Source organism: Euphorbia lathyris, chromosome 9 (genome assembly GCF_963576675.1).
Source record: "Euphorbia lathyris chromosome 9, ddEupLath1.1, whole genome shotgun sequence".
NCBI classification, from domain to species: domain Eukaryota; kingdom Viridiplantae; phylum Streptophyta; class Magnoliopsida; order Malpighiales; family Euphorbiaceae; genus Euphorbia; species Euphorbia lathyris.
Window position 1 is genome coordinate 50,920,474 of NC_088918.1, and position 144,179 is coordinate 51,064,652.

Here is a 144,179-nt window from a genome sequence, read left to right on the forward strand (position 1 = left end):
AGCTTCGAAGTTGGGAGATCAATAGAGATATCGGTGAAGATGAAAGTAGTGTCCTAACATTCATCTAACACATACATACATGCTTACGCAAGAAAGTTAAATCCTCATGGATCACAACATTGGCAAAATACTAAATATTCATAAAAACGTTGTAAAACTTACATCACCGGGTCGGCCATGCCATGCCCGTTCAAAATGTCTACTCACTCATATCGAGCAGTGAGCAGAAGAAGATTCTTGTTACAGCTTGAGACTCCATGAGAGCTCTCTCCTCCTTCTATTCTACTTGTTAAAAAAACTAAAACTAAGAAAATTATCCGATCCCTAAAACCTTCTCTGCTTTTCCTATTTAAAGGGAAAAGACCGAGACTATCCAAAATTGGTACAACTTTCGTACCCTTTTACAAACAAAGTCAACTACTTACTACAATTAAAATAAACTAGAAAATGATTAACTTTTAGATTAACCCTTGAACACTCAAGGGGGTGAGACTTCAAATCATCATGCTTCTTTGGGCAATCCCATCGCCACACACTTTCACCTGCTTTTCCTGCCGCTTTCCTTTCACTGCCACCAACGATCTGTCGCTGTCCGTCATTGGATAATCCGGCGTTTAACCGCTGGACACAAGTAAGGCTCCACTCCTCATTGGCATTAGCGAAACAAGCTGTTTCCAGCGAGTTTAGCATTTTTCTTTGCTTATCTGCACAAGGACATTAATTAGCCCTTATTCCTTACAAAATGATATAAAAAATACCCGAATTCCCTTATAAATTATCTGTTTAACTTAGTCAATTTCATGCCTAACAATATCCCAAAACAATATGGCATTAAGTGGTGGTCAGTTTAATAATGAAAAGTTTAGAGAGATCTTGACTGGTGCTGTTATGAAGCATAATTTGCCTTTCCAATTTATTGAATATGATGGCATTAGGGAGGATTTTTCTTATTGTCGTGGAGATGTGAAGATTTTCACTAAGAACACTTGCAAATCTGATTGTCTTAAGTTGTACAATAGAGAGAAAACTAGGATAAAAACTATGTTGGCCGATGCTCCTGGTAGAATTAGTTTGACATCCGATTGTTGGAGCTCTTTGACCACCGATGGTTATATTTCTTTAACTTGTCACTTCATTGATAAAGATTGGAACATGCAGAAAAGAATTTTGAACCTTTGTTTCATGCCACCACCTCATAATGGTGTTTCTTTGTCTGCAAAAATTGAATATTTCTTGTCTGATTGGGAGATAGATAGAAAGGTTTTTTCGATTACATTGGATAATTATAGTGCTAATGATGTTTGTGCTGAGATGTTAAGAACTCAATTGACTTTGAGGGATGTTCTTTTGTGTGATGGGTGTTGAAACACCTTTCCACAAGATTTTGATTTGACAAAATCATTTAAGTTTAATCCATGATTAAGAGACAATTAAATTTAAGTGCTTTGATTTAATTGTACTAATCCATTTGTTCAATATTAAGTATAAATATGAATGCAAAAAGAAATAAAGATTAAGCCAGGACAAAGTCAGCATGAGAACACAACACAAGCTGAGTGAAGAGCAACTCAGCATAAGAGAAGATAAGTCATCTTCAGAACAACAGAATAAAGCTGATCAAAGAAGCTGAGTGAAACAAAGCTCAACACAAAAGAAGTCTGCTTCAAGAAATAGATCCTACAAAACGAAGCTGACCATGGAAGTTGAGTGGAAAAAGAACTCAGTATGAGTATTGGCAAAAATCAAAGACAATGATTGTCGAAGTGAAGCTGAGTGATCTTCAGGACAGCATGAATGATCCGTTAGCTAAAAGACAAATTCGACAACTGTCTGCACCAATAATAGAAGCCTTGAATTACGCAAAAGCCAAATTCCAAGATGCATGGGTCAACTGTTCGATGCTATAAGACAAACTGCCGCAAGAAGACAAAGTCTGTAGGAAGAAGACAAGTCTGACGTCTGAAGAATTCAGAAGACAGGATTGGCATGCACATCTGAAGCTGACCAGAAGTTTGTCTCCCCAAAAGAGCCGTTTTGGACTCAACGGACAAATCAATTTCAAATGATTTGTTCCTCACATTTCAACTATAAAAGGGACAAAGATATCATTTGGAAGATTGCCGATTTACAGAAAATTACAAGAGAGAAAGATACAAATTCAAAGCACTCAAAAACAAGAAAGAAAGCTTACACCAATCTTCTATTCTTTGTGTAAATGCTAGATTGATTGTCTGTAATCATCTAAAGTGTTCTTTATCTTAAAAGGAACAAGTTTGTGATCAATTGTAATATTAAGAGTGTGCGTGCTGAGTGCTTGGTATTAAGTACTTAGTGATAGAGAAATCTAAGTGCTGGGTTGTAGCGCTTAGTAGGAGTTGAGTAGACGAATAGAGGAAGGTACTCTTGCATATTCAACTGCATGTAATCGGTTTGTGCTCTACCCTTAAAGAGCTCAGTATTGGATTCTAAAAGCCCGGAGGATTCTGGGGACTAGACGTAGGCGGATAGGCTGAACCAGGATAAGTGATACTGAGTAATTTCTAACTCTCTCAAATATATATATAAGTGCTTGTGTTGCTTGTTATATTTACTCAGCATATAAACTGTTTGAAACTGACACTGAGTAAATTGGAGTGCTGAGTTGGAAGCTAACCACACTAGTGTCAATTCCCAACTCTCAAGTGAAATAGTCTTAGTCAGCATCTGACTAAAGCTGTCTTACATTAAAATCGGCCAAGCTGACCAAAGCTGAGTTAATAAACTCACCAAAATTATTAAGTCAGCAAGATAAATTAGCGAAAAAGTTATATTAGTTCCTAACCCCCCCCTTGGAACTAATCACACGGGACCAACAAGTGGTATCAGAGCCTAAGCTCACTACTCAAAGATATAACTATCTTGAGCGGATCCCAATAAATGGCTGAGAACAGCACTCGTTTCCTTCCCGGGAACCAAACAACACAGATACTCCCTGAGGGATTATCTATTAGTCGGCCTCCCCTATTCTTTGGATCTAACTATACATTCTGGAAGAATAGGATGAAGAACTTTATCCAAGCCACAAACATGAGTGCACGGCTTGCAATAGTTCAAGGCCCATACGTGCCATATAAAACTGTTAACAATGAGAAAGTTGTTAAGAGTGAAACTGAGTGGTCAGAAGATGACCTTAGAAAACTTCAAAATAATGCTTCGGCTATCAATATGCTTCACTGTGCTTTAGATGCTGCAGAATACAATAAAATATCAGGTTGTGAGTCACCACAAGAGATATGGAAAAAGCTCGAGGTGACCTATGAAGGCACAAGCAAAGTCAAAGAGTCAAAGGTGAACCAACACATGAGATTGTATGAGCTGTTCGAAATGAACGACAACGAGGACATCTTCGGAATGAATGCTAGATTCACTAATATTATAAATGAGCTAAAAAGACTCGGCAAGAACTTCACTGAAGAAGAGCAAGTGAAGAAAATCTTGAGAAGCTTACCCAAGAGCTGGCAAGCTAAGAAAACTGCAGTAGAAGAAGCTCAGGACCTGACTACATACAAGTATGACGAGCTAATCGGATCTCTGCTGACTCATGAGATCTCAATGAAAAACTTTGAAGCTAAAGAGAAAGAAAAGTCAGAAGACAAGAAACAAAAATCACTTGTCATGAAAGCTGACTCGACCGAAGCTGACTCATCAGATGATGAGGAGATGGCCATGTTTACACGAAAAATGAAGAAGCTGTTTAGAAAGAATGAAAAGAACAGCAGAAGGCCATTCAGAAAAAATGACAGGTACAAAGCTGAGTCCAGTGACAAATACAAGAAGGACAGCTCCAAGCCTGTCACATGTTTTGAGTGCCACCAAACTGGGCACATCAAGTCAAGCTGCCCAAACCTCAAGAGAGATAAGAAGGGAAACAAGAAAGCAATGGTAGCAACATGGAGTGACAGTGATGAGTCAACATCATCCGAAGCTGACGCAAATGAAATGGCAAACATATGCTTCATGGCCGATGATGCTGACCACTCTCAATCTGAGCAAGTTGACCTCTCTGATGAAACTGACCAGGAGGTACACAACAATGAGGTAACATCCTTACTTTTGCTTAGAAATGAGATGATAAACGCCCTGAGTGATTTGTATGCGCTAACTAAAAAGTGCAATAAGAAAGTAAAGGCACTCAGCAGGCGGTGTGATGAGATTGAAGAGGTCAAGCTGAGTGACCTCCGATATCTTCTCAAGACAACTCAACTTTGCATAGCAACATGGAAATTATGCACAAGTTTGTCTCGGAGGTCCAATCAGATTCAAAGAAACTGAAAAAGGATGTCACTACCTTACAGAGCCAAATAAGAGGCTCAAATAAAAATAAACCCCATGCTGAGTACTCAAGTACTAGTCAGCATAAACAGTTCACACAGTGTGACTGTTGCGGGAAAAAGGGACACACAGGAGAAGTGTGTTGGTATAATAAGCGGACTGTTGATAGGGGTCAAAAACCCCTATCTTTGGGTACGGTTTTAGGACGGTTTTTAGAGTTATTTGGCTAATAAGCGAGCAATTCTCGCATTTAAATGCTTTTGTGTGAGTTAGTTAGGAATTGAGAACATTCTATTTACTTTTCGTCGTTTAGGCTCGTTTTGTAATCAATTTAGGCAAATACGGCCGAAATAGCATGCGTATTAGAATTCCGTTATCTTTTGAAGCTAATTGGTCAGTCAAAAGTCGCACCAAACGAAGCGTTTGCTCAAAATAAGCGATTGACGGATCAATTTGGCTTTTGGACTAATGTTTTCTGGAGTTTACGCCCCCACGAAGCCACGTTCGGCCCCACGTCTTCCTACACCAACTAGGACACGAAAATAGGTCAAAACGAGGCCCGAGACGCGTCTATAAATAGGATTTTTCAATTGTAATTAGATATCTTTCGTTTTTGTAAATTATTTTAGCTTTCCCCTTGTAATTCCTCTTCATCTTCTCCACCTTCCTCAACCTCCATTGAAGCTCCTTCAAAGCTTTCTACCGAGGAATTATCAAGGTCCGTCCTTAAGATCAAGTCGCCGGCTGCAGAGTAAACAGGTTCCCTGAAAGGGATTTTTGTATCTCCTTTTATCTTTCCATGTTTGTACTCTTTGATACAGTTGCTGAACTTGACTTATTGTATCTTGTGACAATTACTTTCGCCTTTAATAATAATTTAGCTCTTGTTTTGTTCTATGTTTATTGTCTAATCCTTGTCTTACGCTTTATTCAATTGGTTTAACTCATTCAAAAGCCCCAAAATCTAGTAGGCACATATTGCGAGCTGAATCTGACCTAGTCAGAGCCTAGGAGATTGACAAACTCTTAGTTGATTAAGCGCCAATTTACTGAGCCTTAGACCTAGTTTCGGCCTTAGGGAATCACGCGCTAGGAACCTCAGGAGGGTAAGTAGGGTTAATCGCCTTGAATACAAGTGACTCAGATTAGGTCTTTATTCAATAGACTTGATAATCTATCTTTATTATTATCGTTCATACCATGTTCCTTCGAATAGTTTCATTAATGAAAGATCAATTAGGGGTAGAGTAACTTAGTTAGGCATAGAATAACTTAGATAATTTAGTTAGAATTAGATAACTTAGCTAGGATTAGTATAATTCAACCTAGGAGTAGATTAATTAAACAAACCAAACTCAAAACCCCCTAAGCCTAGATAACATCCGAGACCAAGTAGCTTGATACTTGCAGAAATAAATCCTGTGGACGATAACCTGGACTTAAACCAGAAATTTATTACTTGATAACGACGGGGTACACTTATCCCTTAGTGAGGATTCTCCGGAATCCGCATCAACTGTCCAATGTGACTTCTGTGGAAAGAAAGGACATACCACAAAGGTATGTTGGCATGCTCAGCACAATAATGTTGACCACCCTCAAAGGGTAATTCATTGTGACTTCTGTGGTAAAAGTGGCCACACTATCAAAGTATGTCGTCACAAATTAAAACACGACTTTGCACCTGTTTATGCTAACAAACGAGGACCCAAAAAGAATTGGGTACCTAAAGATGAATAGTCTAAAATGCAGGTGAGCCTGAGATGCGTGGAGAAATCAAAATTGTGGTGTATAGACAGCGCATGATCGAGGCATATGACCGATGATGAAACTCAGTTCATCACACTAGAGCTTAAACGATGTGGAAGTGTAAGCTTTGGAGACAATAAGAAGGGTAAGATAGTCGGCTCAGGTACTATTGGAGGTAACCCAACTATTGAGTCAGTCTCCTTAGTTAAAGGTCTCAAATACAATATGCTCAGTGTAGCTCAGCTTTGCAAGAGCGACAGAAAGGTTGTATTTGATGATACTAAGTGTCAAATACTCGAGGGAAAAACAAACGAATTGATTTTAACTGCCCCTCGTGTAGACAATGTATACATGCTGAGTTTAGAAAAACAGTTTTCTAAAAATATATGCTTAGTGTCTAAAGAGGATAACTCCTGGCTATGGCATAGAACACTTGGTCATGTAAGCATGGATCTTCTTGCCAAATTAGCTAGAAAGCAACTAGTTGAGGGATTAACCAAACTTAAATTTGAAAAAGATCAATTGTGTAACGCTTGTCAGCAAGGCAAACAAACTAAGAAGTCATTTCAAAGTAAAAATATTGTCTCAACCAAGAGACCATTGGAATTACTACACTTGGATCTTTTCGGACCTATCCAGCCACTCAGCTTGGGAGGTAAGAAATTTTCCTTGGTCATTGTAGACGATTTCTCTCGGTACACTTGGATCATCTTGCTGAGTAGCAAGGATGAAACATTTGATATGTTCACCACATTGATCAAAAAGCTTGAAAATGACAAAGACCTAAGAGTAGCTCATATTAGAAGTGACAATGGTGGAGAATTCAAAAACCAGCAGTTTGATGAATTCTGTGAAACCAGTGGTATTGACCACAATTTCTCTGCTCCTAGAACACCTCAACAAAATGGGGTTGTTGAAAGGAAGAACAGAACAATTGTCGAAATAGCTAGGATAATGCTGAGTGAAAATAGGCTTCCAAAGTATTTCTAGGGTGAAGCTGTCCACACAGCATGCTACATTCTAAATAGGGCTTTAGTTAGACCTATTCTTAAGAAACCCCCATATGAACTTTGGAAAGGACGAAAGCCCAACATTGGCTACTTTCGTGCGTTTGGGTGTAAATGTTTCATACTCAACACAAAAGATAATCTTGCAAAATTTGATGCCAAAGCTGACGAAGCGATCTTTTTAGGGTACTCAACTAACAGCAAAGCATATAGGGTATATAATAAACGAACTCAGGTTATAGAAGAATCTATCCATGTTGAGTTCGATGAAGCTGACCCTGCAGGAAAGTCAACTCAGCTCACTGAAGATGAACCAAGCTCAGCTTCCGCTGATCAAAATGGAGCCTCTAAGTCATCAATACAAAGGCTGACCAAAGGTAAGCAAGAGATTGAAATAACCTTTGCTGACCAATCTATTCCTGCAGAGATTGTAGAAACACCTGTTTCAAACAACTCAACATTACCCAAAGAAATAAAAATTCCAAGAGGACATTCGGAGAAGTCCATTCTTGATGCTGCTGACAACAAGCTGATGATGAGAGATCAGCTTAGGAAGTATCTCAGCAATGTTGTCTTCGTCTCAGTGCATGAGCCAAAGAATTTTGCTGATGCTGGGCACGATGAATATTGGATCAACGCTATGCAAGAAGAGCTTGATCAATTTACAAGAAATGAGGTATGGGATTTAGTACCTAAACCTAGGAATCAAAAGACCATAGGAACTAAGTGGGTCTTTAGAAATAAACTAGATGAGCAAGGCAATGTAGTCAGAAATAAAGCCCGACTTGTAGCCCAAGGCTATAGTCAGCAAGAGGGCATTGACTACGGTGAAACCTTTGCACCCGTTGCTAGGTTAGAAGCTATACGAATACTGTGTGCCTATACTAGTTTTATGAACTTTAAATTATATCAAATGGATGTTAAGAGTGCATTTCTTAATGGCTTTATAAACAAAGAGGTATATGTTAGTCAGCCTCCAGGGTTTGAAGATCCAAAATTTCCAAACCACGTTTATAAACTCAAAAAGGCCCTATACGGCCTAAAGCAAGCTTCAAGAGCTTGGTATGAGAGGTTGACCAACTTCCTGCTGACTAGGAATTATGTCAGGGGCAAAGCTGACACAACCTTGTTCATTAAGAAAAAGGGTAAAATACTCTACTTGCACAAATTTACGAAGATGACATAATTTTTGGTGCTACTGACGATTCTATGTGGAAAGAGTTTAGCAAACAGATGCAAACTGAGTTCGAAATGTCTATGATGGGCGAACTCAACTTCTTCATTGGACTTCAAATCAAGCAAGGTAAGAATGGCATCTTCATAAGTCAGTCTAAGTACGCCAAAGAAATGTTAAAGAAGTTTGATATGGAAGAATGTAAACCCATATCAACCCCAATGGGTACTGACACGGTCCTTTGTGCTGACGAAAAGGGTAAGTCTGTAGACAGCAGGTTATATCGAGGTATGATAGGCTCTCTACTTTATCTTACTGCCAGTAGACCTGATATTCAGTAGTCAGTATGTTATTGCATAAGATATCAAGCTGACCCCAGGGAATCTCACTTAATAGCTGTAAAAAGAATTTTCAGATATTTGCAGAGCTCAGTTAATGCAGGTTTATGGTATCCAAATACAAGTGACTTCACACTGATTGGATATACTGATGCTGACTATGGACGAGATAAGCTAGAATGAAAAAGCACTTCAGGAGGATGTCAATTCCTAGGAAGTTGTCTAGTTTCGTGGTTTAGTAAAAAGCAGTCATCAGTAGCCTTGTCTACAACTGAAGCTGAGTACGTTGCTGCTGGAAGCTGTGTGGCCCAAGTCCTATGGATTAAGCAATAGCTTGAGGATTATGGCGTCAAAACAGAAACAATAAAAGTCAAATGTGACAACAAAAGTGTCATTGACTTATCTAAGAATCCAATCCAACACAGCAGGATGAAGCATGTCAGCATAAGACACCACTTCATCAGAGATCATGTACTCAAGGGTGAGATCAAGCTGACCTACGTATCAACAAATGAACAGCTTGCGGATATCTTTACGAAGCCCTTGGCTCGTGAGCAATTTAACATACTAAGGGAAGCTATCGGTATGTCTAATCCTCTTCAATAAATTCTATGTGCTAAATTGAGTGTTGAGTGATTACCATTGTAACCCCCTCACTTGGATCACATGATATCTCACACAATATCAGTTATAGACATGCTTTCAATTCTCAATCATATAAACTTCAATCTCATATAAACTTTACATATTATATATAAGAGAAAGCATTTACAATACACGTTTAAGTCATTATCCTACATAGAGGATTTACAAAACAAAAGTACATCACAAGACTCCAAAATGCCTAGATGAGAATGGACTGACACTGCTGGTGCGACCTTAAGCAAGAAGAACTCCACCTAACCTGTAAAATCTGTTGGCAAGGGGTGAGCTGCCTACTCAATAAACATATTACGCATATATGTATATACAAAAGTAATGTAAAGAGCACAAATCAAAATATATCATCAATACCAAGTTAGAATTTATTCACCTGTTTCACTTATTATAGTAATACTTATTTTAGAAAGGCCTTGCTGTACTTAGACAATATATATAAAATGGTCATTGGGCCCAATATGTATTCCGGCTCACTAAATTCGGAATACAATCATCTGTGCTACGGAGGAGTTACACTCAACTCACGTACTCATATATCTCAACACATGTGCTTCCGGCTCACAATATTCGGATAGCACTCTCAACTTGGACCATTTCACATATCCATCTAAACAAGCTCATATTCATTTATAATCCAACCATTATTCAGTTCCAGTATGTGCACAAGGCTCAACATGTCGTTTTTACTCATAACACTGCAACATACTCAATCATATCACTTTCTTATCAATCATGACGTATCACAAACACTCAAAAATTATCCACATCATTCACATCAGATTCAACCACATCTCACACTCAACAAGTCACAAGGCACAATACAGTCATACACATATATAAGCAATATGCTTACCGTCGCACTTGGTTCGATCTATTCAACACGATCGGGTATGTGTTCAGTTGCACCTTGCCCTCCTAATGTCACATAACATTTATACAATTAGCCTTAACATAAACTTAATGAAAATATAAACTAATGAATGCTATATGATTTACAAGACATTAACTCCACAAAGTTCATGCAATCTAATCCTTTTGTCTTAGATCATCACATGACCTACTTGCACACACTCTGCCATAACTCTCTCTATATAAATCCAAATGCCCTGTTTCTTGAACCTACTGAAACTAGACATATATGGGTATAACATATCCAAAATTCATATTAAGATAACTTCTACACAATCTATGGTATGCAAAATGATTCTGTCCTGTTTCCAGCCAAGAAACAAACTACCCAGATTTGCATCTACCATAATGCACTCAACCTAGCTCACAATACACACAATGTATTTCCAAATCCTTTTACAGAAATATACTTCAGGTAGTTAGGAACACTTTTGTATAAAGAAACTTTCTCAAATTCGGACTCTAAGGTCCTCAAAATGCTACATCAACATGGCTGCCTCACATGACATTCAATTTCGAGGCAGTCATGATCCATCTAGGTTTTCTTCCTCTATATATGGAATTAAAGTCCCATATTTTACAAAGGGTTTCATAACACATATAGGAACATAGTTTATTCTTTATGTATCTTCAAATTCGAACAATATCAATATGAAAAACATGCTCCAAAATGACTGAAAGCAGTACCCTAGATTTCTGTTTAGGGCACTTGATACATATCTTTTATTTGGACAGCCTATAACCACTTTAAACAACACCAAAACTCAATAAACTCAATCACAACTCATCCAAAACAAATCCTATGATCATACCTAGGTATTTCAGAATCTCAAACTCATAGAAAACAAGCTAAAACAACATACTAACCTTCAACTTGTGTCTATCACCTAGTATGCTTCCTAACTTGACTTGTTTGACTCGAAAATGGAAGAAATTGGAAGAGTTTTATTTGGAGGATGTTAGGGTATGAAAAGGGAAGGGTTGATGAAGCTTTTGTCGAAATTGTGGCTGGAAAGCATAAAGAATGAGTTGTGTACATCCATTTGAAATGAAGAGGTGCATTTTGTCTCAATCTTGGATGACACCTCGTGCTTAAGTGAGGTGCTTGCTCACAAAACTCATTTCCAGCCCTCCACAAGTCTAATTTGATCAATTAAGGACATATTCATTCATTCATTCATTTAAGTCCTAACTCAATTAACCAATCGTTACATCTTAACGACACATTAATCGTCTACTAATCGCATGATAATCGCATTATGCATACGAAACTTCCAATGCCAATTAGATGAATCTAAAATGTATGTATTCAATCATGAAAACATATATGAATGTGGGAAGATGTATATGTTAGGTTTTTAGGGATGTTACAGTTCTTCCCCCCTTAAAGAATTTCGTCCTCGAAATTCACTTACCAGAAGCTTCAAATAGGTAAGGATATTGTGTCCTCATATTTTCTTCTACCTCCCAAGTTGCCTCATCAAGTGTTTGATTATGACTTCATCTCACCTTAACCATTGGAATTTCACGGTTTATGAGTCGTTTCATTTCTCGTCCCAAAATCTCCAAAGGTTGCTCACGAATAGTCAAGTCTGTGTTCACTATTGCAATCTCAGGTTCAGGAATCATATGACTTGGGTCTGATCTATATCTTCTTAATACTGACACATGAAATACATCATGTATTAAAGACAATTCTGGTGGTAGAGCTAACCTATAAGCCAATGGTCCAACTCTCTCAATGATCTCATAAGGCCCGATGCATCTTGGATTCAACTTCCCTCTTTTGCCAAAACGAACTATTCCTTTCCATGGGGATATTTTTAAAAACACTTTATCTCCAACTTTATATTCCATTTCCCTTCGGTGCTGATCCACATAGGCTTTCTGACGTTCCTGTGCAGCTTTTAAATACTTCTTTATGACATTGATCTTCTCAACAGTTTCCTGGACTAACTCAGGTCCTTCCAATTGCCTCATTCCTTCAACATCCCAGCATATAGGGATTCTACACGGTCTTCCATATAATGCCTCATAAGGTGCCATGCCTATACTCGAATCATAACCATTATTATAAGCAAACTCCATAAGAGGTAAATGTATATCCCACTCACCTTGGAAATTAAGAACACAAGCTCTCATCATATCCTCTAAGGTCTGAATAGTTCTTTCTGATTGTCCATCTGTCTGTGGATGAAAAGCTGCACTGAAATGCAATTTTGTTCCTAAGGAGTGCTGTAAACTGCCCCAAAATCTAGATGTGAATCTAGGATCACGATCTGAAACAATAGATATATGTACTCCATGCAACCTCACTATTTGTTCCACATAAAGTCTAGCCAATTTATCCATCGAGTCTGTCTGTTGAACCGGTAGAAAGTGAGCAGATTTCCTAAGTCTATCCACTATCACCCATATACTATCGTGTCTATGCCTTGTTCTTGGTAATCCCATCACAAAATCCATAGTGATCCTCTCCCATTTCCACTCTGGTATGGTTAAAGGTTTTAGTTTTCCCACGGGAGCTTGATTTTCGGCTTTAACCTGTTGACATGTCAAACATTTGGAAACAAAATCAGATACATCTTTCTTCATTGTAGGCCACCAGTAAAAAGGTCTCAAATTTCTGTTCATCTTTGTCATTCCTGGGTGCATAGCATAAGGAGAATTATGTGCTTCCTGTAGAATTTCTGATCTTAAATCTGCTACATCTGGAACACATAATCGACTACCTATCATCATAGTTCCATCATCTTCCACAGAAATATCAGGTCTTTTACCTTGTTGTACACGATCTCGCATTTTCTGTAAATAAGGATCATGCCATTGTGCTTCTTGGATCCTTTCTTTCAAATTTGGTTTTACCCGTAGTGTAGCCATCAAACCTGTTACTTCATTTACTTCTAACTGCACATCCATGGCTCGCATCTCCACTAGTGAATTTAAACTATAACTCTTCATACTAGCCACAATATCAACACTCTTTCTACTCAAAGCATCTGCAACCACATTAGCTTTTCCTGGATGGTAATCTATTGTACAATCATAATCTTTTAATAACTCAATCCATCTCCTTTGTCTTAGGTTCAACTCCTTTTGTGTAAAGATGTACTTCAAACTCTTGTGATCAGTGAGAATCTGAAATGTCTCGCCATATAGGTAATGTCTCCATACCTTCAATGCATGGATGACTGCTGCCAACTCTAAGTCGCGTGTGGGGTAATTCATCTCATGAGGTCTCAGTTGCCTAGAAGCATATGCAATGACTTTCCCATTTTGCATTAGAACACATCCCAAACCTTGTCCCGAGGCATCTGTATAAACAACAAAGCCACCACCTTCAGAAGGTAACACTAACACTGTTGCGGAAGTCAATCTCTTCTTTAGTTCCTCAAACCTTTGGTGACATTTATCATTCCATTGGAATACGACTCCTTTTCTTAGCAATTTAGTTAATGGACCTGCAATCAGAGAAAACCCCTCTACAAATCTCCTGTAGTAACCAGCTAACCCAAGAAAACTCCTAAGCTCTGTAACGTTCTTTGGCGGTTCCCATTCATCAATAGCTTTAATTTTGGAAGGGTCGGGTTGAACCCCTTCACCTGACACCACATGACCAAGGAATACAACTTCATCCATCCAAAATTCACATTTGCTCAGCTTTACATACATCTGATTATCTCTTAAAATTTTCAAAACAATTCTCAAATGTTGTTCATGCTCACCCATAGTTCTTGAGTACACTAGGATATCATCAATGAACACCACAACAAACTTATCTAGATATGGCTGAAAATTCTTGTTCATTAATTCCATGAAAGCTGCAGGAGCATTAGTCAAGCCAAAAGGCATCACAAGAAACTCAAAATGACCATACCTTATACGAAAAGCAGTTTTAGGTATGTCAGCTTTTGCAACTCTCAATTGCCAATAGCCCGATCTTAGATCAATCTTTGAAAAATGATGAGCTCCTCTAAGCTGATCTAGCAAATCATCAATCCGAGGCAATGGATACTTGTTTTTCACTGTCATTCTGTTCAGTTGTCTGTAATCAATACACAATCGCATACTTCCATCTTTCTTCTTCACAAATAATACAGGTGCTCCCCACGGTGAAGTACTAGGTCGTATAAACCCCTTCTCAAGTAGTTCTTTTATTTGTTTCTTCAATTCTTGTAATTCCATTGGAGCCATTCTATATGGAGCAATTGATATAGGAGATACTCCTGGCATGGTCTCAATAGGAAAATCAATCTCCCTATGAGGTGGTAATCCTAGTAGTTCATCTACGAATACATCTGCAAAATCTCTCACCACTGGAATATTCTCCAATTTGCCTCCATCCTCCCTAGTGTCAACAACATGAGCTAAATATGCCTCACACCCATTTCTAATCCATCTGATTGCTTGAATTGCAGATATTAAACAAGACGGCACAACCTTTCTCTCCCCAACAAATAACACAGTTGACTCTGAAGTAAAATGTAACACAACTTCCTTTGAACAACAATCAACTTTAGCTTCATATTTACACAGCCAATCCATCCCCAAAATAATATCAAATTCTCTAAACCCCATAACTACTAAATCTATAGGGAACTCACTTCCCCTCACTTTTATAGGACAATCTCTCAGAACCTGATTTACAATAACATTATTCCCAACTGGTAGGATAACTCCCACATCATATCCTAATGGTTCTACCTTCCCATTTATTTTCAATATAAACTCAGGTGTTATGTATGAATGAGTGGATCCAGGGTCAATCAAAACAAAAGCTAAGTTATCAAGGATAGAAATTGTACCGGATATAACCTCTGGTGCTATTTGAGCTTCACCCCTCGTCATATTGAAGGCTCTATTTCGTGGTAAATTTTGTGTCTGTCCACCCATAGGAGCATCATGTCTACCCCCTCTACCTCCTCCTCGACCTCTGCCTCTATCCACTCCAGCTGCACCACCTCCTATATTAGACTGAGGTTGAACTCTCTCTCCTCTATCAACTAGTAAGGGACAATCATTACGATAATGGCCTGTTTCTCCACACTCAAAACATGTACCCTTCTTAAATGAACCATAACACTCTCCTGTGTGAGATCGGCCACATCTACCACAAACTAGGGAAGGTCCCCAACACTCACCTCTGTGTACCCGTCCACATGTCTGACAAGCTGGAAAAGATGTTGTCCTCGCTCCTCTTCTATACCCACTATTAAACCGACCACCTGAAAATCTGTTACTACCAACAGATGGAGCACTACTCAAAACATCTCCAAATCCGCCCCGTGGTCTAGTCCCACCATAATGGATACTACTACTATCTCTAAATTGTTGAGAATAGCCTCGAGAAGAAATTGAGAATCCACCTCTCTTTAATGGCCTGCTAGACTGACCCTCTGTATCAAATCTAGCCCTTTTGGTTACAAAAAGTTGTTCTCTATCTTTCACAATTTCCTCAGCTCTGAGTGCAGATTCTACTAACAATCTAAAGCTCGTTTCATGTGCATGAATCCCCATTCTAACATCTGGGTGTAGACCATGTTCAAACCGACGACATTTTGCTTCTTCTGTAGCCACATTTGCAGGTGCATATTTGGCTAAGGTGTTAAACTTAAGCTCGTATTCAGCCACAGACATATCCTCCTGCATAAGGGTCAAAAACTCTGTTTGTTTCCTATCTTTGTATATCATTGGCATGTATTTATTAGTGAACAACTTCTTGAAAATATCCCATGTTATTTCAGTTCTAATTCTTGTCCTTTTTATAGATCTCCACCATTCTAAAGCTTCTCCAGTGAAAAGATTAGAAACATATTTTTCTCCTTTTTATAGATCTCCACCATTCTAAGCAGCCGAATGAGAAGTTCTTCGTCAAGGTGTACCCAAGTGTGAAGAATCATGAGGTTCTCAGATGTAGATGGTTCTCCCCAAGCTTCATAACACATGAGCAACCATTTTGTGAATGGATTGCGAAAAACAGATGGGCTGGACTCTTTTTGCTTGCTGGAAGAACCTACCCTAGGTTAGTACGTGAATTCTACTCCAACCTCTGTGTTGATGGAAGTGATGCTGACCATCTAGTCACTCACGTTAAAGGTAAGAAGCTCACCATTACCCCTTCCTATCTCGCAATCTTGCTAAACCTTCCAAACACCGGAAAGGAATTCAGGACCACTAAGGAAAAGCTTGACCACACAGCCACTTTCTGTAAACCTGAGGGACACAAAGGGGAAATACCCAGCACGTGCATGGGGCAAAACCAAAAGATGGTGCACTATATACTAACCAACTTCATCTTCCCAAAATTCAACGCAGTATCATCCGCCTCAAACTTCGAGCAATGCTTCATTTGGCACATGCTGACCTACAGCCCCCTCAACATGCCTGTATTTCTGGTAGGAGCACTCCAACGGAGTACTATCAAGCTCAGGCTGGGTTCTCTTATTACCCGAATCCTTGAAGATCACCAAATCGACTTGATAAATGAAACAGAAACGGTGGGAACTGAAATTACGGCTGTGCTGTTGTTTGGGTTAGTATACAACCAACCTATCAAGCCCAAGAAGGGGAAAGGGGTCATCGAGGAAGCTTAGGGGGAAGCTGAGGGGGAAGCTCAGGAGGAAGACGATGCTGAGCTACCTCAGGACGAGAATATCACTGTAGCCGAAGCCGCTGTCCAAACCAAGCGAGAAAAGAAACGCAAGGCAATCCAAACCAGCTCAAAGGATGTTGATGCTGTCCCCAAGAAAATTTGGGTTGTCTCTAAGGGGAAGAAAATTGATGCTGACCAAGGTAAGTCAGCAGAGAAAAGAAAGAGGCAAGATGAGCCTGAGGAGTTAGAAAGTGAGGAAACCCCTCTGAAGAAGAAGAAGAAAACTGCTGAGCTGAGTCCAGTTGAAGCTGTTCCTCTTGGATTTGCAGTTCCTGATGATTCTCACTTTATCAGAAGCCAAGAGATTGACCTTGAGCAAATTCCTGCTGATCAAGAAGCAGAAGAACTAAGCAGTGATGAAGATCAGCATGATACTGATGAGGATATTGAGCAATATCAAGAAGCTCATACTGAGCAAGAACAAACAGGCAATATTGAGCAAGTTGAAAGTCCAGCCGTACAGGATGAGACAGGTGATGCTGAGCTCCCAGAGCAAGAAATAGTTAGGGAAGGGCTCAACACTGATCTAGGAATAGAATCATCTATTGATTCCATTCCTGCTGACTCACCTCCTCCGAAGAAGGCTTAAGAAGAAGGCCTACAAATCTCTAGCTATTGACCTCCTGGATGATTGATGCGCCTTCCATAAAGAAGACTCACTAAGGGATAAGTGTACCCCGTCGTTATCAAGTAATAAAATTCTGGAAAGTCCAGGTATCGTCCACAGGCTTTATTTCTGCAAGTATCGAGTTACTTGGTTTCAGGTGTTATCTAGGCTTATGGGGTTTTGAGTTGGTTTTTCTTAAGTTAATCTACTCCTAGGTTGAATTATACTACTCCTAGCTAAGTTATCTGATTCTAACTAAGTTATTCTACGCCTAATTAAGTTACTCTACCCCTAATTAAGTTAAACTACTCCTAAGTGATCTTTTACCAATGCAATTATCCGAAGGAACATGAAGGGATACGATGATAATGAAAATAGATTGTTTAAGCAATTGAATTAAAACCTAAGTCACTTGTGTCCGAGGCGATTAACCCGACCTATCCTCCTAAAGTCCCTAGTTCGTGATTCCCTTGTAAGGCCGAAACTAGCTCTAAGGCTCAGCAATTTGGGCTTAATCTTCTATAGGGTCGTCAATCCTATAGGCACTGACTAGGTCAGATTCAGCTCGCAATATGTGCCAACTTAATTTTGGGATTATCGAATGAGTTAAACCAATCAGACAAAGCGTAAGACAAAGATTGAAGCAATAAAACAATTGAAGAAACAAAACTATAATATATATCAAAGATGAAAAGTATTGTCACGAAGTTACAATGAGCCTAGGATTCATAACATGTATCAGAGGCTAGACAGAATGTAAAAGAAGAAGAATCCCTTTCAGGGAACCTGTCTACCAATGCAGGCGTCTTCCTAGGACTTAAGGATGGAGCTTAAGCAATCCTCGGTGAGTGGAGCTTCGGAGGTGTCTTCAATGGAGGTTTGAAGGATATGGAGGAGGTGGAGAGGATTTCTCAAGATGAAAAACTAAGAAAATTACAAAAGATAAAAGATGTCTAATTTACATTGGAAAAATCCTATTTATAGGCGCGGCTCGGGCCCTTTTCTTGACCTATTTCGTGTCCTTATGCAGGTAGGAAGTCGTGGGGCCGGTCGTGGAGTCGTGGGGGCGGAATTGGTCTTTTTGACCAATTCCCGCAGGTCTGCTCGCCGAGCAGGGCGAGCAGGCCTCTGAGGGCCTGCTCGGCGAGCAGTGCCTGGGCAGCTCACCGAGCAGCGCCCGGGCTGCGCGCCGAGCAGCGCCTGAGCTGCTCACCGATGCTCAATTCGCCGAGCGACTGCCAGGGGTCCCCGAGACACAATTTTTGCCTGAAATTGATCATGTTTTAGCCTGCACACGCACATAAACTCCAAACAACTTTAGTCGAAAGGCTAAATTGACCCGCCAATCGCTTATTTTAAGCAAACGCTTCGTTTGGTGCGACTTTTGACGGATCAATTAGCTTCAAAAGATAACGGAATTATAATATGCATGTCATTTTGGCCGTATTTGCCTAAATTGATCATAAAACGAGCCTGAACAATGAAAAGTAAATAAAACATTTCCAATTTCTAACTAACTCACACAAAAGCATTTAAATGCGAGAATTGCTCGCTTATTAACTAAATAACGCTAAAAACCGTTCTAAAAATGTACCCAAAGATAGGGGTTTTTGACCCCTATCAAACCTCCTCGCACTTAAAACTTTACTTGTCCCCAAGTAAACTAAAAACTAAACCCGCAATCACAAGCAAGCTAAAAAACCTCCCAGTTTGACTAGGTGCTTGACACAATTTCGAGCATCTGTAATTACATGCATTCAGAAATACAAGGTAGAGACACGATATCCAAAAGCCGCATTTCAATTATCATAGGTCATATGTTTTAAGAAAAGGGCACATGTTCAATTAAACGAGCTTGAGGGGATCGCTAAGTAAAACACCTCACCATAGGTAGTTCACTCATTTCACACAATTTTAGTGGCTAAAGTGTTTACTCTCGGCTTATGTTCTTGCTTAGGATTACGTTGATTTTGCATGTTCATCCGGGTTCCTCTACTATGCTATATGACTCCGATGATATCAAAAACAGCCTCGAATTGGGGTTGTAATGTGGTTAGAGGGTTAAAGGTACAACAAGGGTTAATAGTTCTAGCGCTAGAAAAACAAAGTTAAAATGGCTTTAGCGAGTATGAAGTGACTGAGCTTTTTATTCGTTATATTTTCTTTGAGACGTTTTGATTTTAAGAACTGGGAGATAGAGTTCTCCTTCTTTGTTCGTCTCTTTTCTTTTCTTTTTCTGTTTTTCTTTCTCTTTTTTTTAGATAGCATTGCTCAATCACCTCTTGGCCTTTTGGCTTGCTACTATGATGCCATAAACAAGGATAAAGCGCTAGAAGAAAACAAAGGCTCAATTCGAGCTTTGCAAAAACTGGGTTAAGTAACAAACCAAGTGATGGTTTGCAAAAATTGGGTTAGGATGAAAGAAAAATCTACAAACTACAAAAATATAGGATCAAAGGGGCTTTCTAGAGTGGATGAAAAAGAAAAAATAAGGTAAAAAAAAGGGTTAATTCTAATGAGGCTGATTTCATCGTCTACCATCTCAAATCATTGCATGTAGGTTCAACACAGTATTAGGTGCAAAATCTGTAATCTTTCCACAAGTCAAAGCATTCACACAAAAATGTCAAGAAAAAGAGCTTTTTGATGGTCGCTCTTGGGCTCAAATTCAACTTACAATTCTTTGGGTTTCAATTTGTGTTTACTAGTTCTCCCCAAACTCAAGTTTAATATCACATGCCTTCAATTCTTAAGTTATCTACCTAAGTAATGATTTTAGCATTTCTTCAAAAGTAGGGTCTAAATGCAACTTTAGCTCATGCTTTTACAGATACAAGGATTGTGTCCTACACCTAAACTAGTTGTCATGCAATCTTAGATTCGGTTCTCAGCCCTCAAGGACAAATAACGAAGTTTAGATTCGAAAGAGGTTCACGGTTTTAGGTCCTAAACATGCAAAACATAAATAAGACCCGAAAAACGCAAAACTAAACTAGACACGACGCAACAAAAATTTAAAAATTTATACAATTTTTGTAAGTTTGTCTACCCCTCCTCCTCACACTAAAAATATGCAATAAGTTCCAACATTGCATCACAAACCATAAAGTACAAGTGCAAAAAGTTAGGGTGGAGAAGACAACTTACTGATTTTATCGCAATCGCCAAAAACTTGATGATTTGTGGTGCCATTTTTTATTATTATTATTATTATTATTTATTTATTTATTTCAGCTCCGTTCGGGAAAAAAAAATCCCGAACCGTTGCTTATCTCGGCCGAGTAGCGGGCTGGGCGGCAGTGCCCAGCGGCGGGCTGGGCGCAGTGCCCAGCTCGCGGCGAGTAGTGCCCAGCTCGCCGAGCTGGGCCTCCTGGGGTCAAATTTTTTTTTTTTTAATTTTATTTTAAACCTGAACACTTAAAAAAAATAAAAATAAAATAAAATAAAATAAAATAAAACTAAACAACTAAACTAAAATATAAATGTATAATATAAATAAAATAAACCTGAAAAGTTTTATTAAAACTCGGGTTGCCTCCCAAGAAGCGCTACGTTATAGTCAGTGAGCTCGACATAGAATTCCCGCCTAGGTGTATGCTTCTACTCGCGTTAGGAACTCGAACTCCTTAACAAATAACCCGTACCTACAAAACGGATTAAGAGCCTCAAATAAGTTTAATGAAAGTAGGAGGCCGAATTTAAACATATTATGAAAAAGTTTGGTTTGCTCCCTTTTGGATTCTCTTGGTAGGTCGAAGAGAATGAAAACTTCTGAACAAGGAGTAAATCCAAACTTTTCTAACTTTTGAGGAAAAGGTAGTTGATATACACAAGCTTCGATTTGATCATTTATTTCTATCACATGATTTAGAATTTCAGATTTTGAACCGGGGTTGCTTACCGCTTCCGGTTCTTCACTTACCTTGAGTGATGCATGTGACAGTGGACTTGGTTCTACCTTTTCGTCATTCCTCAAAGAGATGGCTTGAGCTGATTCCCTTTGTGGGATTTCTATGTTTTCCTTTATGCTTGGGAGGGCATCTCGGGAGTGCTCTTGCATCTCATGGTTTATTTGAGCCAATTGGTTGCTCAAGTCCTTACAAACCTCCTCATTGATTGTAAGTCGGGCTGATATTCCTTTCAAAAGGGACAGCACCTCATCTCGTGAGCTAGAGGGTTGTGGAGGAACTTGGCTTGCTTGTTCGTAAGGAAACATTCCCAATTTGTTTTCCCTGTGCTCATTAACAAACCTTTGGTGATTGAGGCTCAGTTTCGCCATCAAGATATCCATTTTCTTATTTAAGTCGGCCATGGAGGGATTGGGAGCCTCATTCTCCAGGGCATGAATGTATGGTCTTGATGGGATAGTAAACTTTTGAGCTTGCCACTCTACTTTTTCTTGCCAATTCATTGATCAGAGAATGCTGAGAAAAAGTGAAGTTCTAGCACAAAAGTTGATAAGTAACAGTATACAGATATGAACAAGTATAGAAGAGTATAAAGAAATTATATATCAACAAGTATAGACGATATAAACAAAGATATTCACATACGAATTGTATATAAACAAGTATATGTATAAACAAGTATATGTATAAACAAGTATAAACGATATAACGATATAAACAAGGGTATTCATAGCGAATGCCTAAACTAACAAATCAACCTTTGGTTCGATATTGCAGAAGAAATAAATCCCCGGCAACGGCGCCAAAAACTTGATGCGCCTTCCGTAAAGAAGACTCACTAAGGGATAAGTGTACCCCGTCGTTATCAAGTAATAAAATTCTGGAAAGTCCAGGTATCGTCCACAGGATTTATTTCTGCAAGTATCGAGTTACTTGGTTTCAGGTGTTATCTAGGCTTAGGGGGTTTTGAGTTGGTTTTTCTTAAGTTAATCTACTCCTAGGTTGAATTATACTACTACTAGCTAAGTTATCTGATTCTAACTAAGTTATTCTACGCCTAATTAAGTTACTCTACCCCTAATTAAGTTAAACTACTCCTAAGTGATCTTTTACCAATGCAATTATCCGAAGGAACATGAAGGGATACGATGATAATGAAAATAGATTGTTTAAGCAATTGAATTAAAACCTAAGTCACTTGTGTCCGAGGCGATTAACCTGACCTATCCTCCTAAAGTCCCTAGTTCGTGATTCCCTTGTAAGGCCGAAACTAGCTCTAAGGCTCAGCAATTTGGGCTTAATCTTCTATAGGGTCGTCAATCCTATAGGCACTGACTAGGTCAGATTCAGCTCGCAATATGTGCCAACTTAATTTTGGGATTATCGAATGAGTTAAACCAATCAGACAAAGCGTAAAACAAAGATTGAAGCAATAAAACAATTGAAGAAACAAAACTATAATATATATCAAAGATGAAAAGTATTGTCACGAAGTTACAATGAGCCTAGGATTCATAACATGTATCAGAGGCTAGACAGAATGTAAAAGAAGAAGAATCCCTTTCAGGGAACCTGTCTACCAATGCAGGCGTCTTCCTAGGACTTAAGGATGTAGCTTAAGCAATCCTCGGTGAGCGGAGCTTCGGAGGTGTCTTCAATGGAGGTTTGAAGGATATGGAGGAGGTGGAGAGGATTTCTCAAGATGAAAAACTAAGAAAATTACAAAAGATAAAAGATCTCTAATTTACATTGGAAAAATCCTATTTATAGGCGCGGCTCGGGCCCTTTTCTTGACCTATTTCGTGTCCTTATGCAGGTAGGAAGTCGTGGGGCCGGTCGTGGAGTCGTGGGGACGGAATTGGTCTTTTTAACCAATTCTCGCAGGTCTGCTCGCCGAGCAGGGCGAGCTGCTCGGCGAGCAAGCCTCTGAGGGCCTTCTCGGCGAGCAGGCACAGCCTGCTCGGCGAGTAGTGCCTGGGCAGCTCGCCGAGCAGCGCCCGGGCTGCTCACCGATGCTCAATTCGTCAAGCGACTGCCGGGGGTCCCCGAGACACGATTTTTGCCTGAAATTGATCATGTTTTAACCTGCACACGCACATAAACTCCAAACAACATTAGTCCAAAGGCTAAATTGACCCGCCAATCGCTTATTTTGAGCAAACGCTTCATTTGGTGCGACTTTTGACGGATCAATTAGCTTCAAAAGATAACGGAATTATAATATGCATGCCATTTTGGCCGTATTTGCCTAAATTGATCATAAAACGAGCCTGAACAACGAAAAGTAAATAAAACATTTCCAATTTCTAACTAACTCACACAAAAGCATTTAAATGCGAGAATTGCTCGCTTATTAACTAAATAATGCTAAAACCGTTCTAAAACCGTACCCAAAGATAGGGGTTTTTGACCCCTATCAATGATTCGCCTCCGAGGGATGAAATCACGGACCTTACAACTACTGACTTTAAGTTCTTCTCATCACATCCTGAGCCATCCATACAGGAAAACCAAGCCTCTGTTACTCATACCGAGCAACACGCCAAGACTCTAGAAAATCCAAGCCAAGCTGAGCAAGAACTCGAAGTCCTAGCTGCTCAAGGAGACAAGCAAGCTAAGGAAAATCCTGCTCAACCTGAGGTGCCTCCTCCTTCACCAACTTAAGTCCATATTGAGCAGGTAACTATCTCTGCCGATCCACCTCCTGCCCATCCTATTTTGCAGAACATTGAGCAGTCAGCTCCTGCTGCTCATCCACATCAAAGTCCAGCTGCTGACCATACTGGCACTTCTACTCAAGGACAGCACCAAACACCTCCTCAATCAGGTGCTACTAGAATTCCGGCCACTGAGGTAAATCCTGAGGCACAATTTGCCTATCTTCAAGCAACTGAGTCCGGACGTCGCATCATTGACTCGGCTCAACATCTTCTCCATGATATAAACAATTCTCATGCCGATGCTGCTGGGTCTGCAAATGCTGAATCACAAGATTTTTCGTCTGTCACTCAGCTTCTCAATGAGATAAAAAATCTCAAAGATTTAGTAAGTGTCATGACCTCAGTCCAAACCCAGCAACCCAAGCAAGAATCCTTTGTCAAGCTGACTGAGCTGATATTGATGATGGTGAATCACATGAATTCACTTTAAGGACAGATCAATGCCTTACCTACCATCAACACGGGCTATGCTACCTCTGCTGAGTTAGATTATTGCTTTACCAAGCTGTCTTCTGAGCTGACTGGTACTCGTGATCTTCTTTCTTCATCTTCCCAATGTACGATGGATGAAATAAGTGAAGTTGTCCGTCTTCTGAATCCGAGTAAAGAGGAGATGGAAACTGATGTGGTCAAAACCAACACTATCCTTCAGACTACTCAAAGCTTATTTAGACATGTGCATCACACAAATGCCCATCGAGACATTTACGACAAGGCTGTGCTTAAAATGTACCATCAATCGTATGCCCAGCTCGCAGAAGCAATATCTTGGCTAACTAAGTCACAAGAATACATGCTCAGCATGATCAGCTCAACTATTCACGTTCCTGGAACAGTTTTGGATGATGGAGTTCCAGTACTTGATGGGTTATTTGAAAGCACAAAGCGTCTCAAAGCCTATTCAGTAAAGCTGACTCGTGCTGCTCTCAATGATACCTTCATCCCTCCTCCGCCTGATGGTGGTAAAACGGGGGAGAAAAGACAAGTTGATGGAACTCAGCAAGACGCAGGTGAAGCTTCAGGTAGTAAGCAGCGGAAAGAAAAAGGCAAAGGAAAATTGTATCAAGCTGCTCATCAAGCACAAGTTAATAGGAAGCAATATCTTAGTCAACTTAGGACTTAGCTTACTCTGTATTTATGTTTGATGACTCGAATATATGTTAAGTATCCTCTCATTCAAATTGACTTAACTATATGCGATGCTTATTAATTTATGATATATGCTGACCTGTCTAAAATTGAACAAACAAATAACTTCAAATTAAAAATACTCAGTACACACTAACTGTGATACCAAAACTATTCATTGTATCAAACTGAGTAAACATTGAACTCTTCTGAAAATTGACCTAAGTTCATCTAAAGAAGATCTTAGAAAGTCTAGGATTGAACTAAGTCACGATAAACATGTCTTCTCTAAGGTTTAGAGTTGAGTTAAGACAACACATGCAACCCTTACGGGGGAGTAATTTCAGAAGAATAAAATGTAATTCAATCATGGGAATTTCAATACTGAGTTCCATAAATTAAATATTTTGCCAACATCAAAATGGGGGAGTTTGTTGAAACACCTTTCCACAAGATTTTGATTTGACAAAATCATTTAAGTTTAATCCATGATTAAGAGACAATTAAATTTAAGTGCTTTGATTTAATTGTACTAATCCGTTTGTTCAATATTGAGTATAAATATGAATGCAAAAAGAAATAAAGATTAAGACAGGACAAAGTCAGCATGAGAACACAACATAAGCTGAGTGAAGAGCAACTCAGCCTAAGAGAAGATAAGTCATCTTTAGAACAACAGAATAAAGCTGATCAAAGAAGCTGAGTGAAACGACGCTCAACACAAAAGAAGTCTGCTTCAAGAAATAGATCCTACAGAACGAAGCTTGCCATGGAAGCTGAGTGGAAAAAGAACTCAGTATGAGTATTGGCGAAAATCAAAGACAATGATTGTCGAAGTGAAGCTGAGTGATCTTCAGGACATCATGAATGATCCGTTAGCTAAAAGACAAATTCGACAACTATCTGCACCAATAATAGAAGCCTTGAATTACGCAAAATCCAAATTCCAAGATGCATGGGTCAACTGTTCGATGCTATAAGACAAACTGCCGTAAGAAGACAAAGTCTGTAGGAAGAAGACAAGTCTGACGTCTGAAGAATTCAGAAGACAGGATTGGCCTGCACATCTGAAGCTGACCAGAAGTTTGTCTCCCCAAAAGAGTCGTTTTGGACTCAACGGACAAATCAATTTCAAATAATTTGTTCCTCACATTTCAACTATAAAAGGGACAAAGATATCATTTGGAAGATTGCCGATTTACAGAAAATTACAAGAGAGAAAGATACAAATTCAAAGCACTCAAAAATAAGAAAGAAAGCTTACACCAATCTTCTATTCTTTATGTAAATGATAGATTGATTGTCTGTAATCATCTAAAGTGTTCTTTATCTTAAAAGGAACAAGTTTGTGATCAATTGTAATATTAAGAGTGTGCGTGTTGAGTGCTTGGTATTAAGTACTTAGTGATAGAGAAATCTAAGTGCTGGGTTGTAGCGCTTAGTAGGAGTTGAGTAGACGAATAGAGGAAGGTACTCTTGTATATTCAACTGCATGTAATCGCTTTGTGCTCTACCCTTAAAGAGCTCAGTATTGGATTCTAAAAGCCCGGAGGATTCTGGGGACTGGACGTAGGCGGAGAGTCCGAACCAGGATAAGTGATACTGAGTAATTTCTAACTCTCTCAAATATATATATAAGTGCTTGTGTTGCTTGTTATATTTACTCAGCATATAAACTGTTTGAAACTGACACTGAGTAAATTGGAGTGCTGAGTTGGAAGCTGACCACACTAGTGTCAATTCCCAACTCTCAAGTGAAACAGTCTTAGTCAGCATCTGACTAAAGCTGTCTTACATTAAAATCGGCCAAGCTGACCAAAACTGAGTTAATAAACTCACCAAAATTATTAAGTCAGCAAGATAAATTAGCGAAAAAGTTATATTAGTTCTTAACCCCCCCTTGGAACTAATCACACGGGACCAACAATGGGGAGTTTTTTCACATTCGTTGTTGTGCTCATATTCTGAATTTGATAGTACAAGATGGTTTAAATGAAATTGATTATGCAATTCAGAAAGTTAGGGAAAGTGTCAAGTATGTGAAAGGTTCACGAGCTAGAAAACAAAAGTTTCTTGAGTGTGTTTCTAATTGTAATCTTGAGTCTAAGAAGGGTTTGAGACAAGATGTGCCTAATAGATGGAACTCCACTTTCATTATGCTTGATAATGCCCTTTATTTTCGATGTACCTTCATGCTTTTGACTGCTAGTGATGTGGGTTATAAGAGTTGTCCTACTAGAGAAGATTGGGATAAGTTGGAGAAAACTAGTGAGTTCTTGTCACATTTCTGTGATCTTACCCTTGTGTTTTCAAAAACTAAGTATCCAACTGCAAATTTATACTTTCCTGGAGTCTCTACCATTTATATGACTTTGGTACAAGAAATGAGGAGTGACGATAGATACAAAAAAGAAATGGGAAGTAGAATGTTTGAAAAGTTCAACAAGTATTGGAAAAGTTTTAGTGACATATTGGCAATTGCAGTCATCCTAGATCCATGTTACAAGCTTACTTTTGTTCAATGATGTTATAAAGATGTGTATAAGAATGATGGAACTTATGAGATTATGCGTCTGAAAAATAAGTTGTACTCTCTCTTTAATTACTATTTAAAAGCAAATATGATATCAAGGTCCGGCACGCAAACATCACTCCCATCGGAAAGAAGTCATACCCAAGAAGTGCGGGATAAGCTACTCTCCATCAAACAAAAAAATGTTTTGAAGGTAACTTCTATTCCATAACTTGTATTCTTTATCTAATTTTTTGTAGCTTATCTTATTGAAATTTTGTCTTTTGCTTTGTTATAGAACTTTTTTGACAATAAGGAGGCTGTCGAACAAAGATCACAACTTGATCAATATTTGGATGAGGCAAGGTTGGAAATTAATGACTTGGATGTACTATCATATTGGAAGGCCAATTCCTACCGCTATCCTGAAATTTCAGCCATGGCTCGTGATGTTTTAGCCATTTCGATGTCAACTGTTGCATCAGGGAGTGCTTTTAGTGTAGGTGGAAAAGTGTTGGATCAATTTAGGAGTTCACTTAAACAGACACGGTTGATGCATTGATTTGCACAAGAGATTGGTTATTTGGGGAGCAAGGTAAATTTTATGACTTACTAACAATTTAAAATTGTATTTGTTGAATTTCAATTTGATAATCAATATTTAAGGATCTTTTCGGGACTAAGGCTTTGATGTTGTTGTTGTATTGAACAAAGATGATTTGGGTGATGATATTGTGGAGAAGGATGATATGGTTGAAAGCATTCCTACAACTATGACTACTGGTTCAAGTTCAATTCAAGTTGATATATATATATATATATATATATATATAATTTGATTATGCTATTTTGATGGATGTTAAACCTAAATATTTTTAGCTTGTGTGTTTATGGATGTTTTAAATTTATTTTTGATAATTCGAAACATATTTGAGATTGTTTGTAATAATTATCTTAACTTATTAGGTTTTAATTTTTCAAATTATGAATTTGAAGTATAAATCAAAATATTTGGAATGACAGGCCGGGTTGTGTTAGACAGGTCGTGTTGAACATGTTAAGTCGTGTTAGCAGGTCAGATCGTGTCAATTTAATTGGTTGTGTAAAAAATTCGTGTCATGTCGTGTTTACCGTGTCAAGAGCAGATCGTGTTCGTATTCTGATTGTGACACGAAAAGTTTTCATGTCGTATTCATGTTTCAGGTTTTGACATGAACCCAAAATCTGATACGATACGAACACGAAAATTGCCAGGTTTTCAAAGCACATTTAAATGGAAAGCTAGTCTCTCGAGTCATCGTTGACAACGGTTTGACAGTAAACATAATGCCAATGCCAATGAAGATGATTCTAGTGCTTGGCAAAAAAGTAGAATCGTTTATGTAATTAAAAATAACAAAAGAAACAATAGTGTTTTTTTTTTATAAACATACTTACTTCATTAGATGAAAAAATGTACCAATACAATCATAAAACCACAAGGAATAAAATCCTAACAAAATCACAAAGGGACGAAATTGACTATAAAGAGCATGAAAAATCCATAAAAGGTATAAAAAACATAAAAAAAACAATGAAACATATACTTCTTGGAAATCAAAATCCGTAGAAGAGCAACTGCAGCAATATGATCTTCATCATTCAGACCCTTTCGAATATTTGGATCAGAATCCTTTCTTTTGTTGCAACCACATAGATCTATTGATCTACGTATAAGATAAATCGTTTCCGTACTTGCTAAATCCGAAAAAGATATAAATAAAAGAATGATTGAGAGTAGATAAAATTCGGACAGTTATAGAGATCTGCAAAATATATGAATACTAAATAAGAAAACAAAAAAACACACAATCTAATCCGGTGGGGGAGGAAGAAGCGGGGTTAGACTACTTGGAAAGCGACTATCTTAGTTTGTTGAGAACAAACATAAAAAAGCGTGCCCATCCGACATCATCATTATCAATAAACATAGTACAATATAATATTAAACTTTCTATCCTCTTTTTGTTAAAAAAAACTCTCTATCCTCTTTCCGATCCCTTCCCTCCCTTGTTCAATCATGACGTTTACCCGTTCCAAAACTCCAGGTTCTTCTTCTTCTTCTTCTTATAGTATCTTTTATTTATTACCTTCCTATGAAGATCGCAGGATTTTGTTGCTTTGTTATTTTTGCTCTTATTGTTTATCACGGATTAAATTTGGATTAGCCTACAATACTGTAATTCACAACTTTATGATTCATTTCTTCACTTCGTCTGCTATCTCTATCCAATCAGATCATTTGATTTCATTCAAGTAGGGTTCTCCTTATTTTCTTCATCTCTGTTCAACCTGTACTGCCCGAGGGCCGGCAAGGGACCGGCTAGAGTTGATAACACTGTATACTACAGGTTTCCTGTAGGGGAGGGAAGGAGGAAACTTATACCGGCTATAATTGACGAATATGGAAACCTGGGAGTTCCGGATCCCCCTATCTTTTATTTCATTTCTCTCTCTCTCCTTTCAATATTTACAGTTTGGCGTGGATATTTATTGTATTCCATTTTCCCCCTGTTTTTGGTTCTGTTTTTTTTTTTTTTTTTTTTTTATATATATATGTACTTTCTCTGAGCCAATTCTCTTGTCGTTATTGATTGATTGATTCACTGTTTCACAGATGATATTGATGAAAGTTCAAGGAGTTCCTATTTTAATTCACCCCCATTGGATGTTTCCCTAGCATTCCCTCAAGCAACTCCGGCATCCACATTTCCCCCATGTGGTAAAAGCATCTATTTGCACCTTCTTTGTTATATGATTATGTTGGACTCTGATAATCTTTCAACATGTTCTAGCTGCTATAAGCTATTCATTGATCTATCTATCTATACTGAGTTTGGGCACATAGTTGTTTTCTATGTTTTCTAGAGGAATTTTCTCTTTTGTTTCTCCAAGCTTGAATTGCTTACTCTTATATATACTGTTTGACATTTATTTGACAAATTCATAGTACTTTCCTTTTCAATATCTTTTCATCTTATAAAATTTCAGCTTCCGACTACTTTCAATTTGATGACCTATTGACTCCTGAGGAGCGGGCTATAAGAATTAAAGTAAGACAATGTATGGAAAAGGAAGTAGCTCCAGTAATGACAGAGGTACTTTTTGGTGCTGATCCCAACTTTTCACTAGCAATAAGTTGGACAGATAAAACTTTTTATCTATCATGAATGTTCATTAATAATCTTTGTTTCTGTGATATCTATTTGGCCAGTACTGGGAGAAAGCAAAATTTCCTTTTCATGTTGTTCCCAAGCTTGCTGCCCTGCGTATTGCTGGTGGAACAATCAAGGTAACTATTGTGCTTATCTGTCATGTAGTTTTATTTACACTCCTGGTGGAAATGTCGGGGAATCTCATGATTGAGTAGCTCTAAATTTCAGGGTTACGGGTGTCCTGGTCTCTCCCTAACTGGAAGCGCTATAGCTATGGCAGAAGTTGCTAGAGTTGATGCTAGCTGTTCTACTTTCATTCTAGTGCATTCATCTCTTGCAATGCTTACCATTGGTGAAATATTTCCCCCTTCTTATTAGTATATTAAATTTTTGGGTTTTATCTTCAATTGTAGAGTGTTCCTCACATTTGGAGAGTCTCCTAATAAATTCTGACGCGGTCGTCATTATCTTTACTGTCAATAACAGCACTTTGTGGGTCAGAAGCACAAAAGCAGAAATATTTACCTTCTTTGGCTCAGTTAAGCACTATTGCTTGTTGGGTGAGTCTCTTGTATGTATCTGGTATTTCATTTTCATCTGCTTCAGTAAAGTTAAATAGGTGTTTTATCCTTCTTCTCAAGGCCTTGACTGAGCCTGACTACGGGAGTGATGCAAGTTCTTTAAAAACTATTGCAACAAAGGTTCTAGCTCCTTTGCCCTTTTTTCTTCTCTCTTTAAATTTCTTGTTCTGTTCTACTTTGAACCTCTGGTTATTTTTTGTTCTTAAACTTGTATTGCAATGATCAGGTACAAGGAGGTTGGATCATTGATGGCCAAAAACGCTGGATAGGAAACAGTACTTTTGCAGATGTTTTGGTTATATTTGCAAGAAATACTTCAACGAATCAGATCAATGGGTATGTTGGATGCCATAACAAATGTAGTGTACCTCCATCTTTGATTAGCATAGCAAGCATTTGTTTTATGCGTGTTCTCCTAATTGTTTCAATGAGTGCAATGATGATTATGTTCCACAGTACATTCCACAAGAGTAGTAGTTAGGCAATAGAATCATCTTTGATATGCTACAACAGGCCTTCATGAAATTCTTTGGCTTCCTCTAGTGCCTGTACCTTAGATTTGTTTATGCTTGGAATGTACTGTAATTTTTGTAAACTTCTGCAGTATATTCATCTGTGTTTATGTGTATTCTCCCAAGTATTTCAGTGGACACACAGGTAACTTGTTAGATGGTATAAAATATAAATCAGTTCCACTATGACATAATTGAGCCAATATCTAGACTATAAGCTGATATCGACCAAAATCTGGGTAAGTGAAGTGTTAAATGTAGATAATGAATGATGCTATCATTTTGATGTCTTGGTTTGAAATAGTACATCTACACACTGGCTGCATCCTATCTATGTTAGGTCATTATTACTGCAACTTTTAGCTGTAGATCATAAGTTGGGATTTTAAGCTCTAGCTTTTGCTTTTTTTTTACTGCAAAACTGCACGATTCACAGTTTTCTAGCTTAGTCTTTTCCTTACATGTGAAATTTTTTGTTGCTTTTTTGTTTCAGATATATAGTAAAGAAGGATTCCCCAGGATTAACATCTACAAAAATAGAAAATAAAATTGGATTACGAATTGTACAGAATGGAGATATTCTGCTGAAACAAGTTTTTGTCCCCGATGAAGACAGACTACCTGGTGTCAATTCCTTCCAAGATACAAGTAAGGTACAGCGGACATTTGTTTTCCTCGAGTTACTGTGTAGTTAATCATTTGTATACTCAATTGAAATTTTTTATCCATCATCAGGCAGCATATCACCTTTGGCTGTAAATGTTGAAATGTCCACTCAAATTTTTAGTAGATACTAGTAAATAGCCAAAATTTTGAAGTCTTTCAATTGCAAATCTGCATCTGTGTATAGGATTCAGCAGAATGGCGACCCAGCCTGATTATTATAGAGAGCATGCTGCTATATGAACTGCTTCAACTTTGACTGCAGTATCACAGAGCTAATTGCAATGCCTGCAATTTCAATCTCATTCTGCTGCAAGTTGCGATCCCACTAACAAAATCCTTTCTAGATGGATGAGAGAAATTAAAACCTGAAGCTCTCTGATTATTTTGCACTCTATCTTCGGTTGTTTCCCTGTGAGGAAAAAGAACAGGCCCATGGGCTTGCAGCGTGTACAACACAGGCCCATTCCGCCATGTGTTTTTAAATCCACCAATTATGAGGTTGCCAGGACTCGAACCATCAACCATTTGGTTCAAGAGGCTCTGATACTGTGTCATGGAACCGTTTGAACTAAAAGCTCAAGCTTATAGTTAAGGTCCAATCATAGATCTTATATTAATCTTTGACAAAAATAAATATATAATTACTTACAAAAATATTGAAATTCAAATTCAATTAACAAAATCACCTAAACAAATAAATTTTATGTTATTTTAATGTTTTCTCCTTAAAAATTAAATATAAATATGTATATATATATATATATAGATAATTAAAGTTCTACATATAATTTATACTAGTTTTACTTGTATCAATACATAATCGGTTTATTTTTTAGTTTCGTTTAGCCATTGATTTTTGAAATGAAAAACTGTAACCTAGTCCATTGGTTTCAGTTAATCTATTTTTCGGTTCAATTTTGGTTTCGGAAATTGGTTTTCCGGATAGTTTTGTGCAGCCGTAGTTCTTATGCATCTTGTTTGGCATTGAATAGCTCCTTACTTTAGGTTGAAGATATCTCATTTTTCTCCAACGCTCACTAGATCTTATATGGACTGCTCGTATGTTGTTCAAACTCAAAGTATTTATATTGCTGTAAGAAGGCTTCAGTGAGTGGATATGGTGAACTAGGTGCTGATGACTAAACTCTATAAGCTATTTTTTTCCTCCTTACAAGGCATAATATATTATCTGTTATATCATAAGGAAACATCTTAAACTTCAGGTCTTCACAATCCCTCCTTTCCAGCACTGGTTGTGTGGAGTTTGTTCTGTGTGTAGAATTATTGCCTTAATTTTTAATTGACTGCGTGAGTGGTATCTTGTATGCCTAAATTTTTCGAAAGCTGATCTGAATTTGTTTTCCTGTTGAAGCTGCTTATTATCTTGTCTTTACATGCTTGATTTTCATGCCACTGATCTGATTACCTAACTTTCCAAGTTTAGGTTCTTGCTGTTTCACGTGTAATTGTCTCTTGGCAACCTATCGGCATATCAATGGGGATCTATGACATGTGTCACAGGTATAATGGTACAATATCTTGTATTCTATGTGCCATGTAACATCACCCTATGTAAGATCTGCATAATTTGAATTGGTTTGTAGGTATCTGAAAGAGAGGAAGCAATTTGGAGCACCGTTGGCTGCTTTTCAAATAAACCAGCAGAAACTTGTTCACATGCTTGGTAATGTTCAAGCAATGATACTTGTCGGTTGGCGCCTTTGCAAGTTGTATGAGAACGGGAAGATGACTCCTGGTCATGCCAGTATGGCAAAGGTATGCATGCATACAAAATCCTGAAATAAAAATATTTGCTGATTCTTTTTCCTGTTCTAGTTATGACGTAGTTTTGTATGTTTAGGCATGGATAACCTTACGAGCAAGAGAAACAGCTGCTATTGGGCGGGAATTACTCGGCGGCAATGGAATTTTGGCTGATTTTCTAGTAGCCAAGGTCTTCAAATCTACTCTTATGAAATATTTACTCACTACTTAACAGTATTAAGTTAAAATTGAGCTACAAATCTTAGGGGTAAAAGTACATTTCCATATCCGATAACCCTTTTTTTGGGGCAACTTATTGCAGGCATTTTGCGATTTGGAACCCATTTACACATATGAAGGGACTTATGACATAAACACCTTGGTCACGGGTAGGGAAGTTACTGGTGTTGCCAGTTTTAAGCCGGCTGGTTCGAGCAAACATAGCCGCCTATAGTGTAATATCTCATTTTCACTACCATTGCCTTCGTATGTTTTCACAATAAATGTGCCCTGTAGGTTAAATTATACCATCAAAAGACAGCAACATAATGATCTTTACAAAGCTTATTTATAGAAAAACATTTGGTGTGTAAACCTTTTATATTTTGAAAATGCAAGTGGTTGGTTATATTGGATTTATCCTCTCATTATTAGTAATTGTGGGGGTAAATTTCACTTATGGTAACCAAACTTTACCCTAAATCACACTTTGGTGTACAGACTTCAATTCGTCACACTAATATATACGTACTTAGGGGTGACTTTCCACTATGGTATATGGCCGGTTAAAATGACCGGTCAACGCCAGTCAACGCGCCACCTCACCATTTTTCAACTTTAATTAGACACATCTCATATGCAATTACCAAAATACCCTTTATCCCAATAAAAAAATAAAAATACACTCATTTGTTCATCTCTCTCTTCCATGGCTCCTTTCTCTCTCTAACTCTTCTTCCTCTCTAACTCTTTCTCTCTCTAATTCAATAACCATTTTCACCATTATTTTTATAAAAATCTCTTTCTCTAATTAATACCTACAAGCCCAGATCCATGGAAAATTATCTCAGATATCTAATATCTTTTTTTTGTCTCTATTTTCTCCTACATCGATCTCTAAGAAGCCACAAATAACTTTGCTTTAGAAAATAAACTCGGAGATGGAGGGTAACAGTGGGTAACAGTGAAATAAAGCAATCCAGAAATGACACCATCGTTTGCTGGGTGGTCGATTTCTGCTGCTGATTTTGCAGTCCAATTCTTCCACAATCGCACGCCTAAACAACAAGATTACACATAAATTCAATTTCAATTACAACAAAAATCAAAATACCAAATCAAACAAATAAAGAAATAGATAAAATCCAATATTAGATGATGTGGATGTAAATGCCCGATTCCACGAGTACCACCAGTAACAAGAGCTGTTTTCCCGTTAAGGGACCACCTATTGTCTATTGAGCTAGTGCACTGATGCTGCTTGAAAGGGATTTTATTGGATAATGCGTTGAAGATTTGGTGGAGAGGTTTATTTGTATGCCTTTTGACAACTGGGGATTCAAAACAGAATTCAAGAGGAAAGGGTTTTGGGATCATAGTGAGAGAAATAAGATGGAGAGAGTTAGTGAGAGAAAGGGAGAGAAGGGGAAGAGAAAGAAAGAAGAAAAGGAAGAGGGTATAATAGTAATTTTATATTAGTGGTTGAATTATTTTGACTTTGACCGGTCAAAGTTGAGGTGGCGTGTTGACTGAGCGTTGACCGGTCATTTTAACCAGCCATATACTATAGTGGGAGGTCACCCCTAAGTACGTATATATTAGTGTGATAAATTGAAGTCTGTATACCAAAGTGTAATTTAGGGTAAAGTTTGTACACCATGAGTGAAATTTACACGTAACTGTGGACACTAGCAAAACAAGTTTTCACATCACATCACATGTATTGCTAGTTAGCTTCTCAGCTAAGGTCATCTCCAACCCATTATACTATCTCTATCTCCATTTTCTATTTTCTAAACATTAAATCTTATTTTTTCTCCAACCCACTACACCATTTATTACACTAAAATAATATTCTCCACTTTATTTCATTTTACATAACACTTTTATTAATATTTTATTAGTTTTTCATATATTATTTTTATCATAAATAATCTATAATAAAAAAAATAATTTAAAAATAAATTAAAAATAAGAAAACAATGTTATTTAATTAATAATACATTTAACTACAAAATATAAAAAGAAAAAAATCTTTAAATAATATTTTAATTTGTGAAACATAATTTAAATCTTTTAAAATAATAAATAAATAAATATATATATATATATATATATATATTTTTTTTTTCCACCAAAATAAATTTTGGTGGAAATCAAAATCAACCAATTTTGGTTGATTTTGTATTTCTATGTCAAAATGGCATAAAAATTTGGTGGTGGTTGGAGAAACCAACCACCAAAGTAGCATTTCCAACCCTCATTTGGTGAGGGTTGGAGATGCTCTAAGCAACAAGTAAAAACTTAGAAAGCAAATCAGAATATAATGTGGCATATGTAGTAGATGCTCCATACCCTTATTAATATATAGTCCTCCACCTCCTTAATCTACGCTAATGTACCTTTTGGTTGGTTTTACAGAATATCTAACTACAAGCTTATGTATTTGCATTTATGCGTATATAAAAGTACTCATTTAAGTTATTTTGTAATCGTCTACTTGTTAGTTAGAGATAATTATATTTATTTGTATATAATCTAGTAGTGTTCACGTAGACCGTAAATGGATGTATACATAGCTATTCAATGCGCATCCTAATTAACAATGGCGGGACTGGGCAAATTTTTAGCCTCCAAAACGTTAAAACTTTGTCGTTTTGGTGTGTCGGCTAAAAAATTAAAAGCATCCAACGTGAAAAGAGTAGACAAGTTTTTATAAGGTCAACATTAATTTTTTTTTAAATGATAACATTTAAAGTTACTTGAGGATAAAAATACGAAAATGGTTTTTGTTTTATCAAGAAAAGATAATAAAAATGAGTTTGAAAATGTTATAAAAATAAAGAGTGCATTAAAAATAATTAATTATGGTAATAGTTTTATAATTATTTGGAAAATAAAATTCAAATAAATTGAGATTGATGAGATATGAATCCAAATCTCTTTCTTGAAAGCATGCAATTCAAAGTAATTCAACCATTCTAAAATATTAAAATAAAATAGGATGGAGCCGACGGCCGGAGGGTTTCGGCACTTTCGGACTCTGGGTTGGTTCCGTCCCTGCTATTTAAGGAAATATTTATTTTCTTCGATCTTTTTCACCCTAACCAATTACAACACGGTATCAGAGCAAATTTCTGCCATTCAATCTTCCGTTGTCGGCAACCCTAGTGTCGCTGTCTTTCCCCATGCTTCACACAATGTTCTATCTCTATAGTTCGAATATCGACTAGAATTCCAACCTCAGTCCCCTTGCCTCACCTGCATAATCCCGTCATAATACATCAGTTTTCCAATCCGATGTTTTCTGGGACATATTTTTCCTTCAACGATGAATCTAAATTTACTCTCATTACTAAAATAGATTCACCCCCTCTTCCTTCCAATCAGCCATGTCGATTTACTTACCCTTTTTCCTCTCAACCTATATATTCATTTGTCACCAGTTCATATCTTTTCTCGAACTGTCAAGACAATTGTTTTCCCCGCTCAGAAACCCACCTATATTCACCTTCCCTCCCAACCCGCATTACGCAGCCCCTCCTCCTTGCACTTTCCAGCCAGATCCGATTAATTCCATCCTGCCTTGGCTAAATTTCCACCACCCTTCCTTGACTAAATTTCCACCCTTTGGGATCTGTTGGCGTTTCTCAATCACCACAAAATATATCGACATCCTCACGTAGAATGTATTAATTTAATCTATTAATTTCTCAATTAATCCAATAAATATATAATAAAGTAAAAGATGATGACCTTACCAAAAGTGTAACATTTTCTCCCCTAAAGCCATAAGAATATCAAATATTGATTCTGGTCGTTTACTTTTTAGTGGTTTAGTTGCAATGTAATTTGATCCTTCATCAACTATATCCAAATAACTTGTGGCCATGGAATATGCCAAATCACATATATGAGATATTGTTTATTTGTTCAGGTTGAGTTGCTCAAACTATATAGATTCATGAAATTTCCAATTTTAATTTGGAATCTATCAGCTTGCAAGGATTTAGAGCAACTCTCCCACAAGAGGACGTGGATATCTCTCTCTTAATCCGAGAATGATGGATGCTTAATCTATTATTTAACTACCTTGGAACTACTTCATGTAATACCCAAACATTCCCAAGAGCAAACCATATTTACAGAATGTTGTGATGAAAGTCACAATATTACAGTTCATAGTTTAAAATTGCAATGATGATTATTTAATTTGAGGATTAGTTATGCCTAAACACTATGAGATTAACTAGTGTCATTCAAGATTCTTTATCCATCTAGAATCTCATGTTGGATCACCAATGTCTATGAACACATTCATAAACATCCATGTAACTGTCTAGATATCTGTACACCTATAGCTTGTGAGATCGACTATATATTCTCAATAGGAAACATATTACATGCAAATCTTTATAGCCTTAATACTAGTCCTATCGTATAATACAAACCGAGTGCGACAGTAAGCATATTGCTTATATATGTGTATGAATGTATTGTGGCTTGTAACTCGTTAAGTGTGAGATGTGGTTGAATTTGATATGAATAATGTTTGAGTGTTTGTGATACGTTGTGATAGATACGAAAGTTATATGATTGAGTAACTTGCAATGTTATGAATACAAATGTGGCATATTGAGCCTTATGCACATACTGGAACTGAATAATGGTTGGATAAGAAACGAATATGAGCTTTCTTAGATGGATATGTGAAATGGTTGTCACACCCGATCCTGGATGACCTCAATCGGCATCGGGTGCAAAATAGAAATATCACAATCAACATTTACTAGGGGTAAATTTCATCTGTGGTATACAACCTTTGTTCCATTTCACAATTTGGTGTACAACCTTCATTTTGTCTCACTAATATGTACGACCTTATAGGTGACCTCCCAATATGGTGTACATCAGGTAAAAATGACCGGTCAACGCCGGTCAATGCACCACATCATCAATTTTTATTATATCTATTCACTGAAGTGGGACCTATTACTTGTATATTTACTAACTTACCTCTAACTATTTTACATCAATTAAAAATTTTCAATTTCCTATACTACTCTTTCTCTGCTCAAACTCTCACTCTCTATTTTTTCACATTTTCTCTCTCTTATTTTTTCATTCTCTCTCTACGATAGTGAAGATGAAAACGACGATAGTGAACCAGATTCTGATGATTCTCCGGCACCGGACGAGGCTAAAAACGGTGATAGTGAACCAGATTCCTATGATTCTCCGGCACCGGACGAGGCTGAAAACGACGATAGTGAAGCAGATCTCCATTATTAGCCACGATAGTGAATACTCCTTTTTTACCAAACATAGTCGAGGCAAACTTTGATTCATTATTGAAACAAGTGATGTTGAATCTCCCAGAAAAAACTAGCTCCTTTGCCTCCTCTAATATGTTGACTGCTAAAATTATCTTCACCAGAGAACTCTATCTTCGCCCATGACTTTTTTAGATCGTCTTTCTTCTTCAAATTTTAGCTGCTTACAAAAATTATATAAAAAAAAAGAAACAGCAACAGCTCATATGTATGGAATGGAAGGGAAGGCACAATTTTTTTTTATCATAGCATCAGGATGATGGATCTATTACTTTTTCCATTTGGGTCTTCTCTTCCTTGTGTTGTGATGAACCCATTTCCAAGTACCCATTAATGTACAATTACAGAGTCAGTCTTAAATTTATTTTGGATTAACAAAATTGAGGTTATAATAGTAGTCCACCAGTCTAATGGAAACCAGGCTCACGAATCAATCCAATGCTAAGCTCCACCAAACACGAAGATATCCTAGAATTGCTTCCATATAGCTGAGGATATTTTTAGATGAGACTAGTTAGAGAGAGAGAGAGAGAGGAGTTGGAGAGAGAGAGAGAAAGTTAGAGAGAGAGTATTTAGAGAAAATAAATGGAAGATGGAGGTATATTCTTTCTAATTAGGAAGGAAACCTAGAGGGGTATTTTAGTAAATGCATTTGTGGTGGGTCCCACTTTAGTGAATGGATATAAAATTTTGATGATGTGGCGCGTTGACCGGTCATTTTTACCTCTTGTAAACCATATTGGGAGGTCACCTATAAGGTCGTACATATTAGTGAGACAAAATGAAGGTTGTACACCAAAGTGTGAAATGAGGCAAATGTTGTATACCATAGATGAAATTTACCCCATTTACTAGTCTCCTAATTATCCAAATATCATAAATATCACACTTTTCAAGAATTTCTCTTAAATATATTATAAAATAAATCCATATTTCTACTACATTCAAGTCCTAAAATATTATCCAATACAATCAAATCTCCAAATGAGAGGCAAATGTCCTAACTAAGGACAAAGTCAATGACTTGACACTTCAACATTGTCTATTGATGCGTGCGCGGACTAGGTAGAGCTTTTCTACGATGAAATGTATATTACGATAAGTGCGTTACGACTATGGATGTGATCTTTCTAAATGCTCTAACTCTACTAGACGCCACTACTTAGGGGCAAGTGTACCCCGTCGTATCAAGTAATAATCCGGTTAAGATCGGGTATCGAATCCACGGGATTTATAACTACAAGTATTAGACAACTCGGTTTTATACGTTATCTAAGCGATGAATACTTTGAGTTGATGCGGGGAACAACTACAAACTACTCCTAACTACGAGTGAGACAAGTTTATATAGCAAAACTCTACGAGATGATATGGATAGCGATAAGTTATAAATATGACGAATAATGACTCCCAATATATAAATGGTTAATGTTTTACTCTTGCAATGACGACTACGTGTAGTGTGACCAATCCGTGAAGTACTTAGACTACGTGGTTCCTAGTCAAGGCGTGTCTAATGCTTGGGACTAGAAATTAGGGCCCGTAAGTTCCGTGGTTTGTCAATTCCTACGATTTCTGGAGCGTCACTTTCGGTAAGGCAACACATATATGAATCCCTAAAGATAGCCCGAATGGCGTCGGAAATCGCGTTCTCCTACACAATAATCAATTACGAGTATCAAAACAAGTAGCAAACATCAACACAAATATAGAGAAAGAGATTATGAATCATAAATTATAAATATGAAGAATGTAAATGTGAAATACAATCAAGCCTAGTACATAGGAAGATTACAAGCTAATTAGCAAGTGAAAAGGGAAGAATCCACCATCGGAACTAGCTAACCGGACTCAAGGCCGTCTCTTAGGACTTGGAGGTGGAGCTTTCGAGCTTGGTGGACGGAGATGGAACGGAACTTTGATGGAATGCCGGGATCAACGAACAAGCTCTCAAGGTGGAAGAGAATTGCTTATATAAACTACAATCTCACACTATCTAACAAGAACTATACTAAGAATCAAAAAGTCTAAGATGTAAGATGTAAGGTTCAAGATTACAATATTAAGAGCTGTCTAAATGAGTGCTAGTCACTCTTATTTATACACATCAAGCTAGGGTAGAGTTGTAATTTCATAAGATACAAGCATGGAGGAACATGATTTTATGCAGATTTCCCATGACACGCCTCGCGTATGGTGGAGTACGCCCCGCGTAATTGCCCATTCCGTCAGAAATCTCCTGCATGTGGACCAAATCCAGATCTTGTTGTCTCAATCACGCCGCACGTAGACTGGGGTACGCCTTGCGTGTTTGAGTTTCGAGATTTTATTGCTTTAATTGGGCCTTTTACGCACCGCGTAGCTGAAGCACGCCTCGCGTAAATAAGTTTCTGAGCTTTTTGGATTGAAGAACTTCCTTACACGCCCCGCGTGTAAGGTGGTACGTCCCGCATAGGGTAGTTGACTCAGGGAGACCATGCAGTCTGACTTTCAGGATTAGGCTTATCATTTCTGACACATGTTCCACGCCCCGCGTGGTGGTTGATACGCCCCGCGTATTGGTGACTAGATTCCACGTGGTGCCTGTGGATTGCACAATTATTTCTGACCAAATGTTCCACGCCCCGCGTGAAGGGAGATACGCCCCGCGTATATCGGTGGAATTTCACTCCTTGCTCGTACCTGAAATACAATTCTCGAGAGCCGAGTTAGCTTGACGTTTTTATTTTCTAAATTAATCAAAAATAAGAAAAATTAACCGAAAGTACGGAATTTATTTTTATTTCGTTATTTTATTAAAACACTCTATTTTTATAATTAAACTTATTTATTTCATCTAAAACTAAACCGTAAATCACGCTAAAAGATAGGGACGAAACGCCCCTATCATCTATCAACCAGTAACTTCTCTTATACCTTGCTTTTTCTCACCTAAAACATTAAAACATTTTAAAACGTGAGACAAAAATCTCAGTAAGCAATTATCAACTACATAAAGTACTTATACTCAAAATAACTATATATATATTAATTTTCAAAATGTATCATATAAAATTCATATTCTTCAAAAATAAGCATTTTATGGATTAAACCATAATAAAATACTCCAATATACTTTTAACCAAATTTGCAACTTAAAACATCAAGCTTGCTATCAACATTATTTCTCAAAATATCACACATAGTCAAAACGTAATCACTGTATTAAAATACTTAGTATAAAACTCGTGTTCAAAATTATATATATATATATATATATATATATATATATATTTATTTATTTAAAATCTCAACTAAACAAAATAAATAGGTTCGCAATTAACCATTTACTCAAATCAACCGTAAATCAATAAATACTTCATAAACCGTATTTCGATAAATATTTCATAAACTGTATTTCGATAAATACTTTATAAACTGTATCCCAATAAATACTTCATCAACTGTATCTTAATAAAATACTTCATAAACTGTATCTCAACAAATACTTCATAAACTGAGCTTCATCAATTGTATATTATTAAATACTTTATAGACCGTATCCATCCGAGAGATAATCCTCGTATGTATCAATCCCCACAACATAATAGAATCGAGATATCTCATAATTTGCCTGACCCTACATGATCTTACTCAACACTTCTTTGTCATGCCATATTAGGTCTTTAACTGTGTACACATGTCGTATTTCTCACTAAATATAGACTTTTATTAAAGCCACCTATTCGGGCTACTCTTGATGGATACTAAAAATATTATGATTTCATAATATAATTTAAAATCAGAAATATATATATATATATATATATGTAAAAATATATATATAACTCATAAATCAACATCATAAATTTTCTCAATACTTTTACTCAATCAATTTCCAAAATGTTAAATCATAAATCATTATTGAACTAAAATCACCAATAAATAGTTTATTGATATATTTATCAATAATAACTTCAATTTCTTAAAACTAAAGACATCAATTATCATATATATATATATATATATATATATATATATATATATATATATATATATACACACACACACTTTATTTTAATTAAACACTTTATTTTAATAAATCATAAATTCATCAAAATTACTATTTTACCAATCTTTAATTAAAACTAAAATTTACTTTGAAAAATAAATTTATAGAAAATCACTTAATATATATTCATATACCTTTGTTCATAACCCAATTATCAATAAAGTTTGTCAATACACTTTTCTTTAAATTCCACTCTTCAAAATATCAAATCTTACACAAATATTAATCAAATATATTAAGTTTATCAAAACAAAACTCAAATCATGTATACATATATGTATATTATAAGTTAAAATTTGCATGCAAAGATATATATGTATATATTCTTAAACATAGTTTAAATTCAAATTAAAACTAAATCATAAAAACACCATTTAATCAAATATATGGTAAAAATTCCTAAAAAATCAATTTCTGGAAAAATATAGTGATATATACATATATATACATAAAAACTTAAAAGGGTAGTTGATAGTTACTTATATTAACCATAATTGAGGGAAAAACACATTAAAACCTCAAATCCACCACTATAATCTGCCTAGGTCGAACCCCATGTAGAAATCTCTAAATCAAAATCACACCGGCCACAATGTGTATTAGAATGTCTAGAACCTACTGTAAAAAAATCAGCTCGATCCGACGGTTCAATCTCTAGATATTAAGGTATGATCAAAGCTTGGTGATTTTGGGTGTTTGAAGAACAATGATGGAGAGATGAAGGAGGAGTGCCAAACATGGAAGAAGAAAGAAAGAAATTCTGAATTCCTTCACTTGGGTATTAGAAATAAAGTGCGGAAATTATAAATTTATATTCCCAATAAAAGATAATATCTTTTCTGGTCCTTTCAAACTTTAGGCTCTTTTAAAATTTACCCTAAACTTTTAATTTTACATTTAAAACATAAAATTGGCCTCCAAACTATATCTATAATATCAAATTAACTCACAAATCAATAAAAATTATGATATAACCTAATATTAGGGTATAATAATTAAAATCAAGGACACATATGTGACAATGGTCCTAGTTGAGAGTGCTATCCGAATATTGTTAGCCGGAAGCACATGTGTTGAGTTACATGCATATCGGACTACGTGAGTTGAGTTTAACTCCTCTGTAGCACAGATGATTATATTCCGAATTTAGTGAGCTAGGATACTGATTGGGTCCAAGAACCATTTTACATATATTATCTAAGTATAGCAGGGCCCATACTTACTGAAATAGTCATTACTGTAATAAGTGACTTACTTTCTACTGAATATGCTAACTTGGTAATGATGATATATTTTGCTTTATGCTCTTTACATTACTTTTGTATACATATATACGTAATATGTTTATTGAGTAGGCAGCTCATCCATTGCCAACAAAATTTTACAGGTTAGGTGAAGTCCTTCTTATGTAAGGGCACCGGCAGTGTTAGTCCATTCTCGCCTAGGCATTTTTGAGTATTTTGTTTTGTGAATATTCTATATAGAATAATGTTTTAAACATGTATTGTAAATTGCAAACGCTTCTCCTATTTATAATATATGAACATCCATGTAACTGTCTAGATATCTGTACACCTATAGCTTGTGAGATCGACTATATATTCTCATTAGGAAACATATTACATGCAAATCTTTATAGCCTTAATACTAGTCCTATCGTATAATACAATCCGAGTGCGACAGTAAACATATTGCTTATATATGTGTATGAATGTATTGTGGCTTGTGACTCGTTAAGTTTGAGATGTGGTTGAATTTGATAGGAATAATGTTTGAGTGTTTGTGATACGTTGTGATAGATATGAAAGTTATATGATTGAGTAACTTGCAATGTTATGAATACAAATGTGGCATATTGAGCCTTATGCACATACTAGAACTGAATAATGGTTGGATAAGAAATGAATATGAGCTTTCTTAGATGGATATGTGAAATGATCCTAGTTGAGAGTGTTATCCGAATATTATGAGCCGGAAGCACATGTATTGAGTTACATGCGTAGCGGACTACGTGAGTTGAGTTTAACTCCTCCGTAGCAGAGATGATTGTATTCCGAATTTAGTGAGCTAGGATACAGATTGGGTCCAAGAACCATTTTACATATATTATCTAAGTATAGCAGGACCTATACTTACTGAAATAGTCATTACTGTAATAAGGGGTAAATTACATACGTGGTGTGCAACCTTTACCCATAATCACACTTTGGTGTACAACCAAAATTTTGTCACACTAAACTATACAACCTTTTAGTAACTTCCCACTAAAGTGTATAGCCGGTAATTGTGACCGGTCAACGCTGGTCAAACTGCCATGTCATTAATTTTCATTAACATAATGGGCCCATAACATATGAAATTACTAAGTTACCCTTTTATAAATTCAATCCAAAAGCCATCAAATATGGATAATTATTTTTACACCCTTCCATTAATTTTCTTCTTCTCCTTCAGATACTTCTCTCTCTTCACTTGTTCTTCTCTCTGTTCAACACAAAGAATCCAGATTTCTCAAAGCCTCTGAAATCAACATTTTTTTTATAAATTCAGATTTTTTTAAACTGGGTTTTTAATTCAGATATTTTTCAAGCTTCTTGAGAAAACTGCCTACCCGCACCCATATAAGAAATTGTCCATCTTCTCCCTCTTCTTATCAGAGAGAAACTGTTACTCTCCATAACTCAGTTCCCTTCCTCTCCATTATTTCTCTTCCCATGATGAATTCAAACCCGATTTAGGTTATTTCACTTTCCATCAATGGAGGACCCGTTCCAGATCACAAACTTTGCGGTTATCTCTCTACTGTTCTTACACTTCCTTCTCCTATACCTGATCCAGTCGCCGCTCTCCCTTTCCTTTCTTATTGCTGGGTCTTTTCAGACGGTGTTAATGTTGGTTTCGAGGCTGAAAACGGCGTCGTTCTCTCTGTAATTGCCAATGCGGCGGATTATTTGTTGCTGTTGAAGGTGAAAGATGGCGATTTTTGCTCTCCTAGTTCCGGTGCAAGGAAGAGGAGGTATAGTAAGAGAGGTATTGTAAGGGTGAGTGGGAGTTTGAGTGGGGTGCATCAATTTCATGCTTTGAGAAACTTTGGTTTTGGAAGCCTTGAAAAATACCTGAATTAAAAGCCCAGTTTAAAAAAAATCTGAATTTATAAAAAAATGTTGATTTTGGAGGCTTTGAGAAATTTGGTTCCCTTGTGTTGAAGAGAGAGAAGTACGTGAAGGAGAAGAAGAATAATTAATGGAAGGGTGTAAAAGTAATTATCTATATTTGATGGCTTTTGGATTGAATTTATAAAAGGATAACTTAGTAATTGCACATGTCATGGACCCATTATATTAATAAAAATTGATGACATGGCAGTTTGACCAGGGTTGACCGGTCACAATTACCGGCTATACACTTTAGTGGGAAGTCACTAAAAGGTTGTACAGTTTAGTGTGACAAAATTTTGGTTGTACACCAACATGTGATTATGGGTAAAGGTTGTACACCACGTATGTAATTTACCCCTGTAATAAGTGAAATAAGTGACTAACTTTCTACTGAATATGCTAACTTGGTAATGATGATATATTTTGTTCTATGTTCTTTACATTACTTTTGTATACATATATGCGTAATATGTTTATTGAGTAAACAGCTCATCCATTGCCAACAAAATTTTACAGGTTAGGTGAAGTCTTTCTTGTTTAAGGTCGCACCGGTAGTGTTAGTCCATTCTCGCTTAGGCATTTTGGAGTATTTTGATGTATTTTGTTTTGTGAATATTCTATATAGAATAATATTTCAAACATGTATTGTAAATTGTAAACGCTTCTCCTATTTATAATATATAAATGATAACATATATTTAATAAGTAAATGTTGATATGTTATTGAAATTGACATAGAATGATATTAATTTAAAAGTAAAATGGAAACTAAAGGATATAATTTTATAAATGAATATGATTGAAACTTGAAACCATGTTTGTAACTGATGTTGTGTGAGATATCGTGTGATCCTAATAAGGGGTTACACATTATTTCTATCCAAATTTATATACCACCTTTTTTGTTCGTAATTATTATGACGTTTTATCTTTTGTATATATTATTTTATTTATACTTCCTTCAATTTGAATAATAATAATAATAATAATAATCTTATTAAATGATTTACCTTTTTAACTTATCTAAAAATTTAATTAATCTTCAAAAATCTAATTAATCTTCAAAAATCTAATTAACTCCTTAAATTTACTTAAAATATAATAATTAAATCTCACAATAAAAACATCATAGAAAATATATAAAACAAAAAGTTAATTTACTTAAAAAAACTTAAAATTATAAATTAATTTTTATTTTTAAAATTTTATTATATATTTAAAAAGTTCAAATATATATCACTTTAAACAATTAAACAATTTCAGAAAGATCAATAACCACTTTAATTATAATAAATTATTTTAGCTAAATTAAAAAAACTAGTGACCAATCAAGAGAATAAATTCAAAAAAAAAATTAAAAAAATTTACACATTTTTTTATTATTTAGATACATTATATAAGAAATATTTGATATTGGGTAAAGAACCTCCATTTATCTTGCTTCAGAAAAAAAAACCTCCATTTATTATCTAATATTATAATAAATATTGTATTCGAAACAGATTTTAAAATTGTGACAAATGATATCTATAAACATCTATAAAAACCTCACTATATCTATCTTAAAATTTGAAATGTTGCTCCAGAAAGTTTACTTCTTAACCTTCCCAATTCTAGAATGGTTTTTAACGAACAGAAATTACTCATACTCTAACTAGAAAAACTCTTTCCAATATTAATCCATTTAATGCATCTTTAAGAATCCGTTTATTAAATTTTATGTTTCGTCTTTAATGGATTCGGACATAGATTTTATGTTTCTAGTTATCTCGAGTCTTTTAATGGATTCGGACTGTCCGCCTTAATTTCAAATTCTTTCTTCAACATATATATGATATTTTGTATACATTTCTTAAAATATAAATAATATTTAACAAAAAAAAAAAAACAAAGGCGTTGTTTGATGTTTTAAAATACATGGAATTAAGTAGAAAATAAAAAATCTGAAATTAAAACTTCCAAATGAAATTAGTAAATTAAAACTTGAAATGAAATTAGCAAAAAAGAAAGGTCGTATATATGACAACACCACCCTCCTCCTGACGTCTTTGAGGCGTCATCCATATATACACCAAACAAAATTCATCAAACCAACTGCTCCTGCACCTGCATGGCACCACCCAATCCTTGGTTACTCAATCTTAACCATGAATTTACCAAAAGTTAAATAAAAATATCTCAGATAACTAAAATTTAAATATATGCCTAGTTCAAATTCTATAGAGTAAAAATCATTTAATTTATATTATCCAACAAAATTGGAATATCTATTGAGAAAACTTGCAACATTTTTTCTGATTTTGCCAACTACGAATATATCAGAATGAGCCAACTATAAATATATTAACTATAAATATATTGATAATTTTGTAAAATAACTACGTGTGATAAATATATGGAAAAATCCGAATAAAGCAACAATAAATTTTTAAAATAACTATAAATGTGTGATATTATTTATTTTAAAAATTAAGAATGTAAATATAAATAAAGCTATAATAAGTTTTTAAAATAACTATAGATGTGAACCCATCCAATTTATGAAAAATAAAATAAATATTATTTGGTTCATAAAATACATATTATTTCAACTAAGAAAGAATAAAATTTAATATAAGATATTTTGAAAAATAAAAATTTAATTACATGATCACCTAAATTATCTATTTCTATTTTTCTCTCCGAAATAGGAGTGCGATTTTTACTTTCAAAACCAAAAAAAGGGGAGTTAGAAAATTGATTATTTTTGTTTTGAAAGCAAAAAAAAAGGTGGAATTCGAAAAATCATTAAAAATATCCGGTTTCCATGTTAATACGTGTCATATAAGCTTATATATATTATAAATATTTTATTATTTATTTATTTTATTTATTAGGTGTGATAAAAAAATAAACATATTTTTCAAATATGATTTGGGGTTTCCAAATCGGATTCGGAAACTCTCCTGTTGAACCAAAACAGGAGAGAATCTGTTGCTTAAATCCTACCCCTTCATTCAATATGAAGGGTTAGGATTTTAACCTATTTAATAATTAATGGAATTCCTATAAAAAAATTAGTGGAATTAATTTATTCTATTCCTTTCTCCTATCCAAACCGTTGTTATATACACAAGGGTTTTTTTTTTTTTTTTTTTATCAACGTTATATACACAAGTTAATTGTCTCTCTTGTTAGTATAATAAATCTGGAAAAAAGTCATCCATTCTGATTTAAAAAATCTAAGTTCTCCATAAAAAAAAAACATAATTTCTACATTAACATTGGGGTAAATTACACCCATAGCCACTGACTTTATCCATTTTTACATTATGGCCACTGAACTTCATTTTTTTCCACTGAACTTTACACTTTTTAACACCGGTGACCACTCAACGCCTCAAGACGACCGTTGACGGATAAAAATAAAAAATTTAAAACGTTAATAATATTCTAAGGAACTTTAATTCTTGAAAATTTTCGTTTTGAGGTCATTTAGGTATTGTTTGGTTAGGAGAGAGAAAGCGAATTTTTAGAGAGAGCTCAAAAAAAATGAGAATTTCGAAAATAAAGAATGTGATTTTATGGTAAATGTCGTTCTGAACAACTTTAATTCTTGAATATTTTCATTTTGAAGTCTTTAAAAGTCATTTTGAAAAGTTAGTTAAAATTGAGTGGCTACCAGTGTTAAAAAGTGTAAAATTCAGTGGTCATACTGGGAAGAAATGAAGTTCAGTGGCTATAATGTGAAAATGGCTAAATTTCAGTGGCCATGGATGTAATTTACCCATTAAGATTGCCACCATTAAAATTGAATAAGTCCAATTTTTTTTTTGTTAATGTCTTTAATTCTTCAGTGGATCTTCATTTGGGTAGAAGAGTTTCATGGCTGGAGAATCAATTTAAAATAGAACCTATTTTTTTTTTACTTATTATAAAGTTAAAATTGAATCAGTTTTTATTGTTCTTTCTCTGTATAGATAGACGAGATGGCAAAAAAAAAAAAAAATGAGGGAGGGATAGAGGAGAGAGAACCGTAAAGAATGAGGTGAGGAAAAAGTAGATGTATTTTAGAAAAAAAAAACAATAATAAATTTTAATCCTAACCCTCCATCCCAAACGAATGGTTTGGATTAAACAACAGCATGTCTCCTGTTTTAGTTAAACAGGAGACAATCCGAATCCTTCCAAATCACATACAAAAACAGACACTTAATGAGTGCTGTAAGGGAAAAAAAAATAACCTCCAAAAAAAGACAGTTAAAAACAAGGACGAGTAACTCTAACTATAATTCATTCCCGCTACGTACCTCATCATATTATCGCCTTTGCATACCGATATTCCTGATCTTGGACTGCAGCTCTGTCACAGCCGTCAAAAACTTAACGTTCTGTTTGGGAGTCAGAATCTCCACCACTCTCATCACCGTGCTCATCCTCAACGCATCCGCCCTTCCTACCACCGCTTCCATCTCCAATCCAATCCTCTCAATCGCGGATCCTTCGCTTCTCGTTTCACCATCCATCATCCGGCCATGCCGTTTCGCCCACTCCAGCAAGGGAGGCGACGCCACGCTCTCCTGGACTCTGGCCATCTCATCATGTAACATTTTCTCAACCAATTTTGTCTCCTCTTTTAGCCTACCGATAAGTTGCCTCTGTTCTTCCGATAGATCGAGAACAGAGGTGTGAAGAACTCTATAAGTGAGTGCAGGCTTGAATCCGGCGATCCAGAGGAAAGTACGCTCGAAGGGAGTGAACCATGGCGGAGAAAAGACGAGGTAGATATTCCGATGAGCGAGTCGTGATTTTTCCTGGTAATATTGTTCGTAATGAGCGAGAATTCGAGTAACAACGTCTTTGAGATCATCGTTTTGGAATTCATGAGTGTGTTGATCTCGATAAAGCGATAAGAGCTCCTGGAGACAGTGTTGCTGGCGTACTAGCCAACCATCAAAAAATTCCTGAAAGAAACAACTAGCAGTCCCCGATCCGTTGTGCATCAAATTAAATATGAAGAAAGCAGAAGGTGAAGGTGGTAGAGAAATGCGGAAGGCGGAGATATGGTTGCACATAAATATAGCGATTGCAAAATTCTCGCAAAGCGTGCAAGTAGGACGTTTCTTCGAGAAGAGGCATGTGGTAGATTTAAATAATAATATTTTAGAGAGAAGATCAGAGCTACCGGCATAACGAACAGAGACAAGGAGGAGATTTGAGAAAGAGACTAATATTTAATTATATAAAAACTCGGCGGGTTTTGTCTTTTAGCGGGGAGTTTGTTAGTAAGAAATAAGAGAGCAGATTTTGATTTGTATCACACTGATATAGCGCCACGTGTCCTTCACTACAAGTGGAGGGTTTCCTGTGAGGACAAGTCAGTGTGGATGTGACTTGGCCATTTTTGACAAGGGGCAAAAGCGGTAATGTTAATTGAAACGTGTCATCCAACATGTGAACCTATTGTGAGGTGGCGGCTATATATAATGCTGCCAGCCAGCCAGCCAGACGGAATTAACAAACACAACACAAAGTAAATATGTAATTATTTAATCACGTTTTACTTTCTATAAAACGACGATTACAAGCCGAAACCGTTCAATTGGATTGAAGAAATCCTTTTCCTCCTCTCGTGGTGTGGTCAAACCTTAGGGAAGGATGAAAAGTTGTGAACTTTCTATTATTAGTAATACTTATCAACTACTCATTATTATATTAGGGTACACCTCTATATTATTGTATTTTTCTGTTGGTTTTGTGACCTATATCTTATATTTTTTAAATGATATTAAAATGTCTGCATATTGGACTTGTCTACGGCCTGGAGGCCCATTTAAACTCGTTGTGTCCTTTAGACCGGATTTGAACTTGTTTAGTTTAGACTCGTTAAAGTTTTTTTTGAATGAGTTTGAGATTAATAAAAGCCGGTTCAGCTTGATCCGTTTATTGATATTAATTATTAATTAATATATGAATAAATTTCAAATAAAATCTCTGTAGTTTAACTAATTTTCAGATAAATGACTATGGTTTACTTTTTATCAAAACGAGAATTAAGGTTTTACATTTTTAATAAAACAATGACCTTTTGGATTAATACTATTAAAACCATCTTTAACGATCTGAAAATGAAATTTTTTAAGAATTAAAGTCGTTCTATGTTATATTTACTATGAAACTACATTTTCGATTTTCGAAAATCATCTTTTTTAGAATTTTCTCTTTTTTTACCAAACATCATCTAAATAATCTCAAAATAAAAAAGTTGAAGAATTAAAATTGCTTAGAATATTAGTAATTCTTAAATTATGTTAGTTTTGAAATCGTCAAGAGTGATTTTAATAGTATCAATCGAAAAAGTCCTTATTTTGTTAAAGTTGAAAACCTCAATGCTTACTTTAAAAAAAAAAAAAAATCACAATCATTTATTTGAAACTAGTGAAACCACATAGGTTTTATTTGAAATTTACCTTTAATATATTTATATATTAAATATTGAATTTTAAGTATAACTTTTATTTTTTATAATTAAAAATTAGAGAAAAAATGAAAAAAAAAATCTAATGGTTTATCCAATTTACAAATAGAGGTCTATGGTTTAAAAGTTTACCAATAAAGGTATGTGGTATATTTTATTTATAAAACAAAGTATTACAATATTTAAGTTATGATTACAATCAAATACATTTTTATGTTAAAAAAATTATTCTTACATATCAGTAAAATTCAACTCTCGAAAAAAACTTCCTAAATCAAAACAATAATTAATATGGTGGAATTTAACGTTTTTGACTAATCTAACAGTTTATGAACTAAATTGATTTTATACAGTTGTAATTTGATTTTAGGATCTGTATTTTATCAATATATAAATGTAACTGAGAAAAATTAAAAAATACTCTTAATTGTCATCAATTACTTAAAAGTTTAATTTTATTTTGTTTTGTAAAAAAAAAAAACATACCACATGTTTCTATTTTTCTATTTGTAAACTTTTAAACCATGAACCTTTATTTGTAAATAACGCAAACAACGAGCATTTTTTTTCATACTTTATCCTAAAAATTATTTATATATTTTTAAATGAATTTATATGGGTTGAGTTTGGGATTTGATTTTTTTTTTTTTTTTATGTTCGAGCCTGCCCAATCCAAAGCCATCTAAATTAATAGTTGGCTAGGCTGGAATTGAACCGAGTATGTATACATGAAAGTCTGATGGCTCCGACCCGAGCCCGCTCCAGTCTGATCCATAGATAGATCTATTCCACATCACCTTTATTCCACCTATATTAAATGAAGAGTTAAATATAGACTTAATGCTTCTCCAGCCTCCTTAACTTGTTCAAATTGGTCATTTTACCCCTCCAACTCATCGAATGTGTTATTTACCCCTTTAACTCCATAAAAATTGTATTTCTTACCCTTTTAACTTGTCCAAATCGGTCATTTTACCCCTCCATAATTCATCGAATGTCCTGTTTATCTATTTAACTCCATAAAAGTGGTATTTCTCACTCCCTTATGATCCTATTTAGCCTCTTAACTCTACAAAAATGATATTTCTTACCCATTTATAGTGCAAAATTAATAAGACTTATTCAAATGAGTTTGAAAATATTTTTTTTTAATATCAACTTTTTATTTTGTTTTAATTTGATAATTATATTGATCCTTCATGTGTTTATTACAATAATATTGTATTACAATAATTAGATAATCAAAATTTAACTAGCAAAAAAGGTTGAAAAGAGAAAGAATGAATAAAAGATACAAATGACAAAACCATTAATATAAACAAGTTAAAGACATTGGCCCTGTTTGGGAATTAGCTGTTAGCTGTTTACATTAGCTGTTAGCTATTAGCTGATTACATTAGCTGATTTGACTAGCTGTTTGTGTAGACCTGTTTGGTAAAAATTAGCTGATTGATAATAGCGGTTTGTGCAAAAAGACGAATAAGGGCATTAATTTTGGCGCATGAGAAGAGGGAGTCTATCTATTAGGGTTAGAGAAGTCCATTAATTTTAATATTCCAAAACGCTAATTGAAAAAGCTCCTTTTAAGAGCTTTTTCTAAATTAGCGTTTTCATCCCAAAACTCTCTCCCAAACCTCTCTCCACCAAACACTCCAATCAGCGGTTTCAGTGGTCAAACCTCTGAAATTGGTCAAAACCGCTCTTTTTATCCCAAAACGCTCTTTACCAAACAGGGCCATTATATGTAGGGATAAGGTATCAAAGTAGGTCTATGGTTTTTGGGGAAGTATCAATTTAGGTTCCACATACAAAATCTCATAAATATAGGTTTAACGTTTAAAAAAGGTTATCAATTTAGGTCTCGATAACAGATTGTAAATGATGAAAAATACCACTTTTATGGAGTTAAGGGGGTAAACAGGACATTCTATGAGTTGAGGGGGTGAGAAATAGCACTTTTATGGAGTTAAGGGGGTAAATAGGACATTCGATAAGTTGAGAGAATAAAATGATCAATTTGAACAAATTAAGGGGGCTAGAGAAACATTAGGCTTTAAATATAATATCGTAATTATTAACGACAAATATAACTTTAATGATATAATGACTAAACTAAAAATTATACTACTAAATAAACTTAAAAAATATGTTTAATTATTTATTTGATATATGAAAATATAAAGACATGTATTAACCCACTTGTAAGTTGCTATGAAAATGGTTGAAAATATATGATTTGGGAATGAAATATTTACCAGTCTTTATGGATAGGCTTGTCAATAAAAGTAGGGAATACTCATATGTAATACCAATGTTTTACAAGGTCGATGATGGGAAAGGGGATAAATCAGAATACAAAGAGGAAGAGTTTAGAGGGCTGCTAGAATTCGAAATAATTGAGAATGGATGTAGGTTCTTTTAAAAATTTGACACAAGAAAATTGATTTAGGTTCATATTTATTTATGTGGCTTAATATATTATTTCCCTCATGAAATTTGTTCAGAATTTTAATTAAATCTCTGAATTTACGAAGTGTTCCTATATATAATCTCGTTAAATTGTTTAAAATATCTCGATAGTTTTTAAACTTGTTTAAAATGTAATCAATTAACCACATAAAAAAAAATACAAGCATAACATGTTTCGCATGTGTCTTGGAATATTAGTACACAGTAATTTTCACTTGGTCAGTGACTGACTAAGTGATTTAGTCAATCACCATTAGATTTAAACTTATCAAAATTCTGTGGTGGAGATTAAAAGTATCGTAAGACTTAGATTTATACCTTATAGATCTAATGGTGACGGACCAAATTTACTTGGTCAGTCACTGACCAGGTCAAAACCACCGGTATATTTACATAATTCACATAATATATTAAAGCATATTAAAAGAAAAGTTCTTACTTGCTAAACTGTAAAACTTGTCCTCTCTATTATTAGAACCTCGTACTCCGACCTTGGTCATTTTATTTTTCCAATGCTCATGCAACATACCTTTTGCATGTAACTTAGTTTTTTAAAATTGAGTAATTAATATTGATTATATATTAAGCAAATTGAAGGGATTATCCAGATATTTTAAATAAATTGATACATTTTTTAAGTTCAAAGATCAAATTAAATTTTTTTTGAATAGATTTATTTATAGGTAAATAATTTATTAAGTCTATTTGTGGTTTAACATTTTACTTTGTGGGTTAAATTACAAATTTCACTAGAATACAAAAAAAATAGGTCCTAAAAGAAAATAAATAGTTTTAATATTGTTTTTATCTGTTTTGAAAGACCAGAGATCGAGAAAGAAGTAGTATTAAATTAGGTTTTAATTTTTTATTTTATTTTATTTTGTTTTTTTGCTACCACAGAATGACGGTCTTTCCACTTTGTGGAACCACCTCGATTTGAGCGCAAAAAGAAAAAGAAAACCTCAAACGTACCTTCTTCGTCCCTGCGTAGCCTCAAGCTCTCCAGCCATCAACAATGGAGTTTCTATGTGGGCAACTCCAAAAATAAAATAAAAAATTACATGATTTTTCTTATTCTTCAGATCTCAGTGGGGGCAAGTGCCCCACTGTAGATCCGTCCCTATATATACATATATATATATATTGGCTTAGGTATCATCATTATCTCATAATACTTTTATCAATATTTTTTTCTCAAAAACATAGTGATAGAAGATTCGAATTATTGGATAAAATTTTGTTAAAAGAGTTTTCATTATTCATTTTAGTTGCATGCATAATCTCATATTTCACAACAGTTGTGAAATATATTACTCCCTCAGTTTTCTTATATAAGTCATTCTTTTTTTTTTTACTGGAAAAATGCATTTATTGATCGCTAGAAAGAATATTACAAAGAAACGGGGGAGGCTCAGAACGCCACACCCGAGGATCAGAGCCTAGAGCAACCGCATGGGCTAATATGTGAGCCGCAGAGTTCGCTGATCTTTTAGTAAAACTAACAGAGGAATTAGGAATATCCCTAAGCAGGGATTTACAATCATTAATAATAATGTCCATTGTCGAATTGCCGCTAGTTTCTCGCTGTAACGCATACACTAGCATCTGTGAATCCGACTCAAGAATAATGTCATGCCAACCTTCTGTGAGAGTGCTTCGACCATAAAAGGATCCAGTTGACAATGTAATTCGCCATTACCACCTGCTTTGAAAATTCCGCAGCAATCTCTGATTACAAAGCCATAACCCGTTGTTCTATCATTCCCAAGTCGACATTTGCTTTTACCATGCCTTCAAGCGGTTTGTGCCAACGAGTAATAACTGACGGGCCAGCCATTTCCGGAGAAGTTCTTAACTGCTGCGCTTCCTGCCAGCTTTTCAGAAATGAAATCGCAGAATCATATAGCACTACAGGGGGCGATTGAGAGTCAGACCAAACCTGAGAATTACGGTTCAACCAAATGAACCAGCAGCACACTGCAACCGTGTCGAGCTGTAGGGGAAAGTCCTGGCTGACGAGCTTCTAGAAATTGCTGAACGGATTACATCGTCCTCTCAGGTCTGATATACCAGTGCAGTACCAGAATGACCTTGCCGTTCTACAGGAGACCAGCACGTGGAACAAATCCTCATTATCGCAGCTACACATTGGGCATCTCGTGGGTACCACAACTCGTCGGGCCGCCATCGCCTATAAAGTAGGTAAACAATCCGCAAGGGCTCTCCAGATGAAGTTTCTTACTTTGGGGGGCGTTTGCAGTGACCAAATTTGGTTCCAATCTACAGTACCCGCTGCCGTTTCGCTCGAGCTGCTCTGTATTTCCCTCAGATATCTATATGCACTTTTGACACTGAATTTGCCCCTTGATTCCCGAATACATTCCCAACCGTCAGGTCGTTGTCGAATACTCACCAGGATCCGCTGAATTAAGTCTACATCTCTGCCAGTGAAAATGCCTCGAATTAAGCCCATGTCCCAGGTGGTTTCGTCCATTCACAGGGAATCAACCGTCACACAGTGCAAATCTGGCAGAGGAAAGATCTCAACATAAGGGTTTGTCACATCTAGTAACCACAGATCTTCCCAAATGTTTATCGTTGTTCCTGACCCAACAACCTTTCTGGCACTAGAGGTAATCAAGTTTTGCGTTGCGAGGATGCTCCTCCAAATGAAGCTCGGATTCTGCTCTAGTTCAGCATTCATAAATAAGGAATCCGGAAAATATCTTGCTTTATACACCTTCGTGGCTAAGGAGTTTGGGTTGGTTAGCAGCCGCCAACCCTGTTTTGCAAGCAGCGCTGTGTTGAAAAGACGTAGGCTTCTGAATCCCATGCCACCTTCACTCTTTGCCTTGCATAATTTTTCCCACGACTTCCAGTGAATACCACACCTTTGTTCACCATTTGAACCCCACTAGAAAGAATTCAATATTCTCTCAAGTTCAGAACATATCGTTTGGGGAAGGAGGAATAAGCTCATTGCATGGGACGGGAGAGCATGAAGAACTGATTTGATTAAGACTTCCTTTCCTGCTCTTGATAACAACTTCGCCTTCCAACTTGAAACTCTAGCTCTAACTCGGTCCATAATATACTGGAAAATCTGACATTTACTCCTTCCCACCAGAGACATGAGTCCCAAGTATGTGCCTAGTGTTGATATCGATGAAATTCCCAGTAAAGCAGCCAAGGTAGTCCGCACTTTGCCCCTGCAGTTTTTACTGAACGAGATCATAGATTTAGAATAATTTACTTTCTGTCCAGAGGCAGCTTCGTATTTTAATAAGCACTGTTGAACCGACATAGCCTCCTCACTGGTTGCTTTAAAGAACAAATAGTTATCGTCAGCAAATAACAGGTGGGAGATAGGGGGAGCTGACCGTGCAACACGACATCCGTGAATGAGCCCTTTGGCTTCCATTGAAGACAGTGACGCTGATAGTCCTTCGGCACAAATCAAGAACAAATATGGGGAGATTGGATCTCCTTGGCTAAGGCCTTTCCCCGGCTTAATCGGCCCCATGAATTTCGACCATTGAAAATAGTGTAAGAGGCCTTTGTGACACATTGCATGGTCAAATTGATCCAGCTTTCTGCAAAACCCATCTTTTGCATCATTAAATGGAGGGACTCCCATTCCACCATATCGTAGGCTTTTGCCATATCCAGCTTTAGAGAGACCACCCTGTGTTGCCCTTGTGTTTTTCGATTTAAGTAGTGGTTTACCTCAAAGCCAACATGGTATTGTCTGATATAAGCCATCCTGGTATAAAAGCACTATGGGAGGGCGAAATGATGAGATTCAATACCTTTTTCAGTCCGTTTGCTATCACCTTGGCTATAATCTTATAAATAACGTTGCACAGAGCTATTGGTCTTAGTTCAGAGACACGTTCATGAGCTACTTTGTTTAGTATCAGTATAATTGTCATTTCATATATCTGTTCTGGGAATACTCCATCGTTCAGCCGCTGTAGAGATGATTTAACTACATTAGGTCCCACCAGACCCTAATAGTGTTGGTAGAAACATGGATTAAAGTCGTCAGGGCCCGGGCTTTTATCCGGGTGCATTGAGAAGACAACTGCTTTGATTTCACACTCCTGAAAGGGTTTAAGCAGATATGCGTTGATGTCAGCAGTTATTGAGGCATGTACATTGCTGATGATAGGGTCCGGAGCACATCCTGAAGAAGTAAACATGTTATTAAAGTGGTCAATGATGAGCGTATCTAAGTCGGACTGCCAATCCACCCAGTTTCCTACATCATCCTTCAAACGAGTTATCACATTCTTCCTCTTTCTATTATTGGTTGCTGAGTGGAAGAACTTTGAATTTAAATCACGGGCTTGCATCCACATTTTCTTACTTCTCTTTTTCCAATACACCTCTTGTTGTAGAAGAATATTATCCAAACTAGAACAGGATTGCAAAAATAAATCTCTGGAGACCCTGTCAGCTTTATTTTTTAGTCTCCTTATATTCTCCTTGCAGCGCCTGATCTGCCCTCTGAACTGATCGCGGACCTTGGAGCCCCAAACGAACAACGCTTCTCCGCACGTTTTCTGTTTCTAAAGCAGGTCATCGCCCGAGTAGCCATGCCAAGCTGTCTGAATCTGATCGATGCAATCCGGCTCTCCAAGCCATGAATTTTCAAAGCAGAACTGCTGGGAAATTAGTGGCGCTACACGCGTTGTGTTTAAAATTAAAGCGGAGTGATCACTGCAGTGCGTATCTTCGTTTTTAACCACTGCCGTTGTGAATAGGTTCAGCCAACCTTTTGTAGCCATAGCCCGGTCTAACTTTTCTTCGATACAATTGACAGTTCCGCGGCCTCTTTCCCAGGTAAATTGATGACCCATCATTCTGATCTTAATCAACCCACATTCGCCAATTACATCGTTAAAGCCTCGTAATAAATGTAGTTGGTGTCTATTACCGCCTTGATTTTCTGACTGTGCTAAGAGGTCGTTAAAATCCACGATAATCACCTACGGAGCATGATTTTGAGCCCACAAATCCCTTAGCATCTGCCACGAATCTCCCCTCTGAGCCCTTTCAGGAAAGCCATAAAATCCGGTTAATTCGATACTCCGACAAACCAGTTAGAGAAACCATAACATCAATGAAATTTTGTGTAAAACTAAGAAGGCGAATAGAGTTATTCTCTTTCCATAATAAGGCAAGACCACCACGTGGTTAACAGGATCCACAAAGAATAAACCGGAAAAAGAAAGCTTCCTTTTTATTAATTCAACTTTGTGACGACTACATTTAAATTCCATCAGAAAATAAAATCGGGATGGAAACTTAAGGAAAGTTCTATGAGTTGTCGAACTATCCGGGTATTCCCAATTCCCCGGTAGTTCCAAGACAGGATACTCATTGCTCCCCTAGAGCCTAGGGCTCTGGATTCTTTGTATTAAGGATTGAGCTTTCAAATTCTACATCAAGATGCTTATTTGTGTCGCATTCCATCTCTTCCAAGCTTACCTGAGAGCTGCTTGTGTAAGTGCCTGATGTCCGCTTGCGTTTGGGATCCGTCAACTCAATTCCCACTGAATCATCTCCTTGTTCCCTACTACTGGGATAATTGGGCCATTCCAAGAAACATTCTCCTTGTTATTTGATGGAACATTCACTCCACATGTTTGATCGAAACCTGGGGGGTTGTTGGAGCGAACTTTGGAATTTGCATGCTTGGACTTACCAATGATGATCCTTCTAGTTGGGATGATACCGTACCACCCCTCTGATTAGTAATCTGTTGCAGAGGTCGTTGAAGGAGGTATTTTGATTGTGACTGGCTTAGAGATCTGCGGGTAGGCGCTCTCAACCACGTTCCGTATGCCCGTTCCACTTTTTCTGGCTCCATGACATCAAGCAAGGCTGGACAAAATTTATCTGCATGCTCGAGACACCCACACACAAAACAGAATGTTAGCAAACGTTCGTATTTAAAATCCACCCAGAAAGTAGCTCCTCTTGCTAGGCTGATTTTCATCTTCCTCCTGATAGGTTGAGCTATGTTTATAGACACCTTTATTCTCATGTATTCTCTAACAATCCCGGTGAAGTTATTAGGATCAGCCTCCATAAAAATTCCCACAAATTAGCCGATGCTTGCATCCACCTTCTCAGACATAAAGCCAATCGGCAGGTTGAAGACTTGTACCCAAAAGTCGGCGTGAGTCAGCTGGATTTCCATTGGATTCTGTCCGTCTTCCAGATGCTGAAGGATCAACAGTTGCTGCTCGAAGGTCCACGGTCCCCCATGTGCAACTCGGTCCCGATCCCAATGGTGATAGAATTCAAAACGCAAAAGATTAGGCCCCAGGTCTTCGATATACATACCCTTAGACGGGCCCTAGAGGTCGGCTAGGGTTGATTTCATGAACTGGTTCTTCACTGGGCGGCTGGTCAGGAATGAGCCGATAAGGCTCCATGTTTGGATTTTGTGTTGGGCAGAGGTCTCCTCCGGCTGGATAATCAAACCAGTGTTTGATTCATCTTCTAGGGTCATCAAGGCACTCATGTTCGTGATATTTTCCATGGTTACAGTGATCGGCGGTCGAGAGGCTTCATTGAAGTGGCGGCGGCGCGGCTGTAGAGTAGGGATCGTCAATAGCGAGAGGTTCTTAGGTTCTTAGTTGTTCACATATAAGTCATTCTAGTAAATTAGTTTTTTCCCCAAATATAAGTCATTATAGGATTTCAAGAATTTTTAGTTTAGTTTTTTTGGTCCAAATATTATTTTTTTTTATATTGGTACATGTATTTTTTAATATTCTAATACTTATTCCCCAATAGTAAAATACTCTAGAATGACTTATATAAGGAAATAGAATGAGTATCTATTAAGTCAAATCGTCGATTTTATGCTATATAGGCCATATTTGGCAAATAGCTGTTAGCTGATTTGACTAGCTAATTGTATAGACTTGTTTAGTAAAAATTAGATAATTGTTAATAGCTTTTTAGGTAAAATGACAAATAAAGACATGATAAAACATTTTTTTGGAATTAAATTGTAGCAATTAGTGGAAAAATGTCATATAAAAAAGGGTAAATAATTTATTAGTCCCTTATTTTTTACCTACTGTTTAGTCCCCCTATTTTGAAAAACACATTTTAAAGTCCATATCTTTTGTCAATATTAACCTTGTGGTCCTTTTATCTATTTTTTTTTAGATTTTTAACCGAACATATCTTAGCTTTTAGGACAACCACGGTACAATACAAGTTGACCATGTTACTCTGTTATTTTATATATATCTATTTATGCTAAAATATAACGATTAGAAGTCTAAAAAAACTAGACAAAACCAAATGGTTAATATTGGCAAAAGCTATGAACTTTATAATGTGTTTTTCAAAATAGGAGGACTAAACAGTGTGTTAAGTAAAAACTAGGGAACTAATAAATTATTTATCCTACAAAAAATGGAGCAATAAACTAATTGTAAAAGCTCATAAAATCAGTTTTTTCAAAATTAGTTTTTTATACTTAATAAGCTCTTTGAAATTTCTCCTCACCATCCACCATAGTTAAAAACATCTAAAATAGCTCAAATCCCAGAAAACTACTTACCAAACCATAGTCAAATTCCTGTTTTAATTATATAAGCATGGAATGCAAGCCCCAACATAAATAAACCTGCTGGGACATCTTAGATACGACTATTTTTTTAAAGAAAAGAATATAGATTATATTTAGATTAAATAATTTATTAATCTCTCTATTTTTACGTAACGTATTATTTACTCATTCTATTTTAAAATTATATTTAAGGAGTTGTTTACCCTTAAATTTATGGCGTTAGTAGAGCGGTAATATGGAGACGCAAAATGTATATAAACGCAAATCTATACTTGATAACCCGCGAAGCCAAACCGGGCCGAATTCATTACACGGGCCCAGCCCATACTTAGACCCATGGTCTAGGATCGGATGGGACCCGAATAGAGGAAGCGGGTGAAGTAAGTAACTGCCCCGAATTCCTAAATGGAGCATCAAAACTCCCACTCAGAACAAACGATATCACGTTTGTTGCCACGAAAGCTACGAAAGGGACATGGCCTAAAAAGGAGTAACCGCCCTCGGAACGTGGCCTGGAAGGAGTAACCACCCTCGGCGGTTACTTAAGAACACTTATAAAAAGCCATAAGGCCAAAGGGGAGAGGTACGTTCACATTTTTCCCCGTAATGTTATTATTACCAACCTTCATACAAAGAACTGACTAGATCGTCGGAGAGTTTTCCCGGAGATCCCGTCTCCGGTTCTGTTTTGCAGGTAACTCCGGCGGAGATCATCAAATCGGATTCAGCAAGTTATCATTGGTGCGGTGAACGTGGACCTTTTTTACCAACATTTGGTTAAAGGTACACAAAGAACATGTCAGAACCATCACGAACGACCAGCGTTACAACCAGATCAACTAGTATGAACTCAAGGGGTCCACGGACTGCGAATTCGCAGCCTGCGAGTACACAACCTGTGGTGCCTAGCTCGACGAACCCTTCGGGACAATTGAGTCCATTATTGGAAGTCCAAGTGCAAACTGAGATGGAGATGTCCAATAGCGATTTCGTCCAAATGGCAGGACAAGTCTTGGCTTCAAATATGAGCCAAGCGGCGGGGGATCGGATGATTGGTTTACTAACCGCAATCGCTGATCACAATAACGCCGTGGCGGCTGCTCCTCAACAACCTGTTGTCATCTCCACACAACCATCGACTACTGCCACCATATCTGCGCTTCCGCAGCCATCTCGAGAGCCAAATCAGATAGGTCAGAGTAGTCGCATGAACCCACACAGCCACCCAGGCAACTACTCGTATCACGATCCTAGTATGACGATCCATCCGACCTGGAAAACATCCCAACCGACGTCGGGAATACCAGGAATCCTTCCACTACAACACACGGAGCCTTTGGTTTGTGGGCATTCAGAGTTAATGACGTCTGGGGCGAATACGTCTGGGCAGGGGCACACTTGGAACTTTGATCCTATAACCGGACGGCGGCTAGAACCACGGCGAGAACAAATCTCAACATCAATTGGCGGGTGGATGTCACCCAGAGTTCACCAGCAGCGGATGGAGGAGATTCGGCGAATACCCCATCCTGAGTTGGAAGATCAACTACGGAACATGATGGAGCGAATGGGGTACACGCCTAGGGCGAGAGCAGAGGTGCAGAGTGATTCGCCTTTTGCTCCGTCGTTGCGGGAATTTATACCAGATCACAGGATAAAGGCGCCGGCGATACCTAAATACTATGGGGATCCAAATTCTGATCCTGAGGCTCATGTCAGGAACTACAGAGAATTAATGGATGTTGCCGGAGCGAGTGAAAGCATAATTTGCAGATTATTCTCGACCACTTTGGGCGGAGCGGCATCTGATTGGTTTCGGTCTTTACCTGCTGAATCTATTCACAACTGGAATCAATACAGTCGTGATTTCTGTGCAAAGTTCGTGGGCTGTAAAGCAGCGGATGTGACGGATAGGCAACTGAAGGAGATCAAACAGAGGAACTATAATTCCCTAAGGGAATTTGTTGTCGCATTCAACGATATTCTGGTGCGGTTGCAGAACCCGGATATCGTGAGCATTCACAACATCATGGCGGATGGAACCACGGATTGGAGAATGCGGGAGGAAATCATCCGCAACAAGCCGCGCACAGTGGCCGAACTCATGAAGATAGCTAAAGAATTCATGGAAGTGGACGATGTCAACAGAGAACATAGAGCTCAAACCCGGAGAGAGAGAGATGCTGCTAGATCCACTTCGGACAATCGGCGCCAGACCCAGTCCAAGGGTAATTTTGTTCGCAGAAGCGATCGCTCCTTTCAAGGGGGAGGATATCAAACACCATTGAATACGACTCGCCAGGAGGTGTTACTTTGGATCGAAAAGAACCCCCTGAAGAAGGATGTGCGGTTCCCCGAGGCGAAAGGCCGAACTAGTTTGGGGCGATATCCTAACAAATATTGCAGGTTCCACAGATTGAACGGCCATGACACGAACGATTTCTATGAACTGAAGAAGGAAATAGAAAAGCTGATTGAGAGGGGCAAGCTAAGCCAATTCGTAAGAAAAGAAACGATTGATGAGAAAACAACGCTCCTGCATGAGGGAGAAGCAAGGCCCGAAAAGAAACAGAAGAAAGGGGTGATAAACGTGATAGCTGGCGGGATCTATGAGCCGCCAACAAAAAGAGCTCGCCGTGAACAGCGAAAAAGCAACACGCATAGGGGGGATGCCCTCAATTACTCATTTGCGCGAATCACGGAGCCGCATGCGGATGCCTTGGTGATTACGATGGCCGTAGAAGGATGGGACGTTAAGCGGGTCCTTATTGATACCGGCAGTTCTTGTAATGTTATTACTCGGACTGCATTCAACAAGTTGGGAGTTAATGACGAGCGAGTGGAACATACATTCATGGATGTAACTGATTTTGGGGGTCAATCATCTCAAACAAGTGGACAGGTGGTGTTGGAAGCAGAAATGGGCGATAAGAATCTAAAATGGCGAGGTGATCTAGAATTCGCAATTGTTGATCTCCCGTTGGCCTACAACATAATTCTAGGGCGTCCGTTCCTATCGAAAACGGAGTCGCTCATCTCAATGAAGCATTTGACATTGCATTTGCCAACACACCAAGGGCGAGTCATAGTTGAAGGAGATCAACTTGTGTCTCAACAAGCCTATACATTGTCACTTGAACCAAAGCCAGATGAAGATGATAAAGTTGATGAGAAGTTGCCGGCAGAAGCATTAGGAGAAACATAACTATTCGCCATCTCAAATGACAAGAATGTACGAATAGCGGCAGGACTCCCCGAGGAAACGAAGAAAGCCATTACTGAGGTGTTGATCCAATGCGAGTCGGCATTCGCCACTCCGAATGAAGTGCTGAAAGGAATAAGTCCAGATATAGCAACCCATCGGTTGAATGTGGACAAAGGTGCAACCCCAGTGCGACAGAAAAAGAGAGGACACGCTCCAGAGCGGCAAAAGGCGATTGAAAAAGCAGTGGCAGATTTGCTAAAATCGGATGCGATTCGAGAAGTCACATATCCGAAGTGGCTAGCCAATGTGGTGCTAGTCAAAAAGCCAAATGGAACGTACATAATGTGCGTCGACTTCAAAGATCTGAATAAAGCATGTCCGAAGGATATGTATCCGCTGCCTAACATTGATATATTAGTAGATGGAACTGCAGGATTTGAGGCTTTATCGTTCACCGATGTGAAATCCAGCTACCACCAGATACCCATGGAGAAGGCGGATGAAATCAAGACATCATTCATAACTCATCAGGCAACTTATTGCTTCAAGGTGATGCCCTTTGGACTGAAAAATGCGGGAGCAACATATCAACGAATGATGAACAAAATATTTTCAGACAAATCGGGCGAGAACTTCTCGATCTATGTGGATGACATGATCATTAAAAGCAAGAAGATGCAGAACCACCCGAAGGACATTAAGGAAATCCTGGAAGTGCTAATCAAATATGGCCTCAAATTGAATCCAGAAAAATGCACATTTGGGGCAAGAGCGGGAAAATTCCTGGGTTTCATTGTTAGTGGCAAAGGAGTCGAGGCGAATCCCGAGAAAGTTAAAGCGGTAATGGAGATGAAGACACCGAGGAACATAAGGGAAGTACAGAGACTGAACGGGCGGCTGGTAGCATTAGGGCGATTCATATCATGCTCAGCTAGGAGATGTCTACCTTTTTACAACGCCATCAAAAAGTCTAAGTCCTTTGAATGGACGGCGGATTGCCAAGAAGCATTCGAAGGGATAAAGCGACTGCTATGCTATCCGCCCTTAATGAGCAGGCCGGAGGATGGAGAAGATTTATTTCTTTACGTATCCGTCACCAGTATGGCGATATGCACTGTGATGGTGCGAGAAGAAGAGGGCCAACAATATCCAGTGTACTATGTGAGCAAAGGCTTGAAGGATGCAGAACTTCGGTATTCGAAGTTGGATAAAATGGCTCTCGCGGTGATAACCACGGCGGCTAGGCTAAAACCATACTTTCAGGCGCATACTATCATTGTGAGAACCGGAATTCCAATGCGGAAGGTACTGCAGAAACCTGACGCATCCGGCCGATTAATGGAATGGTCAATTCGCCTGGGGGAATTCGATATTCGCTACGAAGGAAGACCAGCACTAAAGGGTCAAGTACTTGCCGATTTCGTGAATGAATTCACGTGGGATGAAGATGAACGTCCAAAGGCACAAAAAGAAGAGTGGAGCATGTTCACAGATGGGGCATTGTCCACGGATGGAGCTGGACTAGGAGTCGTCATCAAAGGTCCGGAGGTTATTCGCCTGTACTATGCGGCAAAGTTAACATTCGAAACTACCAATAATGCCGCAGAGTATGAAGCAATGATATGCGGATTGAAGCTGCTTAATGAACTTACGCCAGAAAGAGTGGTGATCTACAACGATTCTAAACTCATGATAAATCAGATCACAAAAAACTATCTGGTGAAACAAGAAGATCTGGTCAAATACCATCAGGTAGTAGGCAGATTGACGCAGGAGTTAACACACAAGGGAGTCATCTGGGAAATGGTGCATGTTCCAAGAGGCCAAAACACAAAGGCTGATGAACTGGCAAAAGCAGCGGCGAGTAGAGAACCATGGAATCAAAAAGCATGCAATTTGGAGATAAGATCTGCACCGGCATTTGAAGTCGATCAGATTATGGTCATTGAAGAGCTGGAAGATGATGAAGATTGGCGGATACCCATCCGCCAATATCTGGAGCAGGGAGATTTGCCGGATGACAAAAGCCTAGCCAGAAAGCTAATTGGACAATCAGCGAGATACTCAATTCGAGATGGAACTTTGTATCGAAAATCATATACATGTCCATGGTTGAAATGTGTTAGCCGCAATGAAGGAGACTACGTACTGCGAGAACTCCATGAAGGAATGTGCGGCGCACATGAAGCATCCGCGGCGTTGGTAAGAAAAGTCAAGCTAATGGGATACTATTGGCCAAAGGTGATGGAGGATTCCCAGAAGATGGTAGCGGAATGTCACAGCTGTCAAATCCATGCGAATGAAAAGCACGTTCCCGGAGCCGAACAAATCTCTATAATGACGGCATGGCCATTCGCAACATGGGGAATCGATATAGTGGGTCCATTCCCAGAAACGACAAAGAAAAGGAAGTACTTGGTAGTCGCAGTTGACCACTTCAGCAAATGGGTAGAAGCGGAGGCAGTAACCGCTCAAACACCTGAACGAATGATCGAGTTCTTACGAGAGAACATTATCATGCGATTTGGAATCCCGCAAAAGCTTATAACTGACAACGGCACCCAGTTCAACTGTGTCAAGTTCAAAGCATACTGCGAAAGCATGGGGATCAAGAATCATTTTTCTTCCGTAAACCATCCCCAATCGAATGGTATGACAGAGGTTACCAACAGGGCCATGATTCAAGGGATCAAGAAGCGGCTAGGCGATAAAAAAACAGGTTGGGCGGATGAGATACCCCATATGTTATGGGCATACAGAACTTCTGTAAAAGCAGCAACTGGCGAAACACCTTTCTCGCTGGTTTATGGAGCCGAAGCAGTCCTACCTGTTGAAATCAAGTCGCCTACAGATCGAATAATTTATTATTGCGATACACAAAATCGTATCAACATTAGAGATGCATTGGATTCTGTTGAAGAACGAAGAGAAAAAGCTTACATGCAAATGGCAGTATACCGCAATAGGGTCAAGAAATATCATGATAGAAGGGTGCGAAAAGTGATAATCAACGAGAATGACTTAGTCTTGAAAAAAGCGGATAAAATACAATCCAGAGATGGCAAAGGCAAATTAGGCGTCAACTGGATCGGACCATACAGAGTATCCAAGAAGCTGGGACCATCAACTTTTGAAATAGAAGAAATGAGCGGAAAAAAGCTCCCGCGCACCTGGAATCTAGAAAATCTGCGCCTATATAAACGGGCCGGGTAGTTCAGGGAAATGACGAGTACTCTTTTTCCTTTTATGAGTTTTTTCCCACTGGGTTTTCTGATAAAAGGTTTTAATGAGGCTTTGATCCCACACATTTCATATACCAATGTAACAAAAAGTCTTTTCTTTTATCAATAAAGATATTCAATTGTTGCATACAGCGTCTGAGTACGGATCCTTTTTAGGACAACCACTTTAGTGTGTTATCTACAAACAAAAGGCGGGTAAATCGCGCAAAAACCTTATGGTTAAACTTAAAAACACATAAATGTGTTGCCTATTAAGAAAGGCGGATGCATGATTACGCATCACTCGCAAAAACCTTATGGTTAAACTTAAAAACACATAAATGTGTTGCCTCTTAAAGAAAGGCGGATGCATGATTACGCATCACTCGCAAAACCTTATGATTAACCTTATGATTATATTATTTTCGAAAGAAAAATTATAAGATAAGACATAAAATTAAGCGAATTAACGAGTACTCAAAAAATTGCAAAAAGGGTCTGGCCACCCTAGCGGAAACGAAACTAAACTGCGAGGAAATACAAATATGGAGTCGGCAAAAGGCAAGGGTCACGTATGAAAACAAAGGGCAATAAGGAATAAAACAACAATCGCACGTATAGGTAAAGCGGCAAACAAAAGAAAATATATATATACGGGCAGTTTGTTACATACGACAGTCCAGATATAAATCAAACTATGCTACAGCTTCCTCTCCTTCACCCCTATGGCCCTCCTCGCCTTCAGCGGCTCCCTCATCTCCTCCAGTGGGCGGATCTGCTTCAAGCGAATCCTCAACCCTCGAATCAGTAACCGCTTCAGAGGGCGGTACCTCTTGCTCAGGCTGAGAAAGGTCTTGTGGTGCCTCTTTTTCCTCGTTCTGAGTAGGGATCTCGCAGCTAATTGGAGAGTTCTGAAAACTCTGCCAATCTAAGAAGAGTACCTCATCCATATCAGCATCCTCGGCTTCCAGCTTGTCCCACTTCTCAGTTAGATCCTTTTCGGGGATGGGAACCTTGGGGCGGCTAAGTACTCGATCTGGATGCCCATGCTCATAAGCGGCATGAATTCGCTCCCCATACCAATAGATGTGAGCACCATCTTCGGCTAGAATCTCCTCAGCTTTCTTCTTTTGCATCTCCAGAGCCTCCTTGGATGAATTTAGATCATCAAGGACCTTTTGCAGCTCGTCGGACTTAGCCTGGAGGGATCTGAGAGCTTCCTCCTTCTCGCTCATAACCTTCTGACAAGCGCTTTCAAGAGCCTTTACCTTCCCTTGGACATCATCATAAAGCGACTTCTGAGTCGCCAATTCAGTACCAAGGTTCTCCAAGTCTTTGGCTCGTTCAGCATCCCTTTGGAGAGCGCCCTCCGCGAAATTGATAATCTGCATATAAGACGGCTCGTGAATAAAAAGGGCGAATAGAAACATGAGATTACTATGGACACAAGATCCTTGAAAGGGAATGACAAGCCTCTACCCCCAAAACAACAATATACCTCTATGGCACGCTTCTCAATCCCCTCCATTGCAGTAGGAAGCGGTACTTGTTCTCGCACACGGGAAGCAGAGGGGAGCCGCCCAAGGACATTGCATATGGAAGAGACAATGTCCTTACAAGAAAAGCTCACGGCCATACCAAAGGTCCTAGTCCACCACCCGCTGATGTCGGGAATCGGCTGCGAATGCATAAGGAGAAAGATCAGGAGAACAGCAGATAACTCATGAGGAAAAGTTAACAACATAAAAAAAGGGGGGAATGGATTGAGATACCTCGTGAATTGGAGTACTGCTCTTTCCTTTGGACGGGGCGGATACGGGTGTGCCGCCAACAGTGAGGGACACAGAGGTGTTTTTCTTTCTGGGACGAGAAGACTCTGTATCCGCATTATGCTTCCGCTTCCTAGTTAAGGGAAGGTCCTCGGAAGCAGAAGCTGGACCTTGTGAAACGGAGGCCCTTACGGGAGAAGCCGCCTCAATAGAAGTAATCACCCCTCCAGGAGAATTCGCCCCTGCAACAGAAGTGGTCCCCGCCATCCGCCTCTTCCTTCTCGCTAGGGCTTTCGCCTCCCGATCTGCAGCGAGTTGAGATAAAGGATCACCCCTGCAAAGGGTTAAAAGAAATCATCAACTTGGAAATAAAAAAAAATACCTTGAACAAAAACGCGATAAGGGATATAGACAACGCGATCTCCCTCGCGGTAGGCAATCGCTACTCGGCTCCTTAGCATATGGAAGGCCTGATCATATGTCCATACGAAAGGAGGCGTACTCATCAAGAACTTTATAACAGCGGATTCTTCCTCACTGGGGTAACCGAAGTTCAAACTCTTTACATTGGGCCGGCCCCAGCAGCGAAGGAAGTTTGGATTCCCTTCATTAAACTTGATAAAGAAGTAGGATCGGTCCCACTCGCGGATCTTGTTCAGCTTCTCGTCGAAACCATAGTAACCGCTCTGACGGATGAAAGTGAAATACCCCGCCGAACTTTTGAAATGATGAAGCTTGGAGAAAATTTTGAGCGAGAAGGGAACCTCCAGACAATCCGCCAGAAATTTGTCCAGAGTTAAGTCGGCCCATCCGTTGGGATGCAATTGACCAGGTGCGATTCCGTAACCGCCAAGGACGGAGGCAATCTCATCCGCCAGCGGATACGTGAAACCGCAGATAATCTGGGCGACGAAAATGGTGAAATACCCCTTTGGGTAGTCGCCCGGTCCTCTATCCTCCCCGGGAATGAGGGCTTCGAGACCTTGAAGCCAAGAATACTGCTCCCGCAAGTCATCAATTGTCTCCTGACAAACTAGGCTTCCCGATCTGTCCTTCTTCGGTAGCAAACGAGGGGTTGGGACAGGTGGCGGAATCAACTTTTTAGGGTCAAAACCTAAACCCTCATCGGATGTATTCGCTAGGTGGAGGAAGTAGGCGGGATGAGAATCAGACCCAGGAGAGCTGGTTGAAGCTTCATCAACCATCTCATCGACCTCATGAGATACCTCGCGGACGTAATTTTCGTCGAACGGTGCGAAGTCGAGGTCAGGGTTCGACATATTGATGAAGAAAAATGAACAGAAGTAAAGAGTCGAGCGAGGTACAAGTTGTGGAAAGGAAAACTTACATATGAAAGACTACACAGAGAAGAATGAACGCGAAGAGGTTGATGCCGGAAAAGAAACGACGATGCCGGAAAAGAAACGATGGACAAGGAAATTCACAATTTTTGAATTTTGAATATCCAGACAAAAACGAAGAGTCCCCTATAAAAAGACCCTAAAGGGCTCTTGCCAAACTAAGGGGGAGGCATGTGATGACCCGCGAAGCCAAACCGGGCCGAATTCATTACACGGGCCCAACCCATACTTAGACCCATGGTCTAGGATCGGATGGGACCCGAATAGAGCCCGAATAGAGGAAGCGGGTGAAGTAAGTAACTACCCCGAATTCCTAAATGGAGCATCAAAACTCCCACTCAGAACAAACGATATCACGTTTGTTGCCACGAAAGCCACGAAAGGGACATGGCCTAAAAAGGAGTAACCGCCCTCGGCGGTTACTTAAGAACACTTATAAAAAGCCATAAGGCCAAAGGGGAGAGGTACGTTCACATTTTTCCCCGTAATGCTATTATTACCAACCTTCATACAAAGAACTGACTAGATCGTCGGAGAGTTTTCCCGGAGATCCCGTCTCCGGTTCTGTTTTGCAGGTAACTCCGGCGGAGATCATCAAATCGGATTCAGCAAGTTATCAATACTATATAAGCAGAGAGAATTTATAAGAAGTATTTTAGAGGCCTTTTCACTTAGTTGGCACCGTATGAAAGAATATATGAGTTTAAATTATCTACATTATTGGAACCGGAACTACAAAACCCTAACTTCACCGCACAAAACAATGGACAGAGAAAAGTGCAAGCAGTGTAATTTCTGGTTACCTCCAGGATAAAACAGCCCTCACGTATACAAATCTGTATTGCACCGTACGTACTCATTTCTGTCTACACTCTATAAATGCTCAGTTTTGATTTACTCAAAGAAAATTGTATTGTAATTCTCTTTCTTTGAAATGACAGTCTCAACAACTATTTATATAAGAAAAAGAGCAGTTATGCTCTGATTTAATGGAGAATAAAGGAGATAAATAAAAAAAAGGTTACTCCTTATTAAATCAGGAAATGTTTCTTACTCCTTATTGAATATTAACCATTGACCATGACCATTGAAGAAACGTTAGGAGAAAGGAATTTAATTAAAATAAAAAATTAAATCTGAATTATAAAAATAACAATAATAAATATTATTATTTTTTCAATAAAAAATATAGAGTCCACACCACACCACACCACACCAACCCAACCCGACCCGGATTGAAGACTAAGGTTGAGTTTTTTTCGTAAATTCAAAATTGGGCCAAGCGGCCTAGTCCAACAATAACAATTTCCCAACAATCTCCCACTAGAATTTTAAAAAAAGACGTTCATTGAGCAGTTGCATAAGGTTAGACATAGACAGAGATATCTTTGGATTTGAACATTTGCGTAGTGAGTATAATTCAGATTTTACTAGAGTGACTCGTAGTCTTGAACTCTATCTCTGACGTTATACCACGTCATAATCTTTTAAGAGTGTAGTTCTAGTAGCCCGTGCGTTTATGGCCATGCACGTCTATCCTGGTATAATGAATGCTCTAGAGTTTTGCCTTAAACTCATGGGAAGCGGCCTCACTTCCACATTCATATAGGTGAGTCTATCAAAAGTATTCCAGGAGCTATGTATTTCACTCCAAATGGAGTATAGACTTGATTAAGAGTTTCTATTATCTCAGCCTAACATTGCTTCACAAAATTCATGCTTCAAAATGCAATTATCTAACTCATATTACATCACAACTTGTTGTTACCCATTGAACCTATTTCTTGGGATCTCCAGTCTATAGGTTGGGTTACCATTATGTGTAATTCATCCCTATAGGGGCATAAGTCCCATACTCTTTTGCCATATTTTGGACTTTCTCTCTAGCTAATCCTTTCATCAAAGGATCGGCTAAATTCTCTTCTAAGCGTATGTGATCCACTCTAACAGCTCTTTTAGTGAGTAGCTCTCTAACAGTACTGTACTTACGACGTATCTATCGTATCTTATCGTTGTAATAATGATTCAGAATCTTAGCAATAGTCGTGGTACTATCGCAGTATATCAATACTGCTGGAATCGATTTTTCCCATAAGGGCATCTTAACTAACGGACTTCTTGACAAACTTGCTTCTTCACTAGCTGTGGCTAGTGCAATAAGTTCTGATTTCATAGTTGATTGAGCTAGAATAGTCTGTTTCTTAGACTTCCATAAAACAGCACCACCAGCTATATTGAAAATATAGCCACTAGTAGCCTTGGAATCATCTGACAAGGTATTCCAGTCAGCATCACTATATCCTTCAAGGACTACTGGAAACTTTTGATAATGTAATCCAAGTTTCATGGTCTTTTAAGGTATCTCATGACCCTCTGTATAACATTCCAATGCTCTACACTAGGTCTACTAGTAAATCTGCATAGTAATCCTACGACATAAGCGATGTCGGGTCTAGTACAATCAGTGGCATAATGAAGGTTGCCAATTATGCTAGCATACTCTGATTGTCTTACACTGTCTCCAATGTTCTTAAAGAGTTTTATGCTAGAGTCATAAGGTGTGCATGCAAGTTTACATTCAAAGTAGTTATATTTCTTTAGGATCTTCTCAATGTAGTGAGATTGATCTAAAGAAATTCCATTTCTCAGACCTAATTATTTTGATGCCAAGAATGATGTTTGTTTCTCCTAGATCTTTCATGTCAAAGTTTTCACATATCATCGATTTTACAGAATTCACAACATGAATATTAGATCTAATTAACCCTTAGTTCAACCTCAAACCGGGCAAACCAAACAACATTGAACAGAGTAATAATTTCAATTTATTTATTATGAAAACTGAATTATTTTGTTTCTTTATAATGCTAGTTTGAATTTCTTAAACATGAAAAATACAACTAATTTCTTCAATTTTGTTAGTTCCTTCCACTTAAAATGATTAAAAAGTATATACAAGTTCCACGATTAAATGATTAAAAAGAGATCTGTTTGCAATCATGAGACTAATAATTTACTCTTACGAACAAACAAACAAATCCAATTGAATTGAATTGAATTATTTCAGTTTAAAACTTTATTCCAAATGAAAGAGTATTAGTAATACAATTGAGTTCAATTCTGTGGTATCACTTTTTCTTTATTCCTTCAATCAATGCTTTGATGTTCCAAACAACAGATTGCTGATATCATATTTGCAACAATAATAATGGGGTATTAAATTATTGCTTCAAGGTTTGGGCATATAATATAATACATGTTGACCGAATCGGGTCGCAAGTGCAATTTTAAAGAGAGAAATTATTGATTGTAACGAAACATGATGTAAGAAAAGTGTGAGGTGCACCTCTGATTTGAAGTACTTGAAACCAATCTATAGAAGACCACACAAACGAGGCCTAGAACAAAACTGCCTCCCATTAGTTTTGACAATTGCCAGTGCTCCAGCAGTCACTCCAGCCCAAATCACAGTTGACAAGTATTGCTGTGCATTTCGTCCAGCTACACAAATACCAGATCTTAACTCTTCTGCCTAACATTGGATGGCAAATAAAATACAATTGGAAACAAAACTATACCCTGCTGTATGGTGATAGAACTCAGCGTTAAACCTCCAATAACCAACGCGGATGCCACTGGAAGATACTGCAAAATTTCTTTTTTAATTAGCCCCCCCTCGTTAAAACAAAGGAGAATGGACAATGAAATATGAGTGCTTTTTCTTCCATGTAGGAAGCACTAGTTGTTTTTTATATTCTCAAGCTACCGTCTTTGAGTTCGTATCAGGTTAATCTAAAATAAGGGTTTTATGAGTGTATACCCTCGTTTGATGTTTCTACAAGGTATTGCCTATGATTACCAGAAAAATAAATGAAATAATGTTATAGAAAAGGGAAGCAATAAGTATATTAGCTTATTTGCAATGTTGTCAGAATCAAACCGGATTTATTGTTGGGTCATAGGTCATGGGTCACTTGGTTCAACCAAATGATTCGAGTTGGTCGGACCAGATGGTTAACAAACCCAACATGACCCAGACCAGAGACCTAGCTGGTTCCTGGTCCGGTCCGGATCTGACAACGTTGCTTATTTTTATTCATATACCAGCACAATTATATTGCTTACCGACAATGATTCAAATCCGTTAAGCTGGAATGGTGATGGACCATTTCTGTTTACAGAGTAGTGGCCACTTACAAGATCCAATGCGTCCTAAAACATGTGGAAATCATTTCAGCAAGTTCTGGTGGATTTAGCAAGAGCCTGACCCTGTCAGTCTCAAATTGTAAACATAACGAGGAAACTTACCTGCCGAATTCCATCTTGAAAGTTATTCAAATAATATCTTGAAACAGCACTTATGCCATCTTTGATTATCCCTCCAAACGTCTGTTTTCCATATCTACATATCACACTGCATAATCAATATGCAATAGAAATAGGATATACATTGGAAAATACTTCAAGAAAAACATAGGTCTTGGTTTCAACTTACCTAACTAGGTCCCCTTTGAGGGCATGTGTTCCAGCATATTCAAGGCTTATCTCATCACCTTGCTCTGCCCACACTGATGAAAATTATAAGACATACAGCCATCACAAACTATAATGGAAGATTGAGCAATAATATAACAGTTACATACATGTTCTGAACTTTATATTCTCTTCAGTGAATGTAGAAATGCATTCGCCAGAAGAAAGTACTCCTATTCTTTGCAATTGTTCAGTTAAAGATTTTTGAGCCAGATAACTCTGTTGAAACATAAGAAGGAAGTACTAACTTGGGTAAATGAAGGTATATCTCACTTGGAAACAATTTTATCAGGAAGCAAACATATTTATAATATGGCTGAAGTTATAAATTGGCAAAATAATGAGTACTTCAAGACCAACCTGGCAAACATTAGTACGGTCTAGGCAGTCGATGCAGTTAGATCTAACAATTCCTATTTGCTCTTTGAGTATGTTTCCTTCTTCATCTATCATAAAATATCTGCTGGGCTGGAAGAGTAACAATTACAAGCAATATATAGAGAGCTAGCATGCAATATAATTACTTATTATCTACAATTACTTCCAAAATCTATTTGTTTCTGTTACCCTTGGTCTCTAAATTCCTCTGAGATTTGATCATATAAAATCTTTAAATTCTCGAAGTTTGAGCTGCCACATATATGATGAAAGTCAAATGACACATATCTGTAATGAACATGAAAACAACTTGATCAGAAAGGCAGCTACTTTCTTACCCAAACTGGAAATCTGCAGAAAAGACATGCAAGTATGCCACAGAACAACCAAACTGCAAAACGCTCTAAAATGGCTATACAATCATAAGAAGACGATAAACATTCTCACAGGTAACAGAATTCACAGCTAATGACCTATTTCTATCTTTTTATTGGTTTCTCACATCTACCCTACAGTTCAATTCAGCAGATAATATTCCATCCTCATTTTCTCAAATATCAGATTCCAAGAATATGAGTTCAGAGACTTCTTTTCCACAATTGCATCTTTTGCAGAATTTAAAGATGCTAGGTATTATAGCTGGGATCAATTTTTTCCTTTACTAGAATGAAGGGTTAAGCTTTTGAAAGAAAACAGAAGAAGATGAAAAACAAAAAGTATTGGTGTAGTGTCTCCTGTAGTTTGTGCTTCTGTTCTTAACCGACTCAAGTTATGAAGCTCACATGCAAAATCATGTTAGGTTTTACAGATTATGGCATACCCCACATATCCCCAGTCCCCACATATTAAGGTATGCAATCTCCGTATTCCAAGCATCAGATCTCACTTCACCACTTGAAAGATCTTTCACATCTAGGAATACAACTATCCGCATATAAACTTGCAGCATTTAGTGCTAAAACAAAATTATTGAAATTCATACTAGGCATTTCTTCTAAAAAATGGCAATAGTTCAATATGCTGTCCTTAGATTATTTAAGTCCAAAATATCAATAACTTCATGTCCATAATCAAGATTCTACTACATTGACAATCAAACTTAGGAAAAACAAGTGATCTTCCAAGAAGGCAAATGAATAGACAATTTCAACCTAATAAAACTAATGGACTGCTGATACAACCACACTACGTCACACTAAATGCAAGTTATATAGAGCAAAATTAACGGTTTCCATGCAAAACATGAATTGTTCAGGACGGATAACCATTGATGAAACAATAAGAAAGTGAAGGTAATGAGAGAGTTCTCTAGAGGCAATATCATAGATTAAATTAGAACACAGAAACAGCTGTGCATATAAAAATATCTACCCATATAAAATGACAAACTGTCACCTCACATTTGAAAACTTCTCCGTTTCTGCAGCATATGCTGCACTTAGTTGCCCTTCATCCCCATGCTGCCATAATAAAACAAATGCAGATATCAAACATGCCTAAATTTCAAATGTACCAAATATGTGAGCCTTGGGTATATACAACTGGGTAGACAAAGACCACCCATGTCTTCATATGAAGCTTTCAAAAGCAACAGTTTATCTCCCCTATGCAGCAGGCCAAATTATATACCTTCTCACACTTCATTGGTGGACTGCATAAAATTGTATTGGAGTGAATTAGATCAGGGAAAAATGCCTTACGTTATCAGTTAGGTCAACTGCAACTGTATTTCCATATCTTTGGAGAAGATCATGGAAGTGACGCTCCACAACTTTTGACTGAAGAAGAATGACCAAACATATAATTAATGCAAAACCTCATAGAAACTAAAACACGAAAGTTTCTTCTTTTTTCTTTGGGATAGAAACATACAGTTTGCTCGTGATTAATAATTCTAAGGCGTGGCTTATAGCTTAAATCAACAATTTGTTCCCAAAGCAGCGGTATGGAACCTCGAACCTGAAAAAGTAGGGGAATGAAAAACATCTGTGATACAATTATAAAATATTTCGGTAATAATTAGTAGAATGAGTGAATGAAGCTTATTTAGTGCATGAATGATTATATTATGAACCAAGATACTCTCATCTGCATTGAAACAGTTGAAATATATGTGACAGTACTCATATTATTCAAATCTGAGGGGGCGTTTGGTTCGCGTAGGGGTAACGGAATGGAATCAAGAAAGGGAAACAAGGAGAAAGGAATGGAATGACCCTGAATTCCCTTGTCTGTTTGTTTCAGTTCCACAAAGGGAATGATATTTCTCTGATTCCCTTTGTGGTTGTTTGGTTCAAATGAGCTAATAAACTAAAGTTGTGTTTTTAACAACAATTTCCATACATTCATGTGTCTGTATAATAAATTAATCACATGTAAATATAAGAATTAAAATCAATTACTTCAACCATTAAAATCAAAAGATGATGTAACAGATGAAACTGAAATAAAATTAATCGTAAAAAATGCATAAACATTCTAATTTAAAGAGAAAATAATAATTTTAAAATAATTAAAAATAAATACTAAAACGGTATAATATGAAAAAGAAAAAAAAATTGGTCAAAATTATTTTTAGGGCAAAAAAGTAAAAATAAATAAGTATAAGGATCAAAAGTAAAATTAGTCTAGGGATAAAAAATATAAATAAATAAGTATAGTGATCAAAATAAAAATAAAAAAGTAAAATTTAGTTAAAAATTAAAAGTATATAAGTAAAAGGATCAAAAGTGAAATTAACCCAAGGATAAAAGAAGTATAAGTAAAAAAAATATATCAACTAAAATAAAAAGTAAAAAGTAAAATAGAGACTAAAGTAGAATTTTACAAGGAGGGCAAATTTTCAAGTTAGTAAGAGAGGGGAAAGGGAATGGAAAACCTTAGGGGGTTGGAGGGAATGAGATTAGAGGAGTTAAGGGGTAAACCCAAAACTGAAAATGGGTAAAGGGAATGATTGAATTGGTAAAACAAACACCAACAAACGGAATGAATGCTTCTCTTTCCCTTACCCTTTCCTAAAACCCTCAAAACAAACGCCCCCTGAATTGTATTAGGTATAATCACAAAGTCTGACAAAAATGGATAGATGGTCTTTTTTTCAATTAATTGGGGGAGGAGGTGCTAGGTGTTGAACCCATGACCTTGGGACTTCCTTTGGAATCCCCTCCCAATCCAGAAATTGAATTGAACAAACGTGAGATTTCATAAGAAAATATTCCTGCATCCTCAATTGGTTTCATCCACCAGAAAACCAGATATGCAATTTTGGATTTGGAAATAAACAAGCATTGTGAAGTTTATCTTTTCATTACCTCAATCTTCTAAAAAAGTTATTCAGCTGATGAATTTACACAAATGCTATAGTTTGGGGTAGAAGTGGCCCAAATTAGACACTTAACAACAATTTTTAAGCATGCAACAAAATTTCTTGCTAATATCAGATATAGAAGATGTACCTGCAATAATGATGACTTGAGCCCTTCAAGCTCCAGCAATTGCTCAGTTTCAATAAAATTAGCAGCATCTCCATCAAGGTTAGCTCCTCTTCTCCACATTCTTGTTCCTACGCCACCATATAACCATTTTATAGCAAGACGCTAACCGCTTCCATATAGCCATATGGACAACTAAGAATCCAAACATTTCAACAAACATTTTAAAAAATTTACCTAAGCGTCGAGTGCACCTTCGAGAAACTAAAGTAATAGTTGCAGATTTTTCTTTCAGCTTTAGCTTTGCAGCTCCAAAGCGTAAAACTCTTGGTTAAATGAAAACAAAATAAATGTGCATTTCAAATTTTTGTAATTTAACCAGTGCAATTAACCATTTCACTCTTTTATCCACATATTTTTCGGAAAGAGAAAGTGAGATGGGGTGGTTTAAAATAATTGACATGAGATGCCACACTTCAGGATATTTCCTTGCAGCAGAGGCAAGATGAACTGATCCAGCTGTCAACAGAAATAATTGTATTAGGAAAAGGACATTAGTTTAATTATCTCATTTTAAGAATTGACAAATGACACACATGCACATGTACATGTTCGTAGGAAAGAATAAAAGTGTTTCAAAGTGTTTATTTATTTATCTTTTTCTGCTAAATAAATAGAACATACCTTACACTCAATGAGCTCCTCCAAAAGATTTCTGTTCCAAACAAATCGAGGGTCAGCCTGAAATGTAGGAAAGGGGAAGTTCACAGTTCAGAACAAGCGTGAGCCGCTGCAATTTCTATTGGTGATAAATAAATAAAAAATCGGCATGATTATAAGCACTTCTAATTGTTCCCTCCCTACCTAGAAGCATAAACTGAGGATACAAAAATATTAATCTCAAGGAAAAAGAAGAAAAACTTGACTTGACAATAGTTGTAACTTTTAGTTAACAAAGTCCAGACTTCACAAGGAAATTCTCCAATTTCTACTATTGTAAATTGAACAAAAGGATGCCTTCCACGAGTGGATGCAAACTCAAAGCAACATCATGGAAATATCACAACTTTGTATATCATAATATAGCTTATTCAAAGCTAAAGGAAGCATTCAAATATTGATCTAGCATAAATGACCAAGATTTGTCCAAACCAATACAAACTATACAAGATAAATATGTTGAAAAACTACATCCCTATTAAGGAAACAGGTTTTGCGCCCCGTTAACAAAGTGAAATTTATGATAACAACAAATAGTTATATTAAGTAGTGGTGACATGCACCAGATACTTCAGGTAATAATTTATCTATACAGAGGATATATGAACTAACCTGCTTCCATAATGGCTTTGCCGTCCACCCTTCTGCTAGTTTGTATCTTCTCTGCAAACTGGATTATATATTTAAATGCACAGAATCTAAATGCAATTAACAGATAAACACGTCACAACGGAATCACTTAATTAAAAGCATGAGGAGGAAGAAAGACATTACTTCAAAGTTATATCTGTTTCATATGAATAGTACAAGCCAGGAGTTGATTCAACTATTCTCAACAAATTCATTAAATAAGCCTCGTCCCTTTTCTGAATAAACATAGCAGGTCTTAGGCAATTATTTATACGAAATCCCAAAGATGCTTAAATAGATATGGAAGGAAGAAAAACCTTACTTCTTGAGAAGCAAAAGTTATCAATGCCTCGTTGCAGGATAGAAACTTCATAGACATTATCTTGAAAACAGGAAACCCAAGAAAAAATCCAACTTCCTTTCGAGAAGTTATTACGAGAATGTATGTACCTGCATCAATACCAAGTGAAATTTGATACAGAAGCCCAATTTACCCACTGACAGAGAGCATAAATTCATAAATTCTCAACAGAATGTAGTCAACAACAGAGAAAAAATCCACTGTGCATTGTTTCAAAAATGGGGATTTTGATCAGGACTGAACCATACATAAAAAAAATAAAATAAAAAAAAATAAAAAAAATCAGCATTTCTTCATGTGAAATTGCGCAATTCATGCATAACTAAGAGAAGGAAAATTACCTGCTATAAGTCTAATGGTTCCAGCCACCCCGTAAATTTTCGAGATTTTGGACGGACTTCCAGAAATAGTCTCAGCTGGTACAAGTAAAAAGCTTATTAAAAATAAGATATAAAAATCCCCAAGAAATAAAACATAATACGTAAATGGACGAAAAGCCATGTGTTCTAGTTAGGAACTAATTGATCAATGAACAAACAAAATGATCATTCAACATTTCCACTCGAACTTAGAAGGCATTAATTCGCAATCTAGTCCAACGATAAGCAATGAATCGCACAATTAAGCTAGCATAATTCTCTAGTGATTCGCAGCGAACTGAGAGAGGTGGAAAAAAAAAAAAAAGTCTTACCGTGAAACGATTCGATGTTGCCATGACGACGACAAATGGAGAATCCTGGATTGGGAGGATCAAGGGATCTAATGATGTACTTGTCCTGAAATTCCTGCAACTCTAACTGGTCGCAAAGCTTGAATCTACCCGATGAAGATGAAGATGAAGAGGATAAGCTGCTTTCCATTACAACAGAGACAAAGAGATTGGAATTAAAGAAAAAGAAAAAAAAAAGAAAAAAAAAGTAGAAGAAATAGACAAGTCAATAATATGGTTTATATATTAAAGAATAAATGAAAATATAAAAAAAGGGAGAATTACTAAACTAGCACCTTTTAAGGGTTTAGTTTACATTTCTAGCCCATTTCAATAAAATTTCCAAAACTAACATATTTCAACCGATAACTTCCAAAGCATTCGTGAGTGGCATCCCATACTTCAAACAACCAAGCCTGCAACAAAGTTCCAATTCATTATTTATGCTTATTACTATTCATTATTTATGCTTATTACTAACATTTCCAGTATATAGAATATACACAGATCATACCTGAAATACGTGTGCAAAACCATATAGGCTATATGAGACACGGGCTTTCCTTTTTCCAACCCTGTAAGCACATAATTGATCTAGTCGGTCTTTGCCACCAAGCATACCATTAACACGGGACCTGTAGGTCTCATCCCAGGCCATAACACCCCACGGGAACTCGTTAAACAGTGTTGAAAATTCTGCAAGTTCCAAAACCCAAGGAAGAGCTTGTTTCGTGGCAGTGTTATCCAACACATTGCCAAGTATAAAGTACAACATGGCAAATGAAACTGCATCCTGATCATCTTCCTTATCCCATTTAGCTTGCTTCATAATTGTGTCCACGTCTCTGATAGTTGGTGTAGGGTAGTGTCCGGCTTCTTTAGCGCACTAAAATTTGCCCTAAATACTTCCAAATCTCCAAACCGTAACCCACTTAGGAGTCCTAACTCACAATCTCCACATCTCAACTCAACACCTCTAACTTTGAAGCAAAGCTCTTTGGGGTTGAAGTCTTCACATTTGATCTCTCTTGTCAAAAGGGTATGACAGAGGACTCCTGCAAATTGTGTAAGTTCCATCTCACAATACTGCTCGAAACAACTCTGCTTAAATAGCTTTCTTTGGTTTGGTGTTAAATTCTTCATTATATTTTTTGATGCATCTAAGTTACACCTAACTGTGATGACGATTTCTGTTCCAAATGCTTTTTTATATTTATATTCTGAGCCCTCATTGGCTTTCTTGGAAGAAGAGGCATGCTCATCTCTCTTCCTCTTTTGTCCATGATCATGCTGAAATTTATTGTAGATATATCATAAACTAACATATAAGTAAGCTAATAAAGAAGTTAAGCTAAAATGAGCTAACATAGGTTAAAATAAGAGAGATATCGACAATTAGGTTGTCGATATCTATGTGATATCGACAACCTAATTATCGATATCACATAGATATCGATGACCTAATTGTCGATATCACATGGATATCGACAATTAGGTTGTCGATATCTATGTGATATCGACACATATCGACCAAAACGCTTACCAATTACAGATAGGATATCGATTGATATCGACAAATATATGCACAAATATAGAAGATAAACAAACAAGGAAAGGAGGGTTTGTCGATATCACATTGATATCGGCAACTGCAAACCCAGATGAACCCTGACACTAGAAGAAGTAAGCAAAATAAAAGATTCCTTCTCAAACCCAGGAAATGTATATACAGTACAAGAACCCAGCTGTAGACACCAAGTCGGAGGACCTGTGACGAAAACCCATAACAAGACGGTTGAAGCGGTTGATTCCGATAATTTAAACAATAAAAATCACGAAAGGGTCCGTAAGGGTTGCATGTCGTCAAGTGGACGGCTCGCGAGTGCTCAGCGGCGTTGGACGAGCGCCTAGCGGCAGCCAACGTGCGCCCGACGGCAGTTGAGCGCGCGCCCAGCAGCAGCTGGGCGCGGACGCCCAACATCCGTTGGGCGGACGCCCAACGACGTTGGGCGCGCGCGCCCAACAGAAGTTGGGCGTTCGCCCAACCAAAGTTGGGTGTTCGCCCAACTGATGTTGGGCGTCCGCCCAACCTGTTTTGGGCGTCGCCCAACTCTCGTCGGGCGACGCCCAAAACTTTTGGGGATCCGTGCCTATAAAAGGCACGGATCCCCATGCATTGAAGGAGGAGGATTTTTGGGAGCTTCTCACTCTAGACATTTTTAGAGAGAGAAAGTTAATTTTTTTTGGAGAGAAAACATTTTTTTTCCTAAAAAATCCAAATTTCCTAAAAGTTAAATATTTTACCAAAACACCAAAAACACCGAAAAATCATAATTCGTGGAATCAACCGACTTCAGCTGTCAATACCGATCTTGAGGTATTATCCGAGGACTAGACTCGTTTCATTTTATTTATTTTATTTATGTTCTTCATTTATTTTTAGGATATAGTTTTATTTATTTATTTAGTTATTTATTTATCACATTTATTTATTTCCCCGTATTTATTTAAATTCCGTCACGCATTAAATAAACGTTTGGTTTTGTTTTGAAATAAAAAAAACCTCGTCTTAAGTCCCAATACGAACCGTGATCCCGTTTGAGGGTAGTTCGGGATTAAAACGTTGTATATATATAAATTTTAGAAAAATCCTTTTTAATTAACGTTTTAAAATAAAACATCGTTTAGGGAGGTTCCGTTGTAGACTATGACCCGATTTGGGTAGTTCGGAGGCCCAAAATGATAGAATAGAGTAGATTTAAAGCCTTCTAACGAATCTGGAAAGTATAAGGACTGCTGTTGATATTCTGCCATTTCTGTAAGTAACAGCAGAATAGCGACGGATTTTCCGTCGGTATCTGCTGGAATCCGAAAATTCCTCTTTTAACCCTCTTTTCTCAACTTTTTGATATTTATACTTGTATATATATGTATTTAATTATGTAATATATTTATAAAAATTATTTTTGAGTCCTATAACTATTAATTACGTATTATGTAGCTATATATTTCATATTTGGAACTTAATTCATTTTGATTTGGTTTTGTAAAGTATTATATTTGTATATATATATAGTTTTTGGCTCATTTAAGTTATATTAGTCATTATTTAGGATGGAAGTTATTTTCTATATATTTATTACTTAAAACTAGTTTGAACCAAATGTTATTCTTCACATTTATGAAATTTGTTCATTGTTTTACATGTTTTGAATTAGATAAGAATGCATTATATTTAGTATTTTTCATTTTCTTTATTATACCATATAGTATCTTTTACTCGTTTTTTTTATCTATAGATATATCTTTATTTTTAGATAAAATATATATATATATGTATTTTCACTCTATTTTTGTATATATGTGCATATTTCAAATGTATTTGGTTGGGTGATTTTGGCCTTGATTTGTTAATTGTTGTGATTATGAAGGTTAAAGAGAGTGAAAATGGGGAAAATAAGCCACAAAAGGATTTCAATTCAATTGTGTAAATTAAAGGCATTTGGAGACTTTCAAAATGTAAATAAGAGTTTTTTATTTCTTTTTTGTTCCAAGTGGTTTTCTAAAATATCACGTTTCGAAACCTTAATTCGTTTCAACGACGGATTAAGCGAACCTTGTAATTAAAACCGTTTTCATTGTAAATAACAGAATTTTAAATCGTTTTCCTAACTAAACAGTTTTATACAAAATTAATGGACTTGTATGCTTAATCACGTTTTCTTGTTAAAACTTCTCATTTCAACGTTTTCAAACACTCGAGTCGTTCCAACGGCGATTCAAGTGAACGTCATATAAACTAACGGGGTTTTGAAACGTACCTAAGTCATTCCAACGACGATTAAGGTACGAACCATGTAAATAAACTCGTTTTTGGGAGTGAGATTAGCGTAGATGTAATATATGATATAAAGCATAACTCACACTGTAAATAAATCAATTCTTTCTTCTATCCCCCTCTCTCTCCTATACGCTTTAAATTCATGCAAAATGGGTGATTCTTTAATAAAACGGCTTTCAATAACATGCTCAAAACGGTTTTCAAAGCGAGAAAGAAAAGGTTTCAAATGAATTTTAAACTTAAAGAAATATATGATTAGTCCGTTATCGCCTAACACGCTAAGTAGGAGGCCGGTGGTTCATAACCGGGCGATGTCGGGGTGCCTAGTAGCCTTTCTCCAGAAAGGAGCTAGCCTTCTCGGCTCGTACCTAAGTTTCTCGAACCCTCACCGGTCTCCCGCAAGGGATCGGTGTTCATTTTCCCATTCGTGGGTGGCGACTCTTCCATACTCCAGGCTCCGGTCCTGCCGAGCAGCTTGATTCCGCAATTGGTTGCTTTCGGCGCCAATCACAGCATCTGTCGTCAACGGTGTCCACCCCCTGGTCTGCCCGGGCGAGGCCGCGGCACCTACACCAGCAAATGTACATACAATACAATAACCCATAAGTAAAATCAAGTTATTTACCCTCTTTTTCGTCCTTCCTTCTGAATCTGATTCGTTGTCTGAGCTTCGCGTTCTCGCTATGCCTGAGCTTTGCGTTGTTTGAGCTTCACGTTCGCTGGAGGAAATCGTCGAATGAATCGTCGGATTCGCGCAATGAAATATTTTAGAGAGCGTAGAGTTAGAGCGGAGTGTAAATGAGGAGGGCAAATGTGAAAGAATCTGTTGAAATATGTTAATTTTGGTCCTTTATTTAAAAGGAGCTAGAAATATAAACTAACCCTTAAAAGGTGCTAGTTTAGTAATTCTCCCTAAAAAAAAATTGTACATCTCTTGCAATAATAGAATTTATACGTTTGCAATCCATCTCTCATTGTATTACTTGCTAACTTACGCTACCTAACAATAGCAGACGCACCTGCCAATTTGTTACTAATCATTCGTTATTTTCATTCATAACCGCAAGGCAGTTTTAGTTGCAACATCAATTTTAAAACAACCAACATTGAACTTGTGCGATTGAAATCAACACTTAAATATCATATTCTTGTCAGTCCAACCAAGCTTTCCCTCAAAATGTATTGATTGAAATTCATTACTCCTCAAGCCCAAAAGACACCTGGAATGCAGCTGCTAACTCAACATATACATATAGAATAGAGAGACAGTCAGCATTAAACATCTATACTACATATCAAACAGAAAATCTTAACACGTGTCATAGCAGCAGAGAGTAAAATACCATGACTAATGAACTTCACAACGATGAAGCTGAAAATACTAGTCATGGAGCCAACCGCACAACTTTCCATACTTTTTTCTCATTCATCTCTTCAGGAATGTATTGCAACCTGCAAAGCAAGCTTCACATAATCGGCCCAACTCATTCTACTCAAAACACTTCCCAACCATTGAATAGTGAAAATAAGTTACTTTTACACACCATGACAAGCAAAGATACTCTTCTCTTCTCTTCTCTTCTCTGTGAATTATGAATCTAATGCTTCTAGTAAAAATTAAATTCCCCATTTGTCTATTCCACACTATGAATAAAAGAAATTTATACCAAGATCTTGGTCAAAATCCATAGGTTCTGAACACTATTCAAAACAAACCCACCCAAAATCCATAAAAAATGACATTGTTTGGTTGCTAATGAAAGAAAATGGAATGCATAGAGATGGTGATCATTGTGATTAATAAACCTTCGCGTGGTTTAAGAAAATATAGTTAAGATAACTTAGTATTAATGTAGTATAATTTTCAATAACATTTGCATTTCTATTGGATTGATCATCTCTGTACAGTTTCAAGTTAATTTGATATAGTTCTTTAATTACTACGCATAATTATGATGGTGCAACGGTAAGCATTATTATTTACAATTAAAAGGTCCACGATTTGAATCCTACCTCTGCTTAAAATTTTACATTTTTTTAAGTAAATATAGGTGAAGTCTAATTGGACCAAACCGCTCAACCAGAACCGAGTCAACCGATTCACGATTAACCCAGCTAATTCAAGCATTCTCACCGGTTTTCAAAGAAGAAGAAACCAAACCACCGCGGGCCCGAAAACATGACCTGTTCCAATTAAACCGGTTTGGCTCAGCCAGTTCGATCCGGATCTAACAAGTATGCCTCTAATTATTCTCAGTAAATTGTTTGATTATTTGAAACATTATAAATAAATAAGAGTTTACAAGATATACTGGTACAACAAAATTATATCTAATTAAAAGAATATCTTTTCCAAATAATATACATAAGTCCCTATCAAAGAGAAGAGGAGAAAGAGAGAATGAAACGTGATCTAACTTCAAAATAATAATAATAATCAAGAAAAATATTGTAAGAGAGAATAAAAAGAAAGTAGTATTTAAAATTGTTTAAATTGCCATAGCTAATGCTAATCCTTAGACGCGCGCATTTGTAGGATTTCAGTTAATGATGTATAAAAAGAAACTGTACATCTCTTACAATAATAGAATTTATACTTTTGCAATCCCTCTCTCATTGTATTACTTGCTAACTTAAGCCAATTAACAATAGCAGAAGCAACTGCCAATTGGCAGTTACTAATCATTCGTTATTTTCATTCATAACCGTAAGGCAGTATTAGTTGCAACAGAAATTTTAACACAACCAACACTGAACTTGTGCTATTGAAATCAACACTTAAATATCATATCCTTGTCAATCCAACCAAGCTTTCCCTCAAAATGTATTGATTGAAATTCATTACTCCTCAAGCCCAAAAGACACCTGGAATGCAGCTGCTAACTCAACATATACATATAGAATAGAGAGACAGTCAGCATTAAACATCTATACTACATATCAAACAGAAAATCTTAACACGTGTCATAGCAGCAGAGAGTAAAATACCATGACTAATGAACTTCACAACGATGAAGCTGAAAATACTAGTCATGGAGCCAACCGCACAACTTTCCATACTTTTTTCTCATTCATCTCTTCAGGAATGTATTGCAACCTGCAAAGCAAGCTTCACATAATCGGCCCAACTCATTCTACTCAAAACACTTCCCAACCATTGAATAGTGAAAATAAGTTACTTTTACACACCATGACAAGCAAAGATACTCTTCTCTTCTCTTCTCTTCTCTTCTCTGTGAATTATGAATCTAATGCTTCTAGTAAAAATTAAATTCCCCATTTGTCTATTCCACACTATGAATAAAAGAAATTTATACCAAGATCTTGGTCAAAATCCATAGGTTCTGAACACTATTCAAAACAAACCCACCCAAAATCCATAAAGAATGGCATTGGTTGGATGCTAATGAAAGAAAATGAAATGCATAAAGATGGTGATCAATGTGATTAATAAACCTTCACGTGGTTTAAGAAAATATAGTTAAGATAACTTAGTATTAAATTAGTATAATTTTCAATAACATTTGCATTTCTATTGGATTGGTCATCTCTGTACAGTTTCAAGTTAATTTGATATAGTTCTTTAATTACTACGCATAATAAATAGGGGTATATTTAGAAAGATAAGACTTCAACTAAGGTTCCATTTGTTTGCCAGAAAATATTGGGCAAGAGAACTTTTTTTATTGGAAAATAAAATATTTTCCGATGTTTCGCTACAACATCGGAAAATGGGAAGAAATGGTGGATAGTGGTCGTTTTCAAAAGAGGAAGAACAAATGAAGTTAGTTTGCAAAAGGTTTAGAAAAATGTTTTTTACTTTTTTATATATATTTTTTTATATTTTATGTTGACTAACCTATAATTTTTCGTTCAGTTATTTTCCTAAACAAACAAAACACTGGAAAATCAGAAAAATATCACAATATTTTTCGGCAAACAAACGGGACCTAAGTTTTATACAAGGAAATTTGTTTGTAATTTAGGGCGCTGATAGGAACAAACCACACACAAGAAATACGAAGAGATACAAAGTCTATTGATAGATTTCTCAAAGTAAAGAGCAAGAGTATTAAAGGAAAAAAACTATAGGGATCAACGACAAATGAACTGAGCATAAACTCAATCCCGTAAGAAAAAAAAACCACTAAATAAGTGAAGCCCATAAATTTAAATTCGCTTTTCTTCTCAACCTACACCAATATATACAAACATTATACAAATATAAACTTGCCACGTGGAACTACAGACACCGAATCTACCCTCTAGAAAAAAGAATATGTAGCTTCTCATATAAAACACAACCAAACCATGATGTATTAGAAGCTTGATTTGGGAGACATCGCAAGACCCAATCCAGAATCCAACCATTTCCATAACACTCTCGATTCCGGAAATCACGGGCCAAATGGTTGTGAAAGATATCAGGCCCCGATATTTGGGCTCACTCTCTCTTATCAACAGGAAATACGTGGCCCATCCTGCTCCACGATCCATAACCGACTTCTACAGCTCAACATCAGTATAAATAAAGTAAGCTCAACTCGAAGTAAACAGGTTCATAACACATTTTACATTATAACTTCAAATTACTACTTGTGATCATCCTCCAGTCTTCTCCATGAACTAACTTAGGCATCAGAGCGGGTTCGCGTGCAAACCGGCCCCATTTGGCCTTGTTTCTATGCAGTTGCAGATTGATACATGGACTTACAGGATCCAACCACGCCAAATTAGTTAGTTGAGCGTAGACCGATACAACGATGATTCCTTTAAGCAGTTCTATCGAAATCCTTTCCACCAGTGTACTTCCTACAACGGAGATCCAGAGAAACATTGAAGAAGCATACCAGAATCGTCAAGTCAATAACGAACCAATCCTGTAAATAGTGGAAGAAGGAGAAGCCCTAGAGCCCCGACAATAAAGGCTATTGGGCGTGATCTCAAATTGCCTGGCATAAAACATTGACTCGGTCCATGAGGTTGTTAGCATCATGAGGCAAGAGCACGCCCTCCAAATGGCGAAGTGAAAGAGAAACTGGTGATAGCAGAAGAAACGTTCACGTACATGAACAAACATAAAGACATCAACTGCTCGACTGTACACCACATTGTCCGAAGCTGCTACCGTCGAACAGTTTGACGGTTCTCCGAGGAACCGAGGAAAAATCTGGACACCTAATCCAAAGGTAAAGGAGTGTCTCCAGTACAGCGCCACCAGATCCAGACTCCTACTCCGCGCAACATATGATAAATGGATCAATCCCCATGAGATCGGTCCAGGCAAGAAAAGGAAGACAACCCTCCCCAAACAGGAGGACACCAAACTCCAACCTTAGAAGGACTCGTCACTAATCAGTGGAATACTGATCAATCAGCTAAGAAAGAGCGGCCAAGCCTCGAACCTGAGCGCGTTATTGAGTTCGCTTATAATAGGGCTATGTATTCATCTACTAACTTTTCACCTTTTGAAATTGTTTATGGTTTTAATCCTTTGACACCATTAGACTTGATCCCTTTGCTTGTTGATGAAAGGAAAAGTTTAGATGGAAAGAAAAAGGCAGAAATGGTGCTTAAGTTACATGAACAAGTGAAACAACAACTATAGAAGAAGAATGAGCATTATGCAAAGCAAGCTAACAAGGGTCGACAATGTGTTCTATTTGAACCCGGTGATTGGGTGTGGTTGCATATGCGCAAGGAAAGGTTCCCCGCTCAGAGAAAATCAAAGCTACATCCTAGAGGCGATGGTCCATTTCAAGTAGTCGCACGAATTGGGGATAATGCCTACAAGCTCGACTTGCCAGGTGAGTATAGTGTGCATGCAACTTTTAACGTGGATGATTTATCTTTGTTTGATGTAGGAGATGAAGATTTGAGGACAAATCCTTTTCAAGAGAGAGGGAATAATGTGATATCAAAAGCACAAGAGCATGGAACAAAGGAGCTTGGAGTTAAGGAGCCCAGTAGAAGCATGATGGATCCATTGGAGCTGTCAATTGGACCTATGACGAAGAATCGTGCAAAGAAAGACCAACAAATGCTTAATGGACTCATCTTGAGCTTCTTTAAGCAAGGAATTGATTCTAGCGAAGTCATTAAAGATGGTGTGTTTTTGTGTTGTATCCAAGCCCAAGCCCATAATAGTGATATGTAAAAAGGTTGATCATGTTTTAAGAGAAGCTTTGGACTTGCATGTGTTTGGCATGTGCAAAACTCATTGGGACTCATTAAAATTAATGCTATAACCTTATAGGTTTGATTGGGCTTATTTCTAACTAATTAAAAGGCCCAAATAATGTTAATTAGTGGGCTGAAATTGGGCTCTAAAGGATAAAAACGAATTTAATGTTTTTCCTTGTCTAATTAGGATTTCTTTTACCTTGGTGCACTAGGATTCAACTTCCTTTTTAGTTTAGGTTTAGGTTTCTTTTGTAGCCTATATAAAGGCTTGTATTCTTCATTATTTTAAAAAAATCAGACATCAATATATTTATGAACAAAAGTTCTTCTTTTCCTTTGGGAATTATTTTCAATCCGGGATTGAATTCTTTATTGTGAGCTTGAGAGACCGGGTCATCATTCTTGCAATATTATCTTGATCGTGAACAAGTATTTTGGTAAGGTACTTGTGAATCGCCAAACACTCAGGTTCCAATTTAATTATTCGAATGTGTAAGGTTAGATCTCCTTTCATTGTCTTTAATTCTTTGAGATTGGTTTGTTATCACCAATTTATGTTTGTTATTTGATTCTAGGCAAAAAGCATCCTGAGGCCCCTGATCTTTCATTGTTTGGTGCATTAAGCCATCGATCTTTTATTTAGACACATTGAGCCCTTGATCTTTCACCATTTGGTGCATTAAGCCCTCGATCTTTCATTTACACACATTGAACCCTTGATCTTTCATATATGGGTGTATTAGGTCATTCCATAAATCAATTAATATATAGGTTTATTAAGGGCATGTTTGGTGTGACAACAAATGATGTCCTAAAAATAACAAATTCTAAAATAAAAAATATATTATACAAATTAATAAAAATAATTTAAATAAAAAATAAAAAATTTATTGAACACAATAAAACCTTGTTTTTCGATAATTATGTTCTAAAAATAAAAATAATGTTAAAATTGAAGCACATTTTGTGGAAATAAGAATGGTAATTTTATCAATAACAAGTAACTACAAACAACTGTTCATGAAAAGAGCTTTTCATGAAAAGCTCCAAAATGTTGCAGTGTCCAGAGAAAATGCAAAACGCTGCAGTTATATAAACCTAACCAAACATGCCCTTAATAAATCTATATATTAATTGATTTACGGAAGGGCCTAATACACCCATATATGAAAGATCAAAGGCTCAATGTGTCTAAATGAAAGATTGAGGGCTTAATGCACCAAATGATGAAAGATCAGGGGCTTAATATGTCTAAATAAAAGATCGAGGGCTTAATGCACCAAACAATGAAAGATCAGGGGCCTCATGATGCTTTTTGCCTTGATTCTATTAATTCCTTAAGATAGAACGGGAAAACTTGTTGATTTGGTTATTATCTCTCTTTCATAACCAATATCACATCAATAGGCTCGTCAACAAAATATTCGAGGGCATGATTGGGGAAAAAATTGAGATATATGTTGACGATATGATCGTGAAAAGCAAAACGATTGAGCAACACATCACCGACCATGAAGCAGTCTTCAAAACCCTAAGAGAGGACCTAAAACTCAACCCGGATAAATGCACGTTCGACGTAAGCTCAAGCAAGTTCTTAGGGCTTTATAATATACTAAAGAGAAATCAAGGCCAACCCGGATAAAATTATGGCAATAATAAACACGACACACCTCCCCCCTCCCGAGGGTCAACGACGTCCAAAACCTGAATGGGAAAATAAACGCTTTAGGGAGATTCATCTCCTGTTCGGCAAAATGATGCATGCTATTCTACAAAAGCCTAAAGGGAGCAAAGGTCTCCAGCTCGACGATCGAATGTCAAACGTCTTTCGACAAACTCAAAGAATTCTTAACCTCCCCCACCCCTGGCTCTTCTCAGTTGGTTGGTCCCGGGAGAAACATTATACATATAAATAAGGGTGGCAAACGAATCACTAGGCACGGTCCTCGTTTGAGAAAAGGTTCAGAGCAGTTCCTTGTATACTAAGCCAGTCGAGTCCTTAGAGATATAGAAACCCGTTATCCAAAATTAGAAAAACTAGCATAGAGAGTGGTCATAGCTTCGCAAACACTTAGGCACTACTTCTAAAGCTAAACTATCATTGTCCGAGGACATGCCCCGCTCTGCAAGGTGCTGCAGAGGCTAGAAACATCCAGCAAATTAGCAGAATGGGCCTTAAAAATGACCGAGTTTGATATCCAGTATGAACCACGAATGGCCATCAAGGCGCAAGCCTTAGCAGACTTTATAGTTGAAATCCCGAGTAGTAACGAGAGCCCAACCGCTAGAGACATATGGGAAGTCTATCAATGGAAGTTCAGGGCGAGAGAGAGGGCAAAAGGTTTTTGTGAAGGGGCCCAACAGAATAAAACTAAGGTACGACACTTCCCTCAACTTCCCAACATCGAATAATATGGCCAAATAGGAAGCACTATTGCAGGGTCTAAGAATAATCAACGTCATCAAGACCGACTGGGCTATCCTTAAAAGTGACTCCAAGCTGGTATTTAGCCAACTGACTAGCATATGTGAAGCCAAGTAGCATGTCATGAAACAATACCTTTCACTAGTGAAGGAGCTCATAGTCAAAGGAACGCGGGAAAGGTGTAGCCTAGAGGTTCGGAGGATCCACCGGGAAGAAAATTTCGAGGCTGACAAACTTGCTAAAGCCACAGCAGCAACAGAAAGATCATAGGCCTGCCCCGATCGAATTGAAGAAATAATCGAGTATATCATTGTCAAAATCATGGTAATTGACATAACTCATGAATGGTTCTATCCCATATATCAATCTCTGTGTAGGTACACTACCAACATATTGGAACGAAAGAACAAAGATCATACGACAGGGCAGTACGCTGTCATCGGGGAGATCCTCTACCGACAATCCTTCAGCCACCTATGGCTAAAATGCATCGGCTTCACAAAAGCACGATATGTCCTCTATGAAATTCATGAAGGAACATGCAGAGCTGATGGAGGCAACGACGTCTTGGTGAGAAAAGCCAAGCTTAAAGGCTTTTACTGGCCCTAAATGGCCCAGGATGCAGCAGACTTAATAAAGAAAAGTGTACCATGCTAGAGCTATACACCTATGACTAGGTCCCGAGCCTCAATCATGAAGGTCATTCAGCCAATATGGTCGTTCACAACATGGGGAATCGACATATTCGAGGCCTTCCCTGACATATCTCGTCAAAGAAAATACCTAATCGTCGTAATGGAAGTCACAAATAGAACCATCGTCTAAGGCCTCAAGAAAAGACTTGAAAGACTCCACTCCGACTAGCTCAAACAGTTGCACACTGTACTATGGGCTTATAGGACCACACCCTGAACAGTCAAATTTTCTTTCCAATGTACGAGATCGAAGCTTTCATCCCAATGGAGATAGGGGCGGCCAGCCCTCGAAAAACTTTCTACTCTGAAGCAAACAATGAGACCAACATGAGACATTAACTGGATCTCCTTGAAGAACAAATAAAAAAGGTCGTCATACACATGAAAGCATACAGAACATCAAATATGCCCATGACAAAAGAGATTAGATCATAATAGTTCTTCTTAGACAACCTCGTTATGCGCAGCATAGAGGCATCCCAACCCAAAAAATGTAAGGGCAAATTATGGGCATGATGGGAGGCCCGTATCAAATAATATAATGCATCAACCTTCACATGTATAGACTAAAAGAGTTGGACGGCACGCCAGTCCCCCTGGACCTAGAATGCCAACACACTCGGAAATTCTACCAATGAAAGGCCTCTTACACCCCCGAATAAGGACTTTCGATTGTAATTATTATTTCAACTCCCTATCTCCAAAGATAGTCGAAAACAAATAATACGAGTTACATCATTTCTTCATTTACACTAAGGCTTTTTTTTCGCTTTTTGTTAAAATTCCTTCAGATTATATTAAAGGTCAATGTTATGCATGCTATAAGGATTTCAGTCACAATTTCTGGTTGAAAAGACTTCAACACAAACCTCTTGAATACATTACACGACTTCGAACTCTCTGCGGCTTGCATCTACGTCTATTCGATTACAATAAAATCATAGCACAGATCGAAGCATAACTCGGAAACAATTCAATCATAAAATTATCAAGGGAAAAAGAAAGTAAAAAACAGAACTACTTTTCATCAAAGTACATAATTACTTTTTGACAAAATACAAAACTGAAACTCCTTTACAAAACAAAAACTAAAAAGGAACAAAATGAAGAACGCCGATAAAGATTCACTCACGTTCCCGTGCACGCCATATGAAAGGAATCGTGAGGAACGGACATAACCTTAGATATAGTAAGCGAAGGGACAAAAGAGAGGCTAGATTGTCAACACACTTTTCCCCCTCTTCCCTCCACTTACCTCGTGGGTTGAGCTCCAAGAAACGACAAAAGGCAATATTAGTCACCTTGAAAACTACGACGAGTATAATCCCCACAAAGGCCAAAAGCTCCACCCAAGGACCCAAAATGGCTAAAGAAAGAAATTCCCTCCATAATCCTCAACACATTATTCATGAATCGCCACCCTAAGCCAACACATGGGGCATAAATACCCAACGTATCTGACGCTGAAAGGCATTGGAGGAAAGCATACCCATCATCAATCTCCTCAAGACCAATATCAAAAACCAAACAACTGCCTCTGAAGCACCTTCTAGTCACTGGAAAGACAAAGCAGGGGGATAAGACAAACGCAATAAAACTCTCACCCCTTGGGCAAACAAATCGACAGATGACGTCACTACCAGGCAAGTTATGATTAAGCAGCACTAAAAGCCTCTGATACACTTCCTCAAAAATAGAAAAACAGTGACACATGGCAGGAAGGATGGTCCATGTGGCCAATCATCCACCTCTGTGATCTCCTCAAGCATTTCCTCACATTCATCATGTGTATGCCCTAAGATCCCACACCAGTAACAGTAGTTTGGAAGCTTTTCGTATTTAAAGTAGACCCACACATCATCTCATTTACTATTCCTCACCCTTATCTTTCTCAGAAGTGGCTTTTGAATATCGATATTCATTCTAACTCGAACATATTTCCCAATTGTCTTAGCTTCAGTATCCAACACATGCATAATAGTTCCAACCCTTTTCCCAATGGCTTGAACCATGGTTTGATTCCTTTGATAAAGAGGCAAGTCGTATATCCTGACCCATATAAAGCATTGGGATAAAGGTATTTCAGATGTTTTTTCATGTCCATAAATTCCAGCTAGTAGTATCAGACTGCGTTCAAAGGTCCACCGTCCATCTCTCAGAATTCGATCTCTCTCACGACACGATTTGAATTCACAAACAAACCGTCCATCTTCCCCTTTCTCAATCAGAAATCTATTTGTACGCCATTGTCCCTTTAAATCAGAGGCGAATATGCGGATGTTAAAGGGTTTAGGCGATAAGATTCTGCCAAAAACACACCATCGTCCAACCTGTGTGTTGTCTTCTACATTTTCTATTATATCTACCTCTCCTTCATTCAACGTAACTTTGCCTAGCAATTCCTCAATATTCGCTTCCATTATGAGCAGAAAAGAGAATTGGTAGACAAGAGATTACCTTACCGTGCGCAGTGAGAAGCCAAACCAGGAAAACCGGCAGAACAAAACAACCAGGAACGGCGGCAGGACGACCAAAGATGGCGGCGGTGAGTCTAACACACCATAGTCGGCTAGAGGGTAGCAAATGGGTGCACTAAGGCATGGTCGTTCTTTTTTTGTGGTAGGTACTTTTTAACATGAGACATTTTAGTACGGCTTAATAGACACCTAGCCCCCTAAACTTGTAATTTTTTTTCACCTGGCTCCCTCAATTTAGGGGACAACCTCTCAACCATCTCAACTCTCCAAAAACATCACATACAACCCCTTACACCCATATGTTCGGTCAAAATATTGACCCGTGTAGAAAACGCGCTTGACTATTGACCATACCAATGTCACGTGTCAATTTTTTATTAAAATTTTCCATTATGGCATAAGAATTTTGATCGAAATCCATCTCTGGTAGTTGCTCGCCGAGCACAATTGGGCTTGCTCGCCGAGCATGTCTCAATGGAAAAATTTAATAAAAAAAATGACACGTGGCATTGGTGTGGTCAACAGTCAAGCGCGTTTTCTACACGGGTCAATATTTTGACCGAACATAGGGGTGTAAGGGGCCGTATGTGATGTTTTTGGAGAGTTGAGGGGGTTGAGAGGTTGTCCCCTAAATTGAGGGGGCCATGTGAAAAAAAAGTTACAAGTTTAGAGGGTTGGATGTCTATTAAGCCTTGTAATACTAAGTTATACTCAAAGTTTTATTTAATTTTACACAAGAATGGTGTGAAATAAATCGAAAAACAAAATCTATCTCAAAGATGATGATTTTGGGACGCCGAGCTATGACATGTTTATTTCTCGGTCTCACGCCACCACTGCCACTCACTCTCAACCTGCGCCATAACTCTTCTTCCTTTCTCATTTCTTCTCGCTCCCTCTTCAGAATTGCCTCGGTGAGGATAAGCTCCTTTCTCTCTCTCACACTCTCTTTCGATCTGTTAACCTTTGGTGGATTACATTACTTATCTAACTGCCACGGACCTATTTGCTAGGGTTCTTCTATCTGTCCAATTTCCAATCGTGTAATTCGTTCCTTTTGTTCGAAATCCCGTGAATTGTGTATGGCCATGCAAAGCATTCAAAATCCAGATTCTATATCGTACCTCACGCAGAATGAGGCAGCTGAGATTGATGAGATTCTCATGGGCCCCCTAGGATTTAGCGTGGATCAGTTAATGGTCTCTGCGCACAAGTTTTATTCATTTCTCTTTATTGTTTTGCAATTGATTCCCTTCTTGCTCCACTATTGACTTTTCTGACTGCATTCCCAGGAATTGGCTGGTTTGAGCGTCGCTGTTTCCATAGCTGAGGTAATGCTCTAACTATTATTCTCGGATAAGGAACAAATTTAAGCCTAACTTTTTAGCAACTTATGAAATTTTGCAAATTTAACAGTAATCAATTTTATTTTATAGAAAATAAAAAAAATTGGTTTGAATTGTATTAAATGTGAATTGAGACCTTCCAAATATTGCTAACAAAATTGCAAAAATTGTTTTAAAATGCTAAAAAAACTATATGTGCTAAGTATAAGTTAATCACAAAACTTTTTTTTTTTTTGTCAAACTGTCGAAGTTATTTACTGTGTTATTAATATATTTATAAAAAAAACCAAAAAAAAAAAATAAATATATAAAACTGTTTCAATTTATCTATAAACTTGTTTGGAAAGTCGAACTGACAGTTAAATAATAGTTAAAACAATTTTTTTCAAATTTTCCATAGCACAGTACTAAAATTGATCTTACTTGGAAACTATTTCGGGCTAAATCTGCACTTCACTTGAAAAAGTTACTGTTAAATTTGACACTTATCCCATTATTCTTTTTTTTATTCTTCTCACCAATACTTTCTCTCTGATATTCGAAACTTAGCTTCATATTATAGCACTCTACCTGAGCTTATAATCTTCCAATGTTCAAAATACTAAGCAACTATGGTGCACGGAAATGCTTTTTCATTAGGGTTTCCACATTTCTGTTTCTTTTCGGTTTCCATTACTGTTTCATAGCTATGCTTTTATAGAATAATGTTTCTCGGTTTCGTTTCAGATTTCTTTTCTGTGTCCGTGCAACACAGCTAAGCACTTGTTCTGTTACATGATATTGCTTCTTGCTTCTCTATCATCACCACTAAACCTGTCTCGCTATCCAACTCATTCACCTAAGTTACCCAAGCTAACATTTTAGTATTCAGAAGTAGACTAAAGAACTCCAAAATATTGTTGCCGCTATTAAAAATGTAGCTAAATTTGTAGTTACAGTTGTCCTTGCATCGTTGGGTGATACATGGATTTAAACTAGTAAAAGCTTGAACGGTTGCATGTCTTGGAAATTTCTGATCCATAATAAGCACCTGATTGCAGTGCTATATGACACTCTGCATTGGTACCATTACAATTGCTTATGCCCTCATATAATTTAATTCAGTGTGAACTAAGACCCTAATTCAAGTTTCTTGTTTGAATCCTTTGGCAGGTTTATAAACCAAGTGAGTATAATCGTGTTCTTGCTGTATGCGGTCCAGGGAACAATGGTGGTGACGGTTTGGTTGCAGCTCGCCATCTGCATCACTTTGGATATAAACCACATATTTGTTATCCCAAGCGTACGCCAAAACCTCTTTATACTGGTTTGGTTACTCAGGTGAGAAGTGGCCCAAGTAAAAACATTCTTCAAGCATCACACAGTGTATTTTAATTTTTATCAGACTTTTATTTGATGTTAGTAATTTTGTAGCTGGAATCTCTATCAATCCCATTTTTAGAGGTGGAAAATCTACCTTCAGATCTGTCAAAGGAATTTGACATTGTACTTGATGCAATGTTTGGATTCTCCTTTCACGGTAATCACTTTTTAATATGTTATTTTGTTTTCTGTTTATTTATTTATTTTGCTGTTTGCTGTTTCTCAAGTTTATTGGTGCTGAAACTGAGTCTGTAATGTAGAAAGGAGAACTCAACATATCTTTGTTTTTTTTTTCATTTCCATGTGTGCATCAGTTCATCTTTGTACACATCTTGACAGCTTGTAAAGTTGCTGTTATCTTTTTCTTTTTTGGTAGCTATATAGTGTATCGATTGTTAGATTCAAATGTTCAAGGAGGGAAGTTTTTCATGCACTATAGGCATAGTTGTTAAAGGCGAGCCTCAGGCTAGGCTCAAGGTCCTCCGCCTAATAAGTCCTACGTGAGGCGTTGTTTGAAAGGCTCTTGCCTTGTGTGACTCGCTTGGGCTTTGCACTTCTCAAGTGCCCTTCGTGTTTTGATTAATGATTAAGTTGTTAATATTTTTTTCACTTCTCTCATTAGAATAGAAGGTTGATTAGTCTCAACCATTTATCCTATTTATTAGAGTTAAATCTAAACAGTTGATCTAAGTAAAAAAAGTATAAGAAGAGACTTCAAAATAGAAGGGAGGGAAGAAGAGTAAGAGACGTAAAAGAGAGGAGCTCCTTCTTCTTCAATGCGACACAAGAAACCAGCAGAGGCCTGCTGCAATTCTAGTATCTTAGTCTCTGTTGTCAACATTAATCTTGGTGTTCTTGGTGTTTTTAGCATTTAATATTATATTTTTATGTGGTTTTGTCTTGTTTGAGTGGTTATAAGTGTGTTTTCTAGTTCATCATAAATTGTGCCTTAAGTACTAATGGAGTATTAGTGACATTATTGTCAAATATTGATAATTAGATTTTGTATCTATTTTTTTATTTTTATTTTTATTTTTTGTTCCTTATGTTCATCAGACGCCCGCCTGAGCCTTGCGCCTAGACTTTAGGACTCTTAGCGCCTTAGTGCACCTATAGGGGCATTATTTTATAGAGCAATACTCCTTTTGTCCCAAAAGGATAGTCTAGTTTGAGATTTTACGTTGTTTAAAAGTAGTTAAGGTATAGTATGTGAATGCATATGATATGCTAATTCGTATGATTAAGCTAATTATGTGGTGTAACAGATGTGATATTTACATTTGTAAAGGTTAACACTCCCACTCAATCTGGTGGATAGATATTTATCATGCCCAACTCGTTACAATTATAGTGTACTCGAATCCCATTTAAAGCTTTAGTGAAGATATCTCCAAATTGCTCATCGGTTTTGTAGGCTATAGAAATTTGTTCTCTTCTAGCTTCTCATGAATAAAATGACAATCTATTTCAATATGCTTGGTACGTTCACAAATAACAGAGGGAGATGCAATATGAAGTGCTACTCCATAACTTTGCTGATTAGTGATCATGAATCCAAGTTCAGAGAGAGATGCCAAATCCAAATAATTGCACAAATCGATTTCGATACTCAGATTCTTCACTAGAGCGAGATACATGTTGCTTGCTTTTCCAAAAACAACTGAATTCCCTCCAACAAAAACACAATAGCCAGTTGTAGATCTCATGTCATCCTTGGATCCTACCAATAAACATTCCATCCTAGTGAATGAATCATAAAACATTCAATGAGTATAACTATCCTTCTAATGTGAGATACAAATTCGGAATCAAGAATTATTTTCTTTGGGAGAAAAGAAGTTCCTTTATTGCTTTTTGATATTTCAATTCCCAAGAAGTAATTTAGAGCTTCTAGATCTTTAGTATGAAATTAATCATGCAGAAAGGTTTTAAGAGATGATTCCTGAGATGTCACTCATAATAACAATATTGTCTACATAGACCACAAGAGTAATGATACCCAATCTAGAGTGTTTATAGAAAACAAATAATAATACTTGATGCAAGGTGTTTATAGACAATAAAATGATCACACTTGCACTTCTTCTTCTTGAACTTCTCGAACAACTTGACTAAAATTTTTAAACCATGCTTGAGGGCTTTATTTCAAGCCATAGAAGGATTTTTAGAGATGATAAACTTTGTCATACTCTCCATGAACAACAAACCTTGGTGGTTGCTCCATATAAACTTTTTCTTTTCTTTCTTGAAGATCCTCATGTAAGAAAGCAGTTTTGATATTCAACTAATGGCCATTCAGAACAAGCCGCCATCAAAATGAAGAGTCGAATAGAAGTATCTTAGAGCATAATCCTTTGCTACAAGACGAGCTTTTAAACAAGCTACATCACCGTCAAAATTGTCTTCATCGACATCCAACAAACTTCTTTCCAATAGGAATATTTACCAAATCCCAAGTACCATTAGCATCCAAAACATTTATGTCTTCCATCATTGCATTGCGCTAGTCAGGATGTGGTAAGGCATACGAAATTGATTTAGGAACAATAGTAGAACGAAGGGAAGCAACAAAAGAATGTGAAATAGAGGATAGTTTATCATACGAAACAAAAGCAGAAATAGGATAAATGCAAGATCCTTACCTTTACCTTTGTGAAGTGCAATAGTAAGTTCAGAATTATGTGGTCTTGTTTTAGAAGTTGGATCTTATGGAAAAACAGAGATTGTGACTAGACTAGCAGCACAAGTGTTATTCCGTCTCGAATACATGTGAAGAATATGCGGTTTAGATGTTTGTGCGGGCAAAGGTTGTGATGTTTGGGGGACTTGACCTTCCAACACACATCAACATCATTGCTTGTAATCAGTATGTTGGATGGTGTGGAAAGAAAGACACATTTTAAGGCTTTAGGGTCGAGTTAGTGACCTGTGTGGTCGAACATCCTTAACAAAGAAAGTACTCCCAAAAGAATTCTTGGTGATACAAGAAATCATGGTTTGTTAGGAAAGAGACTATTAAGAGTCTCACCCAATAAGATTGAGGAAGGCATTCGATTGATAAGAAAACATGCTGTCGAAACAGCGTCAACCCAAAATGATTTAGGAACATGTCTTTGAGGTATAAGGGCCCCAAGAAGATGACGATTTTGGTGTTCGGCTACACCATTTTGAGAGGGTGTAACAACACTAGAAGATTGGTGAAAAAAACCATTATGGAGTATGAAAGTTTGAAATGGTCCAGATTAGTATTCTTGAGCATTGTCACTTCTTAAAGTATGAAATGAAACATTAATTTGAATCTTAGTTTTATCACAAAATATAGTAAAGTGAGAAAATAATTCAGGACGATGTTTCATTAATAAAGCCAAATGATTAGGGATTAATCAACCACAAAAATCGTTGACGAACATTTCAGTTACGACATAATTTCTTGAAAAGAGGTGTTCCATTTGCTAGGGTGACATGTAAGCGAAAGGTTTTAGATAGTAGTGTTCACATGGACCCTGACTGGCCAAATGAATCCTAGGGTGGAGATTCAAAGCATTTAATAAGTCTAGATCTAACTGTGAATGACCAAATTTAGTTATTCAAGGTCCATGTGAACACTATTGAGTTTTTAGATAGAGAAGAGAAAATATTAGGATTTACCTGCCAATATGATTTATGGCACCAGAATCAATTATCCATTTTGAAGATGGTGAAATCTTCTCTCATTGGCTTAGTTGAGTTACCTGATGTCAAGTGTTGATCCTGATTTAGTATTGAAGTAGAACTTTAGAAGGACAGAGATAAGGAATATAGGAAGAAAGAGAGAAATGAGGAAGCAAATTCATAGATAATTCATTAGGTAAATTTTGAGGTACATGGCAGGGCCTCATATAGCAGATAGTACTGCTGAAGTGTCCCGGTAGTATAATACAACTGTGATAACAACTAGAGTTCCTAACAACTCACTAACTGCCAAAATTGGCTAACAAACTGCAATGAATACAAAAAGGCATATTGCTAAAATAACAATAGCTAGGATAATTAACATTTCAACTGAATAGCTAATAACTGAAATAACTAATAACTGATAGAATTCAGTGAACTGATAAGCTATCATAGAGTTATCATCCCAAGTGATGTCGACTCGAGGCATTCCACAAAAGTGGCTGATGGCATTAATAAAGCTGCGACACAAAAGTATCTCCCACTATGGTATTTTTGGTATTGATGACCTTTGAAGGTTGGAGGACAAATTCCCCAGTAGAAGTGGGAGGTAAGGTAGTAAGCACATGCAATGAAGATGGGGTTGTTTCTTAAGTAAGGAGACATGGAAGCCATTACGAATTCTACAAGTAGGTGGCAACCGAAGCTTATAGGCTACTTTACCAACTTTTTCCAATATTTGTAAAGGCCCATGGTAACGTGCAGACAATTTGAGAGAGCTGTGAAGTGCTAAGGTTTGTAGTTTAAGGAAAACCTAGTCCGTAATTGTAAATTCTCGACCAGTTCTGTGCTTGTCCGTGTTTTGCTTCATGTGATTTTGAGCAGAAGTTAAACATTCCTTAAGATAGGTAGTCATATGGCACGTTTCTGGAGAGCTTCTTCAACTGCAGCTACACTTGTAGTGATGAGGTAGAATAGGGAGTTGTAGTGCTTCCCCATAGAGGGCTTGAAATAAGCTCATTTTTATTGCATTGTGGTAGGAATAGTTATACAAAAACTCTGCTAGGCTCAACCAGGTGGACCACTTCTTGGGGGTAAGGAAACACATGCTTCGCAAGTAAGTAGTTTTCAAGGCATTGGTAGCTGTTCAGACTAACCATTGGTTTGAGGTGATAAACACTCTATAATGCAGGGAGGTGCCTAGCAGTTTCATAAAATCTCTCTAAATTGTGAAGATGCGGTCTCTATCAGACACAATGGTTCTAGGCATCCCGTGAAGTTTGAAAACATTATCAACAAAAGCCTGTGCCATATGAATGGATGAGACATAGGAATGAAGTGTCCCACTTTGGAAAATCTGTCAATAACCACCAGGATATTGTCAAATCCTGAAGATTTGGGTAGTTTCTCGATAAAGTATATGGCGATATCCTTCCAAGCACCATAAGGAACAAGTGAAATGCTTTGCATCTTTGGCAGGTGTCACAAGCTGCCACAAAGCTTAGATATGTTAGGCTAGTAAAATGCTTGTTGAAGGCGAGTAAGCGTGCCTTTAATACCAGAATGACCTTATAGTGAAAGAGAATAATCTTATTTCTTCTTTTAGAATCATACAAGTATTATACAATTGTCTATAAGCTAAACAAGGAAAGCTAATGAACGAATGCCTGATTAAGCTAATTATGTGCTGTAACATATATACTATTTACATTTTTATGGCAACAATAAATAAAAACAATTCACAATGGCTTGTTGAGAAACTAAAAAATTAACTATAATCTAAAAAAGAAAACTGGAAGATAATTTGGGATGGATCAAAATAGAAATATGGACTATCTTTGTGGGACTTGGGAGTCCATGTCAACATTCCAGACTTTCCAGTTGATTTTTCTTCCAAAAAGAAGAAAAAGAAAACTCAGTCGATGTAAGAATGAAAGTATGCTGACTTTTAAGAGAGAAAAATAGCATTTACTAGTTACAATCCGGAGACGATAAGAGTTCTTTTAATGGTTTAGATTATATGTTCCTAGCTAACACTTATTATTTACCTTATGAGAAACTCTTTGCTTGATGAGTGTAAATTCTCTACAATATGAAAAATTTATTTCTGAAACCTTCTCTTTTTCCTTTTCTAATAATCTTTGCATTTTGAAATATTATAGGTGCCCCTAGACCACCATTTGATAATTTAATCCAACAGTTGGTTCAGTTGCATAATTGTGTTCAGAATCAGTCCCCAGTTATTGTTTCTGTAGATATTCCATCTGGATGGCATGTTGAAGAAGGTGATGTTGGCGGTGAAGGAATTAAACCTGACTTGTTGGTACGGTTTGAATGTCGGTTTATCTTTTTCCCATCTCAAAATTCTGAAACTAAGTTTCTAACTTTTCACAACCTTTATGAATTCTAGACAGTTGTATGTGCCCCTAGTGGGTGAATTACACTGTTAATGTGATAATAGTATTCTGTAGGTTTCTTTGACTGCTCCAAAGTTGTGTGCAAAGAAATTTTCTGGTCCACACCACTTTTTAGGTGGTAGATTTGTCCCTCCATCTATTGTGGAGAAGTATAACCTGCATCTTCCTCTATATTCTGGAACTTCTATGTGTGTTCGAATTGGAAAGCCTCCACAAATTGATATATCAACTCTGAGAGAGAACTATATTTCTCCTGAATTCCTTGAGGAGCAGGTGGAGCCTAACCCCATTGACCAGGTCTGTATTGGATTATTAATGGTATTGATGGTAATTCACGTTTTTTTCCATGCTGAAAAATGACAGTGGCTATAATTTTACTATTGGCAATCTCATTTGGTGTAGATCAGCAGATATACACTGTTAAATAACTTTTTTTTTCTTTCACAATAAATTATACATTCAATGTACTGCATCAGAATTAAACGATTTGGCAATCTTGCAGTTCCGCAAATGGTTTGATGATGCCGTGGCTGCTGCACTGAAGGAGCCAAATGCTATGGCTTTGTCAACAGTTGGAAAGGATGGAAAACCGTAAGTTCTTGTTCAGTGGTTGACAGTCATTCTTTTAGTAGCATCATATCCTTCCAGATTGAAGGGTTATTCATTTACATGGACCAAATGAAAGTGCTAGTAGAAGAATTATTTCTATTTTGCAAATAGAAGAATTATTCTATGAAAGTGCATCTGTCTGTGAGCAAATTAAGAAAACTTTATGCAAACTTGATGCAGGAATTTGTGTAAACTAAAATATATTGTACATATTTGAAACGCTTCAGTTTTCTACTTCCATTAATTTTCTTAGATCAATATATTTAATACTTGGTATTTTGTGGCGGCTTTAAGGCCTTGTAACTGAAAGAAAATCAGTTTTCTTGCCCCTTCAGAATTCCAAACTTTCTACATGGGTTCAAAGAAGTGAAGTCTGAAGAGAAATTTAATTTGGTTTTTGCTTACAACGTTTTTCTTAACTGGATTCTCCTATTGCATGCCTTTGCTAAGTCTGCAAAATATAATATGAAATGCATCTTATCAAAGATAAAAAAGCGCCTGAAACATGATGAGATCTTGAAACCTCCTCCATTCCTCTTCTAGTGCCTGGAACGGAACAAATTTGATAAAAACGGCTAAAGATACAACTTAGGGATGTGAATGGAGTCAACCCTTCAAAATAATACGGTAATACCATGTTTGAATGTGGTGATGATGTGTAAGAGTATTGTCTGTTGCATCTTGAAATTTCTCCATAGATCAATTACATTCACTCTGTTCAACAATGAAGTCAATTTGGTGCAAAATGCATAAACATAGCCCTCGTAATTGGGAATATTTTGCTTGTTCAACAATCTAAATGATAGAGGTATGATAAAAGTTTCTTATCAAAGTGTAAACAATGTCACGTTTTTGAACTTTGAACCAACGTCACAACATGGTTGTAAGGCTATCTTTTCATCATATCTATGTCTTTTCATCATTTCTGACTTTCTATTAAAGCATCAGCGCATTAAATGACACTTTCAGGCTTTAGCATATCCAGATCTCTGCTTATTTTGAAGACAGATTCTTTAACAAAGTTTTCTCACTGGTAATTCTATGTGTAGGTAGTAAACCATCCATTCATTCTCTTTTGTCTAGGATTCAATATTGGCTTTTAGGAATTTACTAGATGAACTGAGGTGTTCGTTATCAGAAAATCAATTACTTTTCAGCTAGATTTTGCAATCTTTACTTTTTGTTTGATTATCTTGTGGAATTGCTATATATGTGTTTGTCTTTTGACCTTTTGGTTGTTATTCAAGTTGTGCATTATGTGGCAGTAGAGCTAGTTCACCTCATAATAATTCATTCTATGTTACTTTCTGCTCCAGCTCATCAAGAATGGTATTGTTGAAAGGAGTTGATCAGGATGGATTTGTCTGGTTAGTATTATTCTACTATTTTCATGGCCAAAATGAGAATAATATTGGTTTATAGAGCTACTTGTGCAGGTTTTTATTCTTGCTGCTATGTTTACATTTTTCAGGTACACCAATTATGAGAGTCGAAAGGCTCATGACTTGTCTGAAAATCCCCATGCATCACTTCTTTTCTACTGGGATGGTCTTAATCGCCAGGTGTTGCATATTTGTCATTTTGACATTAGCTTGAGCTTCTTTAGTTTCCTTGTTCTCTTCTCTCATTTTCCCTGTCTGCATGTGTTAAGATTTCAGATCATTTAATAGATGCAGGATCATCACAAGACTTCTCTCCTTTCTTATGTTCTTGTTCTATTTTATCTTCTTGTTAAAATTATGCAAAGCAACCACAATAATGTAAGTAGATATTTGATCTTTGACCATATGGATAACCATAATCCTTCTTCCTTTGTGTGGGAATTTGGCAAAAAAACAAATTTTGTGCATTCCGAAACAAGGATTTAAGTGCCTGTTTGAAATCAGTATCTGGAAGTAATGCTAGATGAATTTGTCTGATGGTTTTTAATTTTTTGTTGTCAATTCTCCTCCGCCCCACGGCTCAACCCTTACCATCAAAATTTGCCAAGCCCCCTCAATGGTTTTGGTCATCATTCGAACGGTGCAATACTGTACCCTTAGCTTTGTTGTGCTTTTTGTTCATTGATTACATGGATAAAAGTTACTATTTAGCTTAATACACACGAAAAATGAGTTTTTATTCTGATAGGTCTGATAGTTCGACGTTTGATTTGGATAGCATTCCATTGTTGAGGAAGAATCATTAAGGGCCTGTTTGGTTCACCTGTTCCTGTGCTGCTGATAGATAGATAGTAGATATCAGTTGATTTTTCTACTAATTGTTTCAAAATTTTACCAAACACTTTTTTTTCTCTAAGTTGATGCTTATAGTGTCACTTTTGGTCTATGCTCCATGCTTGACAGCATAGCAGCAACAATAAAATGGTAACCTCATTTGATTTTCACAAGATACTAATTTTAGAGTTTCGTGAGTTGTAAGATATGTGAATTGACTTCATTTGGAGGTTGCAAGGAGAATAGAAGTCAGAAAGTTGTACCTTGAATTTCATTATAATTATACTTGACCTACAGGCTTTACTATTTGCATTGTTTCAAAGCACCAAAATCATGTTCTCTTTGTGTTACAAAAGTAGTTTAGGAATGTTGTGCTTTCGTGATCATTTAGGACTAAGCAGTTGGTCATTTAATTAATTGCAACTGTAAGGTAAGGGTAGAAGGAGCTGTGGAGAAAGTGTCAGATGAGGAATCTGAGCAATACTTCCATACCCGCCCTCGGGGAAGTCAAATTGGAGCAATTGTCAGCAAACAGGTACTTTTTAATTTATCAAATCACATATGATATCTTAAATTAAGTTTTTGAGGCCTATTTCATCAATCCTTTCTTCAGAGTACAATAGTCCCTGGAAGGCATTTTCTACACCAGCAATATAGAGACTTAGAGAAACAGTTCTCCAATATGTACGTTGTACTTCCCCTTTTTGAGAAAAAATGTGATGTCACATGGTTCATTGTCCTCTAGATGAAGCATCCCCAGCTGAGATTTATGATAAACCTCTTAAGAAATGTCTTGTGCATTTTAAGTAATAAAGGATTTCTGTTCTTTTCTTTCTCCATTCTTTTTCATTTGTGAAGTATGTCTTCTTGCCTACTCGGGAGAAGCATTAATAAAATCTCTATTGTCCTTCCTTTTGAGTGCAGAAGTTTGATCCCAAAACCTGAACACTGGGGAGGATACAGGCTTAAACCAGAAAGTTTTGAGTTTTGGCAAGGACAGAAGTCGCGATTGCATGACAGGTATTTACTTTATTTTTGTTATGCTTTGCTTTAATGTTTGTGTGTACTGCAAGAGAATTGAATGGAATGGCTTTGTGTCAATTTCCAAACTGTAGGATTAACCATTCAGGTTGGTTGGATTCACCTATGGATAGGGGTGTTCATGGATCAATCCAATAGTTATTGGATAAAAAAACCTAACCAATCCAATTAAGGAATGAATTCATGGATTGGTTGTAAATAACCAATCCAATCCATAAAAAATGACTGTATTTTATAATAGTGTCTGAAATTGATCCAATTTATCAACGTTAGGGGTAAAATTGCTCTTGGCTACAAACATTAGGGGTAAAATTGCACCATTTTAGACGTTAGGGGTAAAATTGCTCCTGACCCAAAACATTAAAGGTATTTTTGCACCTTAACCCTTATTTTAATTAGGTTAAGTAATTTAATTTATTTATTTTCAATTAATATAAAATCTGATTTTTTAATGTCTTCAATTTTAATTTTATTATATTTAATTTTTCATATAGGCTATGGATGTCTTCTAGATCTTCGTATTTTCTGTTTCTTGGCTGTGTCACATCTATGTACTAACTTATACTCCATCCTAAGGGCGAGGACTCACATTCGGTTACTAACCAAACCGAACTGTCGATTAACTGAACTGCAATATACACTATTTCAGAAACCAAACTGAAACGAATATTATTAAACTAAAAAAATTCGGTTCCGTTTGGTTTTGTTACCAACCGAAATGTTTAAAATTCTAATGTAAATGTTTAAAATTACAAATGTTTATATAAGAAATTATATTTATGAAAAAAAACATTATATCTCTTCTAAATTTGAATTTCATTGAAGTTGAACATTGATTTATCATTTTCAAAACCTAATACACTTGTACATACATTTCGGTATATTGAATATAAAATAAGATTATAATTTATTTATTTATATATAAATTTTGGACCGGTTTCGGTTAAACCGATACTTTTTACGGAATAACCGATTACCAAACTATGCCTAAATGAAAACTGAACGGAATCAAAGAATAAAAATAAGGGAAAATTACAAAATTTGGCCAAATTGGAGGCTCATTACATATTCAAATCCATTACAAAACACATTACATATAACAGGAATGAAACGACGTAGTTTTGGTGGTGTAGGGACGTGGTGGCATTTTGGTAAATAACTTGCACCACCTTTAATTAAAGATTAAATGAGAAAATGGGAAAAGAGGGACTCGAACCTAGGACTAGGCGTATAGGGAGCGGAGTGCGTGTGTACTACTGCTGGGACACTTGCTTTAATTTGTCATTATACAATTCTTTTATTTATATATTATTAAGTGCCTCTGATGCTAAAAAAATCCAATACTATGTTTTTTAAATAAAAATACACTTGCTTTAGTTTGTTTATTATACAATTCTTTTATTTATATATTATTAAGTGCATTTGATGCTAAAAAAAATCTAATACTATATTTTTTAAATAAAAATATATTATATATTTTAATAAAATCATATAAATATTTTTAGAACATACGATTTATTTAGAACTTATGACATGAAATTTAGAACATATGTTTTAATTTTTAGAACATAAACTATAAAGTTTAGAATATACGATATATTTTTTAAAACATACATTAGAACCTATATTTTAACTTTTAGAACACGAACTATGAAGTTTAGAACGTACGACATATTTTTTAGAACATACGTTAAATTATATATTTTAATTTTTGGAACACAAACTAAAAAGTTTAGAACATACATTATGTTTTTTAGAACATGCGTTACGTTTTTTCGAACATGAGCTATAAATTATATTATAGAACAAATGCAAAAATGATCGAGATATTTACCGATTTTTTTAAACATTATACTTAATTTTTAGAACACAAATTATAAAGTTTAGAACTCAGTCATTTTTAAGGCCCATTCTGCTAATCGGCCTGATGTTTCTAGCCTCTGCAGCACCTTGCGGAGCGGGGCCTGTCCTCGGACAACTATAGTTTAGCTTTAGACGTAGTGCCTAAGTGTTTGCGAATCTATGACCACTCTCTATGCTAGTTTTTCTAATTTTGGATAGTGGGTTTCTATATATCTAAAGACTCGACTGGCTTAGTATACAAGGAACTGCTCTGAACCTTTTCTCAAACGAGGACCATGCCTAGTGATTCGTTTGCCACCCTTATTTATAGGTATAACGTTTCTCCCGGGACCAACCAACTGAGAAGAGCCAGGGGGTGGGGGAGGTTAAGAATTCTTTGAGTTTGTCGAAAGACGTTTGACATTCGGTCGTCGAGCTGGAGTCCTTTGCTCCCTTTAGGCTTTTGTAGAATGGCATGCATCGTTTTGCCGAACAGGAGATGAATCTCCCTAAAGCGTTTATTTTCCCATTCAGGTTTTGGACGTCGTTGACCCTCGGGAAGGGGGAGGTGTGCCGTGTCTATTATTGCCATAATTTTATCCGGGTTGGCCTTGATTTCTCTTTAGGATATCATGAAGCCCTAAGAACTTGCCCGAGCTTACGCCGAACGTGCATTTGTCCGGGTTGAGTTTCAGGTCCTCTCTTAGGGTTTTGAAGACTGCTTCAAGGTCGGTGATGTGTTGCTCGATCGTTTTGCTTTTCACGATCATGTCGTCAACATATATCTCAATTTTTTCCCCAATCATGCCCTCGAATATTTTGTTGACGAGCCTCTAGTAGGTGGCACCTGCATTTTTTAGTTCCAATGGCATGACTTTGTAGCAGTACATACCTTTGTTCGTTATGAAACTTGTGCTTTCCTTGTCGAGCAGGTTCATTTGTATCCGACTACGGCGTTGAGTAGTGAGTAAATGGTGTAAGCCGCTGTGGAATCTATGAGCATGTCGATGCGGGAAGTGCATAGGAGTCTTTCGGGCAAGCCTTGTTTAGATATATGAAATCAACGCATTGTCTCCATTTTCCGTTTGCTTTCTTGACGAGAACCACATTCGCTAGCAAGGTAGGTAAATGACTTTCTTGATGTGCCTGCTATCCAACAATTTCTTCACTTCAGTCTGGACAATCTTTTGCCTTTCGGGGCCATGATTTCGCTTCTTTTGCTTGATTGCTTTGATGTTTAAGGAGTATGTCATTATATCGGGAGGTATTCCCGTGACATCTACAGGGCTCCAGGCGAACGTCGTGATATTTTCTTTTAAGGCTCAGATGAGTTCCTCTTTTGCCGGAGAAGGGATTTTTGTTGAGATCGACACTGTCTTTCCTTCTTCCAGGCAGACGGGCTCGAAGCCCCTACTGGCTCTAATCTGTTGGGCTCTTCCTCGATGGGATCGACTTTTGTCAGCTTCATCTCTAGCGATACCATGTACGCATGCTAAGCTATCATTTGGTTTTCTTGCGCGATGGCCGTTCCTTCGGAGGTGGGGATCTGCCATGCTAGATGTCACATGGATAGTGTGCCCCCCGAGTCAGATAACAAGGGTCGACCGATAACTACGTTGTATGGTACTCTCGAGTTTGTGACCAGGAATTGCGCTTCTAACTGCCACGTGACCTTGGAGTCCCCAATTTTATTTTTCAAGGTTATGCTACCCAATAAGGAGGACTGAGTGTCCGGTGATTCCTATGAGGGGGCCTTTGTAGGAGTTAACCTGTTGGGCTCGAGGCGCAGTGCTTCGTAGGCTTTCTTTGTGATGATATTGGCCGAACTTCCCATGTCTACTATCGTCGTGCGAGCCTTAAAGTTTCGGTTCGGATCTCAATTACTAGTGCATCGACGTGTCTCCGCCGGTAAATTCAGTATTCAATGAGAAGTTTATCTGTTTGTCGGTCCCTATTGTCTCGGGGGACCTTCTTCTTTTGGATGCGTGCCTTGTTGTCAGGCTGTCGGAGACGACGTTGATGACACCATGTGGGTCTTGCTCTAATGGCTTTCCCAGGATGTTGAACCTCACCTGACTTTCTTCAGGAAGTGATCTAGCTGTCCCTCGGTTGCCAGCTTTTCCAGTTCGAAGGCGAGTTGTATGCAGTCATTCGTGTCAGACCCTCGCAATTGTGGAAGTTGCAGTGCGCACCGTCGTTGTGCAAAGGTGATTTCTTCATCCTGAGAGGATAGGTGATGTATACCCTATTTTTCTTTACCTAGTAGAGGATGTCTTCTGGGGGAGCATTTAGGGAGATCGGTGGCCTCTCTAGGTGTTCTATTGGCTTCTTCCTCTCCTGGTCCCTTTCGCTCTTCTTCGGTCTGTTTGTGGTGACTTTCTCATTCAGTAAAGGGTTTAGCATGTGGGCTTCCCACCTGTAGAAGTCTTTGGCCCGAAACATCAGATCTTTGAAGGTCTAGGGTCGATTGATGGTTAGGTCCCGAGATAGCTTTTGGTGAGGCAATTAGTTGCCATGGTTCTGACCGCCCCTTCACCTTTCAATACCTTGATCTGGATGGCCTTCTGTTAGAATCTTTTCTCATAGTCCTAGAGTTCCCTTCTCGTGTTAAACCAAGTGGTTGAGATCCTGCATAGTCTTGCTTTCAAGGATGGATGTGATGAAGTGATTGGCGAAGAGCTTAGACATTTGCTTAAAGTTGGTGATGGTCTCGGTCCTAAAGACTCATACCAGTAGGAGGCAGCGCTTTTTTCGGTGGTAAAGAATAGGCGACACATCACATCGTCCACTACCGTGGTAGTGTCTATAGCTCGCCTAAAGTTCTTCACATGAATATTCGGGTCAGTTTTCCAATCATACTCCTTCAGTAGTGGGTATTGGAACCCTCGGGTCATTGGTTCGCTCATGATTTTCTTACGCAAAGATATTTTACTTCTGTGATGTCAGGATGTTCAGCGTCAATCCCTGCATTGGGAATGGTGCTCCTGAGCTTGGCAAGCTCTTATTGCATTACCTTGAATTTAGCCTCAACATCTTTGTCTTTGATCGAGAGATCCCTTTCTTTCGGTACCCAACACTCTCGGGTTCGAGGCTTGGCCGCTCTTTCTTAGCTGATTGATCAGGATTCCACTGATTAATGACGAGTCCTTCTAAGGTTGGAGTTTGGTGTCCTCCTGTTTGGGGAGGGTTGTCTTCCTTCTCTTGCCTGGACCGATCTCATGGGGATTGATCCATTTCTCCTATGTTGCGCGGAGTAGGAGCCTGGATCCGGTGGCGCTGTACTGGAGACACTCCTTTCCCTTTGGATTGGGTGTCCAGATTTTTCCTCGGTTCCTCTGAGAACCGTCAATCTGTTCGGCGGTAGCAGCTTCGGACAATGTGGTGTACGGTCAAGCAGTTGATGTCTTCATGTTTGTTCACATACATGAACGTTTCTTCTGCTATCACCGGTTTCTCTTTCACGTCGCCATTTGGAGGGCGTGCTCTTGCCTCATGATGCTAACAACCTCCTGGACCGAGTCAAGGTTTTATGCCAGGCACTTTGAGATCACGCCCAATAGCCTTTATTGTTGGGGCTCTAGGGCTTCTCCTTCTTCCACCATTTACAGGATTGGGTCGTTATTGACTCGATGATTCTGGTATGCTTCCTCAATGTTTCTCTAGATCTCCGTTGTAGGAAGTGCACTGGTGGAAAGGATTTCGATAGAACTGCTTAAAGGAGTCATCGTTGTATCGGTCTACGCTCAACGAACCAATTTGACGTGGTTGGATCTTGTAAGTCCACGTATCAATCTGCAACTGTATAGAAACAAGGCCAAATGGGGCCGGTTTGCACGTGAACCCGCTCTAATGCCTAAGTTAGTTCATGGAGAAGACTGGAGGATGATCACAAGCAGTAATTTGAAGTTATAATGTAAAATGTGTTATGAACCTGTTTACTTCGAGCTGAGCTTACTTTATTTATACTGATGTTGAGTTGTAGAAGTCGGTTATGGATCGTGGAGCAGGATGGGCCACGTATTTCCTGTTGATAAGAGAGAGTGAGCCCAAATATCGGGGCCTGATATCCCTCACGGCCATTTGGCCCGTGATTTTCGGAATCGAGAGTGTTATGGAAATGGTTGGATTTTGGATTGGGTCTTGCGATGTCTCCCAAATCAAGCTTTTAATACATCATGGTTTGGCTGTGTTTTATATGAGAAGCTACATATTCTATTTTCTAGAGGGTAGATTCGGTGTCTGTAGTTCCACGTGGCAAGTTTATATTTGCATAATGTTTGTATATATTGGTGTAGGTTGAGAAGAAAAGGGAATTTAAATTTATGGGCTTCACTTATTTAGTGGGTTTTTTTTTTTTTTTCTTGCGGGGTTGAGTTTATGCTCGGTTCATTTGTCTTTGATCCCTGTAGTTGTTTTTTCTTTAATACTCTTGTTCTTTACTTTGAGAAATCTATCAATAGACTTCGTATCTCTTCGTATTTCTTGTGTGTGGTTTGTTCCTATCAGCGCTCTAAATTACAAACAAATTTCCTTGTATAAAACTTGGGTCCCGTTTGTTTGCCGGAAAATATTGTGATATTTTTCTGATTTTCCGGTGTTTTGTTTGTTTACGAAAATAACTGAACGGAAAATTAAAGGTTAGTCAACATGAAATATATATAAAAAAAAGTAAAAAACATTTTCCTAAACCTTTTGCAAACTAACTTCATTTGTTCTTCCTCTTTTGAAAACGACCACTATCCACCATTTCTTCCCGTTTTCCGATATTGTAGCGAAACATCAGAAAATATTTTATTTTCCAACAAAAAAAAGTTCTCTTGCCCAATATTTTCTGGTAAACAAATGGAACCTTAGTTGAAGTCTTATCTTCCTAAATATACTTTTATTTATTATGCGTAGTAATTAAAGAACTATATCAAATTAACTTGAAACTGTACAGAGATGATCAATCCAATAGAAATGCAAATGTTATTGAAAATTATACTACATTAATACTAAGTTATCTTAACTATATTTTCTTAAACCACGCGAAGGTTTATTAATCACAATGATCACCATCTCTATGCATTCCATTTTCTTTCATTAGCAACCAAACAATGTCATTTTTTATGGATTTTGGGTGGGTTTGTTTTGAATAGTGTTCAGAACCTATGGATTTTGACCAAGATCTTGGTATAAATTTCTTTTATTCATAGTGTGGAATAGACAAATGGGGAATTTAATTTTTACTAGAAGCATTAGATTCATAATTCACAGAGAAGAGAAGAGAAGAGAAGAGTATCTTTGCTTGTCATGGTGTGTAAAAGTAACTTATTTTCACTATTCAATGGTTGGGAAGTGTTTTGAGTAGAATGAGTTGGGCCGATTATGTGAAGCTTGCTTTGCAGGTTGCAATACATTCCTGAAGAGATGAATGAGAAAAAAGTATGGAAAGTTGTGCGGTTGGCTCCATGACTAGTATTTTCAGCTTCATCGTTGTGAAGTTCATTAGTCATGGTATTTTACTCTCTGCTGCTATGACACGTGTTAAGATTTTCTGTTTGATATGTAGTATAGATGTTTAATGCTGACTGTCTCTCTATTCTATATGTATATGTTGAGTTAGCAGCTGCATTCCAGGTGTCTTTTGGGCTTGAGGAGTAATGAATTTCAATCAATACATTTTGAGGGAAAGCTTGGTTGGATTGACAAGAATATGATATTTAAGTGTTGATTTCAATAGCACAAGTTCAGTGTTGGTTGTGTTAAAATTTCTGTTGCAACTAATACTGCCTTACGGTTATGAATGAAAATAACGAATGATTAGTAACTGCCAATTGGCAGTTGCTTCTGCTATTGTTAATTGGCGTAAGTTAGCAAGTAATACAATGAGAGAGGGATTGCAAAAGTATAAATTCTATTATTGTAAGAGATGTACAGTTTCTTTTTATACATCATTAACTGAAATCCTACAAATGCGCGCGTCTAAGGATTAGCATTAGCTATGGCAATTTAAACAATTTTAAATACTACTTTCTTTTTATTCTCTCTTACAATATTTTTCTTGATTATTATTATTATTTTGAAGTTAGATCACGTTTCATTCTCTCTTTCTCCTCTTCTCTTTGATAGGGACTTATGTATATTATTTGGAAAAGATATTCTTTTAATTAGATATAATTTTGTTGTACCAGTATATCTTGTAAACTCTTATTTATTTATAATGTTTCAAATAATCAAACAATTTACTGAGAATAATTAGAGGCATACTTGTTAGATCCGGATCGAACTGGCTGAGCCAAACCGGTTTAATTGGAACAGGTCATGTTTTCGGGCCCGCGGTGGTTTGGTTTCTTCTTCTTTGAAAACCGGTGAGAATGCTTGAATTAGCTGGGTTAATCGTGAATCGGTTGACTCGGTTCTGGTTGAGCGGTTTGGTCCAATTAGACTTCACCTATATTTACTTAAAAAAATGTAAAATTTTAAGCAGAGGTAGGATTCAAATCGTGGACCTTTTAATTGTAAATAATAATGCTTACCGTTGCACCATCATAATTAATCATTTTTTTTTTGGTAGAAACACGAAAGAAAACAAACCAACACCAAGACAAAAGCTAACCTGGGATCAGCCTAGGAAAGCTAACCCCAACTCTGTCCTCTAAAAGGAGAGAAGAAAGATAGATAGGAGGATCAGAAAGGGTGGAAACACCTAACATCCCCTCGTGCCCAGCCGCCGCCAAGCGATCCGCAATTCGATTTTGTTCTCTGTAGATGTGGCTGAACTCTAAGGACTCAAAGGAGGAGCCAAGACTTCTTATTGCTTTGATAAGGTTCTGGCTACTAAGACAAAAATCATGATTATTAGAGATCATACTAATAGCCTCCATATTATCAGACTCCACAGCAAGCCTTTTAATACCCAGATTTCTGGCAAGCTTGACTCCAGAAAGAATACCCCAAAGTTCCGCTGAAAAGGATGAGCCCAAACCCAGGTTATGGGTGAATCCAGACAACCAGGCACCTCCCGCGTCCCTGAGCACGCCTCCAGCCGCGATCTTTCCATTGTTGAGACAGGAGCCATCCGTGTTCAACTTAACCACCCCATCCTTCGGCCTACACCACCCAACGAGTTGAACCTCTTTATTCTGGGTAGAATTGGCAAGGGGGTCCCATTTGAAGCTCCCCGTAATGGTAAGGAGCTTTTTAGAGAAGAACTCGGGTAAGTTCTGAATAAAAACAGTCTTCTCACTAAAGATCTCCTCGTTTCTCCACTTCCAAAGGTGGTGGCAGATAATAGCAAATAAAATGTCTCCCTGCTCCATGCTAGCCATTAACCTACCTTTAACCCCATTGGAGAACCAGTCATTCTCAGGGTAGGCAAAAAAGGAGGGGAGAATGTGGTGCGGAAGAACTTTCTGCCAAACCTCCTTACTCTTAGGGCAGTCCCTAAGGGCATGGCACAAAGATTCAACTTGGCCTCTGCATCTACTGCAAGCACCTGAATCCGCCAAGTGACGTCTATGTCTATCCGAATTAGTCAGCAACCTGTCCTTGACTCCAAGCCACAGGAAGCTCCTCATTCGGTAAGGGATTTTCAGAGCCCAAATGGATTTCCAAGTGTCCGAAAGAGGGTCGGATCTGTCAAGAGTAAAAGCTTCAAAGGCAGACTTGCAAGAGTAAGCTCCATTTTTTGTCAGGGCCCAGCAATGCCTATCCTTGTCCTCCTCAAGGTTACTAATCTTCACTCCCCTGATTCTGAGGAGAGAATCAAGGCTCAAGAAGGAATCAAACATAGACCAAATCCAGTCCCCATCAGAGTCCACCACATCGGCAATCCTCCAGTTGCGGAAATTGCTAGGCGGGGGAGAGCAGCAAACCTCTATAAGAGGTTTATCTCCGATCCAGGTGTCATACCAGAAGCTTATGGACTTACCATTACCCACCTCCAGGCCAACCCCCGTGCAGAACTCGGCAAACACAGCACTGAGCCCTTTCCAAAAGAAAGAACAATTGCCAATCCTCTCTTTAGGGCCCCCAAAGGTTTTGTCCTTTCGATACTTGCCACAAAGCAATCGAACCCAAAGAGAAGAAGGGTTCTGCCACATTCTCCAGAGGAGCTTCATCAACAAGACCTTATTGTTATCTTTAGCTTGTCTGATGCCAAGACCCCCCTGCTTTTAGGCTGGCAGACCTCCTTCCAAGGGACTAGGTGAATCTTCCTACCCTCTCCAGACTCACCCCAAAGAAAACGCCGATTGATTTTATCAAGCTCATTGAGAACCGGCTCAGGCAACTTACATGCTTGCATGATATGATTGGGAGCTGTGCAGTTGACAGACTGGATTAAGGTTAGACGGCCAACCAAGGAAAGAGAATTGGCATTCCAACTAGCACACAACCCATTAGTTTTGTCCAGAGTCTCCTTAAAGGAGGCTTTGGAAACTCTGTCACTATGAAGGGGGATCCCAAGATACTTTCCCAAGGATTGGGTAAGAGGGATACCCGAAAGATCGCTAAGCTTATTACAGAGGCTTCTATCCATGTTCTTAGAGCAAAGCATCCGGGACTTGTGGACATTGATCTTTTGGCCAGAAGCAACGCAAAAGCACTCCAGGATATTCATGACCACACCAATTTGCTCCTCATTCCCTTTATTATAAATTAAATAATCATTCTTATATTATAAATTAAATAATTAAAATATTATAAATATTAATCATTTTTATATTATAAATTAAATAATTAATATTTAATTTAGTATTTTTTTATTTAAATAAATATCATAAAAAATTATTTTATCTTCTCAATATTAATAAAGTTTAATTATTATTTAAATTTTAAATATAAAAAAAATTAAAATTCTAATAAATTATATATTTTTTATTATTTTACTATATTTACATGTTAATAATTATAAATAAAAAGTATACCTATTTAGTTTAAAAAGTATATTTCTTTCACCATTTATATATATATATATATATATATATATTAAATTTTAATAAATTTTTGATTTTGTCATATCAAATTTATTAATTTAATATCTTAAAATATCATTTAATTGATATTAGAGAAATATCATTATTAGAATAATTTTTATTAATATTGGTAAGAATGTACAAATGTGAATAAAAATATAATTTTCACATGAGTTTTTGAATCCTGTTTCAACCTCGATTGAACCTCTGACCCTTGATCCTCTATCTTTTTCGGTTCTTTGACAGGTCTGGTTTTGATAACTACGGTTAGAGGTCTAACAAATCTGAACTACCTTTTCTCTCTCATGCTAATGGGAGCAGCTTCACCCCCACAACACCACTACTATTTTCACCAACTCGATTTCAACTCCAAATTTCTCACAAACTCACCTCAACTTATGAAACTTTGGAACAACAATACCAATAGGTCCTTAATTTGATCATATCATCATTATCTGATGGTGTCCTACCTTAAGTTGTCGGAGCCAAAACAGCTAGTGCATCGTGAAAACGGCTTGCTAGAGCCTATTCCACTAGTTCTCAATCTCATATTAGAGATTTGAAACATCGACTACACAATCTTAGACGAGAGAATGATGGTATCTCGTGTTATTTACATTCTGCCAAACTCATCAGTGACCAACTCACTACTCTTCAACATTTGATTTCTGAAGATGATTTAGTCGAAGCAATACTCGACAGACTTGGTACAACCTATCGTCCATTTGTTTGCTCCCTCGAGGCTAGGTTAGAGCCTTTTTCCTTTGATGATCTGACTGACTTGCTTTCTAAGTGAAGAAAGAAATCTCCAATGCATCCTCTCTGCCATCATGCATGCCATCCGTGAAGTATTATGTATGCAACAATAATCATAGAAGAGGGCGTGGTTATGGTGGTCATCACAATCAGCATTCTAATTGATCAAATACCATTGTTGCTTCTTCTTTTGATGTAAGTTCTATGACTTGCCATAATTCAAGGGAGTTGGTCATATTGCAAGACAGTGTCAATCACCAAAGTTAAAACTGAAATTTGAGAAACCCCTTTAAACCATCCTCCAATGTGGTTGTTGCATCCAACTGAACCTTAACTGATTGGCATATTGATTCTGCTATGAAACACCATCTAACATCGGCCTTGGAAATCTTACAGTTCATTCAAAATATGACAACTATGAAGAAGTTATAACAGGTAATGGAAATTGGTCATTCAAAAGTTGATTTCCTAATTTTCCATTAAATTTCGCGATATTCTACATGTTCTAAAAATAGTAACTAATTTATTAAGTGTATCCTCTCTAAAATGTTTCAATCTTATTTTTGTTGAATTTTTTGCTAATCATTTTTTTCAGGATTTGGAGACAAATAGGGAAATATATCGCGGAACGAATAAAAATGGCATATATACTATGTGCCTTCCCCCGCCAGTTTTGCATCAAGTTCGAGCTTTCAATATTTCTCTTCTCTCATGGCATGCTCGTTTAGGACATGCAAAGTCCCAAATTCCCTAACTATATCCCACTCAATATGCCCGTCTTTCTTATCGGCGCATTCCAACGGAGTATCGGGAAACTCAGGATGGGCTCCCTCATTACAAAAATTCTTCAGGACCACCAGGTGAGCACCGTCGAAGAAATTGAAATCTGGGGTACGGAAATTACAGCGGCACTGCTATTTGGGTTAGCCTATAACCAGCCGATTAAATCCAAGAAAGGCAAAGGTGCAAAAGAAAATGAAGAAGGGGATAATATGGTTGAAGCAGCACATGATGTGCCAACCAAGAAAGGAAAGAAGGTAATGGCTGAACCCGCTGACCGAACTAGACAAGACAAGAAGCGAAAAGCTGACCAATCCGCAAAGGATGTCAACATAGCTCCAAGGAAGCTGAGAATAATTTCTAGCAAAGCTGCTGCTGAGCAAGCTCAAGGGGAATCTAAGAAAAGGCAAGTTGAGCCTGAGGAAGAAAGTGAGGAAACCCCAGAAATGCCCTTAAAGAGGAAGAAAACATCTGGGTTGACGCCAATTGAAGCTAACCCCCTTGACTTTGTGGTCACTTCGGAATCACAGGAGTCAAGAAATTGACCTTGAGAAGACTCCTACTGACCAGGAGGAAGAACTGGGAAATGCTGAGGGACAGTCTCATACTGATAAGTTGGGTGATACTGAGCAAAATGAACAAGTTGATACTGACCAAGCTGAGCATCGTGCGAAGTCACCAGTGAAGGACAAGGTGGTGGAAGGCCTTGACACTGACCTCAACCTCTCTTCTGAATCCCTTAAGTCTATTCATGCTGATCCCTTTCCACCAACTAAATCCTCTAAGGAAGGTTCAGATAAGCGTTTTAAACGCAAGGCTCAAAAGCCAAACCTCATTGATCTGATGGATGACTCCCCACTCAGAGATCCCATCACTGACCTTACCAAGCTTCAGTTCTAATTCTTCTCGACTGTCACTGAGCCCTCTCCGGAGAAATTCAAGGAAAATCAAGCCTCTGTTTCTCAAGCTGAGGAACAAGCCGACCCCACAGTTCCTAAGGGTCCAATCTCTACCGACACTTCTGCTCAACTCCCCACTGAGCAAGTGCTCGAAGTTCATGCTGCTCAAGACAAAGATTTAGCAAAGGAAAATCCTGCTCAAGTCAGCTCTGAACTGCCTCCACCTTCTGCAAATACTCAGCTTCAGACTGACTCTGAGTAGGTCAATATATCTGCTGATCCACCTCTTCCCACTCCAACAAAGCAGAATGAAAACCAGTCAGCTCCTTCTGCTAACCTAGATAAAAGTGCAGCTGCTGACCAAGCTGGCACCTCTACCTCTCCACATCAAACACCTCCTCCATCTGGTGCTGATAAGACTCCGACCTTTGAGCAACACATTAATGAATCCTATGCTTACCTGCATGCTTCTGAGTCTGGCAGGAAAATTATTGACTCAGCTCAAGCTCTCCTTCAGGATCTTCATCAAACTCAGGCCGATGCTGCTGGGTTCGTTCATGTTGAGCCAACCCAAATCTCCTCTGTCACTCAACTTCTCACTGAAATCAAAGGTTTCAAGGACTTGATGAGTGTCATGACATCCTTTCAATCTCAACAACCCAAGCAAGAGTCAATAGTAAAGCTGGCTGAACTCCAGCTGATGATGGTAACTCATATGGACGCCATCCAAGGTCAACTTAATACCTTATCAGCTGTGAACTCAACTTATGCAACCTCTGCTGAGGTAAATCAACACTTCTCCCAGCTGACCTCTGAGCTGACCAGAGCTCGTGAGCTTATCTCCTCCTCCTCCCAGTGTTCCATCGAACAGATTGGTGAAGCCATTCGCCTACTCAACCTGAATAAACAGGAAATGGACACTGACCTAGTGAAGACTAATGAGATTCTGCAATGCACTCAATCTACCCTTAAGTAGGTTTGGCACACCAATGTTCAACGTCAACAATATGACACTGCCCTGCTCAGGATGTATCATCAATCATATGCCAAAATAACAGAATCCATAACTTGGATCGGGAAATCTCAAGAGTATCTATTAAGTATGCTCAGCGCCAACATTAAGATCCCCGCTTCCACTATGTCCGATGGCATGGAAGTCTTCAACGGTCTTCGGGAAAGTACGAGTCAACTCCAAATGTACTCATCCAAACTATCTCGTGCTGTTCAACAGGGAACTTTCTATCCTCCTCCTCCCAATCCCGATGCTGGCAAAACAGGGGAGAAAGAACAAGCTGCTAGAACTCAGCAGAAACAAGGGGAAATGACTCAGCCTGCCGCCGGAACGCAGCAGAAGCATGGTTCAACTTTTGCTGACCCAACAAATCCAAGTCAGCAACAAAGAACTGCCAAGGGCAAAGGCAAATCCCACCAAGTTCAAGTCAACATAAAGAGATAGATTAGAAATAGTCTTTGACTTGTAACTGTATGTTTGGCATGTTCTATTTTGTTATGCGGACTATCTATTATAAGCATCCTTTTATCCAAACTGACTTATCTATATGCGATGCTTACCTGTTATGCTTAAATGCTGATATGTCATACTTAGCTATCCATTGAACAACAAAATAAACCTGTGAACATAAGGAAAATACAAGTAAAATATACTCAGCACACATAACTCTGATACCTATATGATCACGCTGATACCTTTGTGAAACACTGAGTAACAACTACATGTTCCAAGTATTAACCATCTTCTGAAAGCTGACCTAGGCTCACTTGAATTAGATCTTGGAAGGTCTAGAATTGAACTAAGTCAGTAAAGGCATGTCTTAATTTCACTCGATTAAATCTTAGAAGGTTTAGAGTTAAATTTAGTCAATAGATGCAACCCTTACGGGGGAGTAACTTCAGAAGAATAAAAGGTAAAACAATAATGGGGAATCTCGATGCTGAGTTCCACAATTAAATATTTTTGCCAACATCAAAATGAGGGAGTTTGTTGAAACACCTTTCCACATGATTTTGATATGACAAAATTATTTAAGTTAATCCATGATTAAGGCAATTAAATTTAAGTACTTTGGTTTAATTGTACTAATGTGTTTGTTCAATGTTGAGTATAATTATAAGTGGACAGAAATTATAAGTACGACAGAATGAAGTCAGCATGAGGCATAGAAGCTGAGTAGAAAACGACTCAGCATAGTAGAAGAAAAGTCTTCCTCAGAACAAACGCTTGAAGACGAAGCTGACCGAAGAAGCTGAGTAGAACACAACTCAGCATCATAAAAGAAAAATCTTCTTCAGAACAAATGCTTGAAGACGAAGCTGACCAAAGAAGCTGAGTAGAACATGACTCAGCCTCGCTAGAGACAAAGATCGAAGGCAACGTCTATTAGAGTCAAGCTAAGTGTTCATCAGGACATCGCAAATGATCCGTTTACTAAAAGACAAGATCCGACAGAGATCTGTGCCAATTCAGAAGGTTTGGAATTACGCAAGGAGACAGTTTCGTGACGCATGGGTCAACTGGCCTCTGGCTAAAAGACGAAACTGGCGCTAGAAGACGAACCTGGTGGAAGAAGACAAGCCTGACACCTGCTAAATTCAGACGATATGATTGGCCTGCAAAACTGTATGCTGACCAGTGAATGACGCAAGAAGACCGTTTGAATTCAACGGATACATCCGGATTCAAATGATTGCAGCCTCAGAATTCACTATAAAAGGACAAGTTCTTCACTTGGATCCTTGCCGAAGTACAAAAGAGAAAAGCATACATACAAGCACATACAAATAAGAAAAAGCAAATACTTACACCCAATTCCTATTTCTGTTTAAAAGTCTAGATTGAATTTGTATTCATCTAAAGTGTTCTTCATCTAGAAAGAACAAATTTGTATCAATTGTAAAGGTTGAGAGAGTTGTACTGAGTACTCGGTTTTAGTACTCAGCGGTAGAGAAAAATCTGGGTGTTTGGTTATAGCGCTCAGTAGGGGTTGAGTAGACGAATAGAGGAAGGCACTCTTGCATACTCAATTGCTTGTAAACAGTTTGTGCTCTACCTTTAAAGAGCTCAGTATTGGATTGAAAAGGCCCGGAAGGATTCTGGGGACTGGACGTAGGTGGTGAGGCTGAACCAGGATAAGTCTGCTGAGTAATTTCTAACTCCTTCTCTCAATATATATATATGTATGTGTTGCTTGCCTAAATTACTCAGGATATAAATTGTATAAGCTGACACTGAGTAATCAGAGTGCTGAGTTGGAAGCTGACCTAAGTGTTAATTCCCAACTCACAAGTAAAACGGTTCTAGTCAGCCTCTGACTAAAGCTGTCTTACATCTCTCTCGACCGTGCTGACCTAAACTGAGTTGAGTAATTTAAAGAATTGATTAAGTCAGCATAATTAAGCGAAAAAGTTACATTAGTTCCTAACCCCCCCCTTGGAACTAATCACACGGGACCAACATCTAACTTTGTTGATAATGGAACATACTAATGGATTCAGGTCTATAGCAATGGTTCTAATGTACGAGACCTTGTAGCCCTTACAAACTAGCCTTATCGATTAGTATTACACAGGAGAAATCAATTATAGATATTAATATAATTAGATCTGCTCTTCATAGACAAACTTGGGATTTGCGATCCTAGCTAAGATCGGTTCAAGATCGCGAGATCCTTTTCTATCAGATAGGAAAGGTTATTGCACATAATGTATTTCTAAGTAATTTCCTCGTAGATCCTAAATCTATATATATGAAGAAGAAATCATGTTATGAAGGGGATTTATTATTTATACAAATGACACTTCAAACTTTGAATGAGCATGAAGAAACTAACGATACTTCTTTATCTTTTGAGTTGTTCTTCCGGATCGACTGCTTAAAGTTAATACCCAGTTTTGATAGTTAGAATGCTAAATTTTGATATAGGTTATTATATTCTTATTAATCAAATTAAGGTTTTGTTAATTTAAATCAAAGTTAAAATCTATATTAAAGGCTTAAATATACAAATTATTTTTTTTAGTACACTACAAAGTTGTAAAAAATATTTTGTTTACTCAAAGTAATTAACATATATGAAAGTATTCTAAAGATGTATCCATATAACACTTTCACTTTCATATATGCATTACACTTCAAAAGAAAGAATACTGTATGATATTAACCCAAAGTATGAAGGATTACATGTTAAGTTTTCTTAATACTCTTTGGGATAAAATCTTAAATACATGTGCAATAGATATTCGGTTAATGTGAAGGTTAACTTCCAAATTAAAATCAAATTCAAATTAAAGTTGGAAACTAGCATTGAAGCTAAAGATATAGACTAATGTTTAAGTTTAATATACAACTTCACCTTTTCAAACCTTGAGAGGTCAAGTTAACTTACAAACTAATCTTCAAGTTGAAGGTTAAAGTTAAACTCCAAGGTAAAACATTCAAGTTAACTTAAATTTGTCATATACTTTTAATGTTGCAAATGGAAGCAAATAGTCATGTTAAAGTTCAAGACAACATTCAAGATTAAACCCTTCAAAAACTTGAAAGGACAAGGTAAAGACGAAGGCTAATTAATGTTCAAATTATTCCATCCAAATGGAACGATTTAATTGAAGAGTAATGTGGAAAACAAGATCTCGCCCAAAGCTTGAAAAGAGGCTAAAATAAGGACTAAAAGTGAAGTAATCAACTAAGGCTAATTTGCAGCGGATACATCATCAATTTGGTTATAAATAGCAAAGCCATTTCACTCATTTTCTCAAAGGGAAAGATTACAATAATTTGAAAAGAAAGAATGCACATTTGTTTGAAGTTTATATTGTATTTTTGCATCAATTTTTCCTTCATAGTGAACTTGAAAGAAGATAGTGATTAGAAATTTCTTCAATCATTTGTAAAAAGATCAAGTGTGTACCTTGAGTCTTGGTTCTCACCAGATCCTTTAAAAATGTGGGTTCTTAGGCACTCATAAGCTTAAGGTTGTAAGTTACTAATAGAGCTTGTAAAAATTGAGAGGTGAGTTTCTCAAACGTTCGGTAAGTTAGAGAGAAGTGAATATCTCGGAGATATTTACTTGGGTAACTTTTAGGTTGTAAAAGCTATGCATGCTTAATTCTTGCCCGGTATAAGAATCACAATGAAAACTCTCGAGTACAGAAGTAGGCCTTAGTTGTCAAACCTGTATAAATCGTCACGAGTCTAAGATTCTCTATCCCTACTCTTTTAATTACTATCTACTTATTTATCTGCAAATATTCAACTATGATCATTTATATATTTGCTCAAGCATTTCACAAGACAAAATTAAATATCTTTCCCTGAATATATTAATTTGACCAATCATTTAATTTCGCAAATATATCAAAGTGTGCAAATTAACTATATTAAGAATAAAGCTATTTAATTTGAAAGATAAATTTTTTAAAAGGGTATAAATTTTTAAAAGGGTAATAAACACTAGTCATCCTCTCTAGTATTTATATAGTATTATTGGACCAACAATCAAGACCTTTAGTCTCTAACTGGTCTCGGTGAAAAAAATAGGATGGACTTGTTGAGAATGATTCTGATCTCGTTGATGGTCTATTAGAAGTAGAATGTGCTCTAGTGAGATCCTCACATATAGAAAAAGATTACAGTTAGTTTGATAATGATCAAGTGACATTGCTTCTTTGACCCAAACCAAATAGTCCCTTAGATATGATGCAAAATGGATCTTATTCTATCCTTGATCAGAGATTTCTCTTTGAAAAATACGAATCAAAGTTTGAAGAAGGGGAAGGAGAAGAAGTCCTCAACCCACAAAAGACAGAGGATGATTTATTCAATCACATACTTTGGGGTCCTAGAATATGGGGCCCTTGGGGTTTTCTATTTGATTGTATTGGAAGGCCAATGAATTGGGATTTCCCTATTGGTCTAGGTCATTTCGGGACAAGTAGATCATTTATAATGAAGAGGATAAGCTTCAAAAGAATGATTCGGGGTTCTTGCAGAGTGGAACCATGAAGTACCATGTACGAGATAAATCTTCTAATGTACAAGGATTTTTTCGAATACACCAATTCATTTGGGACCATACGGATCCACTCTTTTCCCTATTCAAAGATTAGCCCTTTGTCTGTGTGTTTTCACATCGAGAATTCTTTACAGATGAAGAGATGTCAAAGGGGCTTCTTACTTTCCAAACAAATCCTCCTACATCTATATATAAACGATGTTTATCAAGAATACACAAGAAAAGCACTTCGAATTGTTGATTCATCGCCACATATGGCTTAGAACCAACAGTTCATTATCTAATGGATTTTCCATTCTAATACTCTATTTGAGAGTTATCAGTATTTACCAAATTTGTTCCTATCTAACGGAACGCTATTAGATAAAATGACAAAGGTATTATTGAGAAAAAGATGGCTTTTCTCATATGAATTGAAAATTGGATTCATGTAAGACCAGAAAGGTTTCCTATCTCTTAGCTTGAAAGATATGTGGCCATGGAATATGGATTAAGTGGAACAAGATTTATAAAGTGGTAGAGTCGTGGAAACACTTCTTTCTTCCATATTTTGGACATGGGCCAATATGTTACTACTGAAACATGAAAGAATTGAAATCTCACATCAAAACACTATGTATGGATGGTTTGAATAACCTAAACAAGAATTATTGAACAAGGAGGAAGCAGAACTATTACTCACTACATTAAAAAAATATTTCCATTAAGGAAAGATGTAAATCCATTAGAAAATAAAAAAATACGTATGTTGGATGAAATGGTGGCTGTTGTTATCTTCTCCAATAAAGAATCACCAGTTTCATTGAATAACTATATAAATAGATAAACCATTCTCTTCATCTCAGGTCGATGGGGAGGATCCCCTATATGGATAATGCATATTCTAGTTGACCGGGCCTAATCCTAATTGTTTTGTTCAGAAGCAAGGATATCTAAAGGGCGGTTCATCCTATTCAGATATTCACGACCAAGTAGTACTGGATTGTCTTTCAGATAGGCCCTGAAAAGAGAAGGAAGGCTGGAATGGCAATATACATCTATTATTGAATTAATCCGACCCGAGAGTACCCATTTGTTTTGGGAACATCTAGTTCCAAAGTCACTGAATGAGTAACTTAAAACAAACTATGAAATGTACTTTATTGGGTTACAAATGCGCATTTTAGCAAAGGTTTTTATTGTATCCACTACCCTAACTCTAACATAATGACAAAAATCGATATCATAAATATCTATTTTTTTTTATGGAATTTCTATTTTGTATCTATATATTATATTATATTATATTATATTATTAGAAAAAGTAAAAAAAGTAAACATCGTGGTTACACCTGTTTTCGATCGGCACCATTGTGTTTTAAAAATTTATAAAATGGTACCTTGAGGTTCATTCCGTTAGCAAACACATGCCAAATTGACTAACAGTGTTAAAAGTCAAAGAGAAAAAGAGTTAATTTTGTTATTATATTTATTTATTTTATAAATTAACTCTCTTATTATTTAATTATCACAAACAAACTTCATAATAAAAAATAAAAATCAAATACATCATCTTCTCCATCCTTTTTAATTTCTTATTTTTCTTTTTCTTTCTTTCTTCCTCTGTTCTCCATCCTTTTCGATTAATCATTTTGATTCAATTTGATCGATTTCAGTATTAGTGATTGTCATGGTTCCTTTGACTTGATTTGAAAGAGCGAGACTTAAAAGCTCGAAAGATTAAAAAAAGAAAAAAGAAATTAGCACCGAGAGAGGTGGAGAAATTAGGTCTCCACAACGCTGGTTTTCTTGCCCAAAAGCGTCTCGCTTGTGGACTCAAGCTCAATTACAATGAAGCTATTGCTCTTATTGCGACTCAGGTTAGCTTTCATGTCTAGATTTGTATTTTTCCTCTTTATCTTTTAGGGATTGCACTTAATCTTGGCTTATTTTGATCTAGATTTTGGAGTTCGTTCGTGATGGTGATAAATCAGTGGCAGAATTGATGAATATTGGGAAAGAGTTTCTTGAAAGGTATAGATTTTATATGATGATGAAGCTAAGATAAATTTAATGTTGTTTATGTTTTTGAATTGATTGGATTACAAGGAGTATGTGCTTAATTGAATTCTTCTACATTTGTGTTTCTACATTGAATTGAATTAGATTTAGAAAGAGACGGAAATTCAATTGATTTTAAAGAGAGAAATTAACAAAGAGGAGAGATAGAAGAGAGAGAAAGAAGAAGAAAAATAAGAAATTAAAGAGAGATGGAGAAGATAGTTTTTATTTTTTATTTTGGGGTTTGTTTGCGATAATTAGATAATCGTGTAAAAAGCAAAGCGGTGATGTGCGCCTTGCACCGCTTCGCACCGTCTCGCTCTGCCTTGATCCGTCTAGGCGGTAATAAAGCGGCTCGCTGATTTGATCCGCCTGATTACCGAAAATCGGAGCGGTGTTGTGAAAATCTCCACCTAGGCGGCCGTTTGGCCCGATATTTAGAACACTGTATCCCGATAATTCTAAATTGGGAATCAAAGCCACGTAGTAATCTATATTCTCTTGACTAATTAAAATACTTACGCATTCAAATAATTTTTCACTTTGTCACTAATAGCACATACAATAGGTATTGGTAATAACCAAATATTACAATGTAAATTTCTAAATCACATGCAACTTTATATCAAAATGTTGGCCTTTAAAATATATTTTTTTAAAGTACATGTAAATAAAAACTGTATAATAAATTTTAAAATATAGTCCAAGAAAAACAGTTCACATACCGTGTGGTCTAACCCACACGCCATGTGAACCATGTAAGTTTTGTCACACAGCAGGCAAAAGAACCTCACACGATATGTGGAATATCCATACAACGTGTGAGTGTGAATCTGAACCTTCTGGCCAAAACTACATAATTCACACGATGTATGGATCGACGATTTCGGACCGCAAGGCGCACCACAATGAGCGAGGAACATAATCGAAAACTAGTCACTCCAGCCTGACACATCTTTTGCACATATGCAAAAATCCATCCACGTTTACCATACACTAAGCCTTAAATCAAGGGAAACTGGGGTGAAATGGCACAAATATGGAGCAAAATTAGGCATTGAGGGATGAAACCAAGTGATGGGAAGAAGATGAGAGAAATTTAAAAGAAGTGGGCAAATTATTCAGCCAACAAACCATTCCAAAAACTATAAATAGACCTCAAAGCATCCATTCCAAACCCCAACCAACAACACCAAAAAAATACCTACACTATGTCAAATTTTACTTAGACTTTGAGCTTTGTTCATAATTTCTAGCTTGATTTCACTTTTCAAGTTCGTTTTAACTTCAACAATTCTTTAGCAACCTATTTTCAAGTGCCTCGCCTTTATTTACCAATCCCTAATCCAAAAATTACTAATTCCTTAGTTAGAAGTTCACTAAAATATTTTTCTGTCAAATTTAAGACATTCTGCCTGATATTTTTCCATTCCTATTTCGGACCATTTAAAGTCTGTTTCTATCCCTGATTTTTACATGAACTCATTCTTAACTTTTTGAACTTCAGTTTAGACTTTCGTTTTATTCAATTCCATTTCTGAAAACTCTCGTACGATTCATCCAAAATCCGAGCCAAATCTTCCCAAGTCAAACACTATTTCCATTTGCAAGTCGTTCAATACCATGTGAATCAGATACCCGAAGATGAAGTCAACCCCGCTTTGTGCCGATCGCTTGAAGTCCTCGCAGTGCTCGTGGATCAAAAGGCAATGCCAATTGAACGCCTAATTGAGATAGCCAACTATGGCTCCGAGTTTGTCCTTTGAATTTTTCATTTCATTTCCTTTATTATAATTATTGCAATTCGATTCCTGCACATGTTATTGAATTGTTTTTGTTCAGCTATATGTTGGTATGGAGATTTGAATTGTAATTATTCATCTTATACACATGTATTCAGACCTTCATTTACATCAATAAATATCCATTTTTTATCCAATCTTGTGTCAATTTTGCACTTTTATTTCCTTTTATTCATCTGTTTTTTTACTTATCCGCAATAGCTTAAATAAAATTAATTATCTAGCAAAGTTTTTTATAACGGTGCTAGAGACCTAAGAGGGACTTTTTCAGTCCTTGCATCCCTCGCAAACTGTTTTGATTATTTCAAATTTAGGCACGCAAATTTATAAACGTAACCGTCCATATTAATTGAGAATTAATTTCTCTGGCACGCCCGCATCCAAACCACACATGATGAGCTTGAAATTAGCATATTTGCAAAATATTGATCCGGATCAGATAGAATGGCATAAAATTCTTTCGGAAACACTTTGGGCAATATGCACATCAATAACACGAGCAACAGGAGTAAGCCCATTTTTCTTAACGTTTGATCATGATGCAGCGATACCATTAAAAGTCGTCGTGCCTTCACCACGAGTGATAAGTCAAAAAGATTTAGAGCCTAATAATTACGTACAAGCCATAATGATGGAATTGGAAGACTTGGACTACAAGAGACTGAAGGCGCTCCATTACATGCTCATACAGAAAAGAAAGTGGAAGACGTGTATAATAAAAAAAGTGAAGAAGAACTTCTGAGATGGCGAGCTTGTGTGGAAGTTAATTCTACCAATCGGAACAAAAGATCACGAGCTTGGAAAATGGTCACCTAATTGCTCTCTAAATCCATAAAGTGCTGCATGGGAACACCTATTAGTTAAAGAGTTCGGGCGAGGAACCACACAACAGGTACGTCACTGGTAAATATTTAAAGAAGTATTTGCAAAGTATGTGAGATTTGATCAATTTAGGAATAACCCGTTAGGAAATAGGCAAAATAAGTTACACAAACGATATATGAATAAAGGCCATAAGGCGTAATGGATGTCCAAGGTTCCACATGGCGTGTGAAAAGGTTCACACGACGAGTGGAATCGAGAATCATATTAGAGATAGGCAGACTTATGGTCACACACTGTGTGGCCTCCCACACGGTCGTGTGACCTGGTAGTGGCAGAACTAGGACCCTGGATGACCCGGGGCTCAAACATATCATTAAAAAAGATTCAAAATGTAAAAAAAAATCGAAATTAGCTGTGCGGTTGATGGTAAATTTTCAAAGTCCAGCCTGTTAGGGCTGTGCAAAATTTTTTTAGCCTCCAACGCATTAAAACTGTAAACATGTTATCATTTTTTTTATAAACTAGCATTGAACTAATAGAAAATTAAACATGTTTACTTTTTTTTAATGATAAAGACATAATAAAAATGAATATTAAATATGTTTATTTTTTTATCAATTCAAAAGTGTTATCAAAATAAAAATAAAGAGTCCATTTAAATTAATTAATAATGGTAACATGTTTTTATAATAAAATAAAAATAAATAAAAACTTTTTTAAAAAAATGAATTTGAAGGGAGTCGAACATAGAGCATCCTTAACCATCTCATCTACTTTTTAAACATTGAAATAATACTACATATAGTCAATATAATTCTTTCAAAAATATTATCAGACACCATTACTAAAAAAAAAAAATTCTCAATTTTCCGACCGCCTGCCGGGGCTCGAGCCCCTAACCCCCCTTGGTTCCGCCCCTGCCTGGAGACAGTGCCGGAGCCAGAGCTCAAGGTCCGGAGGGGCTCAATTGCATGAAGATTTTTTTTTAATAACGACTTAAGGCTTTGATTCATAGTAGTCGAATCGAAATTTTCAAATTTTTGATAATATAAGGGTAAATTTGATCATAATTGGAAAAATTAAGGTACAAAACAACTAAGATTCAATATGAAGTAAGGATAAGGTGCAAAAATACTCTAATGTTTACACCTAAGAATAATTTTACCTCTAACGTATAAAATGGTGCAATTTTACCCTTAATATTGGCAGCCAAGAGCAATTTTATCCCTAACGTTGACAAGTTCGGTCAATTGGAGAAATTATTCATCAAATTGTTTTCTCGGTCATGAATTTTGTAACTAAAAAATATAATTAAAAATAATAAAGGAGAATGAGGTTAATAATGATTAAAAATGATATTTAATATTGATATTTTTAAGGCTTTGATTCATAGTAGTCGAATCGAAATTTTCAAATTTTTGATAATATAAGGGTAAATTTGATCATAATTGGAAAAATTAAGGTACAAAACAACTAAGATTCAATATGAAGTAAGGATAAGGTGTAAAAATACTCTAATGTTTACACCTAAGAATAATTTTACCTCTAACGTATAAAATGGTGCAATTTTACCCTTAATATTGGCAGCCAAGAGCAATTTTATCCCTAACGTTGACAAGTTCAGTCAATTGGAGAAATTATTCATCAAATTGTTTTCTCGGTCATGAATTTTGTAACTAAAAAATATAATTAAAAATAATAAAGGAGAATGAGGTTAATAATGATTAAAAATGATATTTAATATTGATATTTTTAAAGGAGAATGAGGTTTAAGGGAAAAAATTAAAATGAAATAAAAAGTGAAGTAAGGATAAGGTGTAAAAAATACTCTAATGTTTACACCTAAGAATAATTTTACCTCTAACGTATAAAATGGTGCAATTTTACCCTTAATATTGGTAGCCAAGAGCAATTTTATCCCTAACGTTGACAAGTTCAGTCAATTGGAGAAATTATTCATCAAATTGTTTTCTCGGTCATGAATTTTGTAACTAAAAAATATAATTAAAAATAATAAAGGAGAATGAGGTTAATAACACCTAAGAATAATTTTACCTCTAACGTATAAAATGGTGCAATTTTACCCTTAATATTGGCAGCCAAGAGCAATTTTATCCCTAACGTTGATAAGTTCAGTCAATTGGAGAAATTATTCATCAAATTGTTTTCTCGGTCATGAATTTTGTAACTAAAAAATATAATTAAAAATAATAAAGGAGAATGAGGTTAATAATGATTAAAAATGATATTTAATATTGATATTTTTAAAGGAGAATGAGGTTTAAGGGAAAAAATTAAAATGAAATAAAAAGTGAAGTAAGGATAAGGTGTAAAAAATACTCTAATGTTTACACCTAAGAATAATTTTACCTCTAACGTATAAAATGGTGCAATTTTACCCTTAATATTGGCAGCCAAGAGCAATTTTATCCCTAATGTTGACAAGTTCAGTCAATTGGAGAAATTATTCATCAAATTGTTTTCTCGGTCATGAATTTTGTAACTAAAAAATATAATTAAAAATAATAAAGGAGAATGAGGTTAATAATGATTAAAAATGATATTTAATATTGATATTTTTAAAGGAGAATGAGGTTTAAGGGAAAAAATTAAAATGAAATAAAAAGTGAAGAGAAGGAAATTCGAACACAGGACCACTAGGATGTAGAGATGTCTTTACCTATCACTACAACCAACTCTGCAAACTTAATTTTATGTTATATAATTACATTCTACATTATAAGTATTAATTTTAACTATTTTGGGGGGGCTTCTCGAGACTGAACCACTATTCGTCAAGGGTGTTCCGGAGGGTCGGAGGGTCGGGAGACCCTCCCCTACCCCCCTAGATCCGCCCCTGCCTGGAGAGTACATTTCCCTAAATCCTAACTAAGAGCTCACACATCATGTGAGTAACTCACACGACGTTGTGAACTTTGAAAAACACAAATAAAGGAACATCTCTTGTGCTGATTGAAGATTATATACTCATATTAAACCCCTAACATTTCTTACACACTTCAGAAAATGGTTTGGCATTGATATATAAATAAAATAGCTGATACTAAGTCCCATGTTATCTTTACTTTTTATCGCTTTTATCAGTATATATGTACATAATCTTTTTCCCATTTTTGTTTAGAATCAATGTACAAATTAATAGCTTTTGATCATAAATTTAACATTCCATCAATAAAAGAAGGCCTAATGCATATCCAGTCCCCTAAAGTTGTCCGTTTTGTTCATTTAATCCCCTCACCTTATGGGACAACCCTTTAACCCCCTAAACTCCAAAAAACGTTACTTTTAACCCCATATCGTCCGACGTGTGATAGGGGTATTTTACCCCTATCTTTTAGCGTGATTTACGGGTTAATTTTAGAAGAAATAAATAAGTTTGATTACAAAAATAGAGTGTTTTAATGAAATAACGAAATAAAAATAAATTCCATGCTTTCAATTAATTTTCCTTGTTTTTGATTAATTTAGGAAATAAAAACGTTAAGCTAACTCGACCCTCGAGATTTGTATTTCAGGTACGAGCAAGGAGTGAAAATCCACTCAATACGCGAGGCGCCTCATTCCTTACGCGGGGCGTGAAACATGGAGTCAGAAATAATTGCCCTATCCACAAGCACCATGTGGAATCTAGTCAGCATACGCGAGGCGTATGCCAACCTACGCGAGGCGTATGACACATGTCAGAAATGATTAGCCTAATCCTGAAAGTCAGACTGCATGGTCTCCCCGAGTCAACTATCCCTACGCAGGGCGTACTAGCTTACACGCGAGGCGTGTGGGGGAATTCTTCAACATAAAAGTTCAGAGACTCATTTACGCGGGGCGTGCCTCAAGCTACGCACGGCGTAAAAGGACCAAATCAAGCAATAAAAAGTCAGAGTCTCAAACACGCAAGGCGCATGCCATTCTACGCGAGGCGTGTTTGAGACAACAAGATCTGGAATTGGTCCACATGCAGGGGATTTCTGACGGAATGGGCACACACGCAGGGCGTACACCACCATACGCGGGGTGTATTATGGGATTTCTACACAACATTATATTCCTCCATGCTTGCACCTTGTGGAATTACAATCTTACCCCCAGCTTGATGTATAAATAAAAGTGACTAGCACTCATTTAGACACCTTAGACCATACACATTAGACACCTTACATCTTGTAATTTTTGTCATTTGTAGTTTTAGATTTTGTTTTTAGGCTTTATATAGCCAAACTCCTCCATCTTGAGAGCTTGTTCGTTAATTCCGGCATTTCATCAAAGTCCCGCTCCATTTCCGTGCACCAAGCTCGAAAGCTCCACCATCCAAGTCCTAAGAGATGGCTTTGAGTCCGGTTAGCTAGTTCCGAGGGTGGATTCTTCCCTTTTCACTTGCTAATTAGCTTGAACTCATCCTATGTACTAGGCTTGGTTGTAATCCATATTTACATTCTCCATATTTATAATTTATGATTCATAATCTTCTTTTCTATATATGTGTTGATGTTTGTTACTTGTTTTGATATTCATAATTGATTATTGTGTAGGAGAACGCGATTTTCGACGCCATTTGGGCTATCTTTAGGGATTCATATAGGTGTTGCCTTACCGGAAGTGACAAACCGGAAACCGTAGGAATTGACAAGCCACGGAACTTACGGGCCCTAATTTCTAGTCCCAAGCATTAGACACGCCTTGACTAGGAACCACGTAGTCTAAGTACTTCACGGGTCGGTTACACTACACGTAGTCGTCTTTGCAAGAGCAAACCATCAACCGTATAAACATTAGAAGTCGTTATTTGTCATAGTTATAACTTATCGCATCCATATCACTTCATAGAGTTTTGTTATATAAATTCGCCTCACCCGTAGCTAGGAGTAGTTTGTAGTTGGTCCCTATATCAACCTCAAAGTATTCACCGCTTAAATAACGTATAAAACCGAGTCGTTTAATACTTGCAGTTATAAGTCCCGTGGATTCGATACCCGGTCTTAACCGGATTATTACTTGATACGACGGGGTATACTTGCCCCTAAGTAGTGACGTCTAGTAAAGATAGAGCACTTAGAAAGATCACATCCATAGTCATAACGCACTTATCGTAATATACATTTTATCGTAGAAAACACTACGCTAGACGGATCTTACATCAAGTTTTTGGCGCCGTTGCCGGGGATTTATAACATCTTGCAATATTAGACAAAAACATTTTATTGTTAGTTTAAGCATTCTTTTTGTATAAATTGTTTATATATACTTTTACTAACATCATTCTTTCTTGTTGATATTATATTTTATTTCATTCTTTTTATGCATACCCGATCTCGGAGTGATTCTCTCGTTCCTATTGATCTTGAGATTGAACGTACTCTTTGTAGGATTCGAAGAGAGAAAATGGCAAACCCCAACGCCGAGGTCAACCAGCCCGAAGGAAACCAAAGGCCGCATGTGAACAACATCCGCGGGGGCAACGATACACGTTCGATGATGGAGATCCTTGCTCCGCAGCGTCCCCAAAACCGTAACGGAATTGTCGCCCCCACGATATTGGCCAACACGTACGAGATAAAGACCGGCATGATCCAGCTGATACAACAATGCGGTCAATTCGGAGGGGAACTCCATGAGAACCCCAACGAACATCTCGACAAATTCCTTATGTGTGCCGAAACCTCTCGGCAAAATGGTGTTCCCGTTGAGGTTGTGAGACTAAAGTTGTTTCCTTTTTCTTTAACAGGACAGGCGTTGGAGTGGCTACACTCGTTGGAGGCGGGATCCATCACGTCATGGGAGGAGCTCGAGAAGGAGTTCCTTTCCTACTATTTCCCACCGTCCAAAACGGCCAAGTTACGGACTGATATCACGTCTTTTAGGCAACTGGAATGCGAGGCCCTTCATGCAGCTTGGGCTAGGTTCCGGAAGTTGCTCCGAAACTGCCCCCACCATGACATCCCAAAGCACGACTTGGTAAGTACCTTTTACCACGGTTTAACCCCCACTAATCGTGCACTGTTGATTCCGCTGCAGGTGGGGATCTATTTCGGAATTCAGCAAATGAGGCCTACGAGCTCATTCACGAGCTCGCGAGAAAAAGCGTGCAGTGGCAAGAGGATCGGCTTGCCGGACCGTCGCGACATCAAATGTTCGCTGTGGAAAAAGAGGCTCCGAAAAGTTCCATAGCGGAGATGAATAAGAAACTTGACTCGTTAATTGCCCAGTTGAGCCTCAACAAAAGTGCACAAGTCCTGATGTGCAATCACTGTGGTGGAGACCATGACGGACTCAATTGCCAAGCCGGTAGCCCTTTCGCCGGTGACATCGAGAGTGTAAGTTATGTAGGAGGCAATCCAAGGTATAATCCTAATCCGAACTCCTATCACCACCACAATAATAATAACAGCGGTTGGCGGCCTCGGTACCAACACCCGAACTTGTCATATGGCAATAATAATAATGTGTTGAGGCCCCCATGCGGCTTTGAGCAAGAATATCGGGAAACCGGGCTCGGGTAATCACAAGCCATGCCCGGTAATCGGATCGCTCCACCTCCCGACAATGTACATGGCCAATCGGTCACGTCTTTGTTGAAGGATATATTAACCCGTCTTTCCGATAGCGAGGTGTTTTGCAGGGATCTCGGCCGCCAAGTAGCCCATCTGAACCGTCAGCAGCAAGAAAGGCCACTAGGAACCCTCCCGGCGAACACCGAACAAAATCCGCGGGGCAAAAATCGAGAATCCGGACAGGCGATAACGCTCATGAATAGTGGAGGTTCGGACCCGTCAAGTTCCAACTCGGACAACTTACATTGAGCCGCCGCACGAGAAAGTCGAGCTACTTCGACTCTAAACGTAGCATTGGTTTGAATTTCTCGAACCTCTTGTTTATATGTATCATAAACTTGTTTTTATTTAATTACCCTTTTTATGCGGATTTAGTTTTCCCCTTTGAGTTATTGTTATTTTTAAACTTAAAATTTTTATTTTTACTTTTATTTTCATTTTATTTTCGTTTTTATTTTTATTTTTATCTGGATTTTTATTTTTATCTTTATTTTTATTTTTCATAAATTAAAAGAAAATCAAATCCCATTGATAGTCCAAAAATTCTTAAATACGCGGGACGTACAACCCAGTACGCCCCGCGTAGTTGCGTTTCTGACCCGTTTCTCTAAATAAAAGACACGTTACGCGGGACGCCCCTCCAACCACGCCCCACGTACACTTTAGCATTTAATAAACGCCACGTGGGAGGACACGCGGGACGTGCCCCAGGACATGCCTCGCGTATCCTCACAACTCCCCATGGCAGCTTTTTCTCCTAACTTCCCATCACTCCTATTCCCCATGCACCTTTCCCACTTCCACACTCCACCTCCTCTTCCATCCAATCAACCTCCATCTTTTTAAATTCAAATCATCAACTTCCCTCCACAATAAATTTTGCATTAACTACCCCCCCTTAATTACAATTTAAAAAACATACAAATATTAAAAAGAGTTAATAAATACACATAAAAATCATAAAATCAATTAAAAACTCATTCAAAACTCATAAACCATAAAATTAAAAATCAGCAAACTGCTCAAAAAACCGAAAAAAATCCTTTGACTTCCTCCTCTTACGCGGGGCGTATCCCCATGTACGCCCCGCTTCCTCGCCCCTTTTTTCCATCAAAAAGGGGCAGGAGGCATGATACGCGAGGCGTGCTTCCCTTCATGCCCCGCGTACCATGCCATTTTCGCGTTAATAAAGGTCAGGGGGAGGGATACGCGTGGCGTGGCCCCTTCACGCCCCGCGTACCCCTCTAGGGATCCGAGTTTTACTTGGATTCCCCACTTCTCCCCTATATAAACCCCTCCTTTTCTCCTCCTTCTTCCTCACAACTCCCTCAACCTTCTCACAACCTTCCTCCACACTCTCTCAACCTCTCAAATCACACCATTGTTAGGCGAAAGCAAACCGCCGATATGCGTCCCCCAC

General features: G+C 37.2%; 4 protein-coding genes and 1 long non-coding RNA gene across 14 annotated transcripts; 2 read left to right on the plus strand and 3 right to left on the minus strand.

The window, feature by feature from the left end:
• The first annotated feature begins 29,610 nt into the window (after positions 1-29,610).
• Positions 29,611-35,094, plus strand: LOC136206738 (acyl-coenzyme A oxidase 4, peroxisomal). 2 transcript variants are annotated; one of them, XM_065997883.1, is made up of 14 exons: positions 29,643-29,762; positions 29,952-30,209; positions 30,332-30,436; positions 30,706-30,812; positions 30,929-31,006; positions 31,098-31,221; positions 31,356-31,429; positions 31,511-31,570; positions 31,677-31,786; positions 32,456-32,615; positions 34,073-34,149; positions 34,233-34,404; positions 34,490-34,582; positions 34,715-35,094. In XM_065997883.1, exons 2-14 carry the CDS (start codon positions 30,119-30,121, stop codon positions 34,844-34,846), a joined length of 1,383 nt encoding a protein of 460 aa, XP_065853955.1. In that variant the 5' UTR covers positions 29,643-29,762; positions 29,952-30,118; the 3' UTR covers positions 34,847-35,094. The 2 variants fall into 2 exon arrangements, with proteins under 2 accessions (XP_065853956.1, XP_065853955.1); XM_065997884.1 differs by lacking the exon at positions 29,952-30,209 and having other exon boundaries at positions 29,611-29,762.
• A 13,943-nt stretch (positions 35,095-49,037) lies between these two features.
• LOC136205244 (protein RESPONSE TO ABA AND SALT 1-like) lies at positions 49,038-52,343 on the minus strand. The gene is made up of 2 exons (XM_065995755.1): positions 51,443-52,343; positions 49,038-49,259 (listed from the first exon to the last, which is right to left on the minus strand). The coding sequence occupies exon 1, from the start codon at positions 52,205-52,207 to the stop codon at positions 51,452-51,454; it is 756 nt and encodes a 251-aa protein (XP_065851827.1). The 5' UTR covers positions 52,208-52,343; the 3' UTR covers positions 49,038-49,259; positions 51,443-51,451.
• Positions 52,344-76,277: 23,934 nt separating this feature from the next.
• LOC136205922 (phosphoinositide phosphatase SAC8) lies at positions 76,278-84,190 on the minus strand. Of its 4 annotated transcripts, none has more exons than XM_065996776.1 (20): positions 83,980-84,187; positions 83,630-83,704; positions 83,250-83,377; positions 83,072-83,163; positions 82,910-82,967; positions 82,262-82,318; positions 82,063-82,096; positions 81,815-81,895; positions 81,602-81,708; positions 80,019-80,105; positions 79,847-79,924; positions 79,542-79,606; positions 78,336-78,434; positions 78,129-78,228; positions 77,879-77,987; positions 77,731-77,803; positions 77,544-77,649; positions 77,361-77,447; positions 76,814-76,880; positions 76,278-76,736 (listed from the first exon to the last, which is right to left on the minus strand). In XM_065996776.1, exons 1-20 carry the CDS (start codon positions 84,146-84,148, stop codon positions 76,609-76,611), a joined length of 1,800 nt encoding a protein of 599 aa, XP_065852848.1. In that variant the 5' UTR covers positions 84,149-84,187; the 3' UTR covers positions 76,278-76,608. The 4 variants fall into 4 exon arrangements, 2 of the variants coding, with proteins under 2 accessions (XP_065852848.1, XP_065852849.1); XM_065996777.1 differs by having other exon boundaries at positions 76,280-76,736; positions 77,544-77,637; positions 83,980-84,185; XR_010676133.1 differs by lacking the exons at positions 76,278-76,736; positions 76,814-76,880; positions 77,361-77,447 and having other exon boundaries at positions 77,568-77,637; positions 77,731-77,794; positions 83,980-84,190.
• A 6,297-nt stretch (positions 84,191-90,487) lies between these two features.
• On the minus strand, positions 90,488-91,062 carry LOC136207030 (uncharacterized). Its single transcript, XR_010676543.1, has 2 exons — positions 90,827-91,062; positions 90,488-90,717 (listed from the first exon to the last, which is right to left on the minus strand). It is a non-coding gene; the product is annotated as an uncharacterized lncRNA (long non-coding RNA).
• Positions 91,063-100,368: 9,306 nt separating this feature from the next.
• LOC136205504 (pyridoxine/pyridoxamine 5'-phosphate oxidase 1, chloroplastic) lies at positions 100,369-120,113 on the plus strand. 6 transcript variants are annotated; one of them, XM_065996125.1, is made up of 15 exons: positions 100,369-100,532; positions 100,632-100,817; positions 100,911-100,949; positions 102,117-102,284; positions 102,378-102,483; positions 108,140-108,300; positions 108,449-108,691; positions 108,897-108,985; positions 110,320-110,370; positions 110,475-110,565; positions 111,650-111,754; positions 111,833-111,903; positions 112,144-112,239; positions 119,478-119,598; positions 119,704-120,113. In XM_065996125.1, exons 1-14 carry the CDS (start codon positions 100,398-100,400, stop codon positions 119,554-119,556), a joined length of 1,620 nt encoding a protein of 539 aa, XP_065852197.1. In that variant the 5' UTR covers positions 100,369-100,397; the 3' UTR covers positions 119,557-119,598; positions 119,704-120,113. The 6 variants fall into 6 exon arrangements, with proteins under 6 accessions (XP_065852197.1, XP_065852195.1, XP_065852196.1 ...); XM_065996123.1 differs by having other exon boundaries at positions 119,708-120,113; XM_065996124.1 differs by having other exon boundaries at positions 119,711-120,113.
• The last annotated feature ends 24,066 nt before the right edge of the window (positions 120,114-144,179 follow it).

Excerpts from the sequence above, each read along its gene's own strand:
- LOC136206738 (XM_065997883.1), top strand. The coding sequence starts at position 30,119 with ATGGAAACCTGGGAGTTCCGGATCCCCCTATCTTTTATTTCATTTCTC. Across the intron at positions 30,813-30,928 it reads TAGCTCCAGTAATGACAGAG|TACTGGGAGAAAGCAAAATT; the intron begins GTACTTTTTGGT and ends CTATTTGGCCAG. Across the intron at positions 31,787-32,455 it reads TCAACGAATCAGATCAATGG|ATATATAGTAAAGAAGGATT; the intron begins GTATGTTGGATG and ends TTTTTGTTTCAG.
- LOC136205244 (XM_065995755.1), bottom strand. The coding sequence starts at position 52,207 with ATGTGCAACCATATCTCCGCCTTCCGCATTTCTCTACCACCTTCACCT.
- LOC136205922 (XM_065996776.1), bottom strand. The coding sequence starts at position 84,148 with ATGGAAAGCAGCTTATCCTCTTCATCTTCATCTTCATCGGGTAGATTC. Across the intron at positions 80,106-81,601 it reads TCAAGTCATCATTATTGCAG|GTTCGAGGTTCCATACCGCT; the intron begins GTACATCTTCTA and ends CTACTTTTTCAG. Across the intron at positions 77,804-77,878 it reads GAATATAAAGTTCAGAACAT|TGTGGGCAGAGCAAGGTGAT; the intron begins GTATGTAACTGT and ends AATTTTCATCAG.
- LOC136205504 (XM_065996125.1), top strand. The coding sequence starts at position 100,398 with ATGATGATTTTGGGACGCCGAGCTATGACATGTTTATTTCTCGGTCTC. Across the intron at positions 108,301-108,448 it reads GAATTAAACCTGACTTGTTG|GTTTCTTTGACTGCTCCAAA; the intron begins GTACGGTTTGAA and ends AGTATTCTGTAG. Across the intron at positions 111,904-112,143 it reads GAGAAACAGTTCTCCAATAT|AAGTTTGATCCCAAAACCTG; the intron begins GTACGTTGTACT and ends TTTTGAGTGCAG.